The following is a 144,179-nucleotide window of genomic DNA, read 5'->3' on the forward strand; positions in this document are numbered from 1 at the left end:
ACTCCAGACCTGGTTCTTCTTCTGGGTTCCTTGTCCTAACAATGCCCCCATAGTCCACTTAGGTGTCCAGGAACAAGAAACTGTCCCAGACCCCTCCCCCTCCCTCACGGCTCGCAGTCGATCTGTCACGCGCCCGGCGTTTCTGTCTCCTCCCATAAATCTCTTAAGTCAGTTGACGCTGCTCCAGCTACGCTACTTACTCAGTTCCACTCTTCTCTTCTTTCATCCGGACTTTTATGATGGTGGCCCGATGGGGTCCTCTGCCCCAGCCCTCTCCCACGCACCACCTGATCCATACACCACAGGGCCTAATGCTCAGACATCCTTCTCATTGTCGGCTTTTCTCTTTACATTTCTCACTTTCCTCCCTGACTCTTTATTAGCATTATTCTTCTTGGCACCCAACCTAATGTGTCTCAGATATGGGCTGAAATATGCATTGATTCTTGTCAGCTAAGCGATGTTGCTTTGTGGGGAACGGGTTTTAATTTAAATAAATGGTGGGCCGGCTCCGTGGCCGAGTGGTTAAGTTCGCACGCTCCGCTGCGGCAGCCCAGGGTTCGGATCCTGGGTGCGGACACGGCACTGCTCATCAGGCCACGTTGGGGCGGCGTCCCACGTCCCAAAATTAGAAGGACCTGCAACTAAGATATACAACTACGTACGGGGGGAGTTGGGGAGATAAAGCAGAAAAAAAAAAAAAAGATTGGCAACAGTTGTTAGCCCAGGTGCCAATCTTAAAAAGAAAAAAAAAAATTAAATAAATGGTATCCTTCTACTAACTTCATTTGGTTTCCCCTCTCCTCGGTTTTGTTGCGTGGAGATCTGTCCACGCATATGTGTATATACCTGGCGTGTGGTTTCTGGCTCCCGCACAGTATTCCACACTGTGCATCCACCACATCCTCCTGTTCTTGCCCCTGGTGATGGCACCCACGTTGCCTCCCATCCCCGCCTCCCCTTCCACACAGAGCCGGGCACCCACTGCCCCAGTGCACATTCCTTTGCAGGCCTTGGAAAGAAAGCGTCTGAGCTGTAGACCCAGGGATGTGCTAACTGGGACACATGGCACACGCATCCTGAGCTGTGCTAAGTGCTGCAGATCACTTCCAGAGAGACACTGCCAAGTTCTGTTCCTGCTTCCGAGCAGGAGAGTTCTGCTCTCCCCACCTCCCATCAGCTCTTGGAGTTATTCACTTGCTAATGTCTAGCACTAGCACGCACCAGTTGCTTCCCCAGCGCTGTCTCGCTTCCGTTTCCCGCCTTCCTGGGAAGTGAGAGCTCTTCCTCAGACGTTGCTCAGCCACTTGGGCTTCCCCTTCTGTGAAAGAATTGTTCATTTTCTTTGCTCAGTGTCCTGAGCTTTGTCTTTTCTTTTTAAATTGATTTGTAGGGGTTCTTTACATATCACAGGTACCACTTAATTTGTTGATATGATATACCACAAAAATCTTTACTCAGCCCAACTTGTCTGTTAACATTTCTGGTAGAATTCTTCATTGAGATAGAATCCTCCGTTTTGGTGTCAAATTCATCTCTTTTTGCTCTAAGACACATCAGGACCCCTTTTCCTCCCCCAACTTGCTCCTGGTCCCAGCCACGTGACTACGGCTGAGACAGCCATGTGCCTCCAGTGTCATCTTGCCTTTACGGACAAGAGTGGTTGGCGCCCACACAGACAGCTGACCCCACTGGGCCAGTGATCCCCTTCCTAAGGAAAGTGAAATTGGGACCAAGAACAAATCAACCAGTCTCTCCCCTAGAGGCTGTGAAATTTGGGAGCTGTTGGTGACAGTTTTCTACAGTGATAAAGCCGGCCTGCAGGGAGACCCCAAAATGTGATAGGTATGTGTGGAGAGAAGCAGAGATAGGACAGGATTGGAGGGCTTTTTGACCTCCCGCCCTGTTCTCCAGTTCCTGAGGCCCAGCCCCTCAGCGCAGCCCAGCGACTTCCTCACTCGCATTTCCCATTACCTCACAAAAGGCAGACTGTGGGCGATCAGACACTGCCTCACCTCAGCCATATCCTTGTGCCACGTCTACTACCATTTGTCTAATGTTTTTCTGTCAATTGACCAGATATTTTTGTTGAAAACTTTTTATTTAAAGAGGAAACTTCGTATCAAGACTATAAACAGAAAAGCAGCACCAGTTTGCTATACCCAGAGGTAATGATGGAAATAACTATAACTAAAACAATGCAAATGCTAGCTAGGTACCATCACGTGCTGAAGGCAGAGACCCGTAGAAACGTATTAAGACAGAGTAGACCTAAATTGAGACTTTCTCCTTAATGTAACCAGGATTTATAGAGATTTAGGAAAACAGTAACCTTTTCTTGGTGTGATTCAATGTTATTTAATGTCTCTTTTCCAGTCTCCTAAAATAGCACCTCCCTGACTCAGTGGAACCTTTAAAAGCTGATGTTCTGGTCAGTCTCTTCTCCCTTGCCCTGCCCACCCCGACAGGCTTTTTATTTTCCCTCTCCTTAATCTAAGTCTAATAAGAGTTTTCTGATCATTGCAACCAAAAACATCATGACAAAATGAGGTATCTGCCGTAAAGGGGACCAGTGGTTCTAACGTATCATTAAGAACCAGGCTTATGGGAAAACGGCACACGTCACTTTGTGCTACACTCTGTCCTCCAGAACTCACTCATATGAACCCCTCCTAGCGGCAAAGGAGTCTGGGAAATGTAGTTCAAAGCTCACCAAGGGCATCCTTGTGACAACTCTGCACCACGGAAGGGACGCATGGATCTTCTGTGGAGAGTGTCTGCCGCACACTGTCACCAGCAGCTAGCACAGGACTGGGCATGTTATAGAAGCTCAGCTGAGGGATGTAAGGAAGGAAGAAAAAGGGGACAGAGGAAGAGGATGTGGCCTATTCTTTCCTTTAGGCGGGAAAAAATTCCATTCGTCCTTAAGTCTCTCACTATTTTAAATGAGCTTGACTACACTTTCCACAGATAAATTGATAGCCTAACTCAGCGAAAGCTTTATGATTTATTAAGCAGTTTTATTTTCACTTCCAGAATCCTTCTGGAGTTACATTGTATATAGATTAATTCCTGAAAGGTCACCTGGAGAACACATTTCTATAAATTAAATCTTGTCTTCCCCTGGCCTCCATTAGGCCATGGGAGTCAAGTGGCTCTGGGAACAGATTTCTAAGCCATATCATATTTAGGAATTCAGCTAAACATATAACATCACAAATTTAAGTGTGTGTGTAAGATGGTTCTCACACAAGCCACAGAATCAGTTGCCCCAGGACTAAGAATCACATGGCTGTGGGATATTTCCTAAGGCTGCTGGAAGAAAGTGCCACACACTGGCTGGCTCCAACAATGGAAATGTATTATCTCATAGTTCTGGAGACCAGAAGTCTACTATCAAGATGTCGGTGGGGTCTGTTCCGTCTGCTGGCCCTGAGGGAGAACCTATCCTAGGCCTCTCTCCTGGCTTCTGGTGGTTTGCTGGGACTCTGGCATTCCTTGGCTTGTAGATGTATCAACCTTACCTCTTCCCCCACGTTCACATGGTGTTCTCCCTGTGTGCATGTCTGTCTCTGTCCAAATGTCCCCTTTTTATCAGGACACCAGTCATATTGGGTTAGGGCCCACCCTAAGGACCTCAATTTAACTTGACCACTTGTAAAGACCCTATTTCCAAATAAGGGCACATTCTGAGGTTCTAGGGGTGAGGGACTTGGACACATGAATTTGTGGTGGACAGAGTTCAACCCATGGCAGTCAATGTCTCCAAATCAAAATGTACAGAGGAGAAACAGCAGGGATCGTGGAAGGGAACAAAACGCACTCAACAAACTCAACCAGCCTCTGGGAAGCCCTCGCGTGCTGTGGCTAGAGAACAGGGAACACTTTTTGATTTCTCCAACTTTCTTTCCCAGGACTTAAAATAGCTACAGACCCCCAAAGGAGCGGGCTGTGAGTCTGGTGAGACGACTGGAATGTGGGTGCTAGAGGTGCACTGCCTGGGCTCCGATCGGGCTGACACCCGACCAACTCTATGAGTTTGTGCTTGAACCTCTGTCTTCTCATCTGTGACCCAGGGTGATGCTCACCTCCTAAGACCTTTATGACGACTCAGTGAGCAAAATGCCTGGTGAGTAGCTCAGAGCAGGCAGCGCGCCAAGCCCAGGTATAGAGAGGAGTTGAAGACAAGCCCACCTTGGAAGAGTCGGGCAGTGAACAGCCGGGCGCCCACCACTTATATGTAATTAGCACTTTGCTGCATTTCCTCTCGCATATCTCTCCATCTCTCCATCCCTTCTATCCATCCATTACTCCATCTTGTTTTTGGTGCATTTCAGAGTAAGCTGTAAACATCAGTATCCTTCCTCCTGAACATTTCAGCGTGCATATCATTAACCAGTGTTCAATGCTTGTTTGCATTCTTTTTTTGATTTTGAGATAAAATGTAACCCAGTGAAATGCACAAATCTTAAAAGTACCTGTTGATGGGTTTTGACAAATGACACCCTTGTGAAACGTAAGCAACTCTCAAGACGTGGAATATTCCCATCAGCCCAGGACCCTCCCTCGTGCCCCTTCCCAGCCAGTCTCCACACCCACCCGCCCTCAGAGGCAGCCGTTGACCTGATTTCTGTCATCAGAGACTAGATTTGAGTGTTACAAAACTTTATATAAATGGACTCAGACAGCGTGTACTCTTTGAGGCATCTTCTTTCACTCGGCGCAATGTTTTGAGATTCATGAATGCTATTGCACCTATCAGTGGTTTGTTCCCTTTGTCTCTGACTAGTATCCTGTAATACGGATATTTCATAGTTCATTTAGCCATTCTCCTACTGATGGGCACCTGGGCTGTTTCCAGCATTTTGGCTCTCATGGAAAATGCTGCTGGGGATAGTCTTACACGTCTTTGTGCGGACATGTGCTTTCATATTTCTTGGGAGTGCAATTGCTGGCCGTAAAGTAGGGTTATGTTTAGTTTTATAAGAAACTTCCAGAAGACTTTGCAGAGTAGCTAGATCATTCTACGCTCCCACCAACAATCTCCTAAGATTGTGAAAAAGGAAGATGACTCTGGTGGCCTCTGAGGAAGAAGAGCCCAGACCAGGCAGGTGACTGGCTGGGGGGTCTTTGCAACATTCCAGAGCAGAGAGACAGGAGCTGGACAAACACCTCCCAAGTCGGGAAGACCCGTCTCATCTTGTAAAGAGGTTTATAACGCAGCGTGACTTTGACCCCTGTGTGTGCTCCCAATAGTCCCAAACTACGACCAGGACCCCAGAGGGGGCGTAGAGAGAGAAGGCTCCATTCTTAATTTAGACAGTCATTTCTTGAGACTTGTAAACGTGGAATCTTTTAACATTCATGCCAGGGTAGTCTTTTAATAACTCTAAAAAGGTTTGACCTAATTCATCCGGGAGGGGAGCAGCCTGGGCAGAGACACCTGGTGCTGCTCCTCCACCCGTCTCGGCCCTGAAGCTGTTGCCGTGAGCAAGTCCCTGGCTTCGGGCCCCCTTATCAGGCCCCCCGCAGCAGGGTTTTGAGTGCTGTGCAGAGAACTAAGCCTGGAGTTGGGGTCTCCAGCCCTCCCGATGAGTCTGTGAACCTCTTAGCAAATTTTAATCATACCCTTTTTCTTGTTATACTATCAGGGACTCTTCAAACCAGGGAGCAGAGCCCTGAGGGGACGTGCGGGCTTGGGTGTGTTTTAGGGACGCTGTTTCCAGACCTTCAGCATCCAGAGGGCCTTGCTTCTCAGCTGGGCCCCTGGTAACCTGCAGGGTCTGTCTGTTCTACTTTCCCACCCGCTCTGTTGCCGTCACCCCTCTTGCACTGAGCAAAAGAAAGACCCGCTCGCCTCCAGCCCCATGATTACTCTAGTGCTTTGCCACAGGGAGCAAAGATCTCTTGGCCCAAATAGAGGGAAAGACTGGAGAAGAGACAGCTCTGGAGAGAGTCTCTCAGCAAAGCAGAGACCTTCAGGAGCTCAGGGCAGACTGCCCGCAGCACTCCCTCTGACTCTACTCAGCCATCTACCTGTCGCTTCCTATATGTGTATCTGTCTATCTACTATCTGTCTATCTATCTGTCTATCTACCTATCTGTCAATCTATCTATCATCGATCTATATCTATCTATCTATCCATCTATCTATCTATCCGTCTATCTACCTGTCTATCTGTCTATCTACCTATCTATCCATCCATCCATCTATCTATCCTTCTGTCTGTCTGTCTAACTCAGAATTCAGAAGTGCGATAGTCGCTTCAAGGTCAAGTTTATTTGCACTCAGTAATGAAGTCAGATGTTTTCTGACAGTTTGACTCGCCTGAGGGTTTAGATAAATGGCCTTGCCGTTTAGACATTTTTCAAAATTGAAAGAGCTGAATGTGCAATTTCAAGGTTTCAAAGAAAATATGTTTAAAGCAAACAGTTATACGATAAACAGTAAGCTATATCTTTTACAACCATTTAAACTTATAATTTAAAAGAATTTACATTACCAACCTAAAAATGTACAAGGGAAAACAAAGCTTTTAAAATTATTATTGTTTTCGGGGGACTTTGAGGAAAAGTTTTGAAGACCCCTGCCTTAGGCTATCACCCCTCACCCAGACTTGGCGTCTCAAGGCGTTTCTTCCAAATAAACACAGCGCTCTTCTCAGGGGGAAGTCTGGCAAATTGGCTTCTCCTTAACGCATTGCATTAGGAAATAATAACCAGGCTGCCCCTCTGCCTTTGGGAAAGGAGGTTCACTTGCAAAGGCTTCGATCAGGCACAATAAAGCTGTCTGATGGGCCAGACGAAAGGCAGACGTATCAGAGAGGAACAGAATCACAAGGTGCGTGTTTGTGCCGTCCGTATTTTCCAGGCCTCGGTGGAAAGAGGTTTCCTGTCCAGAGCTGCAGGCAGGCGCTGAGGCTGGAGCCCAAGCCAAAAGCGCTGCTCCAGGCTTTTCCACGATGCTGAGTCCAAACCGCCTCAGCCGTCTTCACTCAGGGCAGCGCTCCCTCCAGTGAGGAGCCGTCCACACCGGCAGCCATGCCCGGACTCGCTTAGGAAGAGCAGAGCGGCAGAGAGAAGGGGCTGGCTGCCCGGCTGGCTGAACCTAGCCCACCCAGGTTTCACCTACGCTGCTGAGCAAAGGGTCGAAGAACAGCTAATTAAAAGCACCACTTCTCACGCTGGAGAAAATACAGTAATGACTTTAAAGATTTTCCTCTGTGTTCTTTCCAAACACAATTAGACGCCAACTACCTTTGCCGATTTCGAGCCTGAATTGCTGAGCTGTTTTATCTAACTCCTGATTACAAAGGCGTCGAGGGCTAACAGCAAATACCCCAGGGAGAGAGTTTGTTTTCCAGCTCATCTCGTCCAAATGAAGTGTCTCTCTTCATTCTGTTCTCTGGGCCAGCTCGTGGTTGGGCTGCTGTGGGTGTGACTGTTGGCATGATGACAGTTGTTTGTTTTCTCTGTCACCACACTGTGAAACCTCTGGCACCAGAGGCCATGGCACATTGCCTACCTACAGCCCCCTCCAGACTGTATAACCCTATGTCCTGTCTCCTAGGGGTCAGCCTGGGAGCTCTGTGAGGGTGAGACCCGGTCCTTCCATCAGAGTCCCCAGCAGCTGATCCAGACAGCGTGCACCCTGCCTCAATGCTGTGAGACATTTCAAAGAATGAAAAGAGCATCACTTTGGAGCTGCATGTGTTTGGCATCTATCACGATCACCCTGAAGGTGGGGTCTGCATTTGAGTCTTGCTGGCTCCCCAGTTCCTAGCAGAAACCCAGCATGTGGAGGTGGTCAGCAAACACCAAATCGGATAGATTCACTCAGGTTTGTATTCATTCGTTACAACGACTACACAATGAATAGCTGTAGCATGCAGCTCGGAGAAAGAACACAGCCTTTGGGGTCCATACTGCTTTGCTAGGGCTGCGGCAACAAGCATGACAGTTCTGGAGGCTGGAAGTCTGGGATCAAGGTGTTGGCGAGGCTGTTTCCTCCGGGGCTGTGAGGGAGCGTCTGCTCTGGGCCTCTCCCTTAGCTCCTGCTGCCTCGCCGCAGTCTTGGGCGTGCCTTGGTTTGTAGATGCGTCGCTCCAATCCTCCACCTTCACAAAGCGGTTCGCCCTGGGTCTAAATTTCCCCTTTTTAAAAATTTCCCCTTTTTAAAAGAAGGACACCAGTCACACTGGACTAGGGCCCACTCAGTGACCTCATTTGACCTTGATTACCTCCGTAAAGACCCTGTTTCCTAATAAGGTCACATTTTGAGGTCCTGGGGGTTAGGACTTCAGCATATTTTTTTTCGGGGGACACATTTCAATCCACAACAGACTCTAGCAGGCCTGGCTTAGGTCGTGACTCCATGAGTTTCCAGCAGTGTGACCACATACTCTCAAGCCCTTCGGAGGAGGTGCAGACCACTTGGTGTTTTTCTGCAATTTAATGCAAAAGCATATTCTTCCCGTACTTCCACAGTACATGGAGTGCCCCACACATTTGAATACTTTCTCAAATGACCTTCCAGCAGCCATCACTTCACAGATGAGGAAAGTGAGTCTCAGAGAGGCGATGCGACCTGCCTGAGGTCCCAGAGACAGAGCAGCGGAGCTGGGGTTCAGACCCAGGTCAACTCACTCCTAGCCCAGGACTCTCTGATGCCATGGATTCGCTGACAGCTCCTTCATTTTCTCTTTCAAGAGCTCATTGGTGTGAATCGTGTTGTTTTTTCTTATTTAATTAGTTGGACAATTTGCATAGAAGGCACTAAATTACCAACATAGAGAGGCAAGTGAATGCTGTTTGTCCTGCGGGAGATGGGGCGGGGCCTCCAGCCTCCAGCACTGCAAGGCGGAGGGCGGCAAGGCAGATGGAGGGTGGCAGGGTGGGCACAAAGGGACTCCCTACAGGGATGCAGAGGCCCATGCACAGGCGCTAGAGCAGCAGGGTGGGTTCAACCCCCAGCACCTGACCTCTCTGAGCCTCTGTTTCTTTATCCATAAAATGAAACGATAATAATAACACCTACTACATAGTCTACTGAGTGACCAAGCAGTTATAAAATAAGTAATATAGTAGAGGGATGGATAAGATGCTGTGGAGGCCCAGAGGAGGGGCTAACTCAGTCAGAGAAAGTCTGGATCAAAGTCTGAAGCAGAGAGAGCGAATGAACACTGGAGAGATGAACGTGGGGAGAAGAGCCCAAGGACACAAACCTCACTCCATGAGTTCAGGTGGGCAAGACCTCCTTTTCCCCCAACTCAATTTGATTTCTATTTCAAGCCCCTGTTCTGCTGGGCCAGCAGGAGACATAGCCTCAGTCCTTCAAGGAATTTTGCTCTCGAATCTTGGGTGTCTCTTAGAGACCAAGTGTGCCCATCTCCATGCCCCCTTCGCTCTGTGTCTGAGCTGCACACGGACCCCTACAGTGTTCTGGGAGGCCGTCCATCCTCCTGGACATGTGATAGCCTTTCCTCTCTGGAGCCTCGGTGCCCCTGTGGGCGTCACCTGGTGAGCACCATGCAGGGTCCCCGTCCCCTCGGAAAGCCCCAAGCTTTCTGCTCTATCCCCTGCTCCCTTCAGCCCAGGGGGTCCTTTCTGGAATGAGGCAGATCTTCCTCCACGTTTCTTCAAGATACTTCATGCTACCCAGGAATTGCCTCCCCTCTGTGGAGCAGATCTTGGAAACAAAAGCAAGAGGGTCGGGAAAGCGTTCCCTACTTTCTTCCGCGTGGTATCCTTTTCCCACACAATCAGCTCAGGGACATTACCTGTTTCCATCTGGTGTGGTGAGGAGGGAAGAGGGAGTGAAAAAACAGAACCTTAATCTCCAAAATATATAGCAGCTCAAAGGGCATTGGAGGCTGTGGGTGCTGGGAGGGGCCAGCTTGATGGGCCTGAGTGTGGGTGGGAGGGGAGGATGGCCCATGGGGGACACGAGGGCGTAGGAGAAGCCAGGGCTCAGAATGCAGTGGGCTTTCAATGCCAGGTAAGGAGAGCCGATTTACTCCTGAGGGCCAGGAGGAGCCACCAAGAGGCTAGAGGCAGGGGAGTGACAGGGTCGGTTTAAGCCAATGAGAAGGATGTGTGGGACGGGACCCTGAAGGAGGGAGACTGAGGGGGCTGCCTGGGGGAGGAGTGAGGAGGACCAGAACTCGGGTTCTGGCAGAGGAAGGGGCAGGTTCAAGCCACAGTGTGAAAGTGGAATGGTCAGGGCTCAGCGGCCAACAAGATGTTGGCTGATATAAAGGGAGGTTTCCACTCTGAAAGGCTGAGTAGTTGGTGACGTCATCACCCGATTTAAGGGACGTGGGAAATAAAGCCTATTTGGGGAAATATGATGAAGGTCTGAGGACACATACTGACTCTGAGGTGCCTGCAAGGACATTCAATTAGAGATGCTGAGCAGGAAGAGACGGACACAGGTGTGACTCTCAGGAGAAAGATCCGGACTGGAGACAGACATTTAGGAGTTATTGATATAGAGGCATTTTTTTTCACCATCCATCCAGGAGTTCACAGACAAGTAATCTGATGACACAAACAGATTGTGATAACTTTGTGACACAGAGATACACAGGATTTGGGGGGACTACAGTGGAGGATCTTGCCCAGTTTGGGGAGGTCCAGGGAAGACTTCACAGAGAAGGGGACACCCGAACTGAGTCCTAAAGCATGAACTAGAATGTGCTTGATGGATGAGATTGCTTGGGGGCTGAGGAACTTTCTGGAGAGAGCTCATCTGAGGGAGCTGGTGTCATGAGCCTACGCTGTGGTGAGGCCTAGCTAGTGTCGCAGCCAAGCCTAAACAAGTCATGGAGTCCAGCTGGAAAGCGGATTTCATTTGTGTATTGGTGAGGGTAATTCTTTCTGCTGTAACAAATAAAATCCAAAATTTCATTAATAACACTATAAAAATTGTTTTTCAGTCATGTAATGGCCCAATGGTGTCAAGTGGCTCTCCGGCACATGGAGATTCAGGGACCCAGGCTCCTTCCATGTCATGGCTCCATCATCCGCTCAGGCCTGAGAATCCTCAGCTTCCAGACACTGCAGAGCAGGGAGGAGTGCGAAGGAAGAGAGCTGAGAAGCCCCACCATCTGCTTAAAAGTGCCAGCCTAGAAGTGACACACATCACTTCCACTCACATTTGAATGGTATATAATCAAGCTTGGAAGCAAGAAGGGCTGGGAAAGATGATCCTTCACCAGTCAAGTCCCCCCTGGTGACAACTCCGTGCTCTGGAAAGAGGTAGTGGAACTTTCTAGAGAACCAGCAATCTCTGTCACCATTGGCATCAAATTGAGTAGCAGAGGGAGCATGGAGAACTGGTGTGGGGAAAGATTATCCGGCTGCAGCAGGGCTCCGTGAGAAAGAGCGATGTGACTGATTCGCAGTCTGCCATGAGTCCAGATGCGAGCAGTTAGGGTGACCATTTACTTACAACCCAAGCAGGACAGCTGTCACTCATATTTGGCTTTCAGGGCAGCCCCCATGGCTTCATGTAGGGGTCCCATGTAGAGCCCAGAGGAGGTAGGGGTGCTGTGGATATAACAGAATGAAAGCGTTGTTTGGGGTAAAATTCTGTAGGACAGGCACTAGCCATCCTGCAGTGGGCTCCTGATAATAGAGTGAAATTCAAAGGGAGGAGCACGTCTTCTCACCTTACTCCACTGAGCATGAGGAAACTGGACACTACCCGCACTGTAGGGCATCCGTGACACTGCCCATCTGTCTGAGCACGTCGGGGGCATCCACGGAGCTCAGCCAGGCAGCAGAGCCCAGCAGCTCCACACCTGTTCTCGAGCACAGGTGAGACTCCACCTGGGCCGGGGAAGGGGCTGGAATCCTCCGTGAGCAAATGGGGGCAGATGTCTATGACATTTAGGTATAAGCGTTAATAGGATCCCATCATTGCTCTCAGTGGGGAGGACCTGGGAAACTCAGCTTAAATATAACCCAATACAATGACCCCTCCAAAATTGTCAGCCTTCAGAAAACAAGTGGCTCCCTCTCTGAGTCTTGATGGTTACACACAAAGGCGAATGATATACACCAACACACAAAGTTAATGACTCAAAAACCGTTCTTAGAGATGTCAGAAATTCTAAACGTCAAAAACATGCCTTATCTGAAACAACTTTACAGGTATACTAGAGACGAACGGATAAGTAAATCTATGGTAGATAATAGTCGGATTTTCCACAGTCAGAGACAGAAGTTACAAGGAAGCAGAGGGAATGTTAGAACAAATCCTTCAGTTTTGCACTGGCAACGGGTAGGAAAATAAAGTCATGTGGGTTCGATTTGATAGATGGACAGATGATAGGTAGGTAGATGATGGATAGACAGATAAAGAGAGAGAGAGAGATGTGTGTGTACGCGGGCTAGGACGCACCCATAATTCCCTAACTCTGCCTACTGAGAGGCCCTGGAAGCAGTGATTCCCGCGGAGCAATGACCACACCTAACAGCCACATCTTAGTTCTGAATACCACTCCTCAATCAAAGGAACTGGGGGGCCGGCTCCGTGGCCCAGTGGCTGAGTTCGCGCGCTCCGCTGCACGGCCCAGGGTTCGGATCCTGGGTGCTGGCATGGTACTGCTCGTCAGGCTACGTTGAGGCGGCGTCCCACATCCCACAACTAGAAGGATCTGCAACTAAGATATACAACTGTGTACGGGGGTGGTTTGGGGAGATAAAGCAGAAAAAAAAAAAAAGGAACCAGGGCTCCTGGGAGGCGTGGTTGATTCCAAGACTAGGAAAGGGAAAATACAAGATGAGCCTGGAGCATCTTGTGGTGCTGGAAAATAAGAATGTGCCAAGAAAAAGTGTCAAAAGAACACAGGAGCTGACCTGAAAGTATTCCCAATGACATAAGCTGAAATGATTTGAGCAACAAAATAAATAAAGATAATATTTGATTAAAACCCAAAGAATAAATAAATATCCATGCATCCATATTAATATAAACAGATGATTGAATAAGTAAATAAATGGGGAGAAGGGGCAACTCTTCCTTGCAGAATTCCAATTACTAAACCTAGAAGAAATGAGGGAAATAGAAATTACTATAAGAACACTACAGTAGTGGTCGCTGTGGGCAAGACCCCCTGATGAATGCTAAAATTAGTGTGTGGAAGTTTAAGGGGATACAGGTTATCTGTACATCATCAAAGCACCTTCTCCCCAGTTTGTTACTAATTACAAAGGGAAAAATAGCAACATTGAGGTTGACATCACCAGGAATAAGACGGCTCAAACTCCCGCACCCCTGCCGCGATGCTCTGAGTCTCTGGGTTCTTCCCCACAGGCCATCTCCTCACCGTAACTGTGGGCGGCCACCAGACAAGCCAGACTGAGCGGAATCCTCAAAACACCTGAGCAGCACCCTTCAAAAGTGTCAAGGTCGTGAGAGACAAGGTAAGACTGTGGAACTGTCACAGATTGAAGAAGACTAAGGACACAGCTAAATGCAATGCAGGGTCCTGGAACAGATCTTGGAGGAGAAAATGGATTTTAGTGGAAAACTGTGAGATCTGAATCAAGTCTGTAGTTTTTTTTTTTTTTTTGATGCAGGTAAAGAGTTTGGTTAAAATTGTTTCAGGAAACATGACAGAGACCTCAAAGCAATACTTTAAATTAATGTTATCATTAAAAATGATATATTTGCATAACTAAATGTGACATTTGGAAACTGTGAGTAGAGATGAGGAAAATGGGACACCCATGATGGGGGCGTAAGGCAGGCCTGGAAGGAAGGAGGCCGCGTCCCAGAGCTTCCTAAAGCGGGGGAGGTAACGGATTTCTGTGTTGGGGGCACTTCACAGCCACTGCTGTATTTTAAGCCACAAGAACCCTATGAGGGGAGGGGTTATTTATAAATAATTCCACTTTACAGATGAGGAAACTGAGGCTGAATGAGAGACTTATTCAAGATACAGTAGCTACAATTTGTTGAGTGCCTTTTGCAGGTAATTCTTTAAAGATTATTCCACTGAATTCTTGCAAAACCACATAGGTACGATTACTATCCCTATTTTAAAGATGGGGAAGCTGAAGCTTAGAGAGAAGGGAGTTGGCCAAGGCCGCAGATGCAGGAGGAGGAGCAGAGCCTGGAGACGAGCTCCTCCCAAGAGTGCTCCCCTCCCTCTGCACGTGCCCCACCCACACCAGGCCCTGACCCAGCACAGCGCTCACCAGGGACCTGGAATTGGAGCACAGATTACATCAAGTCAGTCCACAGCCTCTGGACGCCATTCCCCTGGAAGAAGACAGAGAGGCAGAGACAGAGAAAGACAAGGACAGATGGAAAAAGAGAGAGAGAGAAAGAGAGTAGAGAGAAAGGCAAAGAGGGTCTGGAGAGAGGGGAGGCCATCTTTGAGGGCAACTTTGAGTAATGACTCTGGGTCTGGAATCTCAGAAACAGATGATTTCTGACAAAAGGGCAGAATCAAATACACCCCTCCACCCCACACACCCCCTCGCACCCCCACTCCTACCACCCCACATTCCCCCCCCACCAGACTGAGTCTGATCTTTGGGGACCACCATTGATGTTGCCAAGGAAACCAGACCTTTTCCCTCAACTGTTCAGAAGCGCTGTTGTTTTTTTTAAGAGGTGGTGTTCTGTGTTTCTTGGAAACATTACCGGGGGATTTCTCTCTTCTTCTTTCACATGAGTCTCCAATCGGGTTAGTGCACATTATAGGCGAGGGGGGGCAGGGTTATTGATCGACAGCATTTCCGACAGGTGATCTTTCAATTTTCCAGGAAAACATACTTCTCCCTAAACATCTTCTAACCTGATTAACAGCTGGGATTGCCCCGGGCGCCACCACCGCCTTCCCCAAGGCCCGGCTATTGTCTGTTCTTTGCCTTCTTCCCCCTCGCTCTCATGAGCCCCCAGGGGAGCGGTGGCAGCTTCCTGTGCCTAGCCAGTCTTTGCATCCAGCACTGCCACAGGGGAACCATCCCAGAAGCATTGCGAGGGGCGGCCCTGGGCTTCTTTATGTTGCTCTTCCCAGTACTGGGGACAGAGTGGCTCTGTGGGGGTCTTCTCTCCACCCTCCGGAATTCTTCCCTTCAAAATGCAACCCAGTCTTCAAGGCCTGGTTCCAAGACCAGTTCCTCCAAGGACCGCTGGCAGCCCCCGCTCTGCCACACTGCCCTCCTCGGAACTCTGCCCACGCCCTCCCCTGCACAGCTTCAGTCCAGGATCGTCTCCCTGTCAACTGTGAGCCTCTCAGGAGACAGCTTCCCAGGGTTGGTGGGGAGATTAAAAAGTGGGCAAAAGCCACAAAGAGAGCTTGTTCTCCGAACCAGGGTGCTGTTTCCATCATGGCTCCGTGTCTCCCCCGACCCTCTGTCTGCCAGCAGCGCTCTGCTCTGCGAAACCCCATCCTCCAAAAACCAGAGGAGCTTTCCCCGGCCAAACCCCCTTTGGTTAAACTCTTCTAGAACTAATCTTCCTCTCCTTGGGCATTCATGGGGGGAGTTCAGCATCCTCCTATTTTGGGATGAGAAAATTCTGACTCCACCAGGAATAGCACATGGCCCCAGGGTTGCTGCTGAAAGCAGAAATGTCTGTCGTCCTTTTCCATCCCTTCTATCCTCCCTTCTTTCCAGTCACACACCCATAGCCTGTTCATTCCAGAGCAAAGATAGCTTTGGTTTATTTTTTGAGGCAATGGAGTGGCAAATCCATTTATGACAGAATGTTTGAACATGTGTTCATTAAGTCGTTAGCTGACTTTGTGTAATTGAAAAACATCGTGGGTGTTTGTGCGTTGGCCATATGGATCCGCCTGCCTCCGCGAGCGGGAAGCCAGCCCAGAGCCCGCCCTGTCCTTCCCGGCACTGTTCCCGACAGAGAGGCTGGACTCCAGGGCTTTACGGCACAGGCCAGCCTGTCTGAAGCCCGTGCGCAGCCCTGTGCCACCCAGAGGGCAGGCGCACTGCTCTCTTCCCCTCCTTCCCGCCAGCGTGCACATCAGGGCCCAGCTCCTTGTGCAGTCAGCAGCTTAGAGCCTCCAGCCCTAGCTCTGCCCAAAGTCAGTCCTGGACTCTGCCTCCAAGGGCCCGCCATCTCAGTGAGAGAAGAGTTGTGAACGCAGACTATGAACTGGAAGCAAACTGCAGCCACGAGCGGCACTGCCCAATGGCACCGTGGCTAAGATGCTGGTACCAAAACGTGTGGGCTGGAATCACAGCCGGGCTGCTTCCTAACCGCATGACCTTTTGCGAGCTGCTGTGAGGCTCAGTGCCTTCATCTCAAAATGGGGGCCATGATGAAGACAAGGATGTTGATGATGGGGGTGCCCCCTCCCGGAATTGGCAAGAGGGTTGTATGAAGTAAGACACGCAAATCCCTCAGGACACGGCCCATAGCAGAGGCGTTTAAGTGTTTGCTATCCTTGACGTGAGCCATTGACACTGAGTTCTGGCTGAGAATAGCTCAGCTCGCTTTTGTGATACCTTGACTCAACTTTCTGAGGAGTGAACTACGAGCTTGACAGCGTTGCTCAGGATCTTACAGGAGCAGTCAAGGGGGCCAAGGAGTCACACACACCCGGGGTCAGATTCCAGCTCATCCCTGAAGGCCTAGGGCATCTCTTCATCCTCAGAGCCTCAGTCTCTCCATCTGTCAAATGGGGATCAATAACTCCCATCTGCTAAGGTTATAATAAGCCTTAAATGAGCTAATTATGAAGAGGGCCCCATCATCGCTCATCATCTTCCTCCTCAAGCTGTTGGCTACTGGCCGATTGTCTTCTGTCAAAGGCACCCGCAGACTTCTTTGGCCAATGTCTGTTTCCACATCCCCCTCCACCTCCAGACTTCGGGTCAGTGAATGCGGGTCCTTCACCACAGAATGCCCCGCACCCAGCACAGCCTGGCCCTCAGGAGGTGCTCAGCAGATGCTCTCAGGGTGAAGGACGTTGGGCTGCACAACCAGTAGCCCACATCTCTTGGTCCTGGCTTCTGACCTCAGCTTCATTTCAGGCCCCGTGGCCTGAGGATGGAGGGTCCCCCGCAGTCCAATTCCGGCTCCAGCCTAACAGGACACTTGCCTCCAGAGCCCACCCTGTCCTTGGGACCCCTGCCCCCAGCATTTTCCTGGCCGGGCTCACTGAGCAGAAAGTAAAGAAAGTTGCAAAGGAAAATCAAGGGTCTCAGACACATCTATCTTTATTTGTTTCCTGTCAGAAAAGTTCAAGAATTACACCAAAAAATACTTCAGCCTCTGCTACCTACTGACAAAAATACACCACAAAATTATAAAGCGCTCAGCGGTTTTGCTGGGGACAATTTGTTATTCCGCTTCAGATGACAAATGAATTTACAGGTGACTCCAGGCGATGGGGGTGGGGGGTCGGATGAGAGCGTTTGGCAGGATAGTTCGAGCTATGCTAGTCAGCCACCCAGCTGCTGCGTATGAAGGTTTTGGCAACATAGCAAGCCACCAGAAAATGCCCGGTACATGGCCTGTCAGAGCCTCATGGGGAAACAGGACCACATCTCAAATAACCAAGTCTCCTGTCAGTTCTGGCCCCATTGGGCCTGGAGCCAACACCGCACAGAGTGGGCCTCCCCGAAACATTCGCAGGAGAGCCGCGTGGGAGCGCCCGATGTGGCTCCAGGACAGTGGGAGGCCTGCCAACCCTCGATGCTACCTCCTGGTCAGGAGCTTCTAGAAGCAGCTTGGGGAGCTTGGACGAATGTCCCCTGTCAACACAACAGAATGGGCAAAAACGGTCACGTTTTTCAGCTTCCTTTAGAATGATCTGGCATTGCTGCAGCCCCAGTCTTAAAATCTGCCTGGCTGTCACCTGAGCTTCCTGTTATGACCCTTATTGTTCTTCCTATTGTCATCAGCACTCACTCTGGGAAACAACAAACAAAAATTTGAAAAGTTGGGTGCCTGTGCTCATAGTGTGGCCAGATGTCACATGCCTGTCCTGGCCTTGCCTCTTCCTGCAGCCTCTCCTGCCCTCTCTGCTTGCCCTCTGCCTTCTCCTCAACGTGGGCATCGCCCAGGTGTGGCCCTAGAAACACAGGAAAAACGCAGAGGCTGCCCGCTGCTCAGTCCGCTCACACCCACCCTCCCCGGCCGCGGGGCTGGGCCTGGGCTCTAGCTGGCGTGCCCGCACACACGGGTTTGTGCTAACCTTGCGAAATACACCCGTGGTGGCTGCCTTCCACTTCGGGTTGTGTGCGTCCCGGGCTTACTAATGCGGAAACCAGTCCTTCTCTGCCCCTCGGCAGGTCCCAACTCCTGTGTTCCTCTCCTGCACACGGAGGCCAACCAAGAGCCGGCGCCCGGGTCACTGTGTGTTCGCTACCTTCCTTGAGAAGCCCGCGCTGAAGCTACGATTCCTCCCCTCAGAAGCCCAGGGTGCGCTCTGCCTTTCACCATCTTCCAGATGCAGCCAGTTTAAACCCTTTTTCGTTCATTTTCTTTGTTCCTTTCTTTTTCTGTTTTTAAATTTTCCTAACAAATAATAAGCAGTGGCTTTGAAAATATCTTACATGGGAACAATCAACACGAAACATGCCTTTGTACATGAGCCTGACTGGGGACGGATCAACAATACCAAAGGACGGAAAGAAATATCAATTCAGACAACTCCAGTGCACGATATTTTCGGTGAGTTCCCCCCACCCACCCCCGGCCCCGCCCCCGCCCCCGCATCCCAGGAGTACAGTGTTGTCTTGTAACTGGAGTTGGCTTAGCCAACGGGGTCCCCCTCTCCCCCTCCACTCTGGCTGGGGTGGGCCTCTAATGGCCCTGGGTCTTGGGCGGCTTGGGCTCATGGATGACGGCGGCCGCCGACAGCCAAGGCCCGATGGCCCGAGCAGTGCTCTGCTTGGCCACACTGTAATGGCTGATGACCGTGTAGAAGCGGCTTCTGGAGTTGGGGTCCTGGGATGAGTAGTAAGCATCCAGGGAGGCCGGGATACAGCGCTTGTGCTGGGGAAGAGAGAGAGAGAGTCAGGGACAGCTCAGCAGACTGCTTCCAACCCACCCTGCAACACGGCCGCCCCACCTGGGGGCCACAGCCACACCAGGCTCTCAGCCAGACAGCAGGTGACAGCACCTGGCTTGGGCCTGGCACACAGCAGGCATTCCCCAACATCAACCCCATCATCAAAGCTGCCACCCACTTGAAGCCAGAAGAAACGAACCTGACACTGATACGACTTCAAGGCCAACCTCCTCCGCTTGCTGCCTGGGTGGCTGTAGTGGACACAGTTGGCAGCCCCCAGATCCTCTTTATCTGGCTGATTCACCCATCGCCCAACTGCTTCTCTGGGCCACTGCCCACAGCCAACGGCTGCATCTATTTTATTTCCTTGATTTTATACTTGTAACTCTTTTCTCTTTTCTGTTCCATCAAAAGTCTTGTTTCCTAACAACATTGATGTAATTGTGTATTTGCCTTATCCTATATTTGCATATCAAAACGTCACAAAATAACACCAATATTATGACTACCAGACTACTGAATGAACCTTAAGATTTCTCTGCAGCTCTGTGTGTCCTTAGAATATATTCCAAAAAAAGAATTAAATAGGTAAAGGATAGACAAAGAAACCAAGCATTTATTAATTTATTCAGCACCTCTGATGTGCCAGGCACTATTCTAGGTACTAGGAATACAGCAACTCTGTAACCAACACTGGCCATACTTTTATGACCCTTCAAACAAAATCGTGTCTTGTTTTCAGCTTTCCACACCACTTACAGTCAATAATGCAAGGCCACCTGACAAAGGGCCCAGAGTCGTGGTATTCGATGGACCTCTTCTGTCCGTCCCATCTATAGCCCATCATCTAGCAGGCCCTTTTTTATTTTTTTTGAGGAAGATTAGCCCTGAGCTAACTACTGCCAGTCCTCCTCTTTTTGCTGAAGAAGACTGGCCCTGAGCTAACATCCGTGCCCATCTTCCTCTACTTTATATGTGGGACGCCTACCACAGCATGGCGTGCCAAATGGTGCCATGTCCACACCCGGGATCCGAACCCACGAACCCTGGGCCACTGAGAAGTGGAGCGTGTGAACTTAACCGCTGCGCCACCGGGCCGGCCCCTAGCTGGCCCTTTGCCAACTGATTTTACTGAAATTCTCTCCTTAAGGCCTCACCAAAACCCTGCGGGCAGGCATTATTAATGCCCACTTTGCAGGCAAGAAACCTGAGGCTCAGAGGGGCAAGGAGACACCCTGAAGTCATACAAATGGTTCAGTTCTTCAAGGGAAGGAGCACAATGAGAGCCAGCCAGGGTCAGGGGCAAGGGCCCAGCTGCAGGACTGCAGAAGACCACCTCAGAAGCCCCGGTCCCCGTCTTCACATCTCTGCGGGCCGACGCAGGGGTAGGGAACCAGTCAGGAAACCAGGAAGACTCGCGCCAGGGCCGAGATTTCTGGAAATGGAACAGTGTCTCTCAAGCAGGAGGGTGCGCTCCCTGACCCCGAAGCCGGACCACCTCCTGACTCCTGCCTGCAGATCCCAACTGGGAAGAGAAGCTCCACTGCCTAAGGGGGACCAAGTCCTTCCTGAAAGCTTGGAAGCTCCCTGCTAGACACACACTGAATTTTAAACAGTCGGCAGAGGTTGCCATACCTAGAATTTGGATGCCAATGCAAAGAAGATGTCGATAAACCCTCTAATTGAAGTTGACAGTGACCCCGGCCACTCACCTGTTGGGACCCCTTACCTTATAGACAAATCCCTCTGGGCAGCTGTGGTCATAGGTGAAGGCTTTATAAACCACGAGGAACACGATGCAGGCAAGGAAAGCGAGGGCCAGGCTGACGAGGATGGTGACCTGGAGGAGAACAAAACGGAGCGTCATCCAGCCTCTGCCTGCCTGCCTTCAGTCCACACGCGCAGCCTTCGGATCCCAGCGCCGGCCGGCAGCCTGGCATGGCAGAAAGAGTAGGAGGTGCCCGGACCCCAGAGAACTGGCTCTGTCACTAACTTGCAGTGTGACCCTGAGCAAAGCACCTGCACTCTTTGGGCCTCGGTTTCCCCCCTCTGCCGGACACTCTCTGAAGCTCCTTCTTGGCTCGGTGTATGATTTCCCCCCCACTTACTTTTTCGGTTAACTGTGGGGGCGTGGAGGGTGACCATTAAACTGTCGCTTCTGGTGTTCCCGTCTTCCCCCACACCAGCCCTGCTGCCCCTTCTGAATTCCAATCTCAGGTAGCGACCCCTTATTTCACCTCCACTTGGATGTCCAGCAGGCACCGTAGACAGGTTCCCAGCCCAAACTTCTGCTCTCGTCCCACCCCAAACCTGCTCCACCTGCATTTTTCCCCAGGTCAGGAAATGTCAGCTCCACCTGCAGCCGCTCAGGCCAAAAGCCTTGATATCGTCTTTGATGTTCCCTTTTCCTCACATCCTACGTCCAATCCACCAGCAGAACCTATCATTTCTGCCTTCAGATGCCTCCTTGATCTGACTGCTTCTTTCACTCGATCATCTGCACCCTGACCCAAGCCATCGTCATCTCTCACCCGCAGTGTGGAGATGGCCTTCTAACCAGGGGCCTCCTCAACCCCTATGGTGTATGCATGCAGCAACCAGAGGTCCTTTCAAAAGGTAAGTCAAGGCACATCCCTTGTCTTCTCAAAAGCATCTAATGTTCTCCAAATCATTCATAGGAAAAGTCCAGCTCCTACCCATTATCTACAAGTAAGTTTTAAAAAATAGTGCAACACCAAACAGACTGGGGACACCATCAGGATTTACCAGAGAGGAGTCAATGGGTCATTTCTGGCACCTCCAGGCCTGCACTGGCCCCACCCCACCGCCTGTGGACAAAGGGGTAGGGTAACTCCCATGACACTGGGCACCTTGTGTTATAAGCAGAATTTTTTTCCTATTATTTTTAAAAGCTGGTGGCCTTTTGAGTCAGTTTTCCTAGAAATATGGCGGAATCCCTCTCATGGAGAGAAAGTCCATTTTGATTCAGAAGAAAAATAAAGTTAGCCTTGGGGGTGCTCAGCCCACCTCCTTCCCACCCCAGGACGTGGTTTATGAGAACAGGAGGAGACAGAAGTCTACATTGCTCCAAACAAATGGAGGTGCTTGTTGGCAGCTTTAAATACTGGATGGGAGGAACTTGAAAAGGAAAAGAGGAAGATGGATATGGCAGGCGTCTGTCTGAATCCCGTGGGCAGACGCTAAACATGAGAAACACCCTGTGCGGGTGTGTATATGAAGTTACAGGACAGTGTGCTATTGTGATATAATAAGAAACATATATATTTGGTCTTGTTCCTGGTTCCTGGCACAGAGCTTCTAAAACCCTTGCAATTTCCTCAGGATAGAAACATCTTTTGTTATTCTATCTGGTTTTATTCCCGGTTCCTGAAATAGCTCACATCTACCCAGGTGAAAGGAGACTCTTTTACTATTCATAGCAAGCTCCTTCCAACCACTCTTGGGTTTATGTTAATGAGGTACTTTTGGAAAGCCCCTAAGGATGAGGGTTGGTTGCCAGGGGAACCACGCATGTGATTAGAAGGATGGAACTTTGAGCCCCACCCTGCTAACCTGGGGAGGCGAGCGGGACTAGAGATTGAGTTCAGGCACCAGGGCCAATGACTTAAGCAGCCATGCCTATGTAATGAGGCCTCCACGCAAACCCTAACTGAAGGGGTTCAGAGAGCTTCCCGGTTGGTGAACAAGAACACATCCGGGAGCATGGTGCACCCCAGACTCCATGGGGACGGAAGCTCCTGGGCTCAGGACCCTTCCAGACCTCGCCCTATGTATCTCCTCATCTGTTCATCTGTATCCTTTAACTTCCTTTCTAATAAGTAAAGCACTTTCCTGAGTTCTGTGAACCATTCTAGCAAATTATTGAACCTGAGGAGGTTGTAGGAACCCTCAATTAATAGTCTGTCGGTCAGAAGTACAGATGACAACCTGGGCCTTGCGACTCGAATCTAAAGCGTCGGTAGTCCTGTGGGACCGAGCCCTTAACCTGTGCGTCTGTGCTAAATCCGGGCAGTTAGGGTCGGAGTTGAGTTAAATTGTAGGACATCCAGGCAGCGTCCACTCAGAATTGGAGAATTGCTCGTGGAAAAGCCCCCGCACATTTGGTGTCAGAAGTGTTAATGAGAGTACAGAGAAAAAGTGTTTCTGCCTTTTGGATGGTGACATGTAAAATTCAGTTCTGAACTATTGTCAATGCAGTGCGCTCTCCACCCCATCCATCTGCACCCTGAACCCTCAGCAGCAGCCTGCTGCACGCTCATCGGCCTCCTGCCCAGGATTGGGGTGCTGATGGTGCGGGGTGAGACGGTGCAAAGATGAGACTGGAATCACCTGGCAAGATGTGGAGACAGAGGTGTCAGAAGAGGTTGGAATCTGGAGCAAGAGCCACCTCAAAGACACCTACACTCCCTTAGAGCCCCCAAAGATGGGATTTGATTAGTACAAGGAAGGGGACCACCCAAGACCACTACCCAATGCTGAAGACCTGGGCACACCCAGTCAGCAGATGTCTGGAGTACAGACGTAAAGAATTTTCAATGTCCAGATTTCCCAGTAGCTAAAGGTGAAAACAGCCCAAACATCCATCAACTAGTGAATGGATAAACAAACTGTGGTCTCTGCACAGAATAGAATATTATTCAGCCATAAAAAGGAATGAAGTACTGGTAGATGCTACAAATGCGGATGGACCTCGAAAATATGCCACATGAAAGAAGCCAGACGCAGCAGGCCGCATGCTGTCGGATTCTGTTTATCTGGAATATCCACAGAGACAGAAGGCAGAGTGCTGGTCGCCAGGGGCTGGGCAACGGGAGTGGCTGCCTTCAGGAACAGAGCTTCCTTTCAGGGTGAGGAAAACATTTTGGACCTCGATAGAGGTGGCAGTTGCACAGCACTGTGAACATACTAAATGCCACTGAATTTTTCACTTGAAAGTAGTTAATTTCATGTTATATGAATTTTACCTCGATTTTTAAAAAAATGCCCAGAGCCCAGGCTGATTATTTCTCTCAAGGGGACCTTAAACTCCTGCTAACATCCCCTCACCAGAGCTGCCCACGAGACTGGCATGCAGACCCACTCAGAGGTACGTCCACAGACAAAGGTGTTGCTGCAGCCTCCCATGTGCAAAGCAGAGTAGAGAGCTGAAGCCACGCAGCCGCCACATCAGCCAGATGCCCCCAACCTAACAGCCACGTGCAGTCCCAGCCCTGACTGAGCAGAGACCCAGGCCTCCTGTCGACTCAGGAGCAGGACAAGACGTCCCAGCACAGGCGTCCCCGGACACGGCTGGCTGCTTCCCCAGGTCAGGCGCAGGCTGGTGGAGAGGCAGAGGCTCTGGGAGGTGCAGCAGGGCCCAGCAGGACCATCCGCGGGACGGCTTCCCCTTGTAGGGGGCTCTTCCCATTTCCACCAGCCCTGAGTTAACATCCCCGCCTAGGAGAGGCAGGGTCTCATTCACCACAGTGCTCCCAGAACTCGACAAGCTGACCATAGCAAAGGTTCCTGGGAAAAGGGGAGGGAGGGAGGGGAGGAGGGAGGCCCTTAAATGATTCAGTGCTGGTGCCTGGATTGCCACCACCCCCGTGGATTCTAATTCACTGGGTCAGGGAGGGTGGGTCCAGGACACGTGTGTTTTTATAAACTCTCCAGGTGATTATAATGTGCACCCAGGAGCGAGAAGTACTACTGCGGTTTGACTGGTCTGCGTGGTTCTCGGGCTGGCTGCACCTTCTCAGGATCACGCCAGCAGCTCTGTAAACACTCCTGAAGCTGCCCCGCCCCCGACCACTTCCATCAGAATCACAGGGGTGGAGCCCGAGCCCCCAGGTGGTTGCCAGATGAAGACACTGGGTGGGGTGCCCCGGTGACTGTCAGAGTCCAGGGTCTGATGCGGACTTGGACACCAGGGCTGCAGCCCACCCTGAGGGATTCTGCTGAGCAAGGCTAACTCGGATCGGGCGGTGCCACAGGGTACCTAACCCAGGAACTAGGGTGAGTAGAGGCCATTTTAGGCATTTAACCTTTCTTGGTTTGCCTCCTTGTCCTGAATCTTGGTAACTTCAGCAACTGGAGGCTGGTCACTCTTTAAGAGCCTGTGGAAGTCAGAGAGTACAGGGCTGTGAATCGGGCACAGGCCCTCCCTTGGGACCTCACAGCCTACAGGGCGACGGAGAGGTGGACAGATGGACGCCAGCACTTGCAACAGCAACGGGTGACACCATAAGTGAGGGCATCAGCACTGGGGGCTGCTGGACCTAACCAGCCTCAGGGTTGCGGGGGGAGGGATCAGGGAAGGCCTCCTGGGGGAGGTGACACAGGAAAGGGCTTCAGGGAAGAGCACTAGGATAGCGGAGAAGGAGGTTCTGAGCAGAGGAAGTCGCATCTGCCACAGAGCAGAAGCCGGGCCTTCTGGAAACGTGCTATGGTTTGGAAAGGCTGGACCAGAGGATGCAAGTGAGGGAGAGAGGCCTGGGGCCATGTGTAGGTGGGAGGAGAACCGATAAGGAAGGACCAGACTAAAACTTGCCCTGTCCAGGGTAACAGAGAGCCCTGACAGTTTTAAGCAGGAAAGTGACAGGATCAGAATTATGTTTGGGAAAGACGTCTCTGGGGGCCACATGGAGGCAGGGGCCAGTGGGGAGGCTGATGCACAAGGGATGCCCCAAATGCTTGCTGACCTGGCACTGGGGGTGGAAGGGGTTGCCGGCCTAAGGAGGTGAGCAGAGCGGGGTGAAAGGGCAGGAGGAAGGGGCTGACCGGGGAGGAGGGACAACATTTGGCTGAGTCCGTATCCTTGGTGACTGAGCCAGCATTGGTTGTCAGGATCAGGTGGGGAGATCGAGGGTTCTGATTCGGTTTAGGGTGAGATTTTTCCTGCAGGCGGATCCCCACAGGGCATCCTGCAGCTGGCCCCTCCCTCTCCAGGGACTCATGGATTCAGAGGCCCCAGTGCTCAGGCCCTGCAGCCAAGCGCCCGATGCAGAAGGTGAGCCTCAGAGGACCCGGGAGAGGAACTCCCCTCCCCACAGGGCACCTCTGGACAGCATAAGCCTGGCTGGACCTCAGGATGCATTGACTCGGTTTCTGGAAGCCAGTGCTCAGAGACGCTCTAAAGCCCTTGGTTTCCCCTCTCGAATGTAACAGCCTGAGACCAGAAACAAACTACTTGTTAGCTCTGGGGCCAGAGTGGAGGGTTCCCTAAGAGACAGATGCTCACCACAGGAAGCAGCCTCCCAGCTTCCGGCTCCACTTCACCCACCCGTTCACCCACCCGTTCACCAGCACAAATCTGTCACAGGGCCCACTGCGAGCCAGACATCACCACACAGTCATGGCCTCTGGAGCCCAGGGCAGGGAGAGGGTCGGACGCTGAACAATCAAATCCTCGAATAAATACGTGTAAGACAACCCCATGGCCCAGTGGTTAAGTTCGCGCGCTCCACTTTGGCAGCCCAGGGTGTTGCTGGTTCAGATCCTGGGTGCGGACGTGGCACCGTTCATCAGGCCAGGCTGACACTGTGTCCCACATGCCACAACTAGAAGGACCCACAACTAAAATATATACAACTATGTACCGGGGGGCTTTGGGAAGAAAGAGAAGAAGAAGAAGAGAAAAAAAAGATTGGCAACAGATGTTAGCTCAGGTGCCAATCTTAAAAAAAAACAAGCCCTGGACAGGATCTGGGCCAGCACATCCGAGGGCAGCATGCAGACAGGGTGGCAGGGCCGGGCCAGGAGCCCGCGCGAGCAGACTCTGGGCCAGAGCATTCCAGGCCGAGGCAGCCCAGAGACCCTAAAGGAGAGGAGCTCAGGGTCCCAGGGGGCCTGGAAGGAGAGTCTGCCTGGGACGGAGGGGCCCGGGGGCAAGGGCGCTGCCGTGAGGCCCGAGGGGGCTTTGGACACCAAGGTCCATCGCCCTCGTCCTGCCCATGAGCGGCGCTTCCTACAGCGTCATCCCACTGCTTTCAGGGAAACATCCCGCTCGGCCTTGCCTCCCTCTGCCACCCTCCAGCCTCTCAGGCCACCACAGCCTGGCTCGCCGAGAGCTCCCGCTGTCCTGCTTCTCCAAGCCTTGATCCGGGCCTAGAACTCCAGTGTGTCCTTCCTTTTCAGGGAGACGTCTCCGCCCCGTCCAGCCCAGAGGCCCTGCCCATGCTCTGTCCCTGCGCCCGCCTGGGCTGCCCTGACTGAGGCAGTGTCGGCCTCACCTCTTCAGCCCCTGAGCCCTCCCCAGCTGGGCTGCCGAGGGCAGCAAGCTCGCCTCATCCTTTGCTCTGTGCCGGCACCGAGACTCCTACTGAGTGGGGACCAGTAAGCATTTCCTAAACGGAAACGTTGAATTGAATTAAGGTCTTGACGCACACACAGCCACCCTCCCCCAGACATACAGAAGCAGACACACAGACAACCTGGTCCAAACCCCACTGCGTTCACAGGGGAGGGCGCACTGAAACACCTGCTCTTGGCGTTTGTTCTCTTCCTTCCCCCATTTGCAACCCCATCCACTGTCCACCGCCAACCCATACACAGGTTCAGACAAAAGCACCTTAACTTTGAAATCAATCAGGGTTTGGGATAGCATCAGCTAAGACCTGCCCAAGATTTCTCCTCCAGCTTTCGAGCACAGATCAGAGAGAGAACAGAGGAAGAACTTAAGAGTATGCAGCTAGCAGCTCTGACAAAGATGCGCTGAGCCTGGAGTCCATGACCCGTACCTCCAGATGGTAGGAATAGTAGTAGAAATAGGAATAATAATAATCGAGGCTAAGAGTTCTTGGGAACTTGCTGTGTACTAACATTATCACAATCACATGAAGCAAGTTGAATTTTTATTCCCGTTTTATTGATGGAGAAAGTGAAGCTCTGAGAGGTTAAGTGACTTGCCCAGCGTCCCACAGCTAGTAAAACATAGGGCGAGACAATGCACCGAGGCACCTCAGGACGCCGGGAACTCATCCTGCAGAACCAGCCTCGGCGTCTTGCATCAGTCGTGTGGGAGGCAGCTCTGCCCGCCGCCCCGGGAGCTGGCACTCCTGCAGCCATCCTGCCTCCACGTCTCTCCTGGAGCCCTTGCTCCAGTCAGCCGCCAGCTCTGGTGGCTTCTGCCTCTGGCGCAGCTTATTCAACTCTCCACCATCACTTGCTGGGGTAGGACCACCATCGCCTCACCCCTGGACGCAGGGGTCTCCTCCCTGCTCCCCGGGCCTTCAGCCTCTCAGCTTCCAGGCCAGCCTAGACTTTCTAACAAACCAACCGGTCACGCTACTTCCCTGACGAATGAGCCGTCACATCTACAGGATCAAGTCTGAACTCCCCAGCAAAGCAGACACAGCCCTCCGCAACTTCACCTCCATTTCCCCTTCTGCCTCAACCCCTTCCACCCACTGCCTGAACGCACCCTCTTCCCCCACCTCCATGCTCCTGCCCCTGCTGGTCCCTCTGGCCAGAAGGCCAGCTTCCACTTCCCAGTCCATCATGTCCCTACTCATCCTGGACCCAGGTCAAGCATCTCCTCTTCCCTGAAGGCTTCCCGAGACATCTTCAGGCAATGTTTAGCCCTCCTCTGTCTGGCCGCAGCTCCCTAAGGCACTTCTCCCAGTGCACCCTAATTAACCACCACTTGTCTGCTTCTCCTCCCAGAGGCAGTGTGGAATATACTTTACTCTTCCCTTTATTAAGCACCGATTATGTGTCAGGCACTGTTCTCGGCACCATACTCAGATTTATTCTTGTAAACCTCACAGCAGCCCTACAAGGCAGGTACATCTTCATTTTTTAGATGAGGAGACAAGGCACAGAGAGGTTACCTAGTTTTCTCTGGGTCACACAGCTAATTAATACACTCAGGAGTCTAACTCTATGAAGTACAGCCTGGGCTCTTAGCCCACGGTATCCTCCTTGTAAAGCATTTATTCACTGAATATTAACTGAGCACCTATAATACGCCAGAGAGCATTCTACACCTTGGGCATACAGCGCCGAGGAGGACAGGGAGGTCCCTGCTCTCATGAAGTTTACCTTTAACCCCTTTCAGTGAGTTTCCTCTTCTGTAAAAGGGGAATAATAATAGTATCTGCCTCTCAGAGTTCTAAGGATTAAATCAGATCACGCATGTGAAGCCCTGGCGTGAGCTGAATGGTGGCCCCCAAGAGATATGTCCATGTCCTGATCCCTGGAACCTGTAAGTATGACCTTATTTGGAAAAAGGGTCTTTGTAGACGTAATTAAGTTAAGGATCTTGAGACGAGACCATCCTGGATTGTGGAGGTGGGCCCTAAGCCCAAGGACAAGTGCCCCTGTAGGAGACGTACACAGGGAGATGAGAAGAGGCCGTCTGAATAGGAGGCAGGCTCGGCGTGATGCAGCTACGAGCCAAGGGACACCCGGAGCCACAGAAGCTGGAAGAGGAAAGGAAAGATCCCTTCCTGGAGCCTTCAGAGGGAGGGTAGCCCTGCCAACACCTTGATTTTGGACTTCTGGTCTCCAGAACTGTGAACTATAAGCTCCTGTTGCATTAAACCGCATGATTTGTGGTAATTTGTTATGGCAGCTCCAGGAAATTAATACAGTGCCCTCCCACAGTGCCTGGCATATGTGCTACAAATGCGAGCTCCTCCATTCCTCCAAAGCATCTGCCGTGCTCCTCAGCACGGACTTCAATAGCTCCAGCCACTCAGGAAGACTGCCATTTTCACAACATGTATTGCTCTTGTGTACCTTTTCAGCCCTACCTCTCTTGGCGAACTCCTAGCCATGCTTCAAAACCCAACTCAAGACATGCTGCCTCCTCTGGGAAGCCTTCCCTTGCCTTTTACTCTTTTTAACATTTTTACTTCCCTTTTACTTTTACTCACTTACCATGCTTTTTTCCCTCCTCTGCTTAACACCCAGCCCCCGAATCATGATTGTCTCTTCTGTTGTTGTGTCATAAGGGCAGGGACCTGACGTTCTTTGTCTCTGTGGTCCCAGCTGCCAGTTGATGACCTGGCACAGAGTAGGAGAGATGCCAATGCATATGCCACATTCCCTTCTCCGTGCCCTTTCTCTCATTTTTGGCACAAAGAGCTACCCATAGTGAATCTTCAGGGCCCACAGCCTGGCAAGGTGGCTGGGTAAAACCACTGCCTTGGGTCACCTGAAGTCATTTGTCTGATGCTGGAGGAATTATTAGTTGCCCTCACAGCAATCTCTGTCTGCCTGCTGTGCCCCCAAAAGATGGGAAGCTTCTCTCTGATGGCTGGGAGAAGTGGACGTTCCATTCTAGGCAATGTCCATGCAGTTTTCTGCAGTAGTTGTGGCCCGGTCCCAACAGAATTCCCGTCCTGCTTCTGCCTTTGATGAACTGTGTGAACTTGGGCAAGATGCTTCACCTCTCTGAGCCCCTGTTTCCTGACCTGGTAAAAGAGGAGAAAGATTCCACCCCACAAAATCAGTGTGAAGATTAAATGAGACGATGCCTGTCAATTGCCCAGTGTTGTCCCCGCCCAGGGGCTTAACAAGTAATGGCGATCACTCATGGACTGTTCAAGAATGTGCTGGGTACCGTGTCAGGTGCTTTGTAAGTATTATCTCCTTTGACCTCATGCTAGCTCTGTAAGCTCGGTTATTACTCCCATTTTACAGCTGTGCAAATGGAGGCACAGAGGGTGCAGAGTAACTTGTCTGAGGCCACGTGGTTATGAAAGCAGCCGAGCCTGACAGGAGCCTGGACTGTCTGATGCCGCAGCCCTTGGTCCTAACCCCTACCTCGGCCGGCCTTTGGATAACTATTTCTCGGTCCTGCAGCTGCGTTTGCTTGCAATGGTGCAATGAAACACGGCGACGCGGACTGTAAACTTGTTCCAGGAGGACACATCACTGCAGATGTGGAAATCCCATGAGTTAGGAAGAGAGAGGAGAAAAACAAAAGCCCTCCCGCTGTCTGCCGGGTCAGGACCCTCACCCAGGACCCTCACCCAGGACCCTCATGGTGCCAGGAAGCATGAATTTCATTCATATTCACGCCCTGCAGCATCTCGGCCCCACAACACCCAATAAACCACCCTCCTCATGAAGGATGCAAACCCTGGAAGCCTTAAAGCAATAAAACCACTCACACCAGGGAAATTAAGCTTTGTGGGCAGATAGAAACAGAGCTGCCCGACACACATCCATCTTTCATACTTGACAGCTGGAAACTCCAGAGACAGAATTAGGCCACCCGGTGCCGCACTCCTGGCCAGCCCCAAGGCTCCTGACAGTAGGGCTCGAGTGGAGAGACCGAGGGGCTCGCCACAGCCACAGATCTGCCCCGATGACGCCCTCGCTCCCCCTGCCCTCTGCCAGCACCAGCAGTGAACGGAGCTTTTGGAACCAGACTGTCTAGACCGAAGCCCAGCTCTGCCCCTCACCTGCTCTGTGACCCAAGGCAAGTGACTGGCCCGTGGGAATCCTTGGCTTACTGCTCTCTAAAATGAGGACGATGCTGATGGCTACCTTGCACCGGCTATTGTAAGGCAGAATGCGGTAGCGCGTGAAGCCCTCAACGTAGGCCAGGCCCTTAGAAGTGACCTTAGTCAGCATCCATGAGTGCACACGTGCGTAGCATCATTCATGCTCTCGCAACTCTGTGGGGTGGTTACTCTCAGTGTGCCCATCTTACAGGTGGTCTATCAGAGGCAGACGAAATGACTGCACATATGAGTGTAGAGTGAGGATTTGAACTCAGGTCTATCTAAGAAGCCCAGGTGCCTAGCCCCATGTGATACTGCCAGTAAATCTACAACTACACTAGAGTTTATTTTTATTAAAAAATGTATTGCCCCAGGGCTGGCCTGGTGGCGCAGTGGTTAAGTTCACACATTCTGCTTTGGTGGCCCTGGGTTCGCCGGTTCGGATCCCAGGTGCAGACATGGCACCACTTGGCAAGCCATGCTGTGGTAGGCGTCCCACATATAAAGTAGAGGAAGATGGGCACGGATGTGAGCTCAGGGCCAGGCTTCCTTAGCAAAAAGAGGAGGATTGGCAGCAGTTAGCTCAGGGCTAGTCTTCCCCCCCCCAAAAAAAAAAATTGCCCCATTATTATAAGAACAATATCGGCAATCCAAGAGCAAACACACCCACTACAATCCTGCCGCCATTTCAAGTCTGTTTTACACGCTTGTCATTTGTTCCTCTCCACGTGCATCCGTGCATAGATCTTGATTCCTTCTGCTCCTCCTCATTTTACCCATTTGTGACCCATCCAGTTTCCTATGAGCACGTAGAACATCCTCACATACCAAGTCTGGACCACCCAGAACCAAGACAGGCCTCACCTTCACCATCTGCAAAACGGCTCTCAATCATCACACTCACCTCTACAAAACTGTCATGAGGTACAACCAAGATGAATAATGAAAAGACAAGTTGCCACGTAAATGCGGGAGTGATAAACGAATGCTTCTGGTTGCCATCGCCGTTCTCGCTCTAACCGTGCATCATTAAAGCTGCATTTGGTTCAGGTATCTCCTCAGCATGAGGACCACTGGGCGTTCCACTATGCTGCCATTACCCGTGACTGTCCTCCCCAACCCGGTGACAGCCCGTCCAGGGCAGGGCTGTGCCCTCTGTCTTTGGGCTTCCGAGGGCCTGTGGTCCTACTATTTAAAGGGTTTGCTGTTGATTCCTGTTGATGGGGCAGAAAGCACCTCTGACGTGGGCCATCTCTCCTCTGGTCTCCTGCCTCCTGCTGCCAGTCCATCGTCCCAGCTGGCCACCAAAGGGATCTTCCTAAATTACCCTCTGAACATTTTGTGGTGGGGCTGAAAATCCCATTCTGGCCCAGGGTGGTCCTGACACCGTGGGTCTACGACTTTATGGAGCGTCAGTGCCAGCGAAGGAGATTGATCTGATGCAGAGTCGTGGCTCCTACACCTGGAGATGCTGACTCCCTTGGTCCTCCATAACACCCAGAAATCAGCATTTTCCACAAAAGTCCAGGAGATTTGGATGCAAGTGACCCGGAGCCTGTAGTTAGATCAAGACGAAGGCCAGAATCCTTTGTCTGCCTTCTGAAGAGAGAGGGCAAGGAGCTCACATCCTTGATTGTCAACTATACTGCATCTACATGCACGCTCTCCCTCAGTCCTACCCAGCATCCCAGAACGTGGGTACTGTGGACAGCCCTGCTTTTCAGATGATGAAGCTGAGGACTGCAGAGGTTGGGTTAGTTGTCAGGATTTTCCAGGCCATCAGTAGTAGAGCAAGACCTAGAAGCCAGGTCTGTCTGGATCCAAACACACTTTTTCCCTCGGCACTGCACTGTCTTCATTATCTGGCCCCTGCTTATCTGTCCCACATCACCAATTGCTACTGCCCTAGGAACCCTCACACACACATACACACAGGCTCACACACACACACAGACACACACACACTCATAGACACACGGACACACACAGACATAGACACACACATACACATATACACACTACAGTCCCAGTTCCTGAAAGTTCTGGGCTCTGCTGCTGGCATGCCTTTCTACTGCCACCCCCTGGGGGGGGGGGGGGCTGTCTCACACAGACCAGGAAGCCTTCCCAGGTCTTTTCCTCATGAGGGAGACATCTCCGGGGCTTGCCCACACTCTGGCCTGGCCACAGTCTCACATAGCTCTGGGTTATCATGACTTCTTTTTTTTTTTTTTTTAAAGATTTTATTTTTTTTTCCTTTTTCTCCCCAAAGCTCCCCAGTACATAGTTGTATATTCTTCATTGTGGGTCCTTCTGGTTGTGGCATGTGGGATGCTGCCTCAGCGTGGTTTGATGAGCAGTGCCATGTCCGTGGCCAGGATTTGAACCAACAAAACACTGGGCCGCCTGCAGCGGAGCGCGCGAACTTAACCACTCGGCCACGGGCCAGCCCCTATCATGACTTCTTGACCACCGCACCAGATCGTGAGCTCCTCAGGGCAGCAACTGGGCCTTGGTGACCTCCTGCCCAGCTCTTGGCCTGGGCCTGGTGCAAAGAGTACGTGAGTGAGCTTTGAAGGTCTCACTTCCATATTCCTTTGCTTCTGTCAAGCCCAGAGCCAGACCCCAGAGCAGGGCCCATCATCTCCTCCACCCAGAGGGCCGTCCGTCCACAGCCCAGCTGCTGTCGGAGGCGCACAGCTGTCTCACTGCCTCTCAGCCAACCAGCGTCTAGACGCAGCCTGCATCTGCATCTCCATGGAGACGCCAGCCCTGCAGCCCAGACAGCCTGTTCCATTAAGCTACTTTCATTCCTCAATCCCCTTTCTTGGCAGAAGAGTTGATAAAAAAAAAAAAGAATTAGGTCAGCAAAATTGGTTTGGAAAATTAGAAACCATCTTCTCCAAGTTCCAACGTGTGGCACTGCTGGGTACGCCCGCAGGGAGTGTGAGCCAGAGAAGCTCCTCCACGGCTCCCCATGATTCCTGCAAGGGCGAGAAAGGCCGCCTGCCACTGCCAGCACCACAGGCACATGCGGCGGGAGCCCCTGCGCACCAAGGGCCGCCGTGTCCGGGAGGCAGCGTTTCTGCCCCACTTCTCAACTCGCTGCCTGGTCCACAAGGAGGAAGGAGCCCCTGCCTGGACTTCCACCTCTTCACCCTCCTGCCCGACACACAGACACACAGACACATAGACAGAAACACGCTCCCTCCCTGGGAGGAGACTCGCAGGAGTTTTCACAGAAAAGAGTTACTGTAGCGGGCCTGAGGCCGCTGCCTGGCGAAGGTCTGTGTGCCGACTGGCCCGTGGCCGGCGTCCGGGAACCCGGATCAGAAGGGTACTCATCGTTCCCAGAACAAGCAAGAGGGCTCGCTGGGCGGAAACTGCACCAAAACACGGTTCCTGCTGAGCCGCTGCCTGCCTCCTGGGAGTCTGGAACTGGGTACATCCAGGCAGGTGGCCTACATGACCAGCCCCCAGGACAAACCCTGGTTCCCAGGCCTCTAGTGAGTTCCCTGGTGGACAACATTTCACACATCTTGTCACTGCTCATTGCAGGGGAATGAAGCGTGTCCCGTGGGACTCCGATGGCCCCTGCCGGGTGTCCTCTGGCCCTTGCCCCCTGCGCCCTTCTCCGTTCTGACTGTGTGCTGTATCCTTGCACTGCAGTAAACAGCCGCAAGCGCACTGTACACCGAGTCCTGTGAGTCCTTCCAGTGATTCAGCTAGCTGCGTGGTCGTGGGGACCTCCGACACAGATCTCCTCACTGTCCCCCTAAGGGAGAGGCATTGTGGATCTTATCTTCCAGAGCTCGGCATGCAATGGCCATGTTTTATGAGAGACCCTGTGCCTTAAAGGCAGGCCCCAGGTTCCAGCCCTTAACCCTCCCTTCCTGCCGCTCAGAGCCCAGGCCCCATGAAGATCTCTTCTTTTACATCTTGCCTCATGGGTCAGCACGAGGGCAAGGCACTCATTCTTCCTGCGTGGGAGGAGACTGGGCCATCTCTTGTCCGGTCCATCCTTCCCCTCCCCTGTGGCATCTTGACCTGGGTTATCCCTGGGTGAGCCTGGCGTTAGGAATTGGGAACAAACACTCTCTCTCCTACCTTCAGCCTCACATTTTTTCCCTCCAGTCATGGTGAGTATGCTTGGAACCATCCTTTTCTCAAATTGCTGTATGAGATCCCTCCCTGGGGTGGGGGTGGGCAAACCGGGAGGAGGAGCTAGAGACATACTTAGGCCTCCCATCCTAAGCCTCCTGCCAGGTGCTTGTCAGGTGAATAGGGTAGCTCTTTGTCTGCCATTTGGGGTCTACCCTTATGTAGAGACATCCTTGGCAGGGAGCCTCAGGAAGAAAGAGTGAAGGAGTCTAACACCAAAACCCCTTCCTAACTCTTGTCAGTTGACAGATGTGGGTGAGTGGGCTGACTCCACAGCCACTTGGCTTGGTCAAGGTGTTTACCATTTTCACCTTTAAGTAACACCCGGATGCTGAGTCTGCCCTCAAAGCCCAAATGTTCTCAGATCAGCCACATATGTTTCAGTGTGGCCTCAGGTAGAACGCTTTTCCATCAGTCTGTTCTGTCTCAATAAAAAGAGAAAAACAGGGTGGTAGCCTGAGCCTTGGCTTCAAGCCAGAAATAGCCGTGTTTGGCTTTCAACCCCACCACCTCCTGGTTCTCTTATTACATTTCCTGGGCCTTAGCTTTCTCATCTGGAAATTGGGATCATAGTAACTACCTGGAAGCCCCAATGTAGGGATGGAACGGGATGACCGTGTGAAAATCCTGAGCACAATGCCCGGCACAGAGCATTCATCCCATTCTTCATTCTCACCCAGGATCTGGGAGGAAGGAACATGACTCAGGATCTAGAATCGTATGTCCTCTGTCTGTTCCACGGTTCCATGTTTTGAATGATTTTTTTTTCATGCCCAGCAGACCATTCATTGAATACTAACAGATTCCTTCTCCCATTTTGGATTCATCAGACTCATGTACACACCTGTGAATGAGAGATAACCGGGGCGACCAAAACAAAGATGTGTGATGTTTTCGTTGGTCTGTTTGGCCTGATCAGAAGAAAAAAATAGTTTCCTTTGGGTTTTATGAAATACTGGGACGAGGCTGAAGATGGCCATCACTGTTGGCCAGAGCTGGTCTGGAGCCAGCAGTCCCTGAGAGCAGACATGCTTCCACTTTCAGTTCCTCCTCCTACTTTCTGCGTGACTTTGGACAAGTTCTGTGACATCTCTAAGCCTTGGTTTCTTCATCTATAGAGTGGGAGCTCCAGTGATCCCCGGCTCCCAGAGCGATGAAAGACAGCGTGATTATAGAGATGTCTGGCTCCGGTCTGAAGAGCACACATCCAGTTAATGGCTTCTAAGCGAACATACCAGAATGCTTCCTGTCGTGATGTTATCTCGGGTAGAATGCTGGCCCTACAATGGCAAGACAGGTGTGAGAGTGAGCACCTGTGTTGCGTACTGTCCAGGCTCTGCTGAACCCCTCAGCTGGGTGAGTTCCTGGAGGGGGAGCTGACTTCATTTACAGGCCAAGCTCCCACATCCAAGATGATTTTATTGCAAAGGCTTAAGATGGACATTAAGAATTATTAAACATGGTGTCATTGTTTTCACTTTATTTTTTTTAATAATTTGTAAAACTAACCCTAAAGTAGGTCTTATCATTTTCCCCATTTTATAAATGAAGAACACAAAGACCCAAAGAAATTAAGTCACCTGCCGAAGGAAGCTCAAACAGTGAGCGGAGAAGCAGAATTTGAACTCAGGTCCCAGAGGCTGGGGGTACTTTCCTCCCGCTCCACATCCTCTGCAACGGCCGCTACTAGAGTGGCTGTTTGAAATACAAAGGTTCTCTCCATCCCCAAACCAAAAGACTGCGTTTTCACGCTGTTTGGTCAGTTCCCCAAGGACGTCCCCAAAAACCCATTAAAGCAGCCCATTCTCTAAGGCTCCAATGAATCCCGCTAGGTAAATTGCCTTTTGAAAGGAAAAGGAAAATGAAACATCTGTGGCCTCAAGCTTAACACGAGCAATAATTCAAGGGGCTCTTTCAGACCCCAGAGAAGGGAGCTCCCCTTGGGAGGAAGATGGGGCAGACGTGTGGTCCCAGCTAGAGCCAGGAATTCAGTAATATCTGTGGAACCCATGAAAGAGAAAAAGCACATTTTAAACTGGAACATTCCAAAGCAATAACTCATTTTCCAGTTTAATTTGTTATTGGCATAATCATTAGAAAGAAGAAATGAGGGTCTGGGGGCCTGGCTTATGTAGGACATAAATCTCTGGCCTCCTGAAGTATTTTTCATTTTGGAAATTCAAACCATCCTTCAACTTGGACCAGAGGATATTAAGACCTTTGACAGAGAACATCTTACACGAGCGAGAAGCTGAGGCCTTACTTCACAAGGTGGTGTCTTTATAAGCCAATAAACCAAAGGCAAATGCAGATAGAGATCTCAGCAAGTGCACCCAGATCTAACGACCTGTCAGGAGGGAAGGACCCAGCCTTCCCTGGTCAGCGCAGAGCCCACAGCAACACAAGGGAAGAGGGACAGTGAGACACTAGGGCACGTTGGGGCCTGGGGGAGCGGGAGGAAGCAGGCCCCCTCTGCAGGGGCTAGCAGCCGCTCAGCCTCAGACAGTTGCTGAGTTGTTGTCAAGGACGGGAATCAGGCCAAATGTCGTTGATCTGCTTTCTCAAGAAAAGACAGACATGCTGAACTTTAAGTAAAATTTCCCAATTTTTAAATTGGGGGCAGCAGATAGAAAACTATGCTTTCTTTCATTATTCATTTTAAACCTTTCAACAACCCTATAAAGCTGGCCTTTTTAACCCTGTTTTATAGGAAATAAGGTTCCAAAAAGTGGTTGGTCCAGGGTGAGATGGCCAGCAAAGGCTGAAACCAAGACTTGCCCCGAATCTGTTCTAGGAGGGAGGTGACGAGGTCAAAGGTGAGGCGGGGAGTGTGCCTGATCTGGGCCTGAGAGGAGGGCCAGCTCCCAGGTGGCACCATGAGCACCCGTGACCAATTACCGTGCAGAGCAGGGTGGGGGATTAAGGGGGTCCGGAGCATATGTCCACAAAACATCTCCAAATAGGCCCGGGGCCTTCGACCACAGAGGAGGGACTTGGGGGTGTGAGAAGAAGGACCCAACATTTATTGAGCATCTACTGCAAACCGGGTCCCAGGGTTACCTGCACTGCTTTATCGAGCCCACACACAATCGTTTGGGGAAGATGCTATTACCCCCGTGTTACTGAGGCAAGGCGAGGGAACTGCCCAGGGTCACACAGCCAGGCCAGGTCAAGCCTGTTCTCTCTAACATTTGCTCAACACACCTGGGCCTTCCTCCTGCCTCAGCTTCTGGGCAAGGTGATCCCTGGAGATTCCACGGAAATCTTGTCAACCACCAGCATTTTGTAAAATGGTCCAGATGAGAAGGTCCTCACAAATCTTGCCAGGGCTATTTTGCTCAGAGTGAAACTCAGTAAATTAAGATGTCACACAAGCCTTTCGGCTTCCACAGGGAGTGACTGTGGCTGGAACAAATCTGTCCCAACACACAGGCAAATGGGCTTTGAGCAGACAGGTCATAAAGTTTATTTACTGCCGCTGGATTATGGTTTTAATTTATTGTTAAGAAAACAAAAGGCTTCCAAGGGCTCAGGGTGCAGGCTCTGTAGCAGTTTACTTTTGCCTATTCAGAGACTGGGATGCAGGCGGGAGAGGCAGCCAGGCTCTCGCATCAGACTGGCCTGGGATCCAGTCTCCACTCCACCATTTGCTGGCTGTGTGACCTTAAGCAAGTGGCACCACCTCTCTGAGCCTCAGTCTCCTTATCTGCAAAAAACGGGATTAAGCATAACACCCACCTACCAGGCACATTGGGATGCCTCCCAAAGACACTGGATGTAAATCTCCCACTGATGATGGATATCATTACAGTTGTTATTATTGAAATACATCCCTTAAGCAGTTGCCTCTAGAGCCAACTTCTTGACTTCCTGTCACTAAAATAGCAGGATGCCTGGCTGGACCTCTTAATTTCATCAAAATGGTCTGATGAGTCACAGCCTTAATTAACTTTCCGTGGTTTCACTGGGGCAGGAATCAGGCCCTTGCGTTTCACCCGCTCTTTCTGGCTCCAATAATGGAAGTGCATGTCTCTTATAAGCCATTCTGATTCTACAAAGACGAGCAAATGGCCCAGCAGACACACAGGGTTGCACCCAGAGCCAGCCTGTGAGGCCACGGAAAGACCTCTCCACAGAGCGTTACAACAAGGGCTTGAAACTAATGGAATGACCTTCCTTCTACCTGGTTCCTACAGTGGCTGCAATCTGGGTCCCCAGTTTGTGTGCTTATTCAACTGTGACCTCCAGCCGTGTCTTCCAGGCAGCCCTGGCAGGATGCGCTGGGCATCGTGAAGCATGAGTGAAGCGTCAGTATCCATTCCTGTTTGCAAAGCTGCTCTTTGCAGAGATGCAGAGTTGCGGAAAACCGCCGGGTGGGGGTGAAGCTCAGGTCAGGGCTGCTGCCTGGACATGGGAAAGGAGGCAGGGCTGAAGATGAGGAGAGCGCAGAATGTTCGTAGCTGCAGGCTCGGTGGAGGGAAACCACCACAAGCTGCTAAGGAAGCTGTTTGAGATTTGCCTGTGCAAGACCTGAGTTTGGACTGAGCTCTTTGCTCCTTGGGGGGCCCCAGCCTTGAGGGTTCGTCTTGGTAGCCCCTGCATCTGGCCAGGGCTCGGCTACAACGGGTAGGTGCTCCATAAATCTGTGCGAAGTAAATAAATGCTGCTTAACTCGTTTCCTTCATCTTATTTTTGTTACACCCCTGTCTTTTTCCAGAAATAATTTAAGGCAACTTGCAGGCTCCGTGATTCAGCAGTCACCCACATTCACTGGGTGCTCACGAGGTGCCAAGTTCTGCTTCGAGTACTTCACAGTTTCTCCATTGTGGCTTCGCAGCCATCCTCTGTGAGCAGTATCATTATTATTACCCCCATTTTACAGACGAGGAAAATAGCAACGAAGCAAATGGAAGGGACAAGGATGGGCATGGATTAGAGGCAGGTGTTATAATAGTGCCTGTACTTGCAGCAAATGGGCAATAAATTGGCTCAAGGTTTTCTGGAAGCCTGGCCAAAGACAGAAACTGGTACTGTTATAACATTCACAGAGTCCAGAAGAGAAAAAAAAACTGATGGCTCCGAAGATGCGTAAGTGGCTCCTATCTAAACTGTGTGGCCTTGGGCAAGTCACTTCTCTCTCATCCTCTGTTTTTTCCTCTGTACAAAAGGAGCAATTACAATACTGTCCCATCAGAGGGCAGTTACGAAGGTCAAAAGAGATGAGAAATGCAGCAAGTCCAGTGCCTGGAACCCAGGAGATGCCCCATCAACATTCATCCTCCTGTCTTACTTCTGGCCTTTTTTCTCCCTCCGCTTATTGAAGGAGGCATCTTGGAGCGTGGGTGTTTAACTGTAAAATCATTGGCGAGGCCGCCCAGTCAGTTCCTTATTACATAAAAGGAAGAAAGGAGCTGTGCAAGGCAGCTCGGGGCTTTTCAAGCACGCTTGCTCCTGAATTTCATGAGTGGTGAGCAGCTGAACGGTTTGGTGAGTTCCCACCTGGGCTCGGCTTGAAATCCACGCTAAAATGAAAGGTGCCCCCCGACTCCCCATTTGAGTGCCATGCCTTGGGAGACTTGGGAAAGTCACGCTTTTCTGTCATCTCCTGCAGCTGAGAAATGAAATTGATTTTCTTGGCCTCATTTTCATGTTTTAAAGAACTACTTCCCCGGGGATCCCCTGAGAACTGAAATGGAGGAAATCTCATTCATATTTTGCCTTGTAACCCAGAGACTAATCATGCACCTGACAACAGATTCTGATGGAAACCTAGTCCACAGCAGGCCCCGGGCCAGGCACGTGGGAGGCAGGGATGACATGTACGTGGGCTCTGCTCTCAGGAGGGACTTTTGAAGGGGAGGTGAGGATCACCGTGATGAAGACAGCCCTGTGAAAGGGGTCCTCCACCAGCCTGGGACGAGAGGGGGAAACAGCGATCCAGGCAGAGAGAAGAGCCTGTGCAAAGGAATAAAGCTGTGGGTGGTACATGATGGTGAAAGAGGAGGCTTGAAAGGTAAACAGAGGCAAGCTCAAGGAGGAGCATGGGTGTCAGACTACAGAGTTTACTGGGTGTACTAGAGAGCTAACTGGTGTTCACTGATGCGGTTCCATTGAGTGTTAAAAATTACTTTGGCGGTTTGGATGAACACTGAATTGGAGGGGGTAAAATTGGGAGGTAGGAAGACCAGTCAAAGGCTCCAAAATTAATCCAGACTGGAACAAGTATTCCATGAGTGTCTTCTTCACAGCCCAGTACTGAGCTAGGTATTTTGAGAGATATCAAAACAAGGAGACAATCTTAGGTTTACTGGCTGACAACTGTGTTTTGGTGCTTTGCATATGTTATCTCACGTAAGCATCACAAAACAGGATCAGCACCTCCATTTTATACATTAAAACCCTAAAGCTCAGGGAGGTAAAGCGAAGTGAGTCACAAGGGGAGCTGGTGAGTAAGGCAGGTGTGCTGGGCTCTACCCCTCAAAGACCACTGTGGCCCTACTCTGCAGGGCAGCGTCAGGAACAGATGGGAGCAGGCCCCAACACAACGAGGAAAGATGACTTGTTGCATCAGTGCGTGCAGCCTGGAGTGAGATGCTGTACTCTAGATCCAAGATGACTAATACATGCCTACAGGGTAATCTGTAAGTACAGAGCCTTGAGCTTTGTTAATATTCCATGATAAACGATGTTGCTTTAAAATCAAATTCACATAAATGGAGGTTTCAGCTATACAGCCAGCATCTCACGAATAGTAGCTTGTGGGCCACGTCTGGTACTTCCATGAGTCACTCACACCACCTACCCCAAGGCCTGGGACACAGTGGCTGCTCTGTAAATACTTATTGACTGAATGGGGCCACTTAGAGAAAAATCACTAAAGGGAGATGCAATTAAGAAAATAACAATGGGTGCATTTCAAAGTACAATCTTTCAAATCTTTAGAGAGGTAGCTGGGTACAAATGGAACTTATTTGTTTATTAATTCTTCACATATTTACTGAACACTACTCACACCCTCCCAATAACACTAAGCCAGATGATTTTATGGGTTAATTCTGTTTTTTAAAAAAACTCAAAGAAACAGATTATTTCTCCACTCATTCAAATTTTTTAGAACATGGAAAAAGAAAAAGATATGTGCATTCTCTTTACAAAGGCAGCATAACAATAATACTATACCTGATAAAGACAGCACACACAAAAACACTCAATACCTCACAACATTATTAATGCAAAATTTCTAAATAATATATTAGCAAATAGAATTTAGCAGTAACCCATGATCAAATGAGGACATGTAAGAACAGCTTAATAGTTAAAAATATGTTAATATAATTTGCCATAACATTAGGTCCAAAAAAGACAAACCATATGATCATCTCCATAAATGCAGAAACAACATTAGGGAGAAAAAAAAATCCATCAATATGTAAATGGTGAAATACTAGAAATAGCAGATCTGAAAGTACTGACCAATGCAATTAGACAAGAAAATGACATTAGGAGTCTAAAAATTGCAAAGAGGAAATAACATAAGAAAACTAAATATCAGAAAACAGAAGCAATATCAGCATTATAGGCAGATGATACAATTATATATGTAGAAAGTCCAAGGAGTTCAATTTTTAAGCAAACTATTTGAAACAATAAGAGACGTTGGTAACTGTCTGGTGGCAAATAAATGTACAAAAATCAAAAATATTTTTATTAAGTATAAATGAAAACCAGTTAGAAAAGATAATGGAAGAAAAGGTCCCTTTTACAACATCAACAGAAAATAGGTAAAATATTTTGGAATAAATTTAATAAGAACTGTAAAGATGATTTTAAAGCTCAGCTGAGAACCTTGAAAGAAGACGTGAACAGATGCAAAGTTAAATCTTGTTTCTACATTGACTCAATAATTTAAAGATGTAGCTTCTCCTCAAATTAATCTATAAATTCATATAACCCAAATTAAAAGTAGCAGGAATTTTTGGAACCTAAAAAATCTATCAACGTTTATCTGGAAAAGCAAATGTGCAAGAACGGGTGAGGAGTTTCTGAAAAGAAAAAGGACTAAGACAAGAACAGTTTATGCAGATTTTAAGATTTTATTATAAAACTATGTAATTGAGTCAACTTAGTATTGTGTCAACTTTCAATATCAAATAATTGTCAGATCCGTGAAAGAAAAGAGAGTATAGAAGTAAACCCAAGTACATATGGGAATGCAGTATCTAAAAAGGCGGCGTGTCAAGTCAGAGAGAGGAAGGATTGACTAACGATAGTAAAACAACTGGAAGCTGGCCACTCACAAACAAACGAAGTGGGATTCCCACCTTCCTCCTTACAAATTCCAGATGGATCAAAATTTTAACATAAAAAATAAAATCACAAAAGTACCAGAAGAAAACATGAGCTTACGGTGGGAGAAGGGCTTGATTTTTATAGAGTCAAATGTACCAATATTTTCCTTTATGCCTTCTGGAGTTTGTGATTAATTTGAGTTAAAGCAAAAGTAAGAAATCCTGCAGGCTTAAAAAAGAAGTTGCACCATAAACAAAACCAAAAGAGAAAGGACAACTGAGAAAGTACCAACCAAGTGAGAATGACTAAGTTCCTAGCTTTGGGAAGAGGCCATGCAAATCAGTAGGAAGGAATGACTAGTGGTCCAACCAAACAGGACACTTTGCGGGAAGGGAGCAAAGGTCAAACGGTCAGTAACTACAGGAGTCCCCTCTTAGCCACGGGGTCCCTTTCCATAGTTTCAGTTGCCCACGGTCTGAAAACGTTAAATGGAAAGTTCCAGAAATAAACAATTTGTGAATTTTAAATTGCCCGCCATTCTGAGTAGCACGATGAAATCTTACACCATCTCCCTCCATCCCGCCCAGGATGTGGATCATCCCTTTGAACTGCGTATCCTCTCTGTATATGCTACCCACGCATTAGTCACTTAGTAGCCATCTCGGTTATCAGATCAACCGTTGCAGTATCACAGTGCTTGTGTTGAATTAACCTTATTTTACTTAATAACGGCCCCAAAGGGCAAGAGTAGTGATGCTGCCAATCTATTACAGTAAATTGTTATAATTTTTCTATTGTATTATTAGTTGTTGATCTCTTACTGTGCCTGATCTATAGATTAAACTTTACCATAGGTATTTACGTATACAAAAAGTATAGTGCATGTAGGGTTGGGTACTATCCACGGTTTCAGGCATCCACTGAGGGTCCTGGAACGTGTCCCCAGTGGATAAGGGGGGACTACTGTACACGGCAAGGGGCTTGGTCTCACCAACAGTGAGTGACATACAAACTTAAACAAAGCGAGCTGCCATTTTCTATCTATCAGATTGGCAAAACCTTTAAAGTTTGTTCAAGTGGTTCCGGCAACGTGGAGAAGAACACATTCGTAGGCATGGTGGAGGAAGTAGAGACTGGTGGGAAAATTTTGGAAGAGAATTTGGCAAAATCAAAATTGGATTTACATACCCTCTGACAATGCTTTTAAAATGAAGATTTCCCATACATTACAAATATACTTACAAAATATGTGAAAGACGTATGTGTGTGTGTGCGTGGGTGTGTGTGGAGACATACACACTAGGACATTCACTGCAGCAGGGTTTTTAGTAGCAAAAGACTGAAGGTTCGAGCCACAATACAGGACTGATTGAGAAAGATTATGAAAATCCTCAGTCTACAGCCATTACACAAACAAAAATGAATCTCAGTGTGCTGACGTGGGAAGATCTCTGGGATACATTATTAACAGAAAGAAAGCAAAGTATAGAAGAACGTGATAAAACGGTCCCAGTTGAGAAACCAAAAAAGGGCACTAAATGTACATCCGCATATATGTACATGTATACATATATGCTGACATGTAGAAAAAGTGTCCAGGAATGTACGAAACTCCTCCTGGGCTATCCAGTAGAGCTTTGTGCAATGACAGAAATATCCTATAAATCTGAGCTGCCCAGTATGGCAGCCACCAGGCTTGTGTGGCTACTGAGCACTTGAAATGTGGCTTGTGTGACTAAGGAATTAAATTTTGAATTTTATTTCCTCTTGATTAATTTAAATGTATATAGCCAGCTGTGGCTAGGGGCTTCCAATTTGAACAGCACAGATATAGACAATAGACATTGTGGGTGAGAAGGATGGTGAAGGGAGAGAAAGGGAGACTTATTTTCTGGTTTATGTGTTTCCATACCGCTGGAAGTTTGCACATGTATACTCTTATTTAAAAAGAAAAGTTACTGACCTCCTGTTATTTCAAAGTCCCAGAGTCGATAGTCACAGGGGATGCAGAACTGAATCGGGTGGAGCCTGTCCTCAGGGGCCCCGCTTTCACAGGGCCGTGGGAAAATGCATGTAGGGAAACAACCGCACGAAGGAGGGCCAGTGGACGAACTCTCCCCAGCGAATAGGGTCCCAGGGGAGGAAGTGGTCAGCTCCACGTCTGACCGTGGGGAAGAGAGGGGGGGCGACTCGGACAGGCTGCACCCAGGAGGCGAGGTTTGAGCTAGGCCTACGAGACGAAAAGGTGACTACTAGACCTCAGGGGAGAGAAAGGCCATCACGGTGGAGGGAACAGACAAGCAGAAGGAGCGGAGGCGAGACAGGGCAGTGCCCAGGTTTCCATGCGTAACTGAGGTTGGTGGGAGGGCTGCAAAGGCGAAAGGAGAGGAGGTTGAAGAGATGAGCAAGAGACAGGTTCTGAGGAACGGGTACAATAGACTAAGGGCCTCAGAGTTCACCCTGAAGGCCAGGGGAAGCCCCAGAATGGTTTTAAGCAGGAAAAAGAAGTGATCACACGTGACTTTGAGAAGAGACACTCTGGCTATGACTTGGAATGTGAAAATCAAAGACAGAGCTGGAAATGAGGGGTGCAGTTTAAATATATACAAGACTTATTTTCATCCTACATAGAAAAAAAGAATAAAGCTATTTGTGCATCTAAAATTGCATTTTATACATTTTACTTTGCCAGTGAAACAATCACTTTTGGTCCTTTAACAGTTACGCAGTACCAAGGGAAAAGAAAACTCGAAGGAATGTATTTTTCCCACCTCCCACAGCCATCTCATTTTCTGTTAAGCCCTGTAGGAACTTGAGAGATCTTTCGTCTTTACCTTTACTAATTTCTCTAGGGCTTCAAATCTCCAGGAGATGGCTAGGCTAAGAAACTGAATACTCCACAAGTCTGACACGTCCTGGCAGGGCAGCAGTGACGTGACTCCTGTTTTTAGACCAACAAACCTGGTGGTAAATTCTAGACCAATGATTCTCAGCCCTGGCACTATTGCCATTTTGGGCAGGATACTGCTTTGTTGTGGAGACTGTCCTGTGCATCACAGGATGTTTGACAATATCCTTGGCTTCTACCCAGTAGATGCCAGTAGCACAAACACACGTGCACACGCGCGCACACACACATACACAGAGCGACCGCACAGAGTGACCATCCTGAATATCTCCAGACATTGCTAAATGTCGCCTGGGCAGCAAAATCACTCCTGGTTGGGAACCACTGTCTTAGGACATCACAGACAGAAGAGCCCGTGGGGCCCGCCCCCCCAGCCCCCTCATTTTACAGATGAGGAAACTGAGGCCCAGACACGGAGACCACAAACCAGGTTTCCTTACTCAGTTTAGGGATTTTCTTAGAGATTAAAGATCTTTTTCTTAGCTTCAAAGATATGCAATTAAAAAAAGAACTTGAAGTTTTAATTCAAGTCAACTTCATCTAGAGGAATATTCACTTAGTTTCTCTCTCTCTTTCTATCTCTCTCTCTTTCTCTCCCTGATATACATGATTCAGCCTAGAATTTCTATTTACTAACTTGGTTTTCTAGCCACGAGTGCTACCAAAATTAATAATAATAATAAAATAAGAGATTATGGAAGCATCCGCCCTTCTCTAATTCAGCATTTTCCTTTTTTCATTTGTTCACAGGGAAGAGGTTCACGGGGAGACGTCTAACGCATACCAGGGGCTGCTGTGTGCCAGGCGCTCTGCTAGGCACGTCACCAACATAATCGTCTCAACAACTGTCCGAGGCGGGCGCTGGTATACCCACTTTACAAAAGAGGTTCATGGAGGTGAGGTGACTTGCCTGTGGTCACACAGCCAGCGGTATCTAGAGCTGGCATTCCCACCCTGCCTGGCGGGTTGCACAGTAAACCTGGCTTCAGGTGGTGGAGCAGTGGGAGGGGTACGTAATGATCACCTGGGTGAGCACTGGGTCCCGCAGAGAGCCACACTCCCCCGCATTGCTCCCACCGCAGAGCCGGGGAGCTTGGCAGCATCTCCAGGAGGAAGCTGGGCTCTATGGCAGTTGCTATGACAACTAGTTTGCTTATAATTATAGAACGTGGTGGTGACGCGACGAGCTGCACATTCAACATTCAGGCACTTTGCTGGGGCCTGTCTTCTCTGATAGTTACAGGAGCTTAAACATCATAAATTAAAAAAAAAAAAAAAAAAAAAAAACCACATTTAATATAACCACTCGCTGCGGCAGTGGAGGCCCCGAGAGCGAGGAAGTCAGGAGATTAACCCTCCCACCGTGGGATGCGACTGAGAGGCAAGCCACACGACAAGGTGTGAGGAAAATGGCATGGATCCCTTGGGAAATTTTTGCTTTTCTTTCTTTTGGATCAGTGCATTTCAGGACTTGGCCAAACAGTGTATTCCAAAAGAAGAAAGAAGAAAAGAGAGCCAAAGAAAATTAGCCCAATGCTTAGCAAATCACAGAGATCAGCAGCAAAATTTTAGTATTCTAGCAACCACTTTGCAGTTCAGTTTAATTTAGTCAACTCCCCAAATGTGCAGGGTTTCCTGATTTGGAAGATGGTTTCGACAAAAGAGTACATACACACACGCACACGCACACACACACACACTCATAAACACATAGACACACAAGGTTTTCTGGGTCAGAAAACCTTGACTTTGCGCCTTATTGGCTGTGTGATGTTGAGTAGCTTAACTAACCTCTCTGATCCTCAGTTTTCTCATCTGTACATCAAAAATAATGCCCATTTAATGAGTTATAATAAACATAAAATGGGAAATGACTAGCAAACTACCTAGTACATAATAGGATCTCAATAAAATGGAAGTTATTGTTATTAAATAATTATAAATAAAAACTTTTAAAGTGACCATCTTCCGACACTGGATTTGAGGAACCTTTATGAAGCCCTACGTGCAGCACTCCAGTCTGCCATCAGCCAGGTGCAGAGAACTCTAGTGGAGCCAGCGTGCCGTCTCGGAGCCATGACAGGTGCAGGACCAGAGGCAAACGCTGGGACCGTGGGCCACCCAGGTGAGAAATGGACAGGAGACCGAGGACAGGTTTCTGGAGGAGGTGAGATCTGAGCTGGGTCACAAGGCAGGAAACGTGGGGTGGCAGCAGAGGCAGAGGGAACCGCATGGGGGAAGCCCTGGAGGGGTGCAAAGGTGTACAGGCTTGCAGAGCTGAGAGGCCCAGAGCATGGGGGGTGTAGGAAGCCAGTGGCAGGGGGACTGGAGCTGGCGGCAGGGCCACCTTTGGGAGAGCCTGCTAAGGGCCTCCCATGTTGCCTGTAGGAGGTAGGCGGCCATCAGAGATTTCTCAAGCAAGATCTGATGATCCGGTCTGGTTTTGCGCACAGTGGGTGGGATGGAGATGGCAGGTGGAGAGCTGGCACAGTGGAAAGGGCGAGTAAGGAGGCACGGAGCCAGGGCAGTGCCAGCCGAGATGGAGGGCCTCCTGAGGCGGAGCCGGGCTTGGGGCCCCCCAGAGAGCCAGCCGACGGGGAAGCATCCATCCAGACAGATGAGCAACTCCCCAGAAACGAAACTATTGCGTAATGACGGGAGGAAGTCCCGTTTATCAACCTCTGTGGGACAGCACTGACTTCCACTGTCTCCCTTAGCCCTCACACCAGGCCTCTGACGTAGACATGGTTAACCCATTTCACAGAGCAGGAAGCACAGGTCCAGAAGGTGAAGTGACTTGCTTTAGTTCCCACAAACCCACAGTGTCAAGCCCCCAACCTGCGCATCTCCCCTCTCCCACCTTGCCTTTCCCACAGTCTCGCGCTGGTGAACGGGCTCCCGGGGCCAGAGGGCGGGATTTGCAGGGTTTGCCCGTTTCAGAGGTGTGAGTGCTCCCGCCGTGGTGGGTTACGAGCTTCCAGTGGTTGAACAACTACGGTGCCAACTTTTAATCAGTCAGCCCCTGCAGGCGTCCCACGGGAAAGAAGAAGACCCACTCACTCTAGAAGTCATCTACGCTAAATCAATCGGCAAGTGACTTGCTTTATGGCAGCCTTTATTTACCAATGCTTGAATCAATGAGAATGAGAAGCCAGGACGAAAGCAGCCAGTCACCCGGCGACCTGTGGAGTGTCACTGAATCGCCCAGTCCTTTACCCAAACCCCGAGCGCCTTCCTCCTGAGACAGCACCAAGGATGTTTTCTCTCCCAGGGAAATGTTTTGTTAAAAAAAAGAAATTCAGCCACATTTGCTTTTCAATTCTCAATAACAAGATATATTTCTGAAGGTCACTCTAATAGTACACTTCCATTGGGCCAGGAGAGGGCCCCCAGCCAAAAGCACAGGCTGGCATCTCTATTGCGATCTCCAATAAAGTGGAAGTGGAATGGCAAAGCTTCAGCACTCTCGCAGCCTTTCTCACACGCAAATTCTGCACCCCCCCACCCGCCCCCCCACCACCCCGCCCCCGTGCTGGATGCAGATGGTGACTCTGCTCCTAACTCAGCAGGCAGTGTTTTTAACAACTTACCTAAAATGTTCCTCAAAATAAAAAACAAAAAAATAGGAGGGCAACAGAAACCAAGACGACAGATAATAAAGTAAAATCTCTTGTCTCTATTTGCTGCCATCAGCAAATATTATAATCCCACCAACGGGCGGAGGCCCCTGGGATTTTGATGAAAAATGGGTAGAAGCAAATGGCAAAGCTATCAGTGGAGTCCCACCGCTGGGGACCGTGGCATCAGAGGAAGAGATTTACGAGAATGTGTCATGAGCGAGAAGCTTAGAAGCAAGGATAGGCCCCGATTTCAAATAAAGATATTGAAAATGAGGTAGCCGGAGCTCCCGCGTTCACCAATGTGGAGCTGTTCGGTCAGCCACGGGGATTTTTTGTTTGCTCATTCACCTGTTTATTCAGGTATTCAAGACATCTTTTGGAGCCCAGGGTGCCCAGCCACTGGCTAGGATCTTGGAGTGCAAAGATGAGGAAGACATCATCCGGGCCTCAAGTCAGCGAGAGACCCAGCAGGTAACGCCACGATGCCAGCCCTGTGTAACTGGCGCTAGAAAGGAGGGTCGTAGAGCAGATGTGGGCATCCCAAGGAGGAAGGACAGACTTCACACGGGCGGGCAGGGAAGACCGCACAGGCCAGGAACCATTTGAGCTGGGCGCTGAGTGATGAATAGGGAGTTTGCCCAGTGGTGGAGGCGGGAAGAGCCTTCTAGTGTGAAGGGACAGCAGGAGCAAAGACAGGAAGGCATAGAGTGCCTGGCACGATGGGGAAGGGCCAGTGCCCTGGGCAGCTCAGGCCACCTGTGGGAGGAGGCAGGCAAGCAGTGGAAGCCAGAGAAGGGTTTGAAGGATGGCAATGCCGTTGTAGGGCACGGGCTTTGGGAAGATTCGTCCTCCAGGGCAGTGAGCAGAGTGGACGGGAGCGGGCTGCGGATGTGGGCAGAGGGCCCGCCAGGAGGCTGGGCCGGCAGATGACGAGTGAGAACAGAGAAGAAAGCACAGTTACCGGACACTTTCGGGAGGGAGAGGGGCCTGGACTCCGCTGGCTGGTAGATGTGACAGCTGACCCCCGGGAGGCTGGTTCTGGGATTTCGCCGTGTCCCTTCCCATGTTGGTGTTAGAGGGGACGTGAGTGGAGTTGAGGCCTGAGACAAAAGCCAATGCGCCCATGTCTTTGCTGGACAGAGAGAAAGAGAAGCAGGAAAGGAGCAAGTGGCAGGTGCATCGGCTCGGCCGCCTGCCCTGGAGAGCTATTCTCTCGTGGCCAGACTCCCCTTCCACTTGTGGCAGCTTCCTGCCAGCAGCCTTCTCTACCGCCTCCCCCCTGGTCTTGGCCTCCTGCTCTCGGCCTGGGAGCACACCCCATCCACAGCCTCCTGGCCTCTCTGAGCCTGATCTCCTTACCTGCAAGCGGAGTGATAACCCGCCAGCCCGGTCTGCTGGGATCCTTCAGTGGGACGACACACACTAAAGTGCCAGTTACTGTCGGGGGCAGGGCAGGAGCCCAGGAGTTGAGTGGATCAGCGAATGGATGAGACAGTGAGAAAATCGATGCTGTATAATGTTAGGCCTGACATTTCTACTGGAGTTTTATTTATTTTTGCTTTATTGGTTTGTTGTTGTCATTTGTTTTTAATAAGAGCCCACAGACATCAGTTCTTTAAAACTGGTGAGTTCTGGGGCCAGCCCGGTGACATAGTGGTTAAGTTCGTGTGCTCTGCTTCCGCGGCCCAGGGTTCACGGGTTCGGATCCCAGGCACAGACTTATGCACCCCTCATCAAGCCATGCTGTGGCAGGTGTCCCACATATAAAATAGAGGAAGATGGGCATGGATGTTAGCTCAGGGCCAGTGTTCCTCAGCAAAAAGAGGAGGATTGGTGGTGGATGTTAGCTCAGGATTAATCTTCCTCAAAAAAAAATAACAACAAGAAAAAAAATGGCGAGTCCTGGTCCCTTTGCACTAATGCGTCCCTCCCATGCTGACTTCTCCCGCTGGTTGTGCGCTGGATCTGGTCTGCAGGCCGCCCCAGGAGCCTTCCTCATGTGCCTGGACACCCTCCAATCTGAGCTTGTCCAGGCTATGGCCACCAGAGTCAGGTTTGCTAACTCCTGAATCAGGATGTGAGGTCAGGGATGAATACTGAGGAAGTCACAAAAGACTCGTGCTAGCGTCGTAACACGCCCAACACCCACTGCATCCCGGGCCCTGTGCTGGGAACTGGGAACACGTGGGTGGGTGGGGTGTGACCCTGCCCTCAGGGATCAGAGGCCGGGGTGGGGGCTGCAGATGCAGGCACAGCCAGTTACAGCACAGCAGCGTTCAAGGCCCCCATACAACCTGCAGAGCCCAGAGGAGGCACCAAACCCAGCTGAGAGAATCAGGGGAGGCATCCCAGAGGAGGTGACCCTACACAGACAGTACAGCCAAGAAGTTGGCCAGAATATTCTTGTCTAATCCACACATTTGTGAGCCACTTGAAAGCAAGGATTTCGTGTTCTGCATCTTTGAGTCTCCAACAGGCATTCAGCCCAACCCAGAGCAAACATTAATAAAGCCAAGAAAGAAACGGGAGGAAGAGCAGGAGGAGGGAAAGAGGGCAGGCAGGCCCCAGCTTGGCAAGGACAATGGCAGGTGGCACTGAGGTGTGGCTGGGAGAGTGGGACATGGAGCCTCAGGGCTGGGTTCTTTTTTGTTCATCCTGGATGAGTGGCCTTGGGATTCACTTCACTCCTCTGAGCATCAGTTTTCTCATCTGCAAGATGGGGATAATATTAAGAGTCCCTGGCTCACAGGTTGTTGTTAGACTGAAAAGTGGATGTAAGAGCATTCTTAACAGATACTAGGATTATTCAAGTTATAACGGATATGTTAAGAAATAGCCTATAAAAAAAATTGCCTACACTCCCCAGTAGGCAGAGATGGCTCCAGAGGTCGCTGTTGAGAGCCAAAGGCCACCCGTGAAGGCTGGCATTGCACTGGCTACCGTTTAAACCGTTCCTCCAGGGTTTCCCAGCCACATTCTAGCGCAAGAGCCAGGAAACGGAGGTCCAGGTCTGTCTCAACCAACAGGAAAAAGGTGGCTAAGTAGGCAGGAAGCTCAGAGCCCAGGAGGGAGAAAAGGGATCTGAACCGGAAGGCAATGATGGGCTCGCTCAGTAAGACCTCGAGAGTGCCGAGGACTTCCACTATGCATTAGCCACATGGTGTCCCGGCTCACTGATGAGGAGTCAGGAGCTCAGAGAGGGGAGGGGACCTCCCCAGATCGCAAAGCTGAGAGGTGATGGGAACAGGGTCTCAGCTGCCCAGGTGAGTCTAGCCCCACCACCTGTGAGTTCCCCAGGACACCTCTCATCAGCTTGACAAAAACGGCTCCAAATGCAACACCCAGTTACTTCTCACAGACCAGCCAAGGGGTAGCCAGGTATGAGAGCATGACCAGGTGCACCAGCAACTTCCATAGCACCATACCCTCCGGGCACCAGCACCTTCCATCCCACCTATACCCTCCTTATCACCAACACCCTCCACAATACCTATGCCCTCCATAGGACCAGCACCCTCCATAGCACCTGTACCCTCCATACCACCAGCACCCTCCACAGCAACTATACCCTCTATACCACCAGCACCCTCCATAGTAATTATGCCCTCCATAGCACCAGCACCCTCCATACCATAAGCACCCTCCATAACCCTGGCACCCTGCCTAGCACCAGCACCTTCCATAGCACCAGCACCTTCCATAGCACCAGCACCCTCCATAGCACCAGCACCTTCCATAGCACCAGCACCCTCCATACCACCAGCACCTTCCATAGCACCAGCACCCTCCATAGCACCAGCACCCTCCATACCACCAGCACCCTCCATACCACCAGCACCTTCCATAGCACCAGCACCCTCCATGGCACCTGTATTCTCCATAGCACCCGTATTTCCATAGCAAAATCAGCTTCAGAAGAACTCTCGCTCCCAGGACTAAGAAAGAGGAGAGGCTTCTCTCTGTGCGCTCCCATCTTCTCAAATACGCCTGATGACAGATCTTACGAGTCTAGGCCCTCACAATGACTTCAAGAGCCTCTTGGTTTTAGAAATGACAAAAATCTCAGGCGATTCTTTCACCCTTTCTCAATTCATCCTCCCCACCCTGCCCTGCCCCTCTTTCTCTCTCGCAGTTTAATTGCTATGAGCTGCCTTCTCCAGATCAGTTTTGAGATGTGAAGTCACAAGCTGTTCCAGCAACGTGAAGGCATTGGAATGAGGGAGGGATGGCCTTTGGCGTCCCCATGGTTACCTCTGCCGTGGGCAGTACCCTGGAGGAGCGGGCAGCCATGTTTACCAGCTCCACGCTCTCAAAAACTAACTGGGAATTCTCCGACTTCCAGCCCTGGTTCTCCAGCCTAAATCTCCATCCTGCACTCCAGACCAGTTACGTCCAAAGGCGGCCAGACCACCTCCTCCTCCCGCATGGCCCCCAGGCACCTCACACTCAGTGCATCTCCCCAAGCCGGGTCCCTCAGCCTGTCACCTCAGCGGAAGGCATCCTGCTGGCCCAGCCAGCCAAGCCAAACCCTGAGGAGCACCCGACTCCCCTTTGTCCAACCAGAAACAAGTCCTCCATAAATTCCATCTCCATAACCGGACCGCGAGCCCCACCGCAGCTGACAGCTCAGACCCTCAGACTCTTCTTAATCGCCACCCCAGCCTCCTCCCCAGTGCCCTGAATCCACCCTCACTCCAGCAGATGCATTGTCCACGGCCCAGAAGCGAAAAAGAGCCTAGTGAATGCTCACAGCTTTACATAAGCGAAGGAATTTACTCTATTCCTCCCATCCTGGTCTAAGTGGCAGGGGACAGTCAGACCTGACCGAGGGCTGGCCCTGAACCTCAACGCCCTTCCTCCCTCAGCCCAAGGAATAATTGAGTCAAGCTGTGGGGGCCTCCGCAGGCCCCAGATCACTCCTGTTCTCTTGGCTGGCTCCCTCTGTCCTAACCGGCGGGTACATACTGCAGCAGCGCGGCCGAACAGAAGGGCGGTGGGCTCTGAGCACTGGCTCTGCGACTCACCAGCTGGGTGAGCAGGTCGCTGCTCCGAGCCACAGCTCCCCTTGAGAAATGAGGGCTATGTTAGCCTCTCAGGGGCTTGTGGGCAGCACACGTGATAAGAGAGCCGCACACCAGAAGTTGCCAAAGAGAACACAATGAATAAATAAGCCAGGGCCCAACACCACCACTGACGACATAGCCACAGACGGCATTTGACGCGTTTCTTTCCATGTCCTTTTTCCTCTCTACGCTTGTGGTTATTTCCTAGTTCCAAACCTAGAAAACATATAATTTCCATCTCTGCTTTTTTCACTCAACCTTCTCTGTGAAGTATTTTCCCAATTTATTGCAGGTCTTCATAACCATCATTTTAAATGACTGCTAAATAAGGCAAAATTCCATCAAAAACTTGTAACACTCTGGTAAAAAGAGCGCGTTTTTAAAATAGTTTCAATTTTTTCTGATTATTGAAACAATTATGCTTGCATAAAATTTGGAAAGCACAGGAAGGTAAAAAGAGGATGAAAATATCTCAGAAGGCTGTAATTTAGAGTAAACTAAATACTCTGGAAAAAAAATGATTCTTATCAAACCATTAAAATAGTCTACCCTATGGCTGTGGTCTTATTCACAGAAATCATGAGAAAGTAGTTGAAAATCTAGCATTGTTTCCAACACTTTGATTTTATAAATCACACTGCAATAACTATTCTTGTATGCGCATCTGGGCACATCGCTAATGATCTCTGCTGCCACTGGCCTGGTGCATGCACCTGATGCACCGAGACCCCACCCTCCCCTCCCAGCCGCCTGCTGGCTCTCGCAGGTGTTACACGCAGTTCAGGCCAGGTCCACGGGCACTGGGCCACGCTGTGTGCCGGACACTGAAGCTACAGCCAATAATAAAAGCAATCTCTGCCCTCAAAAGCAGTCAGCTTGCAGAGAAGCCCCACGTTCCGGGGGGTGCACACAGAGCTGCCACATTCCCTCCCTGGGTCCCACGCCCAGCTGCTGGAACACAGACTTAGCAGGGAGAAAGACAGGGACAGACACAGACCACCGCGTTTATCCACGTACCCACTCTACTTCCCACATAACCAATCAAGGGCTGTTTTCACTTCCAAAGCCCGCGGTCACAGTTGACACAAAATAGTTACTATTGGTTGTGTGCTTATCATGCAAAGATCCAAGTGCTTTGCATGTATTCTGCATTCCATTCTCACAGCAACCTACTATTATCCACTGACTTGCTTGTGGCCACGTGGCTAGTATAAAGCAGAAACAGGGCTCAAACCCAGCCAGACTGCTCCAATATCCATCCACAGAACCACTTGTTCTACCGCCTGCATGGCCGATTTTGCCTCCTAAATACCTTTTAGATCTGCCCACGTCTCTCTGCTCACCATCCTTGTCTGAGCCACTGTTGGTTTTTCACTTGGACGATTGAAGTAGCCTAAGAGTCTCCCCACACTCTGCCCACTACACTCCATTAACCATGTAAAAGCCAAAGTGCTTTTTTCAAAAATGGAATTTCATCTGTCCTTTCTCTTCCTCAAATCCTTCAGAAGTTTCCTTTATGCTTCTAGCATAAAACCTAAATTCTTGCATACAGCCCACAAGGCCTGGAATTGTCTACCCTCTGCCCACTTCTCCTGCCTCATCTCTGCCTGCTCCCCACACTCCTTCTAGGGCTCAGCTTCACTGCCCCTATTCTTACTCAGTGTTGGGGCGAGCCTCCCTCTAGCCTCAGGGCTTTTGCACAAGCTGTGCTCTCCTCAACCACCTAAGGTCCTAAGCGACTTCCGCAGGGTACCTACCCCAGGTTCCACCGTACAGCCTCACAGAGCATGCTTCACGGCTATTGCACGCAACTCATCCATGATACATATTTATCACTTCTCCTAGAGACCCCTCCGCCAAGACAAACAAAGTTAACCATTTGATTTTTACCACTAAGAAGTCAGCTTTTCTTTCCCTTCGTCTTCTTTTTGTATTGCAACCATCCGTTAACTAAAATATGAGTTTCTTTACCTATTTCCATTACATTTCCTGGAGGTTGTGATGGAAAGGCACGGAGGTGGGGTAAGGAAGAAAAAGAAGAAATGGGACACAATTATCGATTATCAAAATATCCGAACACTCCGGGCAGAAGAGAGCTAAGTGGTCCTCCGGAGGCGGAGCTTGTGTCGTTTGATTAGACTCAGTGACCCGGATGGAGTGCACCCGCCCTCGAGAAACCCTGCAGAGGTAGCGTCGTCCTCTCCCTGCCCGGGAGCGCCTGCTCCCCCAGCGCGAGGTGTCCGAGCTGGCCGAAGCCAGCCTTACCTTTACTCTTTCTGTTAGACCATCAAGAAACTGACCGTAAATTCAGCGATTTTCGGCACCCGGAACTTCCCTTTGTTCTTCTGCTCGGGCTGGTATTCCGTTCGCGTCTTCACGATAACCTGAAACGTTCAACAGGCGTTAGCACACCTGGAGGCTTGGGACATTTTTCTTTTTCTTTTCTTTTCTTTAGTAACTAGAATTGATTATACAATGCATAAAGATCAGAAAATAAAGAACCTCTCAAACACACACAAGAAAATAGAAAATTCAAATTACCCGTAATATTTCCCCATTCCAACAGAGACGACCACAGGTGACAATTTCAGTCACAGCTTTCCAGATGTTTTTACATGCATAAATATGCATGTATTATATATTTGCTATTTATGCAAATGTATGATTTCTTTTTATGAGATAGACTCATACTTCACAAATTATAACCCGCTTTTATCCCCCAACACTATACTAACATTTTTTTCCATGGGGACAAATGTGCGATTTCATTTTGAGGTAGCATAATACTTCACTGGATATGTATACTAGAATTAATCTAATTAGCCTCTCGTTGTTGAACATTTAGGTTGTTTCTACAGTCGGGTTACATAAACAAGTTATGAGGAATATCCTGCAGCTAAACCTTTGCACGTATACTTAATTCCAATTTGATTTTGGGACCTCCACAAAAAGAAACATGAAGGCCCATTGAATCTATTGTAGCATCTTATTTTTCCAAAGCCTGAACGTCTTGCAGGGGCGGTTAATATCCGATCAAGATGTGCTGTCAACCTGCCAAGACACTGATGCCACTCCATCCCACTGTGCAGGCGAAGTGGAAGGAAAAAGACAGCTGACAGGTAATCAGTAACTATTCCCGAGTGCCATCGTGTCCCAGGGACACAGATGCTGTCTGAGCCTCAGGGCCTCATCTACACACTGTGGACAATAACCATAACCCCTATTTAACAAGGCTGTTTTGAGGGTTAAATGCGATGATGATAGTAATATTTTTGGACCCACTTATTACGTGCCAGAACTAGATTAAGCACTTCATATACTTTATCCACATGCCACTACTATTTCCATTCTCTTGACAAGGAAACTAAAGCTCAGAGATTCCAAGATGCTTGTCCAAGGTCACACAGCTGAAAGGAAGCAATCTTCTGACCATGATCACTCTGACTTCTCATTAGAGCTTAAAGTAACCAAATTTTCACTGAAAACTCCCACCAAGTCTTCCTGGAGACAAACAGGCCAGTGTATGGATTCAGACCAGAATTCTTCTGTGAAGAATGTTCTTTAAAATCTGAGAGGCATGCTATGGACTAAATGTAGCTCAAAAGGGAAAGGATGGGGACAGAACTACTATGATCGAACATCTCCTGTTTGGTGATTGAATATATTGGTTAAAGAGGCTGTGGGGCCCAGCCCATTGGAACATGTCTCCCTCCCTGACATCTGAACCCACCTGCAGACACAAATTCTGCTGTCGTGTCCCACCCCACCCCAAGACAAAAAGACAGCCTGGTGTCTTTCCCCAGGGGCTGCTGCAGCCACACAAGGAGGGAGAGGCTTTGGGGGTGGGGTGGAGGAATGTTCTGTTATTTTTCTTTTCTTCCTAGTACGTACCTCAAAGAACAGGAAAGCAGAAGCCTCTGCACCACGGGTAAGAAAAACAATCCTCAAGCTTTGTGAATTTACAATCCAGCGAGCATTGGCCACGTGACACGGGTCACATCACTTAATTCTGTGCCGTGAGGCAGATACCAGTATTGTCAATACTGTGGGGAGGCGTAAGAGTGTGGGCGGATGCGAATCCTGGCTCTACCACAAAGCCTTCTGGGTCTTGATTTTCTCATCTATAAGATGGGAAGGTAACCACAACTACCTCAGTGGGTTGTTGTGAGGCTTAAATGACTTAACACAAGTTCAGCCCTCAGACCATTCATTTAACGACAAAACTTTATTTGAACACTGCCCCTGAGAGCTGCCGCATGTTCTTCTGTGGATGTCTGCAGCGGATGTGGAATTGGGCCTGGCTTGCGCCTGTCAGCCTGCAGGTCCTCCGTACCCAGCCTATCAGGGGTGATACAAGGACTTCTTAAGAACAATCCTGTTCAAGCAAGATCCTGAACTCCCTGTCTGAGAAAAAAAGGGTTTTGAAGGATGAATAGAAGTTTCCCAAGTGAGTAAGCCAGGGAAAGACGTCTTCTGCAAAGAGAAACACATGGCTGAAGAAACAAAAGTGTGAAATAGCGTGTGGTCTACACGTTTTGCTATTTTGCTGGCATGTGAACTGGCTAGGCAGGCGAGAGTGGGGAACTAACGTAAATAAGAGAGCAAGCACTAAAGCACAGCCATAGGCTGGGTGCTTCTGTCAGTACCTAACTCACGACGTCTGGAAAGGGCCAAACGACATGGTATATCTGCAGGTGCTTGTGAACATAAAGGATATTCTACAAATTTTAATTATTAGACATTTTTTGGATATCATTAGATCAACTGTCAGGTTATGAAGTGGTATAGAAAATTTAGATGTCTGATCACTTCTCTGAATCCACATTGTTAGAAATATTCACTCACTTGGAATTATAATTGCAACTCCCTACCCTTCGTGGTGTGTGTGTGTGTGTGTGTGTGTGTTATAATACATCTCAGTATCTATTGCCAAGCACTGTGAATTCCCTGGTCAGTGTGCCATGTGAGCCATCAGCCTCGGGGCCACAATCGCCTTCTACGGTAGGCAGCATTCTAAGATGCGCCCCAAGATTCCCGCTTCCTGCCATCCCCACACATGCACTCATAATCTCCTCTCTCAAGAGAGTGGGCAGGACCTGTGAATATGATGGCAGAGTCTCTCCCATGATTACATTATGAAATGTAAAACTCCATCATAGCAGGTTAGGTTGACTGCTACCAGGGGGAAAGGCAGGAGGGGGGAGGGTGGAAGGAGTAAAAGGACACGTGTGTACGGTGGCAGATGGTAATTAGTCTTGGGTGGTGAATACAATGTAGTTTACACAGAAATCGAAATAAAATGATGTACACCTAAAATTTATATAATGTTATAAACCAGTGTTACCGCAATAAAAAAAAAAAAAAAACACCTCCATCACAGCAGACTGGAGACAACTCCTGCTGCCGGCCATGAAGAAGTCTGTGGACGTGTTGTGAGAGGACCATGCAGCTACACCTGAGGGCGGCCTCTAGGAGCTGAAAGTGACCCCAGTTGACAGCCAGGTCGCTCGCGAAAATGAGGACATCAGTCCTACAATCTCAAGTAACTGAAATCTGCCGACAACCTGAAGGAGCATAGAAGAGGACCCTGGGTGCCAGACGAGAAGGGAGCCCAGCCAACACCTTGATTCCAGACCTGTGAGACCCCGAGCAGAGAACCCAGCTCACCTGTACTAGACTTCTGACCTATAAAACTGTGAGATGATAAATTTGTGCCACTAGATTTTTGGTAATTTATGACACAGCAATAGAAAACTAATATGCCTTCCCACGGTGCTGAGCCCACCTCAGCTGCCTCTTGGCCTGAGCCCTTCCCTGCCGGGTCCTGAGCCGTCAGAGTGCTCTCCAGCGTCTGCACAGCACACATCAAATGTGAAGAAGCACGTGCTTCTTAGTCCTTCCCTCTGCCCCTCTATCTTTAAAAACATCCTTCCCAAAGCTTCTCAAAATGCTCAAAACCATTTTCATCATTCCCTGTAAATTTAAAAGACTCCTTGCCACAGCCGCCATGTTGAGACGGGAGACAGAACGAAAATAATATTACTGTCAGAAGGAGACAATGAATAATCATTGCAGGCAATATCATTCTAATTGTCATAATAAATATTTCGTGGTTGCTTCTCTAGCATTCATTTCCTTCTTCCATCAAAAGCCCCGTGATATTCCTTTGGGGAACTCACCTCTGTCCCACGTGGCAGTCGTGTAGTCTGGTGGGGTCCATCCCCCCCCTTGATGACAGGATGGTTTCTGATTGGATTAAGCCAATCAGGGCATACTATCCTATTGGTCACAAAATTTGATTGGCTCAGAGATGGGCACATCACCCAATTTGCACCAATGAGATATAAGGCCATACTGGCGAGGACTTGGGGAAAGAAGCCTCATTGCCCTTTAGGAGTGTCCCCAAAGAGTGCGCTCGTCCTCTGGGTGGGGTGAGGACTGGAGCTCTGGAACTGCTGAAGCGATTGTTCCACTGCGAGGAGGAGCAAGAGTGAGGTCGAAGGCAGCACATCAGGGAGGAGAGAGCCGAGGGGAAACCGAGGTGGAGGTGGGCCCTGATGACACTCTGCCCTCTAGATCCTTGCCTGAAGCCAGACCCATGCTGGACTCTGCAGTTATGGGGGAAAATACATACTCTTTGGACCTTAATCCAATTTTGGTTGGGTTGTCCATTGCTTGAAGTGGAAAGCTTTCTATCTGATACAAATGTGTTCCAAGAAAAACAAACTGGAAAACTATTAGAACTTAGTAAGATGTCCAAATACTAAATAAGCATAACAAAATCAATAAATTTTCTTGGCTTCCACAGAGAATAACCTCAAAATATAATGGGTCCACCAAAAGGGATCTAGAAAAATGTTCACAGCCACTTTTCTCATAACAGCTAAAACTGAGAACAATCCAAATGTCCATTAACAGGAGAATGGATAAATTGTTGTTTATTCATAAAATGAGGTGCTACACAGCAATATTACACACACGGGTCAATCTTGCAGACATTACATTGAGCAAAAGAAATCTGACACAAAGAGGTTTTATACACTGTGTGATTCATTTATATCAAGTTCAAAACATATATAAAAATTTCCATGTTCTTTATTTATATAATATATATATATTTAAATATCCCATTTACAGTTTGCAGTAATGGGGGTGCTGAGTCTAGGCAGAGTTGGGGTCCAAGCCCTCCTTCGAATCCATATCCTGCTGCCCTGAACCCCCATGAGGTGTTACTTATGCCCTGTGTCACTCTCTAATGAAGACACTTCTCTTGGTTTCAGAGCCTCAGTCCTCAGAGCACCAAGTTCAAACACAGGCCAAGGGACAGGAGGGTACTTGACCCCATGTCAGTCCTCAGGCAGCTGTTCCTCTCTGCGGCTAAGCCACATTTTCTCCAAAAGCAGCCCAGGTTACTACATAATATTTATCTTTGCCCCTGAGTTAAGCGTGAGCTCTCGAGAACCCCACCTGCACGTCAGAAGCAGGTCCTTGCCAATTTGCCAGGAGCAAATGGGCAGTCCTCTGGCCTCACCCTCTTGGCCTCTCAGTAGTGTTTGACAGGCTTGTTCACTGGCTCCTCCTTGAAATGTCCTCCTCCCTTGGGTCCATGGCCGTCTCTCTCTCGGCGCTCTCCCTGCTCGTTGGCCGGCCCTCCTCAGTCTGCTCCTTTTCCACACGGCCTCTCAATATTAGAATCCCTCCCGGCTAGGTCATGGGCACTCCTGCCTCTTTCTACAAGTCTCCCTGAGTGTTCTCACTCCCCTGGCTTCCAAGCCCATCTTTATTCTCATGAAGCTCAAATTTACGTCTCCAGCTCAGACTTCACCCAGCTCTCAGACAGCCCTGCTGGACATGTGCCTTTGGGCCAACACCCCCAAATTTACCACGTCCACAGCAAGGCTCCTGGATTCCCCGACCCACCTGCCCCTCGACATCTTCTTCCCTATGGAATCCCCAGCTCAGAAAACAGCAGCATTATCTACGCCATAGTTTGTGTCAAATCACAGGAATCTCCCATGATCTCTCCCTTCCCTTCACTCCCCAAATCCATTCCATCACCGGCTCCCGTTTCCTCAAAAACTTCTCTCAAACGGACCCATTTGTCCAATTACAGTGCTGCCCCCCTGGTGCAGAGCATCCTCATCTCTCCGTGAGTTTTCGCTCTGGCCAGCCTCCTTGTTGCCATTCTTGCCTCCCCAAACACAGGGAAAGGAGCTTTCTAGATCGAGGGAAGAGCACACACCAGCAAACAATCAGAAGACGCTCAGGAGGCTGTCACCTGGGGGAACCACAAAGACGTGGCCAGGGAACAGGGCAGGTGAAGGCAGGGGGAAACGGGCTCTGAATGCCACCCTAAGCATCTTGAAGATTAACTGGAGGGCAGTGAGGAGCCGAGGAAGGGTTATAAACCAGAGAATGGCTTTCGAGATGTGCACTCCGGGCAGAGGAGCAGCCTCTGGCACAGTGAGGATACACTGGAGAGATGGAGAGAGCAGGGAGGACCCAGCTCACGAAGTTACTGGAATCAAGCAGCTACCATGCCACGAAGCGTGGTGCTCTGTTCCTATGGAGTGGAGCCAGAAACATTTCCCTTCTATAAAAGGAGATATAGTAACGCGCATGGTTTTTTTTTAGGACCTCTGAAGGGGAAAGCATAAGAAATGTTAGCCAATCATTATTAATTGTACCTTGGAGGAACCAGCTTGCATAAGCAAAGAAAGAGAAGAAGAGGAAATAAATTTGCAAAGAAAGGCTCTATTCTCTGCAGTTGGAAAAAAATGGAGCGAAATGGAGCTCTGAGCTCCTTGATGAATAACAGAAATGGGAGGGAAAAAGTGGAGAGGAGAGGAAAAATTTTTTCTACTCTTTATTATTCAGGGCGGGGCTTTACAAATATTCGGAAAAATGAACCTCCAGATTTTCAAATATCATTGTCGATTTGGGTAAAGAAACAAATTTGTTTTTTTCGCATTTATCAGTCCCCATTGTCCTGTCGGAGGCTGATATGAGGACGTAATTTAACATAATTGGCATTGTGAAAATGGGATAAATTATTCATCCCGAAAGGACCCCTCGCCTGGATATATTCCCCCTTCGCAGGCAAGGCCAGATAATACATGGTGGTTCAGACGGCACAAAGTACAGAGCATAAAAATTTAAAATACTACTTGCCGGGATTATCAATAATGAAGAGGTTCCCACATGGAGAGGCCCCGGGATTGGCAGGAACAATGAATAAACGTGCAGAAGTGCTGACAAGGAGCAAGACTGTATTTTTATGAGCTGGACTTGCAGGGGACAAAAATAGCTCTCAGCTGCACCCTTCAGCTCCTCCCTGCAGCAAAGAGAAGTTCAGAGCAGGACCACGGACAGCTAGCCGTTCAGCACCTACTGTGTGCCAGGCACTGTGCTAGGGGCCCTACTGACGTGTACTCAGTTAGTGCTCAGCACTCTGCTTACAACATGCTCTCCAGTCCTTACATCTCTCCTCTGAGGTCGTCATTACTCCTATTTCTCAGACGAGGACTTTTCACCTCAGAGACTTCAGTCACTTGCCTATGATCAAATGACTGGTAAGTCGTCAAGCTGGAATTCAAACTCAAGACTATCCTGCTCCTTCCTATCTGTCATGTTTAAAAATAAATGGTACAGGGGCCAGCCCCATGGCATAGCAGCAAAGTTCAGCGTGCTCTGCTTTGGCAGCCCCAGTTCACGGGTTCGGATCCCAGGCGCAGACCTACACCAATCGTCAGCCATGTTGTGCCAGTGACCCACATATAAAGTGGAGGAAGATTAGTACAGAAGTTAACTCAGGGCTAATCCTCCTCAAGCAAAAAAAGAGGAAGATTGGCAACAGATGTTAGCTCAGGGCAAATCTTCCTCAGCAAAAAAATAAATAAAAGGTACCTACTATGTGCCTGGCACTGTGCCAAAAGCTTTGCATCCTATATCTCAGCAAATCCTCTCCATCACTGAGGTAGGAATGACTGTCCCCCATTTACAGATGAGGAACCTGAGTCTTGAGAGCAGAAATGACTTCCCAGCCTAATAGCCACTGAGAGGCAGCGTCAAGGCTTGAACCTGAGCTTCTGGCTCAGACCCAAGTGCCACCCACCAGTAGGGTCGTAACCCTCCACCTCCGATCTTTGGGACCTGGGACAATAGGCGCTCCATAACACTGTTGAATGAATGAGCAAACCAATGAGTCCTCTCTCTAAAGAGACCAGGTGAAGTTGCCCACATGGGGCCTGAGGACTTAGGAAGGGGACCATTCTCCCATTTGCCCCATCACACTTCACCCCACACTTCATTTCTTTGGGTTTGAATCCCTTTCCCTGGGACTTTGAAGCTGGGTATTGGGCCCAGAAAACAGGGTAAAATGTCAGTGCTCATAGGATGTTAATGGCAGTGTAGTCCAATCCCATCAATTCATAGATGGGGAGATGGGAGCCCAGAGAGGGAAAGGGATTTGCTACAGGTCACACAGCAAGACTGGGTCAGAACCAGGCCTCTGGTATGCACCTGCTGACTGAGTCCTAGTGCAGGGCTCTTTCTGTGGGATCAAGTCTCTTTTCCTTGCTGAGCCTTTGCTGCCTCAGAGCAGAATGGAAGGTTGGCTAGCACGGCCTCAAATGTACCAGTGAGTCTATGGCTTAAGTCTCTGCCTCTCCATCTCTGTGGCAATGCATAGTGTGGGCAAGATGGAGGACTCCGCATAGGACCCTCCACAGAGGCTTCCAGTTCCTTCTGCTCTGAGCAGAGGCCAGCGGCCTGGGCTGGAGTCATCGCAGTGAAGGAACACAGCTCTGCCACCAGGCTTGTCCTCTCCAGTCCAGGGGCCTAGCGCACTTCACTGCTCAACTTTCCTTGCAGCCTCGGGCCAGGCCCTGTGCTCTCCAGGAACAGTGGTCCTGATTCTGGGACTGAATTGATGATAACAACAACAACAATAAAAATTAAAACTTTTCATTAAGCATTTACTAAGCACCGGGCACTGTGATAAACATTCCACACGTATTTTCTCATTTCATCCTTAAAATAATTCTTAGAAGAAGATATTATTGTCTTCATTTTAACAATTGGAGAGGTCAGAGTGGTTAATAAAATTGCTCAAGGTCACACAGCAAATAGGTGGAGTTCAAACTGCACTGCTATAATGTCTCCCTCCAAGTACAGGGACAGGGCTTGCTCCAGTGTCTCTGTGTGTGTGTATGTGGGCAAGCCACTTCAGCTCTCTGAGACTGTTTCACCGTCTGTGAAATGGGGGTGATCTTTTAAAAATAGAAAATTTGATACATGCTCCTGGTAAAAAACCATGAAAATTACAGAATAAAAGTCTTCCATCAGCCCCACTAGCCCCATCCCCACTCCTTAAACATTTCGTGGTTTCTTGCGTGTCTTCCCAAAACTGTCTTATAAATTATAAGAATAAGACATACACACGTGTTTCCACAGATGAGATCACTGCAAACCACGCTCTTTAAAGTTGTTTTAACCAAGCGCTGCGTCTGTCGCTTCTTCCACATTAGAACAAGCAAGCCTGCCTCGTTCTCCTAACAGTCACTTAGTATTCCACATCCGTGCCCCGGAGTTTATTTAGCCAGTCCCTTCTCATGGAACATTCCAGGGTTTTTAATATATAGGCTTTTGCATACTTGCAAAAATATACCCATAGGGTAACTTCCTGCCAGTAGGAAGCATACCAACCAAACAGTAGCCAGAGTTTAAATTGTATAAACAGTGTCAAAATACCCCTGATATTGCACCAGATTACATAACCAACGGGAGCATGTTGAGATCTGCTTTCCTCCAGTGTTGTCAGCTCTGGGCATTGCCATTTTTTTTCCCAACCTAATAGGGGAAAAGTTACATTTTCTTTAAATTAAGCTTTTAAATTATGAAAAACTTCTAATATGCTTCGTGATCATTTTATGTCTCTGTTGGAATCATCTAGGCAGAGACTTTGCCCCAAGTCGGGGTGACATAAGCCGTCTCCTGTGAGACCCTGAAGAGCAGACCACGGGGCTCTGCATGCCTGCAGAGATGGCGTTTTGGCCGCTCTCCGGGGAAAGGCTGCCGGCTACATGATGCTCTGGCTCAGGGAGAGAGAGAAACCCTCTGGTGAAGCCAGAGAGAGGCCAAGAAGGCATACAGGACCAGGGACCAGAGTGGTGTCTCCTTTGTCCAGCATCCTTCCAGGTCCACCCGTCGGGCCCCTGCACCCCTACCCATGAAACCCCATCCTTCTCAGCACGTTTTGCTTTTACAGTCATCTTCCAAAAATGTCAACTTCAGACATGTTCCAGATGTGCAGTGAAAGAAAGGAAACTATATCAGCGTGCTCCTTCTGTCTGCCGTTTAGACAATTTTCATGTGTTTGCCTCACAGTAACCCTATTACGTAGATCTTATGCTCATTTTACAGCTGGAAAAAACCAAAGGCCTGAGGTGCTAAGCAACTTGCCACATAGTAAGTAAACAGCGTCGCTGAGATTTGAACCCAGGTCTCCAGGACTAGAGTGCGCGTGGTCTACCACGCAAAATTTGAAGTGTGCCAAACATCCATAATTGACCTCTAAATGTCTGCACTTCTCTCCTTGACGAGCAGGTGACCAACCTCCTCCAGACAGAGGTGGAAGTTCGCCCAGAGCCCAGCACCAGGCAGCTGGCTGCCGAGTGCACGGTTCACCTGTGGCTTTGCCACGGTAGGTTTGTGCCTGTCCGTGGCTTGCTTTCCGTGGACCTGCCTCCATTAGCTGGCATCTCCCAGCACATCCCAGTGCAGATCTTGGCTGCACAGTTTCCTCTGGGTGTTTCCTGGGACTGCGTTTCACCTCCCTGAGCCTATTTCTGCATCTGTAAAGTGGGGTCATGGAAGCAACCTTATACAGGGGTTGTGGTGACATCTGGGTTATTGTGGTCATTTAGATAAACCAAAGGCAGGAAGGCTGCAAAGACACATCCTAGAATTTGGGATCTGCAGGTGGTGTTCCAGTTTCTCAAGCCCTTGCTCCCATGGCCTTGAGAAAGCCACCCAACTGCTTAGATGCTAGACTATTCTGCCACCTGGCAAGTGGAGAAATTAAGCCCAGCTTTAAGCTAGGCAAGGGACAGGGGGCGTCATTCAGCTGGCATTTCCCACTGCGCACTGCACGCCAGGACCAAGGCTACAGAGACGAGGCAGAGCCGAGGCCCTCAGGCCTGGGGGCAAACCTTCTCAGTGCTCACCCGGCACCACACCTACATAATCCAGCCCACTCCCTCTGCCACTCCCCTAGCGCCCCCCACCGTCGCCCTCACCAACGCGGCAGTGGCTTTCTACCTGATCCCCTGCCTTCCACTCTTGTCTCTTCTGCCACCACTCCTGGTGGGCGTGCTGCAGGACACCCAGTCACTTCTGTTTGGGGGAAACTACTCTGGTGCTGTGAGGGGGACAGATTGAAAAGAAAGAGGAAGAAGAGCCCAGGAGACCCAGCATGAGTCCCTTGTCGCTAGAGTGGCCCACAGCAGCGAGAGGAATCTTCCTAAAACCGAAATCGGATCCTCTTACTCTCCTCTGCAAAAATACACCAGGCCTCACATGAACCCGTACCGCCCTCGCCTCACTCCCCGAGTCTGTCCCCCTCACTCCGCACGCCCAGCAGCTGGCTTCATGACTGTTCCTCCATCTGCCTAAGTGCCTGTCCGCACGCTGCTGCCTCTGCCCCTGCTCCCTGACCACCAGCCTCTAGGGCTCAGCCAGGGCTCCTTCCTCAGAAGGACGTCCCCTGACCACATGCCCATCACTATTAGGTCCCCCTAAGTCTTGTTCTCTCTTGTGTTACAGCACCTCATTCTTTCCTTAACAGCCCGTCTTGCAACTTGCATCCATGTGCTTTTGTTTGTGTGATGGCTTGTCTGAAGTCCCAGTGGACTGGAAGCTCCATGGAGGCAGTGGCCATGCCTATCTTTTCACAGCTGTATAGGCACAGCCGCGCACAGTGTCTGGCACACAGAGGCACTCAAAGCAGATGTGCTGGATGAATGAATGAATACCTTCCAGTGCGATAAGTACAACCACAGCTCTAGTTATGGGCGGTCGGGAAAGGTGTTTAGAAGAGGGGTATTGGCTTCTCAGACAGCAACGGGGTGGGAAGGGCATTCTGGGTGGGAGGGATGCATGTGCAAGGAGGAAGGAGCATGAAACATCCTAGAGGACACGGAAAACTCTACGGCAGGGTTTCTCAACCTCGGCACTGTTGATATTTGGGGTGGGATAGTTCTTTTTTAGGGGACCGCCTTGGGCATTGTAGGATATTTAGCAGCATTCCTGGCGTCTACCCAGTAGATGCCAGTAGCGTCCCCCTTCCAGTTGTCACAACCAAAAAAGTCTCCAGACATTGCCAAATGTCCCCCTGGAAGGAAAAATCACCCCTGGTTGCCAACCACTGCTCTCGGGAGGCCTGACATGCTGGTGTTCAAGGTACAGTGTGGGGAGTGGTAGGAATGGAAGCCAGGGGGCAGATAATGAAGGACCCCGAATGCCAAGGTGAGGATCTGAGGACTGTGCCCTGCGAGGATGACCGAAAAGGGTTTGTGCAGGAGAAGGACGTGGTCACACCTCAGGGCTAGTAGCCTGGGTGCAGTGTGGAGCGCTGGTTAGAGTGAGGGAGCAGGTGGGAGGCCAACTGCCAGGCCAGCTGGGCCCTTTTCCCGAGGCCGGCGCTGCGCAAGCAGGGAGCGCTGGAGGCTGGGATGCTCTCTCTAGAGGATGGCCCCGGCCCCACCTGCAAGTCCAGGAGAGCTCAAGGAGGAGCCGTGGCCGTGGCTGGGGGAGTGTGGACTTTGAGGACGTGCTCTCCAGGCGTGGGGGCTCCTCGTTATTGAAGGCAGCATGGTGCAGAGGGAAAAGTTGGGGTGGCAGGTGCTACGAGGTTCCAAGCCCAGCTCTTCCACTCTCTGCCTGTGAACCTTGGGCCAGTCACTCCATTGATCTGAGCCTCAGTTTCCCCATCAGTGAAATGGGTGCTCTAATACCCACCTCACACAGCTGTTGGGAAGATTAACTGAAACAACAGATGTGATGCCCGGCATGGCCCCATTCCTAGCCCCAAGCAAGGACTTCTGACCTGCTGGTCCTCTCCACTTAGCCTCCAAAATATTTCCCCCTGAGACTCAGCTTTCATGCTAAAGAGTATCTGGTGAGCAAATCTAAAGATGATTGTCAGTATTACATACCAAGAACACTCTGTGTTCTACTTTTTCAAAAAGAAAACTATCCTTTAACATTGGGGTCAAATATACTTCTTTCTGATAACCATTTTAGCTTCAAACACTCACCCTCTGACTGGAACCTAATCAGAGAGCCGACAGCTGTGCCAGGACTTGCTCTGGTTCCCTGTAGCCCTGTGAGGGTGAGTCCCAGTGTTGTCACACCCCTTTACACACGAGTAGGCTGAGGTAGTTTAAGAAACTCGTTTCAGGCCACTAGCCAAAGTAGGCAGGTGGAGCAGGGGTGTGAACCCGCCTGGGGAGGGGGTTTCAGAGTCTGCTGGTGACTAAGCTTTTGGAGGACCCATTTGGCTCCTTGAGTGGAATTCACTTTTAACACATCTGTTCAAACATCAGGGGGGAAAAGTTGTTTAGTCTTATAAATATTATAAAATCTAAGTACTAGCACAGAAAACTGCTAATATAATTTCCCACACAGAGAAGAGAACACAAAGGCCTCCGGAGGAGAAACAGTGCACACGAGTCGCCCTGCAGGGTGGCAACCGAGCTTGAGCTCAAGCCCAAGTTGTGGACTCCCAGGCCAGCTGGTTCCCTGTTTCTGTTGAGGTGGAAGGTTCTGGAACAACACTGCCTGGGTTCTGGGTTCTCCAGACATTTCCAGATGCCTACCCACTATGTGCTTTGGGACGTTATTTGACCACTCCATGCCTCAGTTTCATCATCTTGAAAAACTGGATTAAAGTAGCAACTCCTTTATTGGATCCTATTAACTATTGAAAGGATGAAAGAAAATCATGTGTGTGTGTATGTGTGTGTGCGCACATGCACACGCACATACATATGGCTCAGAACAGCGTCTAACACGTAGGAAGCCCTTGGAAATGATCATTAGAATTCTCCTCTGGTTGGTTTTGTGCCAGGCACCTTACATGTGAGGCCACACCTAAGTTTGTTCTGACAATTGCAAGGTAGGTGTGCTCCCCCCGCCTGCCCCCCCACACAGAGGAGGATGCTGAGACCTGCCTGGTGGAGAAACTTTGCCATCAATGTTAGAGGAGTCTGTGGTGTGGCCCTTGGGCCTGTGTTCCTGTGGGATTTGCATCTTTCAGGAGGCATCAGTTTCCCCCTCCGTGCATGCAGGTCCACAGTGTATTTATCCTTCAGCCTTTGGGACAGCTTTTTGGTACATTTTAACAGAATGCTCAGTGATTATCAGGGCTACCTCCTCTCTCAGGGAAATAAGGAAGCCCTTGGAGGCAGGGGGACAGGGTGGGGGGAGTGGGAAAGACAGAAGCCACGGTTTCTCTGGTGACTGGCAGGTGTGTAGGGTTAGTGGGAGAGGCAACCTCACCACAATCCCTTTTCCTTGCACACCTCTCTGGCACATGCAGATCTTCGAGGCTGCAGCTGTTGGCTGGAGGGTAAAGATTCTTCTTAAAGCCTCACGAAACCTCAAGAGAATATCCCCCTTACTCTTCCCCAATTTCCATTATATCCGGGTTCACATTCCAGCATTGCCACTTACTCCTTCTGTGAGCCTGGATTACTAACCAAATTTCTCTGATTCGTCACCTTTTGCCTATAAATGTGAGCACATCATACCTGACTCCCAGGGGAAGCGTGCATGTAGCACGGTGGTTCTCCACTTTGGCTGGACACAGGACTCATCTGGGGAGATTTAATTAATACTGGCGCCTGGGTCTCAACCCTAGAGATTCTGCTACAGTTGTTCTGGGGTGTAACCTAGATGTCAGGATTTTAAAAGCTCCCCAGGTGATTCTAACACATGGTTAAACACCAAGAACCCCTGATATAAATATAGCAGACACCCAATGAATACTGCCCCTTCACATCTCTTTAGTGTTAACTGCCTGCTCAAATTTTATTTTTCAAGGCTTTATTGGTTTCTCAGGATGGCTCAAGTATTCTTTATTTCTGCCACCCCCGGGCACTTTCTCATATTGACAACCTCTGCACTTTCAAAACAGATGATTCAACCCCCAGCCAATCAGGCAGGCCCTTTATCTAGCTTTGGCTCGTTTTCTGTTCATTGGATAGGGCCAATTGGTTAAGACACACAATGCCCTCTTGGAGATGCCAATGAGAACAAGAAACAGATGGAATGATCCATTGTTTGCTCCTCAGTCAGGGAACTCCATCATTTGCCTCCAAATCTCTCTCTTACAGTGAGCAAAAGCTCACATTATAAAACCAAGTCCTCTCAGCTGCATCTTAAACAATAACGTTTCTCCCACCCATATCCACGGGATGACCCCCCCACCTTTGTGTATGTAAATGCCCACCTCCATTTTTCATGGACTACTCCCATGTCAGGAGATGTGCCATCAGCCAGTCACTCATTTCCAGCCACGCCTCCCCCAAAGACACTCTACTCCAGTCATGCTATTTCCCCAAAGCTCTCCATGCTTTGCACATGCGTGCCCTTTGCCTTAAATGCCTTTCTCTCCCGTGCTCCACCTGAAAGGTTTTACTCACCTTCAAAAGCCAGATTCAAATGTTCCCCTCTGCAGCTTACCTAACCTGCCCTCCCAGCTGCCTCCCCACCGCAACAGAATTTGGTTGTTTCCGTCTCTGTGCTCCCACAGTCTTGGTAATGCTCAGCATTTAACATGACGCATATACTAATGTAAGTATTATACTAGATAGGGATTTTTTCATTTGTCTTTTTATAACTAACCTCTAGCAGAGGGCCAGGGCCTTCATAGGTGCAAACTAAATGCTTGTTGGACTGTGTCCAATCCTCTCTGCTCAGATCTATACCAGTCAGTTTTTGAAACACCTCCCCAAAATAATCAAATCAGATTTCCTCTGTCACCATCTAGAAGCTTATTATCCTTCATCTGTTACAATAAAACTCTAAAAAGATTAATTTTCTGGCCCATGTATGTACATGTGAATAAAAAAAATGAATAAACACTTACCATAAATCTGAAATAACACAAGAGACGTCATGTCTCTCAAAGGAATAACTACATTTTACAAGAAAGGGAACATATTTGGCTGAGGAAGCAATGAGAGGGTTTTGGGGGGGATTTTTTGCTGCTTTATTTCCTACGATGGGGGAGCAGGGGGGCTGCTGAGGAGAAGAGCACCTGCTTTACCTTTTCCGGAGCAGGCAGCTGTAAGTGGTTAACCTCCAAGGGGGTGATGAGAGGGACGGTCTGGAAGCCATCCTCAACCGAAGGCGGCTTGGTTCCCTTCTCGCTGGGGTTACTGTTCAGCTTCACCATCCTTATGCCTTTCTTCCCAGACCTAAGGCAAGCAGTGGGATTCTAGTTACAGTAGGAGGTGAGGCAGGGAAAGAGAGGGCTGACGATGGAGAAAATAGCGCTGTCCTCAACAGCTCCACTCAGGCAGCTTTCAATGTAGAGATCAGTCATCGATCTTCTGCCAGATTTCCTGACATGATTCCCATTATCCAGCAAAACTTCTTTAATCATCAAAATATGCCACCTGCCCATGGGGTTCAACAGATCTCAAATTTGGGAAACTCAAGGCAAATCCAAGACTTACTCAAAAAATATACAAGCTTAAAAAAATAATCTAAGACAGTAGAACTAATGTAGTCATATAATCTCAGTGAAAATCTTATTCTTAGTGCCGAACTAAATGCTCTTATTCTGGGTCACCCTGCGGTGTGATAAATTGCACCTTACCACCCTGGTTGCTATTTTACCATATTGGCTTTTCTTCAGCAATCTCTCTAAAACACAATAAATACATTCAATGTTTCTATGTGTAGTGTACCCTTTGACATGATATGTAGGTTGTACAGGAGATAGTTTCCTAAAACAAAAAAGGACTGGCTCAAACCCAATCCTGTTATTCAGCCATGGAATGCCTCCATTTCCTCAATAGCGAAGGGCTATTTTTTTTTCTTTGCTTCCATGGAAAGTTAGCAATCTCTGTTCTGCAAGATTGCCAGCTAAATACACAAATCACATTTATTCTTCTCCAGCTCCCTTGGAAGTCAAACGGTGCTCCCACCCCACCCCACCCCCAGAAGCCCAGCACAACTGAATTTCTCTTGTCAATCCTGCTGATGGAACATTATGAGACAAGATAGGTTTGTTGTGGGGGTAAAAGGGATGGTAAAGGGTTGAAGGATATTGGGGAGTGGTTATAGCAAAAACAAATGTCTACTTACTGTTCTGCACTCTTGGGGGTCAGAGCAGAGCCAAGCCAATTTGAAGAGGACAGCCAGGAGTCCTCCCTCCACAGCCCGAGCTTGTGGTGCTGAAAGGACAGCGCCTTGTGTGCGTCTGGATTGGGAGCTTCTGAGAGCGAGGCGCGAGCGAGCAAGCGGGGAAGGGCTCCTGGCAGCTGCCTGCCTGCTCTCTCGCTCGCGCCCCCTCCCACCGGGGAATGGGTTCCCACACCATCTGTCATCTGGCACCACCTGCTGTTTCGCATGCATGGCCACAACCACAACATGGGACAAAATTGTTTCAAGAAAGTAGGAGGGATCCTAGCCACACACACTCAAAATTAATGTGCACCATATAACAAGCAATTCTTGAACCTTTTTAAAAAACTGGAGACCGAGATACGTTTATTAGGAGAAGGGAAGACCTCCTAAGATCTTCTGGAACAACTTTATGAAACACGGAATTGTTCAGAAGCTGCACTGTGCTCTGACCTGTGGTAAGGAGAGAAGAACTAATATTTATTGACTGTCTCCCATGCAGTGGGCACTTTTCCAGGCTCTTTCAGTCTATTTCCCTCATTTGCAAAATGTGATCTCTAATAGTACCTACATGATGGGGTTAGTGCAAGGTGTGAATGTGATAACATGGGGAACGCATTTGGCTCAGAGCAGGACACATGGCAAGCACTACATAAACATAAGCCACTATTCTCAGAACACCACTGTGATCATACAGATCAGCTAAGGTCACAGAGCTGGCATAGCACCAGGAACTGAGATTTAGACCCTCATCCATTGCCACTAAAGTTTGCATCCAGTCCACATCATTACGTCCATGACTTCCAGGTTGGTGTCTGGAATCAGAGAGGGCAAAGTCTTTGTGTCGGCTCTCTCAGTTCTGGCTGTGGGGATCTTGGATGTTTTGCATTCGCTCTCCAAGCCTCCATTTATGTATCTGTGATGTGCAAATAATAACACTCCCCTTGCAGAGTAGTCATGAATATGAGAAGAGACTGTGTTCAAGGAAACCCCTTTCAGCCTGGGGACAAGGTTCTGAATTACTGAATTACTTCATCCCAGGGGATTGTTCTCATATACTCTTCAAATCTTCTGAGATCAAGATCATCTCCACTGGTCCCCCAGCTGTAGTTTAAATCACTGTTGGTAATTCACCCCAGCTGCAGTGCTGTTCAGGATGCACTTCGTGAGGTTCAGTTGTCTTGACATTAGTAACAGCATACCCTTCACATTCAAAGTATCCTAGTTTGCATGATAAATAGTTTGGTCACCTTAGTTAGTGCTCACATGCTGAAAATCCACTCTATTAGCTAAAAAGCCAGGAGAAAACATATTATCTATATTGTTCAGTAACAAAACGGATGTGTGTGTGCGCCTGGGCGCCTCTGTGTGTGTGTGTGTGTGTGTGTGTGGAGAGAGAGAGATGTTTCTGTGATAAAGACTATAACATATCAGAGCGGCACAGGGCACTATTAATAGAAGCATGCGTGTCTATGAGACAGCGGTATTCCAATAAGTCTTAGTCCCCCGTTCTCTGCTTCCCAAAGGCCTGGATAATTTTCGGTGCTGGAATTAGCTAAGGACAACACAATGTAGACAGCTACATGGAGGCCAATTGCAAACACTTGTGTTTGACCCTATTATTGCTGCCTACAAAGGAAAAAGATAGTTCCTTCCACACAGTTTGTGGTTTATTCACAAGCAGAAATAACTCCAAGCCAGAGGCTCTGAGAGTTTAATAAGGTCCAGGAGAAGGGCCTGTCTCATAGGAATGGGAAATCCAGTCTTCCTGATATGTGAGGCCAGAGAGAGGTTGCAGAAAGAAACAGGGCCTGAGAGTGATGTGGAGAAGCCCCTTGTTTGAAAATGGTAGTGAGAGGTGCTTAATACAATAGACTATTATTCTCCTGTTGAGTTCTCGAAAATACGTTTGACAGCTGAAAACAAAAATTATGACATTTTATGGTGACGTTTTCCATGTATGTTAACTTAATATTCAAGACAATTGCAACATAAAGAATGAAGGATAAAGGGATTAATATGGTGGTCATGTTTCTATATTCCACTTGAAGTTGTAAAGTACTGATTCCAATTAAACTGTGAAAAGTTAGTTATATCTATTGTAATCCCCAGGGCAACCAAAAATATACAGAGATGAAGCCCAAAATACAAAAGATAAATTTAAATGGAATACTAAAAATGTTCAAATAACCCACAAGAAGGCAGGAAAAGAAAAACAAAGGAACAACAACAAAAAGATGGAATAAACAGAAAACAAATAATGAAATATTAGGCTTAAATCCAAACATATTGATAATTACATTAAATATAAATGGTCTAACAAAATATATAAAGAATACAGTCTGTCAAAATGGAGAAAAAACATGAACCAAATATATGCTGTCAACAAGAAACTCACTTCAAATAAAGTGATATAGGTAGGTTAAAAGTAAAGGGTCATGCTTTTAGCTTTTGGCTCCGAGGAGGCCAACAGACAGTTTTCTCCTCTCCTGCCACATTTGAGTTCATCTAACACCAGCTGCCACCACCATGCTGCCAAAGCTCGACTCCAATAAGATCAAAGCCACATACTTGAAGGATACCAGTAGGGAAATCCGTGCCTCACCTGCACAAGCCCCCAAGATCAGCCCTCTGGGTCTATCTCTGAAAAAAGTTGGTGACGACATCGCCAATTCAACTGGTGACTGGAAAGGTCTAAGGATTACAGAGAAACTGACTGTTCAGAACAGACAGGCCCGGAGTGAGGTGGTACACTCTACCTCTGCCCCGATCATCAAATTCCTCAAGGGATCACCTAGAGGCAGAAAGAAGCAAACAGGAAGCACAGTGGAAATTATAAACCAAATAAGTCCTAACTAATACAAAAATGGAATTTTTACTTTAAAATCTTCCAAAAAAAGAAATCTCCAAGCCCAGACATATTCATGGGTGAATTCAACCAAATATTTTTAAAAGAAATAACACCAATTCTACACAATCTCTTCCAGAAAATAGAAGAGGAGGGAAGCTATTCCCAACTCATTCTATGAAGCCAGCATCACCCTGATACAAAACAAGATAAAGACAGTACAAGACAAGAAAACCACAGGCCAATATACCTCATGAACATAGGTGCAAAAACCTCCAACAAAATATTAGACAATCAAATCCATTAGTAGACAAGAATAACGATACACCACAAACAAGTGGGCTTTATCCTGGGAGGGGAATTGAAGGAGAAAAAGCATTTGATAAAATTTAACATCCATTTATAATAGAAACTTTCAGAAAGTGGGGAATAGAATGAAATTTCCTCAACCTCGTAAAGGGCATCTTTAAAAAAAAAAAGAAAGAAAACTATAGCTAATGTTATACTTAATGTTGAAAAACTGAATTCCTTCATTTCAAGATCTATAATAGGCAAGAATGTCCACTCTCATCACTTCTATTCAACGTCATACCTGGAAGTACTACCCAATGCAATAAGGCGAGAAAGATATATAAGAGGCAAACAGACTGGAAAGGAAGAAATAAAATTATCCTTATTTGCAGACAACATGATTGCTTACATAGAAAATCAAAAAAAAATTTCTTAAATTCCTAGGACTAATGGGCATGTTTAGCAAAGTCATGGATATATGGATGTGCAAAAATTAATCATATTTCTATATTTTAGCAATGAACAATTAGAAACCAAAATGTTTTTAAAATATCATTTACAATAGCTCCCTAAAATGAAATACCTTGGTATGAATCTAGTAAAATGTGTAAAGAATCTTTATAGTGAAAACTACAAAATGCTTATGAAAGACCTAAATAATTGAAGATGCACCAGGTTCATAGATTGGAACACTCAACGTAGTAAAGACGTCAACTCTAAAAACTGATTTATGGATCAATGTCAATTCCGATCTCCTGCAGGAGTTTTTGTAGATGAATCTAGATCATTCTAAAATGTATATGAAAGGCAAAGGAACTAGAATAACCAAAACCATTTTTTAAAAAGAAGAATAAAATTGGAGGAATCCCACTATCCAATTTTAAGACTTACTATACAGCTACAACTATACTGTGCTTAACTACACAGCTCACTATACAGCATTGCGGACTGCATTGTGCTGGCAATGGGCTAGACATGTAGATTAATGACAGAGAGTAGAGAGAACAGAAAGAGACCCATACAAACATGGTCAATTGATTTTTGATAAAAGTGCAAATGCAATTCAATGGAGAAAGATAATCTTTTCAAAACATGGTTTGGAACAATGAACCAGGACTTAAACTATATGCCTTATACAAATATAGATCTAAGTGCAAAATATGAAACTACAAAATGTTTAAAAGAAAATACAGGAGAAAATCTTTGTGTCCTAGGTTTAGGCAGAGTTCATACACTCGACACCAAAATCACAATCTGTAAAAGATTGATAAATTGGAGTTCATTGCATTTTAAAACTTTTGCTCTGCCAAAGACACACTGAAGCTACAGACTGAAGAAAATAATTGAAAATCGTATATCTGACAAAGGACTTGTATCCAGAACATATAAAAAAAACTCACAAAACTCAACAGTAAGAAAACAAACAATCCAATTGTAAAATAAGCAAAAGACTTAACCAGACGCTTCATCCGAGATTGTGAATAGACGGCAAATAAACAAAGTAAAGGATGCTCCAAACCGTCAGCCATCGGGGTCCTAGAAGAGGGCAGAACTAAGTTAATCAGGCTTTGTGTGAATGAATCTATCAGATCCCTTCCAAGAGTTTATCTTTGTAGAGAAAGAAGTGGAGCGTGACCCAGTGGAAGAAAAGGCTCAAAGGAGAGAACAAGATGCTTTACAGATAAACTTCACCTACTTCCCAACTTTGTCCAAAGAGGCAAAAACGTGAAGTGGGAAAAGCAAGGATGAGGGAGTCAGATACGGGACTCGGAATCCACCTCCTAGAAGGTTGCAGGCCTTGAAGAACTACAGTCTACTGAAAGAGAGACTCACCAACAGCCCATCAGACAGCCCAGGAATTCCTGTGCGCCAGGCACCACGATAAAGACTGCGCATGCATTGTCTCTTAATCCGCACAACAAACTTCTGAAGTAACGATGATAATACTTAACGTTTATTGATTATTTACTGTGTGTCAAGCACCAGTTTAAGCACTTATCATGTAAACTACCATTTACTTCTCACAGGTACCTTGCGAGGTAGTTACTGCTATTATCCCCATTTTACACATCATAAATTCAAAGCTCAGAGCAGCGATTTCACAATGTCAAACAGCTAGTAAGTCACTAAATTGGAAATCTCTCTCAATCCAGACACTAACAAGATCACTATGACAAAGGGTAGTAGGAGTAAAAAGAGTCCATTACTCACTCCTACCCTAGGAACAGAAAAGATTTCCTAGAGGAAGTCTTAGCTAAGAGCAGAGGACAAAGAAGAGTCAGGAAGGTAAAGAGGGAAAGGCATGTGCAAAGGCCTGGACAATTCCCAGGAATGCTGGGTAGAGTTCAAAGTTCAATATATCATAGATTGTCATATAGATTCCTCCAGTTCCTAGGGCTGCAGTTGGCAAACAAAGCCCAAAGGCAGTAGAAGGAAGGAAATAATAAAAATCAGAGCAGAAATAAATGAAATAGAAACTTAAAAAAGCAGTAGACAATACTTATACCCTAATCCTGGCAACCACTGATCCTTTTTCTGTCTCCATAGTTTTGTCTTTTCCAGAATGTCATATAGCTGGAATCCTACAGTATGTAGCCTTTTCAGATTGGCTTCTTTCACATAGTAATACGCATTTAAGTTTCCTCCATGTCTTTTCATGGCTTGAGAGCTCATCTCGTTTTAGCGCTGACTAATATTCCATTGTCTGGATGCACCACAGTTTATTTATTCATTCACCTGCTGAAGAACAACTTGGTTTCTTGCAAGTTTTGGCAATTACCAGTTTTCAGCTCCTTTGCATAAATACCAAGAAATTCAATCGCTGGATCCTATGATATTGGTCTGTTTAGTTTTGTAAGAAATTGCCAAACTGTCTTCCAAAGTGGCTGTACCATTTTGCATTCCCAGGGGCAGTTTGTATGTTGCAAGTGGTGACCAGGAGTTCCTGTTGGTCCACTTTCTCACCAGCATTTGCTGTTATCATTCCAGATTTTGGCCATTCTAATAGACATGTAGTGGTATTTCATGGCTGTTTTAATTTGCATTTGCTTGATGACATGATATGCAGCGTCTTTTCATATGCTTATTTGCCATCTATGTGTCTTCTTTGCTTAGGTGTCTGCTAAGGTCTTCGATCTATTTTTTAATTGGATTGTTTGTTTTCTTATTATTGAGTTTCGAGTGTTCTTTGTATATTTTCAATAACAGTCCTTTATCAGATATGTCTTTTGCAAATATCTTCTCCCAGTCTGTAGCTTATCTTTTCATTCTCTTGACAGTGTCTTTTGCAGAGCAGAACTCTTTTATTTCGATAAAGTCCAGCTTAGCAACTCTTTCTTCTGTGAATCATGCCTATAGTTTTGTATCTAAAATGTCACTACCAAACCCAAGGTCATCTAAATTTTCTTCTATGCTTTCTCTAGGAGTTTTATAGTTTTGCGTTTTACATTTATGTAATCCATTTTGAGTTAATCTTTGCAAAGGGTGTAAGGTCTGTGTCTAGATTTGTTTTTTTGCATGTGGATGTCCAGCTATTCCAGCACTATTTGTTGAAAAGACAATCTTTTGTCTATTGTATTGCCTTTGCTACTTTATCAAAGATCAGTTGATTATATTTAAGTGGACCCATTTCTGGGCTTTTTCATTCTGTTCCACTGGTCTGTTTGTCTGTTCTTTCCCTGATCCCGCACTGTCTTGATTATTGCAGCTTTACTGAGTCTTGGAGTCAGGGAATGTCCGTCCTCTGACTTTATTCTTCTCTTTCAATGTTGTCCTGGCTATTGTGTGTATTTTGCCTCTCCATATAAACTTTAGAATCAGTTTGTTGATATCCATAAAATAACTTACTAGGATTTTCATTGGGATTGTCTTGAACTTATAGGTCAATAGAAGAGCTGGTATCTTGGGAAAAACTGACATTTTTACAATAGTCAGTCTTCTTATCCATGAACATAGAATACTCTCCACTTATTTATCCTTTGATTTCTTTCATTATATTTTATAGTTTTCCTTATATAAATCTTGTACATATTTTGTTAGTTTATATCCAAGCATTTCATACTTTTGGTGATACTATAAATGGTATTGTGTTTTTAATTTCAAATTCTACTGGCTCATCGCTGGTGTATAGAAAATCAATTGTATATTAACCTTGCGTCCTGCAACCTTGTTATAATTGCTTATTAGTTCCAGGAGATTTTTGTTGGTTGCTCTGGATTTTCTGTGTACTTTTAGGTCGTTTATGAACAAAATCAGTTTTATTTCTTCCTTCCCAATCTGTATACCTTTTATTTCCTTTCACGTCTTACTGTATTACCTAGGACTCCCAGTACAATGGTGAAAAGCAGGAGTGTGAGGAGACATCCCTTGCCTTGTTCCTGATCTTGGTGGGCAAGCTTCCACTTTCTCGCTATTAAGCGTGATGTTAGCTGTAGGTTTTTTGTAGATGTTCTTAATCAAGTTGAGGAAGTTCCCCCTAGTTTACTGAGAGTTTTATCATGAAAGGATGTGGGATCTTGTCAAATGCTTTTTCTGTACCTATTGAAACGAACATGTGTTTTTTCTTCTTTAGCCTGTTGATGTGATAGATTATAGTAAGTGATTTCCAAATGCTGAACCAGCCTTGCATACCTGGCATAAATCCTGCTTGGTTGTGGCATATAATTCTTTTTATACATTGTTGGATTAAATTTGTTAACATTTTGTTGAGGATTTTTACATCATGTTTATGAGAGATATTAGTCTGTAGTTTTCTCTTTTTTTGTAATGTTTTTGATTTTGGTATTAGGGTAGTGCTGGACACACAGAATGAGTTAGGACATAGTCCCTCTGCTTCTACCTTCTGAAAGAGACTGTAGAGAATTGGTATGATTTCTTCTTTTAATGTTTGGCAGAATTCACCAATGAACCCACTTGAGCCTGGTTCTTTCTGTTTTAGAGGGTTATTAATTATTGATTCAATTTTTTCAATAGATTACAGGCCTATTCAGATTACCTGTTTCTTCTTGTGTTAGCTTCCACAGGTTGTGTCTTTCAAGGCATTGGTCCGTTTCCCCTATGTTGTCAAATTAGTGAGCATAGAATTTTTTTTATTAGCCTTTTAAGGTCTGTGGGACCTGTAGTGATGTCCTATCTTTCATTTCTGATATTAATAATTTGCGTTCTCCCTCTTTTCTTCTTGGTTAGTTTGGTCAGAGGTGTATCAATTTTACTGATCTTTTCCTATTATTTTACTTCTCAGATATTTATTGGCCTTGTTTCCTCTCTCTTCTTTTTCAGGGATGCTAATTACATGTATGTCAGACCTTGTCCCAGCTTCTCTTATGGTCTTTTCTATATTGTCTGTTTTTTACTTTTCCTCTCCATGCGTTAATCTAGATATTTTATTTTCTTTCCTTTTTTTAAAGATTGGCACCTGAGCTAATATCTGTTGCCAATCTTCTTTTTTTTCTCTCTTTCTCTCTTCTTTTTCACCCAAAGGCCCCCCCTCCCCACCCCAGTACATAGTTGTATATTCTAGTTTTAGGTCCTTCTGGTTGTGTTATGTGGGATGCTGCTTCAGCATGGCTTGATGAGTGGTGCGAGGTCCACACCCAGGATCCAAACCAGTGAAACCCTATGCCACTGAAGGGGAGCATGCAAACTTAACCACTTGGCCATGGGGCCGGGCCCTAGATGTCTTCTATTTGATCTGTCTTCCATTTCACTAATCTCCTCATCTGTCCAATCTTTATGCTTTTTGGTTAATTTGTCCAAGCTACTGGTAAATTACATATTGAGTTGTTTATTAGAGTTATTTTTTAAATTTTCTAGATAATCCTTATGTTCTTTTTATAGATTTCAGGTCTTTGGAGACATTTTACATTTTGCCATCTATCTTCTTAATGATTTCTTTACAGATATTTCAAAGTCCATGTTTGATCATTCTAATATCTGGATCACATGTGAATCTGGGTCTGTTATCTTTTCTTTTCTTTTCTCCCTTGGTTTTTAGTAATTTGATTCTGGAAAACCTGTTATCTTTTTATTGAATATTTTACATGGTGTGTGAAAAAAATTAGAGAGGCTCTAGATACTGTTACCGTCCTACAAAGATAATTTATTTTTATTTTGACAGGCAGTTAAAAGGGGGCACATTCACTTTGATCCAGTTAGGGATTGAGATAATGAGAGGCCGAGTTTCAGTACTTGTAAGGTCTGGTCTATTTTTGGTTTAAGCAGTCCCTCATGGGTCTCAAATGAAAGCCTAGGATGTTTAGCAGGACCCCTCCCTGACGGCACCCTGAACTCCAATTGTTGTCTCTCTCTGATACCGTGAGACTTCAAAGGGTCTGTTTAAGTTTCTTAGCCTCTTCTTATCCACATTCTATTTGGGTCATTATCAATCTTCTGCATATTTTCTGCTTTGGGGAATATATTAAATTTTCTTTGTGGCCTAACATATGAACTATTTCTGTTAAAGTTCTCTGAACATAAGGAAAGAAGTCATATATATATATAAATATAGATTTTTATATATAACTATTAAGTCTGTTACTTAAATTATTTAAATCTAATCTTCTATAACCTCATTGATTTTTCACTTGCTTGATTTGTCAAGAAATGAGAGAGGGGTGTTGCTATTTTCCATTATTTTTGTGATATTCCTCCTTGCAATTAAGCTATTTTATTTGGCACATTGTTTCATGATGTCAATTGTCTTGTGCATTTTGCTTTAATGGATACAAAATGATATATTAGTCCTAGTTAGTGTTTCATGATTTGAATTCCTATCTGTCTAAAATACAAATGCAAACTCTTCTCTCTATGGTTTGTATTTGCTATACTCAGCCTTTTATAATTGACTTTATTTCTTAACTAGTTTATTATAAATAACCTTTTTAATATGGAAATTTAACCCCTTAAAATTAAGTCTTACAATAACGTGTATTGTCTTCTACTTGTTATAATTTTTATGGTTCGTATTTCCTTAATTTTCTTCATTGTTTTCCACAGAACTTTTTTCTCCAATAATTTGGAAGGCACACATAATGTTTTAAAATGATGTCTTCAGTTGTTTTTTAGTATGTCAAAAACATATTTGAATAGACATTCAGCTCCCAGCCTAAAGAACAGAACAAATTCTTTTGATCTCCTCCCAAGTAAAATGAGATAATTGGCATGCATTTATTTCTCTTCCTTTTCCTGCCTCTCATTTCTCCCATATTTGTCAGACGTTAAGCCCAAGTCTTTATTTTCACTGACGTGCATTTTCCCATTTTATTTCTATTTCCTGAGACACTCTTGTCAGATTGGAAGTGGGAGAAGAGTGAATACAATGTAAGTCTTATTCCAAAGGGTTCAAACGATGCTTTATCTGAAAATAATTATTTTACATACGTAAGTTTCAGAGGATCTGTGATGCTTCTGTGACTGGTTTTCGTTGCATCTTAGAATTTAGTGTTTTGTTTTGCTTCCGTGTATAGATATACCTCCAACGAAAGAGGTGATAAAAGTACTTTAACTGTCTCATTATAAATTTTGTTAAGTTGTCGACTTAAGAATATTATTCAAAATTTAATGGTGTGATAGAATATAAGCTTTTAGAAATCTGTTCTAAGACTCTCCCAGAGGCAAACATAAAAGGACGCTCTGCTCTTATTATTGCTAGGAGCTCTATATTTAAATTTCAAATAACAGCAGTCAGTAGGCTATGAAAAGCATGAGATTCTCTTTCTTCTTACAAAAGGAAGGAGCCATTGCCTACTTTTGATTTAAAGGAAAAAAGGACAATAGAAAGGCAGAGAAGCAAATGGCAGAAAGTCTTGTCCAAACTTCTCCACTGATTGGCTAGAAATCGATGAAGAAGGAAACTCTAAAATAAAAGAGGCAGCCCTGGGGGCAGAAATTGAAATCGGGTTAATATAAGCAGGATGACTTGTAAAGAACCCTTCCAATTAAGGTCTGGGGGTCCACTTGGAAAGAAATATGGTGATAAGAATAAAGGCTTTTTGAGAAAGTTTTCAAATTTTGCCTAGAAATTTATTTCTTTAAAAGGCATTCCAAGGGACTGTTTTCCCGTTAAATGAGCCATTCATCTGTCTCTTCCAACAAAAGCCTTCCCAGTCTATATTGTAAAATAAGTCAGAATTGAGTCAAAAGTTTCAGTTGCAGGACAAGTCCCCCCAAAAGCCAATTCTGGGAGCTTTGAATGCAGGGGCTTATTAAGGAGTGTTCTCAGGATAGAGAAGTGAAGGGAAGGAAGCAAAACTGGTTGGAGGGAGAACTTGAATTGTGATACAGTCTCAGCAAAGCCCTCAGCCAATCTCACAAGGACCTTTGAAGCCAGGATGGCCCTTCTTAGTTGTCCTGAGTTGAGATGCAGGTGGGCACCCTACTCTAAGAAGGCAAGACCTTGGGCAAGGTGGTCCTCTTCAGCCAAGGGCAATTCTCAGAGAGGGCTAATAGCTCAGGCTGTCAGCCAACAGCTGAAGGACAAAGGCTTTCAGTCCTGAAGCAGGATCTATTTGGGTAGCACAGCATCCACCACAGGCTCTGTCCTAGGCTGTCCTCATACCAGAGTCCCTCACTTGACCATCACACCCCCTGACTTCAAATACCATTCGTATGCCAATAACTCCTAAATTTACATCTCCATCAGAGAGATTTCTTCTGGACTCCAGATCCATATACACAACTGCTTCCTTGGCGTCTTCATTTGGATGGTCCACAGGCACCTGAGTCTCAGCATGTCCAACCCTAACCCCTGGTCTCTCCTCTCGAAACTGCTCCTCCTCTTGCATTACCCCAGGGAATTGCCCATTACCCATCCGCTGTTCTAGTCAGAAAACTGAGGGGAATTTCTAACTTCTTCTACACTCCTACATCCAATCACCTAGTCCCGGAATTCTCCTTCCCAAATCTGTCTCATAGCGGTCCCTCTCTCTCTGTCTTCTTGACTCCTCCTTAGTCCACTCTCTCTCCCTATATAACAAGTCTGTTGACAGCATGGTTTCCTCCCCACTGATCTACTCTTTATCCTACAGCCCAAGCAATCTCTGTACAAGGAAATTCTGATGATGTTATTTCCTTGCTGAGAACTCTTCAGAGGCTTTTCTTTTCTTTTTTTTTTTTTAAGATAAAGACCAAAATCTCAAACTTAGCCTGTAAGGCTCTTTATGATTTGCTCCCTGCCTACTCCACAAGCTTCATTTCCTGCCACTCCTCCCCGTGCAGCTACACTCCAGCTTGTCTGACCTCCCCACCCAGAGACTTTCCACATGATGTTTCCACGGTGGCTCCTTCTTCAGAGTGCTCTTCTCCACTCCTTTAATTACATTCTTAGGATTCTCCAGAGCCACTTAGATATTACTTCCTCAGAGAAGTTCCCCTGAGACTCCAAACTATACTTGACTCCTGTTGTATACATACTCCCTCTGCACTCTGTTCTTCTGCTAAAATACCTGTCATTCTTAATTATATAATTATTTGCATAATTGTGATTTAATGAGAGTAGGGATTGAGTTCTTAGATTGAGTTGTGATCTAAATATCAACAACCAGCAGGCGGATAGGTTCATCCCAAATGATGAAATACCATGTAGGCATTAAAAATAATGTCATAGAATATTAAATAACATGGGAAATGTTTATGTTGAGTAAAAAGAGGAATCAAAAATGTATAGATGTTATAATCTCAACTATGTGAAAATATAAAGACTAAAGATATATAAAAATATTTATAGGTTTTTTCTGGATGATTTTATGGGTGATTTTCATTCTCTTCTTAATACATTTTTTTACTCCTTATTTCCCCCAACACATGTTATTTATTTTTAAATCAATGGAAAAAATTGAATAATTTTCTGTTAGAGAAAAAAATGTACTGAGTTCTAGAAAACGATTTTTTATTTTAAACAGAAGATTTATAAGAGACTAGTAGGCTAACATGACGAAATCCAATAGTGAGTATAAGTCCACTGGATGTTATGGAAAACCTTGTGGAAAATCCCCTTTATGGGTCTCAGATTCTCTGATACACCCGAGAGGATTAACAGACTGTAAACACCTATTATGCTTTTTCTCTTCCAGCTTTATTGAGATATAATTGACAAATAAACACTGTATATATTTAAGGCATATAATGGGATGTTTTAATATGTGCATACATTGTGAAATGATCACCACAATCAAGCTAATTAACATATCCATCACCTCACATAGTTACCATTTTTTGGTATGTGCTGAGGACACTTTTAGGATCTTTTAGCAAATTTCAAGTATACAATACAGTGTTATTAACTACAGTCACCATGCTGAACGTTAGATTTCCAGAACTTATTCATCCTGCATAACTGAAATATTGTACCCTTTGACCAACTTCTCCCCATTGCCCCCATCCCCAGCCACTGGCAACCACTATTATCTCTGCTCCTACAAGTTCATCTCTTTTAGATTCCACATGTAAGTGAAAGCCTTATTCCACATAAAAATGAGAGTTTTTGTCCTTCTCTGTCTGTCTTATCTCACTTAGCATAATGCCCTCAAAGTCTATCCATGCTGTCACAAATGGCAAGATTTCCTTCTTTTTTATGGCTGAATAATATTCTGTTATAATACATATATGTGTATATACTATATATACACATATCACATTTTCTCTATCCGTTCGTCCACTGATGGACACTTAGGTTGATTCTGTATCTTGGCTATTGTGAATAACGCTGCAATGAACATGGGAGTGCAGGTGTCTCTTCAAGACAGTGATTTCATTTACTTTGGATAAACACCCAGAAGTGGAATTGTTGGATCATATGGTATTTCTTTTTCTTTTCTTTTCTTTTCTTTTCTTTTTTTGGTAACAAAGACTGGCCCTGAGCTAACATTTGTTGTCAATCTTCCTCATTTTTCGCTTGAGGAAGATTGTTGCTGAGCTAACATCTGTGCCAATCTTCCTTTATTTTGTATGTGGGATGCCTCCTCAGCATGGCTTGATAAGTGGTGCCTAAGTCTGCACCCAGGATCCAAACTGGCGACCCCCAGGCTGCTGAAGTGGAACCTGCAAACTCAACCACTACACCACTGGGCCAGCCCCTATTTTTATTTTTTTGAGGAATTTCCATACTGTTTTCCATAGTGGATGCACAAACTGACATTCCCCCAGCAGTGCACAAGGGTGCTCTTTTCTCCCCATTCTCAGCACTTGTTATGTCTTGTCTTTATATGAGCCATTCTGACAAGTGTGAGGTGAGATCTCGTTGTGGTTTTGATTTGCATTTCCCTGATTATTAGTGATGTTCAGCATTGCTTCATATACCTGTTGTTCTTAAACAAGTTGCAACAAGGATGTGAGTGTCCCATCCCAGAGGATGGACTATTCATCTCCACCAAGCACAGAGAACTTGTAGCATTTGCAAATTCTCTGTGGAAAAATCCCTCTTTGTTGAGAAGGTATACTTGCTTGATTTTTTATGCCCATATTAAAAAATTGGGGGAAAAATCATCCCTCACTGACCCACATAAAGTAAGAAGGCCCTTGCCTTCACTTCATTCTCAAAACAGTTGCCAAAGCAGTTCTATTAAATATTAATGAGTTCATGCCAATCCTCTGCTCAAAACCCTCCATAGCTTCCCTTCTAACTCTGCAGTCCTCAAACAGCACAACATGATCTGGTCTCTGCCGCCCTCTCTTCTCGTCTACTGCTCTCTCTTTCTTACTCCACTGGACCTCTTTTTTTCCTCTTCTCCAGCTTCAGGACCCTGGTCTTTATGCAGAATGTTCCTCATGCATCTGCATGACTGGCTTCCTGACTTCAGGTTTTTCTCTGAACGTCACCTTCTGTGTGGAGACTTCCCTTCATCTCCCTACCTAACACTACATCCCGTGACACACCCTCATCCTCTTTCTTTTTCTCCATAGTACTTACTTTTTTAACATACTGTATATTTTACCTATTTATTTTGTTTATTATCTAGCTTCCCCAAAGACAGGGATTTTTGTATGTTTTGTTTATCTCTTCCCCCAGAGCCTAGAACAGAATCTGGAACATGATATATACTCAATAAATACTACATGAATGAATGAACAAGTGAATAAATGAGTGTCCCACTTGAACCTGACTCACATTAGGTAGGAGCCTTGTCACTGAATCTCGCCACTCCCCCAGTCTCTGCCCTAGATCATTATATAATTGAAGACTCCCACCTGCAGGCAGGCGTGGGTAGTACATGTGTGGTAACTATTCGGCATTGCCCTTTGTTGATATAATTTCAGTTTTCAGTTGGTCTCTGCCTCTTGATGTCCAGAAGATTCCATTTCATGATGATTTTTTAAAAAGGAAATAAAAGTTCTGGCCAAACACTACTAAGTTACATAATACATATTCTAAAATGGCATTTACTAAAAGACTGGGATGGATGGAGTTAACCATAGTCAACTAGGCTATTTCCAGTTGTTTGAAAACTTCTCTAAAGTTCACCAGATTCCTGGAATAATAGGGTCTAATAAGGACACATTAGGGGCATGGAAAGACCAACATGACAACTGACAATTAAATGGAGTCATTTGAGATCATATTGGAGCACTTCCAGAAATATGAAAAATGTCCCTCATACTTAGGTTCTTAGAAAGTAAATAATAGTGCAAATGAGGATATTTCATGAAGCAGTGAGTCAATCCTCCAACTCTGAGTCTACAGATTAATTTGATTTCATACTGTAATTTTCTAGAGACATAAAATGTTACCACACACACATTCAGATTTCTAAAAGCATAGAGGTCAGAGGACTCATTCAGGGTTATTATCATTTATTATCAATAAAATTACACAGATTAAGCAAGCGATTAATGAGTTTATCCTGAGGAAAAGTGGAATCACCTGGACCCAAATTGTGTTCTTCCCCAAAATGTGGATATTTCTTGACACTTTACTTGACTTTTAGAAAGTGCAGAATAAAACAAATGAACCACAATGACACTCCACAATATGCATGAATTTTAGCAATGCAGTATTAAAAAGTAATAAAAATTAAACACCTAGATTTATAACACAAGTTTTAGGAAGACATATAATTGCAACTAAACTATAAATAGAAGGAAAATAAAGAAACCATAGGCACAGGATTCAATAGGATGGTTATCTTGAGTAGGAAGGGCAGGAAGGATGGTTTGGGACATGTTGGGCAGTGGGATTAGACATAAGTTATTCTCAAGACATTATCTTGGGGCAGGTTCACAGTTACTCATTGCATTATTAAAAATAACCAAATAAAAGCAGACCATGCACTAACCAATGAAAACGTCATTAACAAGGATTAATGATTAATCCAATCTGCATATGTGAGGTCCATAAATACGATGGGTGGGAGACATGGTGGTTATAATTTCATGATGGCATGAAATTAATTATAATTAATTAACAGTCAATGAGTCAGCCCTGCTGGTCTAGTGGTTAAGATTTGGTACTCTCATCACTGTGGCCCAGGTTCGTTCCCTGGTCAGGGAACCATACCACCCATCCATTGGTTGTCATACTGCGGCAGCTGGGTATTGCTGTGATGCTGAAAGCTATGCTACTGGTATTTTAAATACTAGCAGGGTGACCCATGGGAGACAGTTTTCAGCAGAGCTTCCAGACTAAGACAGACTAGGAAGGAGGACTGGCCACCCAAATTTTGAAAAACTTGGCCATGAAAACCCTATGAATAGCAGAGGAGCATTGCCTGATATAGGGCCAGAAGGTAGGAGTCGGAATTGACAACAAGAGTGAATGGGCCAAATTTCTGGATTCAGCTTAGTATGTACCAAACTGGAAAGAGCATCACTCCCACCTTAATGAACAGAAAGCTATCTCCCCTACAAACAAGAGAGCTAAGCACTGGCAGACCAAAAATTAAAAGACACACAGGAAGCAAGAAAAAAAAGTCAACACACAAAGCAATCAACAGAAACAGATTCGTATATGATGCTGATATTGGAATTAACAGACCGGGAACTTAAAATAACTTTGATTAATAGAATGAAGTCTCTAGTGGAAAAGGCTTGACAGCATGCATGACCAGATGAGGAACTTCATCAGAGAAATAAAAACTATAAGAAAGAGGGGCTGGCCCTGTGGCCAAGTGGTTAAGGTTCAGTGCACTCTGCTTTGGCGACCCAGGTTTTTGGATTCAGATCCTGGGCACAGACCTACCTCACTCATCAGCTGTACTGTGGAGGCATCCTACATACAAAGCAGAGGAAGACTGGCACAGGATGTCAGCTCAGGGAGACTCTTCCTCATCAAAAAAAAAAAAAAAAACTATAAGAAAGAATAAAGTGGAAATGCTAGAAGTAAAAAAAAAAAAAATGCTGGAATAAAAAGTTTAAAAATGCTACTAACAGGGATAAAGAATGCCTTCCAGAGGCTCATTGGGAGACTTGACACAGTGGTGGAAAGAATCAGTGAACTTGAAGACAGATCAATAGAAATTGCCCAAACTGAAAACCAAAGATACAAAGGAATGGAAAAAATAGAACAGAGCATCCACAAGCTGTGAGAATATGTCAAATGATCCAAAATATGTGTAATTGTAATACCAAAAGAAGAAGAAAGAAAGAATGGAATGGAAAAAATATGAGAAGAGATAATGGACAGAATTTTCCAAAAGTAATAAAAGACACCGAACCAAATATCCAAAAAGTTCAGGGGAAAATGAAAGGATACAAGCAAAAACAAACAAACTGCAACAACCTAGATACATCATATCCAAATTGCTAAAAGCCAAAAATAGAGGGAATCTCTTAAAGGCAGCCAGGGACAAAAAATATTTTATATACAAAGGAATAAAGACAAATAACACCAGACTCATCAGAAACTATGCAAGCTAGAAGACAATGGAGTGTCATCCCTAAAGTGCTTAAAAAGCAAAGTCAATCCAGAGTGTTATACAGAGGAAATACCCTGCAAAAATAAAGACAAAATAAAGAATTTTTCACAGAAATAAAACAGTTATCATTACCAGCAGACATGCATTAGAAAATATTAGAAGCAGCTCTTCAGTCAGGATGATAGAAAACAGAAATTTGAATCTATCTAAATAAATAAGATCACCAGAAATTGCATAAATGAAGGTAAATATATAATTCTTTTATTTTTCTTTTTTGCCATTACCTTACTCCTACTCTCCAGAATTTCCACAATTCTGAATGTCTGAATTTCTAAAATTCTGAATTCTGAATGGTACACTTTCAGGATCCAGGACCTCTATTATATTTTCTTGGTCACTTTGATAGACTTGAGTTAGAGAGAAGAGCACAATAAGGATGACCAAATTATCATCCTAAATGGAAATCCCCAGGGCTTCCTCACTTCTTGTACTAGAGTGGCCATAGAATAAATTAGAAGTCTCACAAGATTTTAAGCTCTGTAACCAAATAGCATCGTGCACAGGCCATCTTTCCGGGATTCTTTTTTTTTTTTTTTTCCAAAGGAAGTCATGGGATCTTACCCTGTGGCTAGAAACCACTTACATTTCCTCCTGGAGACTAGACTTTCTGGTAGCCTTACAGTTTGAGCACAGCCATCAAAGAAGGAATGAATACACTTCCCAAGGCATTCTATTTACAAGCTGAGGGTTTTTCATCAATCACATAAAAGAGAGTGACATTTTCAGTTCAAACTAGAGTGACTCATCCAGCCAGAGAGGTGGGTCATTAAGGACACATGACACGTTCCAGCTTAACCTGCTCTTTGACTATCAATACCTATCTAGTCATCTTGCCATATATCTCTCCCTGATCCGTCTCCGTTTTTTTGACATTGAGTACATTATTTTACTTTTTACCCTTTGACCCCCTTCACCTGTTTCTCCCACCCCTCACCCCTGCCTCTGGCAGCCACCAATCTATTCTCTGTATCTATAAGCTTGGTTTTTTTGCTTTATTTTAGATTCCACATATAAGAGAAATAATTCAGTATTTGTCTTTCTCTGTCTGACATATTTCACTTAGCATAATGCCCTTGAGGTCCAACCATGTTGTTATCAATGGCAAGATTTCATTCTGTTTATGGGTGAATAATATTCCACTGTATATACCAACATTTTCTTTATCCATTCATCAACCTATGGGCATTTAGGTTGTATCTATATGTTGGCTATTGTAAATAGTGCTGGAATGAACAAGGGGGTGAATATATCTTTTCGAGTTAGTGTTTGTTTTCATTTTCTTCTATTAAATACCCAGAAGTGGAATTGTTGGATCATACAGTGATTCTATTTTTAATTTTCTGAGGAATCTCCATACTGTTTTCCATAGTGGCTGCACCAATTTACATTCCCACCAACAGTGCACAAGGTTCCCACGTTCTCTTCAGTACCTGTTCTTCCTTGTCTTTTTGATAGATGTCGGGTAATATCTCATTGTGGTTTTGATTTGCATTTCCCTGATGGCTAACGATGTTGAGCATCTTTTTATGTACCAGTTGGCCATCTGTATGTCTTCTTTGGAAAAACGTCCATTCAGCTCTTTCACCTATTTTTAAATTGGATCATTTGGAGGGTTTTTTGCTGTTGAGTTGTATGAGTTCTTTATATATCTTGGATATGAACTCACTATCAGATATATGATTTGCAAATATTTTCTCTCATTCAGTAGGTTGCGTTTTTATTTTGTCAATGATTGGCTTTGCTATGCAGAACTTTAGTTTGATGTAGTCCCACTTGTTTATTTTTGTTTTTGTTGCTTGTACTTCCGATGTCAAATTCAAAAAACCATCGCAAAGACCTATATCAAAGAGTTTACCACCTATGCTTTCTTCTAAGAGTTTTATAGTTTCAGGTCTTACCTGCAAGTCTTTAATCCCTTTTGAGTTCATTTTTGTGTATGGTGTAAGATAGTGGTCCAGTTTCATTCTTTTACACGTCCCTGTCAGTTTTCCCAACATCATTTATTAAAGAGACTGTCCTTTTCCCATTGTGTATTCTTGGCTCCTTTGTTGTAAATTAATTGATCATATACACGTGGGTTTATATCTGGGCTCTCTATCTTGTTCCATTGATCAATGTGTCTGTTTTTATGCCAATACCATACTGCTTTAATTATTATAGCTTTGTAATCGAGTTTGAAATCAGGGAGCATGATACCTCCGGCTTTGTTCTTCTTTCTTAAGATTGTTTTGGCTTTTGGGCGTCTTTTGTGGTCCCACACAAATTTTAGGATTGTTCATTCTATTTCTGGGAAAATGTCAGTGGAATTTTGATAGAGATTGCATTCAATCTGTAAATTGCTTTGGGTAGTATGGACATTTTAACAATATTAATTCTTCCAATCCGTAATCATAGAATATCTTTCCATTTATTTGTGTCTTCTTTAATTTCTCTCCTTAATATCCTGTAATTTTCAGTATACAGGTCTTTTACTTCCTTGGTCAAATTTATTCCTAGGTATTTTATTCTTTTTGATGCAATTGTAAATGGGGTTGTTTTCTTAATTTCTCTGATAGTTTGTTATTACTGTATAGAAACGCAATAGATTTGTTTGTGTTGATTTTGCATCCTGCAACTTTACTGAATTCATTTATTAGTTTTGTTTTCTGAAGAAGTCTCTAGGGTTTTCTACATATAACATCATGTCATCTGCAAATAATTTTACTTCTTCCTTTCCAATTTGGTTCCATTTGCTTCTTTTTCTTGCCTAATTCCTCCAAAGCTATGTTCAATAAAAGTGGCAAGAGTGGGCATCCTTGTCTTGTTCCTGATCTTAGAAGAAAAGCTTTCAGCTTTTCACCATTAAGTATGGTGTTAGCTATGGGCTTGTCATATACGGTTTTTATTATGTTGAGATATGTTCCCTCAGTACCTGCTTTGTTGAGAGCTTTTTATCATAAATGGATGTTGAATTTTGTCAAATGGCTTTTCTGTATCTATTGAAACAATCATAAGATTTTTATCCTTCATTTTATTAATGTAGTGTATCACACTGACTGATTTGCATATGTTGAACCAGGCTTGCATCCCTGGAATAAATCCCATTTGATCATGTTGTATGATCCTTTTAATACATTGTTGAATTCAGTTAGCCAACCTTTTGCAGAGGATTTTTGCATCTACGCTCATCAGGGATATTGGCCTGTAGCTTTCTTTACTTGTGCGTCTTCATTTGGTTTTGGTATCAGGGTCATGGTGGCCTCATAAAGTGAGTTTGAAAGAGTTCTCTCCTCTTTTATTTTTTTCGCAAGAGTCTGAGAAGGATTGGTATTGTTTCTTCTTTGAATGTTTGGTAGAATTCACCAGTGAAGTTGTCTGGTCCTGGATTTTTGTTTGTTGGGAGACTTTTAATTACTGATTCAATCTCCTTACGAGTAAATGGTCTGTTCAGATTTTCCTCTTCATGATTCAGTCTTGGTAGGTTGTATGTTTCTAGGAATTTGCCCATTTCTTATAGGTTGTTTAATTTGTTGGTGTATAACTGTTCATAGTAGTCTCATGATCCTTTGTATTTCTGTAGTAACAGTTGTAATATCTCCTCTTTCATTTCTGATTTTATTTGAGTCTTCTCTTTTTTTCTTGGTGAGTCTAGTTAAATGTTTGTCAATTTTATTTATCTTTTCTAACAACCAGCTCCTACTCTCATTGATCTTTTCTGTTGTCTTTTTAGTCTCTATTTCATTTTTTATTTTTAATTGCTCTAAAAGATTATTTGAAGGTAGACTGAATAATTTAAGATGTATATTGAAAACCCTAAGGAAACCACTAAAATTTTTTAAAAGAAGTAATAAATAATAATCTGTGGTAGGCAGACTTCTAAGATGGCCCCTAATGATCTCTACTTCTGGTATTCACACCCTTATGTAGTCACTTTCTCTCAAATATGGGAGGAATCTAGTGACTTGCTTCAAAATAATATAATTGACAAAAGTGATGGACTATCACTTCTATGATTAGGCTATGAAAGACTGTGACTTCCATGTTGCTAGAAGACTCTCATGATTTTGGAGAAGCCCACATGGCAAGGAACTGAGGGCAGCCTCAAGCCAACAGCCAGCAAGGAAGTGAATGCTGCCAATAACTAATGAGTGAACTTGAAAGTAGGTCTTCTCCAGCTGAGCTTTTAGATAAGACTGCAGATGCTGAGGGGAATCTTTGCGGCCTTGGGAGAGATCATGAGGCAGAGGATTTAGTTCAGCTGTATCTGTATTCCTAACCCACAGAAATTGTGAGATAATAAATGTGTGTGGTTTTAAGCCACTACATTTTGGGATAATTTGCTTTGTAGCAATATGCAACTAATACTGAAGTCAGTAGTGGAAATAAAATGAAATAATAAAAAATACTCAATCCAAAAAGAAAGTTGAAAACGAGAACCAAAAGAGACAGAATCATTAGGAAATAGCGACCCAGGTAGCAGACTTTAATCCAACCCTATCAATAATTCTGTTTATTGTAAATGGTCTAAACACACCAATTAAAATCAAAATTTGTCAAATTGGATTTAAAAAGAAAAACCACTATAGATTTTCTGTAAGTAATACACTTTAAATATAAACTACGAACATCGTAAAAGTAAAAGCATGAAGAAAGACACACCATGCAAGTGCTAATCAAAAGAAGGCTGATACAGCAATGTTAACGTCAAAGTAGACTTCAGGACAAGGAATCTTACCAGGAATAAAGAGAGACATTACCTAATGACAAAGGTATCAACTGACCTTTATCATAGGTCATAACAATTCTAAGTGTATATGTACCTAATAACATTATACAAGAACAGCATTACCCTGACACCAAAACCAGGAAAAAAATTACAACAACATAAAACTATAGACCAATATCCCTCATGAGTATAAGGCAAAAAAACTCAACAGAATAATAGCAAATCATTTCCAATAATAAATCAAAAGGATATTATATCATAACCAAATAGGGTTTATCTCATGAATACAAGGCTTGCTCAACATTTGAAAATCAATCACTGTAATTCACCTTATTACAGCTTTATGCACTTCTCTCAAGCCCCCACCTGCTCCTTAAGTCCTGGAAACCACTAATCTGTTCTCCATTTCTATAATTTTCTCACTTCAAGAACGCTATGTAAATGGGATAAAACAGTATATAACTTTTGGAGATTGGCTTTTTTCACTCAGCATAATCCTCTGGGGATTCATCCAGGTTGTTATACGTTTGTTTCTTTTTATCACTGAGTAGTAGTCCATGGTATGGAGACCACAGTTTGTTTAATTAATCATCCATTGAGGGACATCTGGGTGGTTTCCAGTTTTTGGCTATTACAAATAAAGCTGCTTTAAATATTCATGTACAGTTTTTTTAACTTGACGAAATCAAATTTATCCACTTTTTTTCTTTCACGGATTTTTCTTTGGTGCCACATCTAAGAATTCTGCCTAGTCCTATGTCATGGATACTTTCTCCTATGTTTTCTTCTTAACATTTTATGGTTTTACATTTAGCTCTATAATCCATTTTGAGTTATTCTTTTATATAAAGTGTGAGGTTTAAGTAGAGGTTCACATTTTTGCACATGAATATCCAATTGTTTCAGCACCATTTATTGAAAAGACTACCTTTTCTTTATTGAATAGTCTTTGCACATTTTCTGATTCCAAAATATCAATTGAGACTTATGCTTTCAAGAAAATAAAAGACATACTTTTCCCTATTCCTCCCACTAAGTATTAAAAATTGTAGACCTTGGACATTATATGTAAAACAAACATAAGGACACTCTAAAATGAGTAGAGAAGAAGACAGACCAACTAAGGACCTCAGGACCCAAGGAACAACAAAGTGGTAAGTTCGCTGGGTTTTCTTTTTGTCTTGTATATCCCAGACTTGCAGTTGAAGAAGCCGGAAACCTGGAAATGCCAATAGGCACAGATAAAATGTCCCAATAAAAGCCTGCTCTATCTGAAGGGCCAGGAAAGAGGTAGCCTAGGAAAATATAAACTTTAAGACAATAATTGATCTACTCTAGCCAAACACCACAGAAAAAACTGGAGCCCAAACCACACCCACACCAGCAAAAGCCTGAGTAGGGACCCCAGACCTCCACCCTCCACCGGTACTGAGGTGTTCCAGTGGGGTGATGTCAGCAAAGGCCAAGTAGGGAGCAAGGATCTTCAATTTCACTGGCCAGCAATGAGCCTTCTGTTTCCTCTCATACACCCCTGCTCCCACTTCCATCACTGACCCAGCGTCAATGGATATCACATGAGGAGGAGGAAGGCAGGAAAAAGAAAACGGATAAATAACAAACAGAAAACAAAAAACAAAATGGAAGAGTTAAGCCCTACTATATCAAGAACTGCATTAAATGCAAATGGTATAAATATATCAATTAAAAGACAGAGATTGAAAGATGGCCCTGTGGCCTAGTGGTTAAGTTTGGTATGCTCTGCTTCAGTGGCCCGGGTTCAGCTGCCAGGTGTGGACCTACACCATTCATTGGGGGCCATGGTGTGGTGGTGTCCCACATACAAAATAGAGGAAGATTGGCACAGATGATAGCTCAGGGCAAATCTTCCTCAAGCAAAAAAAAGGAAGATTTGAAACAGATGTTAGCTCAGGGTGAATCTTCCTCAGGAAAAAAAAAAAAAAGACAGAGATTGGCAGGGTGGATTAAAAAACATGACGCAATATATGCTGTTTTTAAGAAATTAATTTCAAATATAATGATTTGGTAGGATAAAAGTATAAAGATGGAAAGAGATGTATTAATTAAAAGAAAGCAGGAATAGTTAAATTAATATCATATAAAGTAGATGCAAGAGCAAAGAAAATTACCAGAGACAGAGAGGCACATTATATGATAAAGGGTCAATCCATCAAGAAGATATAGCAATACTAAATATGTATGCACCAAAAAATAGAGCTGCAAAATGTGTGAAGTAAAAACTGATAGAACTTAGAGAAGAAATAGACAAATCCACAATTAAATAAAAAATAAAACCACAACATACCAAAATCTGTGAGACATAGCTAAAACAGTACTGGAAGTTTTATAGCACTAAATGCATACATTAGAAAAGAGTAAAGTCTCAATTCAGTAATCTAAGCTCCCACTTCAAGAATCTACCAAAAAAAAAAAACAAAAAAAAGAGTAAAATAAACCCAAAGGAAGTATAAGGAAGGAAATAATAACAGAAATTAAAGAAATTGAAAAGAAAAACAAAATCAATTTCCTGGGTGGCCAAAGCTGAAGGCTGGCTAACATCAGCTGGCCATCATTCTATCTACTTAGTCGTTCACTGTCTCTTCAGCAGTAGATGCTTTCTAGTGGTCAAAAATCTTCACACTTTGTGCTCCTTCTCCTATGTCCATCTACATGCCTCTATCCCAGACTCTCTTGTCTCAGATCTTCAGTATTTCTGATGAGTCCCCAGATCAGATGGCCAGGCCATTGGCCACAGCTCAAGAATCCATATACATTATCACTTTTGGCCACTCCTCCTACAACACAAAACGGATGACCAGGTATGCTACTTGTAACTGTGCCCTTTTTCCTTTCCAGTACCTTTCAAGGACACTCTGGAACATGGTTGTAGTGTTACCACATCTATATTGGCTTAAACCCATGATTGAACCAATCCATTCATAAACCAAAGCTTGAACTCTTCCTCCTCTTTCAGCTGATTTTCTGAGAACACTCATATGGGCATAGGTGCAAACAGGGGGAGAAGAGCTAATACAACTAATGTGGATGACATGAAGATTGGACTACCTGCTCATGTAGCTCACTCGTGCTCTCCTGGCCCACTTGGTCTTCATTGCTGGACATACTGTTTCCATGTTACGATAGTCTTTTGCTGGTACTCCAATTTTTTTACTTGAAAGGTTCAACAGAATCCTATTCATAAAGTGAGGTTCCAGATGCATAATTACTTGGTACCTCATGGCCAAGCAATCTGTCTCTACTAGAGCCCAAAAATATGTCAGAAGCTATTTCTCAAAAGGCATTTAATTGTATGTTGTGGATAACATGACCTTGATCCATAATTTCATTATGAGGCTTGTGTCAGGTTTCCCATAAGCTTCACACTACATCGTTTCCCACTACTAATATCTCCAACACCATAGTCTTCCAAATCAAATAACCCAAGAAACAGGACTGCTTACACCAAAGCTTGGACCTAATTTAGAGCCCTTCCCTGACCTGGGTCCCACTTAAAGTTGTCAATTTTTTGTGTCACCTAATATATGGGCCAAGTCGATTTCCTAGGTGAGGAATATACTGCCTCTAGAACCAAAGAGGTCTACCATGCATGTGTTCAATTTTTGTGGTAATAAATTCAGGATGCATGATGGTTTTTACTTTGGAATGGATATCCTGGCATACTCCTGAACATTAGACTCTAAAAATGTCACTGAAGTTTTCTTCATTGGACTCCTAAAATCTTCACTGAAAATTCAAGCAGGGTCCTGAATCTTTGTAGGGTTTATCGCCAACTCTCAGGAGCACACATGTAATACCAAGACCTCCAGTGTACTAGCCAGCTCTTGCTTGACCTGCCTGACCAGCATAAGGTTGCCTGACCATACTAAGGTAATGGATCATTGTCACGTTCCATGGGATGACCAAGCAGTCCAGATCTCTTTGGACTATATTATGATGAATGGCAGAGGAGTTAACATAACACTGAGGCAAAACTCTAAATGAATGTTGTCTGCACCACATGAATGCAACTGTTTCTGGCTTTTTCTGATTGAGATGGAAAAGAACGCATTTGCCACATCAATGGCTACATATCACATTCTTGCTCTACCAATGTTATTCTTCTAGCATAGCAGCTACAAACAAGGCTACTACTTGGTTAAGTCTAGGACAGTCTACAATCATTCTCAAGGATCCATTCAATTTCCTCAGGGACAAGACTGGCAAATTAACAGAGAGATGATAGGAACCACCATCTTTGTATCTTTCAGGTGTTTAATGGTGGCACTATCTCTGCCAGTCTCCCTCATCCCACAAAATGTGATCTTGTTTTTCAACTAATATCTTGGCTGAGAGAGTGGTGGAAGTTTCAGACATTTCCACTTGTCCTTCTCCACTATGATAATTCTTACCCCATAGGACAAGTATCCAAAGCAGGAGTTACTCCAACTACCAGGTGAATCAAGTACATACCTGGGGACTGGGGAAATAACCATTGGGTAGTTTGTAGACCTAGTGAGCCCATTGTGAGCCAGATTTTAAGCAGGATTCCATTCATTACCAGGTCCCAAGAAGCTTCCACTCTAACAGGAGCGCCATGAAAATGCTTTGGGGCTCCAAGTATCAATGTCAACTCGGAACTTGTGTCCACTAATCCTGGGTGTTCCTTTCCCCACATATCCCAACAAAGTGTCCACAAGTCTATGAATTCTTGATTATCTATAGTCCTATATTTCATCCCCTTTGATTAAGCACCCTTAAAATCTAATCCCTGGGCTATGCTACTTGCTCACAACAGTACCTGCATGGCTCTTTGTGTGTATATTCTCTTCCCTCACTTACCTGGCCCAGCACTTTTCCAGTTGGCTTATACTAGAATTTAACCTTAGTTATGGCCTAGTAGCTGGGAGAGGAAGTGAGGGCAGCTGCCAAGGAGAACACCTGTTGCCTTGAAGGGAGGAGCTTCTGCAGCCCCTTCCATCACAGGTGAAGAGTGGGCCAACTGTGCAAACTCCAAGTGTTCAGGAGAATCTGCAGAGCCAACATCTTCAGGGAAATCCATCCAGATATTGCCATCACACATCCCAGGGTCTCAGATTGGCCCAGTATGGGCTCTGACCTTGGCATAGCAGACCTGCCTCGCTGACCATTTCTACATTTCTGGAGCTCTGAAACTTCATCTATTAGATCTTCTGTTTGCCACTTGGCTAGACCTGTTCTCCACTGCAACAGATAAGGGCTTTTTTATAAACTACCAGAGAGATCCTGGTACATACAGAATAAGACATACTTATTTTGTAACTGCTTATTAATGGACATCAGTTTCTTATTATCCCCTCTGTAGGGTGCTGGAATACAACTTGGCAGTAACTGGCCAACTAAACTGTATTTGAAGGTGTTACTCACACCATATCTTTCAAACGCCTGGATTATCACACCTGTAAGGGCATTCCTCTTCACTGGGAAGTTTTTCCAAGTCACCTTAGGTGAGATCTTTAAGAATAGAACCACCACCATGTGCCAGGGACTATCTATACCATACATACTACTCAGGAAGGTGTCTCATTGCCAGATGGATGGTGAATAAGCCATCCCAGTGCCCATCTTACTACCTACTTTATCAGACCACTCCTGATATCACTTGTGTTAGTTTGAGTCCTCTCAGAAGCAGACACCAAGGTGGAATTGATGTGCAACGTATTTACTGGGGAAATGCCTGTGAGGGAAAGCTGAGAGGAGGCCAGGGGAGCCTGGCAGAGCCATCCTACCACGATGGAACACGAATCTCTGTAGGGGAGGGAGGGACGGAAAGAGGTTGGGGGGGGAAAGTCTTAGACTCTGTCTCTGCGGTAGTTCTAAGTAAGTTTCTGCAAGGCAACTGGGGAGTCTTTGGGGCTGTCTCACAGAACTGGGCCTGCCTTAATATCCCTGCCACACTCAATCATTGGCTGGGAGCAACTAGTTGGGAAGTAGGGCCTCATATAAATGTAGTAGTGGATTCACAATGCGGCACAGGCAGGCCATCAGTCAGCCATGCCCCCGGTGCAGCAAACCTGAGTCTATCTGCACAGCCAGCATAAATGTATAGTCTCTGACTTAGGAACTTGGGCTGCTACTCTAGGAGCACACCACTGCCCAGCCAAGCACTCTCCCTATAACAAAATGAGGCACTCGTGCCGCTTCCACCTCCATTTACAGAGTTTTCAGCCTTCCTATTCCCACAGGCCTGGATCCCAAACTCAAAACTAGTCTCATTGGGGCCAGACTGGTGGTGTAGTGGTTAAGTTCGCATGCTCCACTTCAATGGCCTGGGGTTTGTGGGTTTGGATCCTGGGCTCGGACCCAGAACCACTCGTCAGGCCACACTGTGGCAGCATCCCACATTAAAAAAAAAGAGGAAGATTGGCAACAGATGTTAGCTCAGGGCAATCCTCCTCACCAAAAGACAAAACAAAACCCATCTCTCACCATTTCATGATAATCTGACTCCCAGAGACTCCTAGGTTACCTAAGACTTTTCCTTTCCTCTCTCAGACCAAAGGCGGTTTATTTTTGCCCAGTAGTCTAGTATTTGCAGCTCCAGTTTTGGGTGCCAGAGTGGGTGTTTGATGCTCGGCTGTGCAGGGCGGAGATGGAAGAGATCTTCCAGTGGTGCAAGTTAAGGATTTGGGCGAGTACAGAACAGAGGACAAATATGGCAATGCTTCAAAATTTTACAATACTTCAAATTTTAACCTTTCTTCAGTTTACACTGGATGTGAAAATATCCTAGGTTTTAGTTAGTTCCTTTGCTAAAAGATCCCATTGGTTTTTCCTCATAATTGCAAAGTTCACCTGAAACCTGTCAGAGACCTGGAGTAAATGGCTGAACGACATTTTGAAGCATTGCCATATTTGTCCTCTGTTCTGCACTCACCCTAATCCTTAATCTGCACCACTAGAAGATCTCTTCCATCTCCGCCCTGCACAGCTAAGCATCAAACACCCACTCTGGCACCCAAAACAGGAGCTGCAAATACTAGACTACTGGGCTAAAATAAACCGCCTTTGGTCTAAGAGAGGAAAGGAAGAGTCAGGTACATATCTGGCGAGTGAGTATTCCCACTCATGGAGACCAGATAAACGACAGTCCGGGCTGGAGATAAAAAGAAGGCAGGATCTCATAGTTGTCTGAGTCATTTAATGTGGGGGTCATTAGCCACTTCTGGAATTAAAGAACCAAAAATAAATCACAGTACCATAGCTGGTATTCAGTGATGTGTCAGCAAAGTCATATTATATTTACTATATTCTATTTAACAAAACAGAGATTTAATACATTTGCACCAGAAATTATTAAATAACAATTAAAAATTTTAGAGCAAATATCTAGAATACTCATTTCAGTAGGAGTCTTCATTACTCCGTGGTTCTTGAACAGTGAGACAGACTAAGTTTGTATCTAGAATTAGACTCATATTTTAAATCTAATAAATATTGACATATGTGTTAAATTAAAATACTACTTTGCTATGTCAAGCCATATGTCATAAAAATATCAACCTACATTGAAGTGAACCTAAAATCCTCATTCACATTCACCACAAAACTTTATGCAGCGTAAATTACCTTTTAAACAAGTAAATGTCTCAATTTATACAGATTTAAGTGGTATAAGCTAAAATTCAAATTTAGTTTTGGTTCAATTTCTTGAACCCAAGAATTCAGCAGCCTGAAAATTTACCCAACACGCTCCAAAAAGATTGCATGACCCTCCATGCCAGGGGACCTTTGGACACTGACTGCACGGCAGGCAAGGCCTAAGCCGTTTGCCCAGGTAATGTGTCCTTCAACTGGAAACAGGTAGATTTGGTAAAAAGTCACTAGAAGAACATGTTACCACAAATCCTAGGCTGTTCTAGTCTCCTGAAGTAATTAACTTATAACTAGAGAAAGAAACAAAATTATGAATTATTTTATAGTGCATACATTTTATACTCTTTCATGAGAATTTTGTAATATTGCCACTTTGTATTGCCATTGTAAGAGAAATGAGGAAGCCCATCCTCTCAATGCCCCAAAAAGAATGGAAGTCATCACTATTATGATCCGGGACAGAAAAGAGAAGGCCTGCCCCGTGAAGGGGAAGAAGTAAGAAGCGTACATAGACCTTATCAGTGGCACACCTCTTTTTACGTTTCTTTCCTGAGGTTTCAGTTCCATCTAAGCTTTGGATATAATTTAGGGAGACAGACTGTATCGCAAAAAGCAGGAAAAGTGGTGTAAGTAACAGCTGATTATTACTCAATATTGAATCGAAAATTATGGAATTCACTGGAAAACACTTCTAAATTATTTACAGAGTTCTAAACTTCTCATTCATTGAATTAAAAATAATGTATCTATTAATTAGGAGACTGGAAAGGAGAAGAATGTCTCCTCTGATCTTTGCCCCAAAATTTTGCTAAAATACTCCATATTATAATATAGAATTTGCATAAATTTACTAACTTTCCTTAGGATGAAAAGACGGCTCAAATAACCATTCGTTCTAACATCCCAAATAATTGTTGCTATGTAAATTGTAGGCTTTTATCATGAAATAATTGAGAAATTTAGAAAAAGTGAGGAAGCCAAAAATAATTTAAATAAATCCAAGTTTAATTTAAAAGTCACATTAAATGAAGAGATGAATAAAGCAGCAGTTGCAGACTCATTAATAAAAGGAAAAAGTTGGCAATTTAAATGCATGCAATTGTATTGATATGCTAATTTAAATTTTATGTATAAGGGTAATTTAAAAGAATATGGAATATGTATTAATTCTTAAAATAATGCTTGTATGCATATGATAATATTTAACTAAAATTTTTATTAACTTGCAAAGAAATACTATTAATTTATAAAGAAAGTAGTTTTTCTATTCAACTATTAAAGTTCCAATTCCAACAAAACACACCAAAATGAACAAATAATTATGATTCAATTTAAAGTTCCATCTTTAAACTCTTCATAATCTTCTTTGGTAAACAGATCCAAAGATGGGTTGATCCTAAATAAAAGACGACAAAATTGAATCTTGTTAATGTAAAATGTCATAATCAGCAGTCACTGAAAAATCTTAACGTTTCTAAGACTGCAAAGTAACAGCTACTCTCTATATTTACTGTTTTGATAACTTTCACTTTCTCTAGTTGACCATAAAAAGTTTCCGATGGACTCAATGTGTAACTCATATTTTTCTTCTCCACTCCAACTCCTGCCAATACCCTTGGTGACTTCAACAGCCCCGTTTACAGCAACTACGTCACAGAAGCACAATATCCCAGGCCTTTCCAAGCCACCTGAGCTGCTCACAAGTAAGGTCATTGCTTGGAGGCTGTCATCACTTCGAGCTTCTGCTTTACTTCTAGGTGTTGGACTGACTCTTAAAATGTTCCTAGTGGACGCATTTCTACACTCCTGCTTTGTGTCCCCCTGCACTCTCACTGAACAAGGTCATTGCCCTCCTGTAGACTGCTGCTCCCTTGATCTCCTGCAAGCTTCATCAGTATCCCTCTCAGACCCACAACCATCTCTCTCGTTACTCCTGATTGAGCCCTAGAACCCCTCTTTGAAACTGAGATTCCTCTTCGTCCTGGACGTTGCCTCACATACTGTTCTCAGTCCTCTCCTCTGCCTCCATCCTCACATTGAGGTTTCCATCTGCATCTACTGCTAACACTACATACGACCTTTATGCAGTATAGATATTACACTAGCACCCATACAGCACTTCTAATTGCTTGCTTGGAATTTTCACCTGGGTACCTCACTATCACCTAAAGTTCAGCATGCCAAAATAAAACTCAGTACCGTCACAAAACCAGTTCCTTCTTTCGACTTCCTTCTTTCTTATCTACTCCTTCTCAAAACTCAGTATCATCTCTCTTATCCCTTATAGCTGATCACTTGTCTCCTCTCCGCCCCTCTGCCATTCTCATTTAAGTGCATTTCACTTTTCACTTGGACTGCTATTATAATCCTCAGATTTTCTTTTTCATCTCCTATCTTGCCCCCATTCCAAAGCTTTCACAAAATGACATCAGATTCTTTCTAAAATGCAGATCTGAGCTACTGCTTTAAAATGTTCTGTACTGATGATGTACAAGATATTTGCATATCTCTTATTATCTTTCCATAAAATACTTATTAGTGACAAAAGGAAATATAGTAATTATATATAGTAGAGAAATGGATAACCACTTAGCCAATAGATCAAAGTTATCATCAATAAGGGATAAATGAAGATCACAGACTCCAGATGTGATACTCTGAGAAAGAAGCAACATTAGCTAGATAATGTTCCAGCCAAAAATGCAAAATATGAATCAAATCATGAGAAGGCATCAGCAAGTCCAAAGTCTGAAAAATAACTGGCCTGTATTCTTCAAAAATGTTAATATCATGAAAGACAAAGAAAGGCTGAAGAACTGTTACAGATTAAAAACTAAAGAGGCATCACAACTAAATGCAATACATGATCTTGGACTGGACCTGGTACCAGGAAAAATATCCCATGAAAGACTTTATTGGGACAATTGGAAAAAATCGGAATATAGACTATAGGTTATATAAAAGTTTTATATCAATGTTAAATTTCCTGAATTTTATAACTACAGTGTGGTTCATAAAAAATATCCTTGTTCTTAGGATACACATACAAGTATTAAGAGGTAATACTTTATACACACACATATATACACATACACAGAGACAGAGTATAAGAATGCTAAAGCAAATGTGGAAAGATGTTAAAAATCTGTGAACCTAAGTAAAGGGTATTCTGGAGTTCTTTGTATTATTCTTACAACTTTTCTGTACATTTGAAACCAGTAAGATTAAAAGGTTGGGGTCCAGCCCGGTCGCACAGTGGTTAAGTTCCCACATTCCACTTCAGTGGCCTGGGGTTCGCCAGTTCGCATCCTGGCTGCGGACCTAAGCACCACTTGTCAGGCCATGATGTGGCAGACGTCCCACATAAAAAACAGAGGAAGATGGGCATGGATGTTAGCTCAGGGCCAGTCTTCCTCAGCAAAAAAGAGGAGGATTGGTGGTAGATGTTAGCTCAGGGTTAATCTTCTTCTTCAAAAAGAAAAAAGAATAAAAGGTTAAGAAAATGTCTCATGTTTATTCATTGCCAACTGAACACTGCCTTAGCCCAGCATTCAAATGAGACCCTTTGAAATACAGTCTCAGTATTATTTTTATAACTCTCTTCACTGTGACTATCTTAAACACACTTTAATCACACTGTACATTCCAGAACGTTTTCTTGGACTCCATGAACTTGCTCATGTCCGTGTCTAAAATATACTCCCCTCCCCCACATTCTCACTTATACAAATCTAATGTCTCTTTTCCAAGGCCCAACTTACTACCTTTACTATTACTTTCCAAACCCCACCAAACTGGATGTAATCTCTCCCTAAGAAGTTAATGAGCCCAGATGATTAGTCAACCAGGGAACAATTGAAAAGGAAGGGGGAAAGATGATATGCTCAGTTTAAAACATGTGGCATTTAAAAGTAACTGGAATAGCCTAAAGAAATTCAGACGTACATGACCAGAAAATGGGTGAGCTACCTCAGAGTAAAAATGTAAAGAGAGAGTAGGACCAACAATTACTCCTAGGGAAGCATCTGTTATTAGGTGGTAGCAAAAGGGACAAATAAAAAATACACAGAAAATATGGTCAGAAACACAGAAAGAGAACCATGACGTAGCCTCCAGAACACTAAGAAAGAAGAAAACTTTGAAGGAGAAGTAGTAAGATAATATTAACGGTGACAGCATGTTCAAAGAGAAAGAGAACTAAGCAGAGGTATGAAGAACAACAAAGCATGGAGCATGGAGAGAGTAGTTTCAACAGCATGGTGAAGATAGGGTCCCAACGACGTTTATCAAATTTCAACAAATATTTAATGAGTACCTCCTATGGCCAAATACTAGGTTTAGGAAGGAACAGGCTAGAATTAACAATGGACATATACTAAAGGTTGGAGAAGGTAGGACGTAAAAGGAAGGAAAGAAGTCTATAACTGTTATCTAAATGGGTTCTCACCAGAAGATAAGAAGATTCATCCTGTGTGATCTGAGTCTAGGAGGAAGATAAAATATAAGGAAAATTCAAGTTGGCGTCTAGCACTGATTTTCCCATTAATAAATACATATTAAGGCATAAGAGTTATAATACATTTTTAAAACAAAAGTATTAGTTTTTGTAATCTGGTTTAAAATTGTATTACAAAATAATGAAATACAAGGCTACCTTATGTTTTTAAGACGTTATTTCTGGACAACTCTGCACATTATTTTAAGATGTTAAATAATCCTTACAAGATTGCTTGATGTTTAGTAGAAGGCCTCTTGCTGAGGAACAAGAGAACCTGAAAAGTTCAAGTTATGGCCAGAGCAAAATTAGGTGTAATCTGGTATGTTTATTAAAGTAATTGGAGCTGGATTAACAGTAAGAACAATGTCCAGGTGTTTTGCACATTGCTCTGCCTATTCAAACATCATTTTCACTCAAAAACTACTGACTACTTTTTCCTTCCTAATCCTCTCTCCTGCCTCATTTTCCTTCTTAACTGAATATGAAAAGTAGAGTATCACTAATGTGAACATTGCTTTATATGCCATTATTGCAAGTAATTTATGCTATTATTGATGCAATATGATATGAACGGTAATGAGTTCCCAGTATTACATTGCTTACAGAATGGTACTCTGCTCTAATTATTATCTTATGAAAATATTCTTCACAAAATTAAATTCTACAATGGTTGACGTCAGCATCATGGTGGAGTTGTTCCCTTTGTCTTCCACCTCTCAGTTATAACCAGTAGGACATACATGGACCAACAAAGGACTCCCTGCACAGCACACACGAATGCCTGAGAGATCCATACATCTATGCACCTGAGGTGGGTGGACTGGACCTCTTAGAGGTGGTGTAAGCATGGGAGCAGCAGCAGCAGTTCCCGAGACCAGAGGCTCCAGGAACTGAGGTAACACCCAGGAGTCCAGGCAGCCCACGTTCCTGGAGGTGCCAGGAATCATTGCAGGCTTATGACCAGAAGCTCTGGGAACCATGATAATACGTGTGACCCAGGCCCCTCCCCCTTGCCCAGAGGTGGCATCTCCAACACTGATCCTCCAGCAGCTGAGGCTGCGCCCAAGACACAGATACTCTCCACAATGGTGGCAATGCCCGTGACATGAGGTTCTAAGAAGCACGGTAGCACTAGAGAACAGAGGCTGCAAGAGCCACCGTGGCACTTGTGGCGCAGTCCCTGTCCCTCTCCCTCCCCCAGCAGCGGTGGGTGGTACTTACAACCTGAGGCTTCAGGAAATACAGTGGTGCCCCTCACCCAGATCCCTCCCCATTGACCAGTGGTGGCGCTTCCAACACTGGCCATTCCAGCAGCAAGGGCTGCATCCAAGACCCCAAGACCCCAAGCAGCAGAGGCAGTGCCCATGACCTGATGTTCCAGAAACTGCACAGGTGCAAGAGAGCAGAGGCTTCAGGAGCTCCAGTGGCATTTGTGACCCAGGTACCTCTACCCCCATGGTGGTAGTGGTGTCACCCACAACCCCAGTCCACCTAGGAGCAGTGTCCCTGGCAGCAACGTTGCCAGCAGCCCTAGATAACCTTGGAGAAGCAGCACAGGTGGCACATGCAACAGCAGCACCCAAGCCCAGGCAGAGCCCACAGAGAGCCAGGTAACAGCAAGAGTGCAGCCCATGATCCTGGTACCCCCAGCTGCACAAGTGCCCACAACTTCAGCCCCCCACGCATAGAATTAGCACCTGCAGATCCTAAAACTTGGATGTGGCAGAGGTGCCTGTAACCCTGGCTCCTGCCCCATTCCTCCTCCCCCGACCACCATAGTGGGGTAACCCATGATACAGGCAACCCCAGAAGCAGCAGAGGTGCTGGCAGTCCAGTGATGCCAGTGGTGACATCCATGACTGCAGTGACATCATAAGCAACAAGGCACCAGCAGCCTCAGAGGCACAGCAGCACAACGAGGCACTGACAATGCTTCTGGAAGATGCAGAGAAGGGGGAAAAGTGTAGGCTCTCAAATACAATGTGAAGCAGGTCAGAATCAAAGTAAACAGAGCCTTACTCAAGTAAGAAAAGTGTTTTCTACCACAAATGTGCTAGCAGAGGAACAACTCATGAAGTACCATGAAGCACTACAGTAACACAGTAGCACAAAAAGAAAATGACAACTCTCCAGAAACCAAACTTGAAACCATGGAAGATTGCAATCTAACTAACAGAGAATTCAAAAGAGCTGTCATGAAGAAACTCAGTGAGTTACAAGAAAATTCAGAAAGACAGTTCAATAAGTTCAAGAGTAAAATTAATGAACAGAAAGAGTATTTCACCAAAGGGACTGAAACTCTAAAAAAAGCCCCACAAATTCTGGAGCTGAAGAACACAATCTTCCTCACCAAAAAAAAGAAAGAAAGAAAGGAAAGAAAAAAAGAAATACTAGCTGAGAACTTCCTAAACCTGGGGTAAGAACTGGATACATAAGTACATGAGGCTACCAAACCACCTAATTATCTCAATGCAAAAGACCCTCTGCAAGGAACATTATATTAAAACTGTCATAAGTCAATGACAAAGAAAAAAATATTAAGGGTGGCCAGAGAGAAGAAAATAACTCCCAAAGGAACCCCCATTAGGCTATCAGCAGCTTTCTCAGCAGAAATTCTATAGGCTAGGAGAGAATGGAATGATATATTCAAAATACTAAAAGACAAAAGCTGTCAGGCAAGAACACTCTATCCAGCAAAGTTATCCTTCAGATAAGGAGAAATAAAGGCTTTGCTGGACAAATAAAAGCTGAGGGAGTTCTTCCACTAGAACTGCCTCATAAGAAATGTTGAAAGGAGCCCTCTTATCTGAAACAAAAAGGCAAAGGTATATAATGCTTTGAGTAAGGTAATAAATAGACAGAATCAGAAAATTGCAACTCTATATCAGAATAGGTTAGTCAACACTTAATTATAACATAAAGGCTAAAGGGAAAGAAAGCATTAAAAACAACTATAAGCACTTTGATTTGATAACAAACTCACAATACAAAAAGGGATACTTTGTGACAACAAAAACGTAGAAGGGGAAGAGGAAAAGGACAGAACCTGTATAGGCAAATGGAGACAAGATGTTATCATCAGAAAAAGGACTACCTCACCTATTAGATCTTTTATACAAACTTCATGGTGACCATGAAACAAAAATTCAGAGTAAAGTCACAAAACATAAAAAATGAGGAAACTGAGAAACACATCACAGAAAACGAAGACTGAAATGGCAGACAGAAACACAATGAAAAAGAAACAATTGAAATATAGAACAAGAAGAAAACACAAGATAAAATGGAAATATGAAGCCCTCGTACATCTATAATCACCCTAAATGTAAATGGATTGAATTCACCAATCAAAATCCACAGAGCGGCTGGATAGATTAAAAAACAAGACCCAATAATATGCTGCCTCCAGGAGACCTATCTCAGCTCTAATGACAAACACAGGCTCAGAGTGAAGGAATGGAAGATGATAGTCCAAGAAAATGGCAACCAAAAGAAAGTGGGTGTAGTTGTACTTATATCAGACAAAATAGATTTCAAGCCAAAAAAAATAACAAGAGACAAAGATGGACATCCTGTAATGATAAAGGGGACATTCCACTAAGAAGACATAACATTTATTAATACATATGCACCTAACATAAGAGAATCAAAGTATACAAAGCAACTATTAACAGACCTAAAAGGAGAAGTTGACAGCAACACAGTAATAGTAGGGCACTTTAACACCCCACTAACATCACTGGATAGACCATCCAGAAAGAGAATCAACAAGAAAACATTGGCCTTAAATGAAAACCTAGACCAGAAGGACTTAATAGATATATATAGGACATTCCATCCAAAAGCAGAGGAATACACATTCTTCTCAAGTGCACATGGAACACTCTCAAAGACAGACTATATGTTGGGAAACAAAACAAGTCTCAATAATTTAAGAAGACTGAAATCATATCAAGCATCTTTTCCGATCACAATGGTATGAAACTAGAAATTGACCATAGGAAGAAAGCTGGAAAAGTCACAAATATATAAAGACTAAACAATATGCTACTGAACAACTATTGGATCAATGGAGAAATCAAAGGAGAAGTCAAAAAATACCTGGAGACAAATGAAAATGAAAACACAACATACCAAAATCTATGTGATGCACCAAAAGCAGTACTAAGAGAGAAGTATACAGCAGTACAGGCTCAAGAAACAAGAAAAGTCGCAAATAAACACTCTAAGGCTACACCTGAAAGAATTAGAAAAAGAAGAACAAATGAAGCCAAAGTCAGCAGAAGGAAGGAAATAATAAAATAAGACTGGAAATAAATGAAATAAAAGCTAAAAAGACAATAGAAAAGATCAATGAAACTAAGACCTGGTTCTTTGAAAATATAAACAAAACTGGCAAACTCTCAGCTAGATTCACTAAGAAAAAAAGAAAAAGGGCTCAAATAAATAAAATCAGAAATGAAAGAGGAAAAATTTCAACAGATACTACCGAAATACAAAAGATTAAGAGACTACCAAGAAAAGCTATATGCCAACAAACTGGAAAATGTAGGGGAAATGGATAAATCCTTAGAATCATACAACCTGCCAAAACTGAACCAAGAAGAAATAGAGAATTTGAATAGACCAATCACAAGTAAAGATATTGAAACAGTAATCAAAAACCTCCCAAAAAACAAAAGTCCAGGACCAGATGGCTTCTCTGGTGAATTCTACCAAACATTCAAAGAAGATTTAATACCTATCCCTCTCAAACTCTTCCAAATAATTGAAGAGGTAGGATGCTTCCTAACTCGTATTACAAGGTCAACCTTGCCCAGATACCAAAATCAAACAAGGATGACACAAAAAAGGAAAATTACATGACAATGTCCCTAATGAACAGAGACAGAAAAATCCTCAATAAAATACTAGCAAATTGAATACAACAATACATTAAAAGGATCAAACACCATGATCCTTTAGGATTTATTCCAGGGATGCAGGGGTGGTTCAACATCTGCAAATCAGTCAATGTAATACACCACATTAACAAAATAAAGAATAAGTCACATGACCATCTCAATAGATGCAGAGAAAGCATTTGACAAGATTCAACACCCATTTATGATAAAAATTCTCAATAAAATGGAAACAGAAGGAAAGCACCTCAACATAATAAAGCCCATATACAACAAACCCACAGCCAACAGCATACTCAACAGTAAGAAAGTGAAAGCTATGCCTTTAAGAACAGGAACAGGACAAGGATGCCCACTCTTGCCAGTCTTATTCAACATAGTATTGGAAGTCCTAGTCAGAGCAATTAGGCAAGAAACAGAAATAAAAGGTATACAAATTGGAAAGGAAGAAGTAAAACTGTCACTATTTGTGGATGACATGATTCCATATATAGAAAATCCGAAAGAATCCACCAAAAAATTATTAGAAATAATTAACCAATACAGTAAAGTTGCAGGGTACAAAATCAATACACAAAAATCAGTCTCATTTCTATACATGAACAATGAGCTAGCAGAAAGAGAAATCAACAATACAATCCCATTTATAACCACAACAAAAAGAATAAAATACCTAGGAATAAATTTAGCCAAGGAAGTGAAAGACCTGTACACGAAAAACTATAAGACACTGTTGAAAGAAACTGAAGAAGACATAAAGAAATGGAAAGATATTCCATGCTCATGGACTGGAAGAATAAACATAGTTAAAATGTCCACATTACCTAAAGCAATCTATAGATTCAATGCAATCCCAATCAGAATCCCAATGAAATTTTTCACAGAACTAGAACAAGGAATCCTAAAATTTATACGGAACAACAAAAGACCTCGAATTGCCAAGGCAATCCCAAGAAAAAAGAACATAGCTGCAGGTATCACTCTCTCTGATTTCAAATTATACTACAAAGCTAGAGTAATCAAAACAGCATGGTACTGGCAGAAAAACAGACACACAGATCAATGGAACTGAATTGAGAGGCCAGAAATAAACCCACACATCTATGGATAGCTAGTTTTCAACAAAGAAGCCAAGAACATACAATGAGAAAGAAAAGTCTCTTCCATAAACAGTGTTGGGAAAAGTGGACAGCCACATGCAAAAGAATGAAAGTAGACCATTATCTTACACCACATACAAAAATTAACTCAAAATGGATTAAAGACTTCAATGTAAGACCTGAAACCATAATACTCTTAGAAGAAAACATAGGCGGTACGCTCTTTGACACTGGTGTTAGCAGTATCTTTTTGAATATCATATCTCCTTACACAAGGGAAACAAAATAAAAAATAAACAAATGGGACTATATCAAACTAGAAAGCTTCTGCAAAGCAAAGGAAACCATCACCAAAACAAAAAGGCAACCTACCAATTGAGAGAAAATATTTGCAAACTATATATCCAATAAGGGGTTAGTACCAAAAACATACAAGGAACTCATACAACTCAAAAATAGAAAAACAAACAACTCAATTAAAAACTGGGGAGAGGAACTGAACAGACATTTTTCCAAAGATATACAGATGACCACCAGGCACATAAAAAGATGTTCAGAATCACTAATTATTAGGGAGATGCAAATCAAAACCACAATGAGATATCACCTCACACCCATCAGAATGTCCTTAATTAACAAGATAAGAAATAACAAGTGTTGGAGAGGATGTAGGAAAAAGGGAACCCTCATACACTACTGGTGGGAGTGCAAACTGGTGCAGCCCTGATGGAAACAGTATGGAGATTTCACAAAAATATAAAAATAGAAATACCATGTCATCCAGGTATTCCACTTCTGGTTATTTATCCAGAGAACACAAAAACACTAATTGGAAAAGATACATGCATCCCTATGTCATTGCAGCATCATTCACAATAGCCAAGAATTGGCAGCAACCTAAGTGCCCAATGGATGAATGGATAAAGATGTGGTATATACATATATACAATGGAATACTACTCAACTATAAAAAAGATGAAATCTTGCCATCTGCAACAACATAGATGGAACTTGAGGGTATTATGCTAAGTGAAATGTCAGATGAAGAAAGATAATTACCATATGAATTCACTCATATGTGGAAGATAAACAAAAAAACAAATACATAGATACAGAGAATAGATTGGTGGTGACCAGAGGGAGATGGGATGCAGGGAGGGCAAAATCAATAAAGGGGCACATGTGTGTGTTCATGGGTGGCAACTAGACTTTTGGTGGTGAACATGATGCAGTCTATACAGAAGTCAAAATATAATGACGTGCACCTGAAATTTATATAACGTTATAAACCAATGTGACCTCCAATAAAAAAGTAGATAATAAAAATAAATTTAAAAAATTAAATTCTGCAGATTTATTGACTGTCAAAATAGAAGCTGTCATCAAGTGACTGTCCAAAGAACCTACAGAAGCATTCAGCATGGCAGCATGTGTATTAGGATATGCATGGGAAGGGGATAAATAACTACTACGATTTATCAGTTCATGGGACATTATTAGTTACATAAATTGTATCCAACTTAATTGTTTGAGAATCCAGAACTTCCAATTACTTTAATAAACATACTAGATTACATCTAATTTTGCTCTGGCCACAATATCAACTCAACACTGATGAAATTTTAGAACATGATTTAATTTATGAGTGTTTTCCAGGAATGAAATAATGACATCAAGGTCATACTTCAAGGGCAGATTTTGTTAAATGCATTAAATCAGACTGCAGCATCCATGGAAAGGAAGTGACTACATGAAGTGACACCAAATGTATAATTTCATATTGTAGTTAAAATGTTTTTCTTCATTAATCTGCACGAGTTTTGTAATCTGCATTAAAGAGTTGGCATTAAAATTCAGATTTATGGGCCAGCCCAGGGGCATAGTGGTTGGGCTCATGCACTCCACTTCAGCAGCCTGGGGTTCAGGGATTTGGATCCCAGGCAGGGACCTACATACCACTCATCAAGCCATGTGTGGTGGTGTCCCACATACAAAATAGAGGAAGAGCGGCACAGATGTTAACTCAGAGCCGATCTTCCTCACAAAAAAAAATTCAGATTTAACAGACAAGTATGTGCCCTTTGCTCAGTAAATTCTAGTCAAGGCTCACCTTCTGCAGTCCTCCACTCATACCTACACCTGTGGTCTACTCTACACTCATTGCTTCAAGACGTTTGTACCTTTAATTGTGATGAACAGTGATAATACGGTACCCTCCCTACTATAGTCTCTACATCGAATGTGACAATTCAGAAAACTATGGGTCTCATGGGACCAAGGTAACTAAACTCTTATAGAAGCCAGTCTTTTTTAATACAATAAAATACAATGAATACTACAATAAAATAAAAATTGTGTTAACTTACTTTCACTAGATAATTGCTGGCGTTTCAGCCTGAGTCTATATTTTTCATTTTCTTCAAGCATTCTAGAAATGACTTTGTATACTCTATTCCATGCTAAAACCTTAAAAAGATAAGCACAGTTAAGGAATACTGAGTAGAGAAGCTGGAATACATTTTGATGGAAGGAACTGGGAGTGACTCAACTGTGTTGCATGTCAATGTTTATTATTATAAAGCAATATTAGCACTTAGAGACCTAAAATGTAACTGTAATTGTTTTCTCATCATCACTGAATTCTCTGGTCTCTTTTCCCAACTTCCTAGCATTTCCTCTTTGTGGTATTTAAATTAACCACCCTGGATGAAGTTTCCTTTCAAAGGCACTCTCTATAAAGTCCTGCCTAAATGGTTCCAACACATTCAGTTTTGTTTGGAAAGGTAACAAAAACAGTGAATTCCTATTCCTATGTCTAAACCACTGGGCAATGATTTGATTTTTTGACGTACCTTATTCTAGTCAAGAATTAAACATTTCTCCTAGGACATACCAAAGCAAAATTACTAGAGAGCACGAATATACTAAAATAGATAGAATGAGGACTATGGAAGCAAACAGATCGATCTAGGCTCAAATTCTGGCTTTGCCACTTACCAGTTGCTTGACATTGGGCAAACATTTTAATCTCATCTAGGAATAACTTCATACACTGGATTATTAGAATTTTGAAAAATATATGTAAAGCACTTACCCCCAGCGTCTGGCACACAGAAGTTATAAGTAAATATTAGCTACTGCTCTTTTCTCCTCATCCAAGAGGAAGTGGTTCTTGGAAGAAATATTTCTTAGTTCAGTGAGGAGATTAGACGATCACTCAAAATACACACACTGCAAGGATTAGTCACCTTACATGCTATTCTATACTATCCATGGATTATAAATCAAACAAACTTGAAGCTCAGAAACAATATGCTTTTCTGTGCCATTACCAACCAACAATTTCTTTAAATTGAAGTATAAAATGTATGGTGGAAAACCAAGATTGGTAGAGCAACTGAGGCCGAATATGTTTAAAACACTCAAGTTCCCATGACATCTGGACCACCAGAGGTGGAAATGATTCAGCAGTAAAGGCTCACCCTTGTCCGCTTTTCTGCTAGAAACTTAATGTATAGCCCTGGTCTTTAAAAGAGCAACATGACACCAATACAGATCCATTCTTCTTCTCTTGAAATCCATGATTTTCTTCTTATATTACACTATTTATGGGAATTTATTCTATTCTATGGAACATATATTTCCATGCTTTGAAAGATCTTCCAGTGGGTTACAGGTGGATTAAAATGTGTTTTATACCTCGAACACTAAAACGACTATTCTTCATGGTTAATAAATATTTCCAAACCCGGTTTCATTTCTGCTAAATTAATTGTATTTTCTCATTTCAGTAAATTTAATGTTTCAAAAGACGGAGCTATTTTTACTGTCTTGAGTTTCTTCACATATTTGTATTTAGAGAGGTTAATCTAAAATTCAGATATTGCTCATTCCCCTTTACAATGATATACCTTTTTCTTTTTCTTCAGTATTTTGGAAGCTTCATTCAAAGGTATCGGAAAATCAAACTTTTTAGCTAAATTCTTCTGAGTTAAACCTAATTTAAAAAAAAAAGAATGAGAAGGTAAAATATCAAGGTCAACACATATTCACCGTCCTGAGAATGGAGGCAATTATAAATGTCTCCTGAGCTGTCTTTGAGGACTTCTACATTTGTTGGTATATTTCTGATCATTTGACAATAACAGTTTCCAAAATAGCTAATACTATGCTGGGGGGAAACAAGCAACGAAACTAGAGATAAACTACCTTGGAAGTGCCTAGGAAATCTCCTTCCTTTTCTGATTTGAAAGGTGAGTCCCAAAAAGGCCAGCGATAGAGTAAACAAATGCCAGAAACCACATCTTGCCCCACTGAACCTCTACAGTCTCCTTTCTTCTCAACTTCAGATACACATCATACTTCTAACTACACAAAACACCTTGTTCTTACCCTCTCAGCCTTTGCACATGCTGTTCTATCTGGCTTTGACACACTGTGTGCATGCACATGCACGCACACACACACCTGGCAGACAAATTTCCACCTGCTCTTCCAGAAAGCTCCCATCACCTATTCTCTACAGGCTTCCTTCAAACACACACAGCCCCACACACAGCACTGGCTCCAGGAACACCTTGTTCACACCACTTAGTACACTTTTATTCCATGTGTTTATAATGCGTTTCCTCCACTAAGCTGTGACCTTCTGGAGGGCAATGGCCACGTGTGCCTTATGCATCTTTCCATCCACTAAACACTTTTATCAATAAAAGGAAGAATAAAAATAAATAAATAAAATTTCCTGCTCAAAAAAAAGTATAAAAAGAACAAAGAAAGCATATGTAAGAAATTATAAAGTTTTATCTTTACTATTTATTTTTATTTATTAATGAGTAAGAGACTAGACAAACAAAATATCTCATTAATAAATCAAAATCCTGTTTTTTAAAAAAATTAACAAAATAGACAAAACACTGGCTAACTTGATCAAGAAAAAGGGAGACAGCACATACATACAAAAAAAGAAATGACAAGAGGGACATAACCATTGAAACACAAGAAATTTTCCAAAACCATAAGACACTACTTTGCAGACCTTTATACAAATAAATTTGGAAACCTGGATGGAATAAATAATTTGCTAGGGAAATACAGATGAGCAAAATTGACCCATTAGAGTTAGAAAGCTTAAAGAGACCAATTTCCATTGGAGATATATAGAAAGTTTTTAAGGAATTATCCCACAAATAGCACTAGGCCCAGATGGTTTCACAGAAGAATTCCAACAAATCTTCAAACACCAGATAGTCCCAATGTTCTATTAATTATTCCAGAGCACTGAAAAGGAGGGAAAAGTTCCTAATTCCTCTTATGAAGTAAGTATAACTCTAATAATACCTAAACTAGATGAAGTACAAAGAGAGAAAAACTACAGATCACTCTCTCGTGAATACCACTGCAAAACTTCTAAACAAATTATTAGCAGAGTCCAACACTACTTTAAGAAAATAATACATCACAACCAAGTAGGATTTATTTCAGGAATGCAAGGTTGGTTCAATATTAGGAAATCCATTTGTATTACGTACCATATTAATAAAACTAAGGAAAAATGTTTATCTCCATATATCTGAGAAAGCTTTTGGCAAAATTCAACACCCATTAATGATAAAAACACTGAATAAAATAAAAATTGAGGGATACTTTTTAATATCTTAAATATATATGCCTTAGAGCTAAAGCCAATACCTTATTTAATGGGGAACACAAGAGGCATTTCCCCTAAGGTCAGAAACAAGGCAAGGATGCCTACAATCTCCACTACTATTCCACATTGCACTTGAGGTATTAGCCAATGCAATAAAAAAAAAATCTATTGTAGGCATAAGAATGGGTAAAAAAGAAATAAAATTATCCTTATTTACAAATAATAGTATATCTGAAAAATTATGTGTCAACAATAAAACTGACTCATAAAAGAATTCAGTGACGTACTAGGATCTAAGATTAACATACAAAAATCAATAGGCTAAGTGAAAGAGGCCAACCAGGAAAGCTCACATATTGTATGCTTCCATTTATATGAAATGTCTAGAATAGGCAAATCTATAGAGTCAGAAAGTAATTTAGTGCTTTCATGGGGCTAGGGTTGGGGGGAGCGGACAGAGCAAGGGGGAACAGTGAATGCTAATGGTACAGGGTTTCTTTGGGGGGTAATAAAAATGTTCCAAAACTGATTGTGGTGATGATTGCACACCTCTGTAAAAAACACTAAATTGTGTAATAGGTGAGTTGAAAGGATTCTGAATTATATCTCAATAACGCTATTTAAAAAAAAAAGCACAGGTGGGCCCTCTTTCAAAGGCAGGCAGGAGTTTTTGGGATAATGGAAATGCTTTGCATCTTGTTTGTGGTAGTATGTCACTAGGGTATATAACCTTGTCAAAACCCCTCAAAATGTACGTAAACCAATCCTAAACAAAGTCGACTTTTTCTAAAGATGGAGAAGCGTCACATCCACAAACAGTAAACATTTGGAGGACATGACGGAGGAGGAAGACCCATTTACTACAGCGGAGACGACCAAAGGCCTAGGAAGACACTGAACAGGATTATGTAAAACCTATAGAGGGACAAGTTGTAAATACACACATTCCAGAAAGACACAAACGTAGACTGAACACACGGAGAGCCATCCTCCGTTCTTAGAGAGGCCGGCTCCCCTTAAGCTCATCGCCAAGTCAGCGGCCCCGAAGGAACACAGCGCGCCAGGCCGCATCACGCCGGGCCTCGGGGCTGCGTCCGCCCCGTCCGTCTCCGCCTCGTCTCACACGACAGCGCCTGCCCCTCGCGCCCCTCCTCGGGCCGTCCGCCCGCCCCAGCGCGGCAGGGGCGACCTCGGGCCCGGCCTGGCCGCCCTCAGGGTTGCGGCCCGACCCAAGGCTGAGGGGAGGCCAAGGGTGGAGAAGCCCACCGCGCCCACCCGCCCCCCTGTCCCCGCCGCCCCTTCGCGCCACCTGCACGTGCCGCCGGCGCGGGGCTGCTCTGCGCGCTCGACGCCCGCTCGTCCGAGGGGGCCGCGGGGGGCCTGGGCCCGGGGCCGGGGGGCCGCCCTCCACCGTCCGGCGCGCCCGCCCGGCTGCATGTGGCCCCGAGCCCCGGGCTCCGGCGGCCGCCCAGCTGCAGCACACCGCCACACCGGTGCGCGCCGAAGCGGGCCACGTAGACGCAGGCCGCCGGAGGCCGCGTCCGCCCCCCGCCAGCCGCCGCCATCGCCGTCGCCGTCGCCGTGCGGTCTGTACCGCAGCCGCGCCAAGGCCCTCAGTCGCCGGGGCACCGTCCGCAGCGGGGGCGGGGCGGGGCGCGGGGCCGGACCACTGTTGGGGGGGGGGGGACTTAGGGGACAGACTCCTGTGAGGAGAGGGGGGAGGGCCACTGTATGGGGAGGCGGGCTGGGGGCCGGACCAGTGTGGGGGAGAGGGGGTAGATGAGGGGCCGGACCACTGTGTGTGTGGGGGGGGGCGTGCTTAGGGGACAGAATCCTGTGAGGAGAAGGGGAGAGGGGAGGCGGGCTGGGGGCCGGACCAGTGTGGGGGAGGGAGGGTAGATGAGGGGCCGGACCACTGTGTGTGGGGGCCGCTGAGGGGCCAGACCCCTGTGAGGAGGGGGCTGGACCACCGTATGTGGGGTGGGCTGGGGGCCGGACCACTGTATGTGTGGGGGGCGTAGCTGAGGGGTCGGACCACTGTGAGGAGGTGGGGGTGGGGTGGACCACTATATTTAGGGGCTGGCTAGAGGCCCAACCACTGTTGGGAGGGGATAGCTGAGGGGTCAGACCACTGTGAGCAGGAGGGTGGACCACTATACTTGGGGGCAGGTGGGGGGCTGGACTACTCTGTGTGGAGGGGAGCTGAGGGGTGCGACCACTGTATGGGGGGCGGGCTGGGGACTGGACCAGTGTGGGGAGTGAGTGGTAGATGAGGAGATGGACCACCACAGGCGGGGAGCTGAAGAGACGGACCCGTGTGTGGGTCCATTGTGTGGACAGTGGGGGAGTGGACCGCCGTGTGTATGGTGGCCAGGGAGAGGAAGGGCTGAGACAGGACCACTTGGGGGGGGGGGGCAGATGAGGGGACAGACCACTGGAGAGGGGAGCTGAAGGGACAGACCACTGGAGATGCGGGAAGGGGGTCCTGCTGGGGGCTGGAAGGTGAACCAATCTGAGGGAGGTGGGAGAGTGAGCTGGGTGACAGACCACTGTCGGGCCTGGGAGGTGGGGGCTGGATCACTGTGTGCCTTGTACTGGGTGAGGGGCGAGCTGGGGAGCAGGACAAGTGCGCAGGTGTGGGGCAGGCAGGGTGGGGAAGGAATGAGGGATGGGGGAGGAGATGGGGAAGTGAGAGACCCCGGTCTGGCATATGTTGGTCCTGGGTGTGGTCCTCAACACCCTGCACAGAGAGGACCTGGGGCTGAAGCCCATCATGGTTCAGCTACTAACCAGCTGGGTTGTTTGAGCAAGCCACTTTCCCTCTCTGAGCCTTGTTTCTTCAGATGTAAACTCAGGATAACTGGGTGGTTAACATAAATCAAAATAAGGGGTATTAAGCATCGGCACATAGTAAGAGGTAGTTTCCTTAGACTTAATTTTCACTTCACATTTATTAAGCACTTACTCTGTGAAGTATGTACCATAATATCTTTATGTATACTTTACAAATAGCTTTCCCATAGACCATCTTGTTAAATCCATGCAGCATTTTACAGCAGAGGAACTGAGCCTCCAAAATGTGGAGGGACTTCCCCAAAGTCATAGGCAGTGACAGAGACATACTTTCTTAAAATAAACTTTTAAAAATTGAGTTAGAAATATGTGTAGAAAAGGGCACCAATTCTCAGTATGCGAATAGATGAATTTTCACACAGTGAACAGACCCATGTAATATCCTCCCAGGTTAAGAAGCACCACAGAAGCACCTCGTGTCCCTGGCCAGTCCCCATCCCTCTCCTCTCTTTCCTGGTTTCAAACAGCCTCAGTTTAGCTTTGTCCCTTGGGTTTGACTTCTTTGACTCAAGTTATGTTTGTGAGAAACACGCTATTGTGTGGATTTGTACCTCATTTGTATATACTACCCTCTATTCATCCATTCCATTCTTGATAGACATTTTATTATTTCCAATTTGAGACCCTTATTAATAGTGTTGCTAGGAACATTCCTATGTGTATCTTTTGTTGAACATATGCTATAAAGTATATCCACCTTAGCGTGGAATTGTTTAGGATATTCATATGTTCAGCTTTAGTAACTACTAACAAGCAAGTACTCAAAATGGTTCTACCAGCCAAGTATGGAAATTCCAGTTGCTCCACTGTTCACCTCCACTTGGCATTGTCAGTCTTTTCCATTTTAGCCATTCTGATGGATGTATTAGGGTTCTCCAGAGAAACAGAACCAGTAAGATGTGTATACATACACACATAGGATATAAACGTATATATATATCTCCATCTATGTGTGGAGACAGAGAGATTTTAAGGAATTGGCTCATACAATTGTGGAGAAAGGCAACTCCAAAATCTTCAGGATAGGCCAGCAGACTGGAGACCCAGGGAAGAGGTGATGCTACAGTTCAAGTCTGAAGGCCATTTGCTGGCAGAACTCCCCTTCGAGGGAAGTCCTTCTTTTTCTATTAAGGCTTTCAACTGATTGGAGGAGGCCCACATTATGGAGGATAATCTGCTTTACTCAGAATTATACTGGTTTAACAGAATGGGAACAGTCTAAGGGAACTCTGGGACAATATCAAGCACACTAACATTTATATTGTAGGTGTTCCAGAAGGAGAAGAGAGAGACAAAGGGGCAGAGAATCTATTTGAAGATATAATAGCTGAAAACTTTCCTAACCTAAGGAAGGAAACAGATGTCCAAGTACAGGAAGTACAGAGAGCACCAAACAAAATGGACACCAACAGCCCCACACCAAGACACATTATAATTAAAATGTCCAAAATTAAAGATAAAGAGAGAATCCTCAAAGCAGCAAGAGAAAGGCAACAAGTGACATACAAAGAAAAGCCCATAATGCTATTGGTGGACTTCTCAGCCAAAACTCTACAGGCTGGAAGAGAGTGGCATGACATATTTAAAATTCTGAAAGGAAAAAACCTCCAGCCAAGAATACTTTATCCAGCAAGGTTATCATTCAGAATGGAAGGAGAGATAAAGAGCTGCCCAGACAAGCAAAAATTAAAGGAATTTATCACCAAGAAACCAGTTCTACAAGAAATGCTGAAGTGACTTATTTAAGTGGGAAAGAGAAGACCACAAATAGGGATAAGAAAATTGTCAAAAAAAAAAAAAAAAAAGCCAGGCAATAAAATCACTGATAAAGGCAAAAATCAGTAAAGAGAGCAGATCAACTACCTATGAAGATAATATGTAGATTAAAAGACAAAAGTACTAAAATTACCTATTTCAATGATAAAAGGGTAATGGAAAGACACACACAAAATAAGAGATTAGATATGATTTCAAAAACATAAAATGTGGGAAGAGGGGAGTAAAAGAGTAGAGCTTTTAGAAAGAGGTCAAGCTAAAGAGACTATAGACTCAATATAGATTGCTATATACATAGAATATTATAGAGGAACCTCATGGTAATCACAAACCAGAAACCTATAATAAGTAAACAAATAAGTAAGAGGAAAGAAATCAAATATATTACTAAAGAAAGCCATCAAACCACAAGGGAATAGAGCAAGAGAAGAAAGGTACAGAGAAGAACTACTAAAACACCCAGAAAAAAGTAACAAAATGGCAATAAATACATTTTTATCAATAGCTATTTTAAGTGTTGATAGACTAAATGCTCCAATCAAAAGACATAGGGTGGCTGATTGGATAAAAAAAAAAAACAAGACCCATATACATGTTGCATACAAGAGACACACTTCAGACCTAAAGACACTCACAACCTGGAAGTGAAAGGATGGAAAAAGATACTCCATGCAAATGGCAAAGAAAAGAAAGCTGGGGTGGCAATACTTATATCAAACAAAATAGACTTTAAAACAAAAACTGTAACAAGAGACAAAGAGGAGCACTACATAATGATAAAGGGAACAATCCAACAAGAGGATATAACACTTATAAATATCTATGCACCCAACATAGGAGCACCTAAATATATAAAGTAATTATTAACAGACATCAAAGGAGAAATAGACAGTAACACAGTAATAGTAGGGGACTTTAACACTCCACTTACACCAATGCATAGATCATCCAAACAGAAGATGAATAAGGAAACATTGGCCTTAAGTGACGGGTTACATCAGATGGACTTAGTAGATATATAGAGAACATTCCATCCAAAAACCTCGGGATACACATTCTTTTCAAATGCACGTGGAACATTCTCCAGGATTGATCACATATTAGGCCTCAAGACAAGTCTCAATAAATCTAAGACGATCAAAATAATACCAAGCATCTTTTCTGACCACAAAGGTATGAAACTAGAAATCAACTACAGGAAGAAAATCAGAAAAGCCACAAAAATGTGGAGAGTAAACAAAATACTACTGAACAATGATTGAGTCAATGAAGAAATCAAAGGAGAAATCAAAAAATACTGGAGACAAATGAAAATGAAAATATGGCATGCCAAAATCTATGTGATACAGCAAAAGTGGTTGTAAGAGGGAAGTTTAATAGCAATTCAGGCCTACCTCAATAAACTAGGAAAATCCCAAAGAAACAACCTAACAGTGCACCTAAAGGAACTGGAAAAATAAAAACAAACAAAGCCCAAAATCAGCAGAAGGAAGGAAATAATAAAAATCAGATCAGAAATAAATGAAATAGAGACTAAAAAACAATAGAAAAAATTAATGAAACCAAGAGCTGGTTCTTTGAAAAGATGAACAAAATTCACAAAACTTTAGCCAGACTCAGCAAGAAAAAAAGAGAGAAGGCTCAAATAAATCAAATAAGAAATGAAAGAGGAGAAATTACAATGGACACCTCAGAAATACAAAAGATTATAAGAGAATACTATGAAAAGCTATACCCCCCAAAATTGGATAATCTAGAAGAAATGGATAAATTCCTAGAATCATACAACCTTTCAAAACTGGATCAAGAAGAAGTAGAGAATTTGAATAGACCAGTCACCAGGAAGGAGATAGAAACAGTAATCAAAAACCTCCCAAAAAATAAAGTCCAGGACCAGATGGCTTCCCTGGTGAATTTGACCAAAGAAAATTACAGGCCAGTATCACTGATGAACATCGATCCAAAAATCCTCCACAAAATACTAGCAAATCAAATACAACAATACATTTAAAAGATCATACATCATGATCAAGTGGGTTTCATTCCAGGGATGCAGGGATGGTTCAACATCTGCAAATCTATCAACATGATACACCACATTAACAAAATGAAGAATAAAAGTCACATGATCATTTCAACAGATGCAGAGAAAGCATTTAACAAGATACAGCATCCATTTATGATAAAGACTCTAAATAAAATGGGTATAGAAGGAAAATACCTCAACATAATAAAGGCCACATATGCCAAACCCACAGCTAATATTATTCTCAATGGAGACAAACTGAAAACTATCCCTCTCAGAACAAGAACCAGACAAGGATGCCCACTTTCACCACTCGCACTTAACGTAGTATTGGAAGTCCTAGCCAGAGCAATCAGGCAAGAAAAACATTTCTTTTGAGAAGCCAGCTTCCAGTCATATTACTGCTCCTTTGAAATTAATGCATCTTTTTTCCTCTGTCTGTTGTTCAGATTTTCTTTCTGTCTTTGCTTTTCACCAGTTTTACCCTGATATGACTGGGTTTGGTTTTCTTTGCATCTATGCTTGAAGCTTGGACTTCAAGTGCTTCTTGAATGTGTGATTTGATACCATTTCTCAGTTTGAGTAAATTCTAGGCCATTCTCTTCAGCTATTGCTTCCATTCCATTCCTTCCCTTCTTTCATGAGACTCCCCTAGACATGTTAAATCTTCTGACTCTGCTCCATAGATCTCTTTCGCTCTTTGTAGTTTCTGTCCTTGTTTCTCTTGATGCTTCTCTCTGGTCACTTTCTACTGACCTGTATACCTGTTCGCTAATCCTCTCTTCAGTACTTTCTAATCTGCTGTTGAGTTCTAAATTTCAGTTATTATGTTTTTTTTTTTTTTTTTTTTTTTTTTAGATTTTATTTCTCTCCTTTTTCTCCCCAAAGCCCCCCGGTACATAGTTGTATATTTCGTTGTGGGTCCTTCTAGTTGTGGCATGTGGGACGCTGCCTCAGCGTGGTCTGATGAGCAGTGCCATGTCCGCGCCCAGGATTCGAACCAACGAAACACTGGGCCGCCTGCAGCGGAGCGCGCGAACTTAACCACTCGGCCACGGGGCCAGCCCCAGTTATTATGTTTTTTTTCTCTGAAATTTCTATTTTCATTCTGCTGAATTTTCTCCTTCAGAATGTTTTCTAGAATATATTGATCAAACATTTTCAATCCCATTATGATAACCGCAACAACCTTTTTTCTCTCTCCTTTATTTTATATTTTTGCTTATTTGATTTTTGAATCCTGATATTCTGGGGAATTTTTTTAATCAAATGCCAGATGTTGTATAATTAAAATTGTAGAGCTTATTTGAGGGCCCATATGAAATTACCTTTTTCCACAGGGAATTTCCTTTTGTTTCTGGGAGGCAGGTAAGGTAGGGGGAGTTCATCTTAATCCTATCAGGGATTGAGTTGATTTATAGCTTGGCTTCAGTCTTTATAAAGGCTGGTGTACGTCTTGTTTGGTCTTACTCCTTAGAGTACAGCTCCTCAGGTGTCCCAACTTAAAGTCTAGGGCATTTATGAGGGCCTTCTTCTTCTTTTTTTTTTTTTTTATTAATGTTATGATACATTACAAGCTTGTGAGATTTCAGTTGTACATTTTTGTTAGTCATGTTGTGGGTACACCACTTCCCCCTTCGTACCCTCCCCCCACCCCCCCTTTTCCCTGGTAACCACCGATCAGATCTCCTTCTCAATATACTAATTTCCACCTATGAGTGGAGTCATATAGAGATCGTCTTTCTCTGACTGACTTATTTCGCTTAACATAATGCCCTCGAGGTCCATCCACGTTGTTGTGAATGGGCCAATTTCGTCTTTTTTTATGGCTGAGTAGTATTCCATTGTGTATATATACCACATCTTCTTTATCCAGTCATCGGTTTCTGGGCATGTAGGCTGTTTCCACGTCTTGGCTATTGTAAATAATGCTGCGATGAACATAGGGGTGCAACGGACTCTTGAGATTTCTGATATCAGGTTCTTAGGATAGATACCCAGTAATGGGATGGCTGGGTCATAGGGTATTTCTATTTTTAACTTTTTGAGAAATCTCCATACTGTTTTCCATAGTGGCTGTACCAGTTTGCATTCCCACCAACAGTGTATGAGGGTTCCTCTTTCTCCACAACCTCTCCAACATTTGTCGCTCTTGGTTTTGGATGTTTTTGCCAATCTAACGGGGGTAAGGTGATATCTTAGTGTAGTTTTGATTTGCATTTCCCTGATGATTAGCGATGATGAACATCTTTTCATGTGTCTATTGGCCATATTCATATCTTCTTTTGAGAAATGTCTGTTCATGTCCTCTGCCCATTTTTTGATCGGGTTGTTTGCTTTTTTGTTGTTAAGCAGTGTGAGTTCTTTGTATATTATGGAGATTAACCCTTTGTCAGATCAGTGGCTTGTAAATATTTTTTCCCAATTAGTGAGCTGTTTTTTTGTTTCAATTCTGTTTTCCCTTGCCTTGAAGAAGCTCTTTAGTCTGATGAAGTCCCATTTGTTTATTCGTTCTATTGTTTCCCTCAGCTGAGGAGTTGCAGTGTCCGAAAAGATTCTTTTGAAACTGATGTCAAAGAGTGTACTGCCTATATTCTCTTCCAAAAGACTTATTGTCTCAGGCCTAATCTTTAGGTCTTTGATCCATTTTGAGTTTATTTTGGTGTGTGGTGAAAAAGAATGGTCAATTTTCAATCTTTTGCATGTGGCTGTCCAGTTTTCCCAGCACCATTTGTTGAAGAGACTTTCTTTTCTCCATTGTAGGCCCTCTGCTCCTTTGCCGAAGATTAGCTGTCCATAGATGTGTGGTTTTATCTCTGGGCTTTCAATTCTGTTCCATTGATCTGTGGACCTGTTTTTGTACCAGTACCATGCTGTTTTGATCACTGTAGCTTTGTAGTATGTTTTGAAATCGGGGATTGTGATTCCGCCGGCTTTGTTTTTCTTGCTCAGGATTGCTTTAGCAATTCGCGGTCTTTTGTTCCCCCATACGAATTTTAGGATTGTTTGTTCAATTTCTGTGAAGAATGTTCTTGGGATTCTGATTGGGATAGCATTGAATCTGTATATTGCTTTAAGTAGTATGGACATTTTAACTATGTTTATTCTTCCAATCCATGTACAAGGAATGTTTTTCCATCTCTTTATGTCATCGCCTATTTCTTTCAAGAAAGTCTTGTAGTTTTCATTGTATAGATCCTTCACTTCCTTGGTTAAGTTTATCCCAAGGTATTTTATTCTTTTCATTGCGATTGTGAATGGGATAGAGTTCTTGAGTTCTTTTTCTGTTAGTTTATTGTTAGTGTATAGAAATGCTACTGATTTATGTACGTTAATTTTATACCCTGCTACTTTGCTGTAGTTGTTGATTATTTCTAATAGTTTTTCTGTGGATTCTTTGGGGTTTTCTATGTATAAGATCATGTCGTCTGCAAACAACGAGAGTTTTACTTCTTCGTTACCTATTTGGATTCCTTTTATTTCTTTTTCCTGCCGAATTGCTCTGGCCAGCACCTCCAGTTCTATGTTGAATAGGAGTGGTGAAAGTGGGCACCCTTGTCTTGTTCCTGTCCTCAGAGGGATGGCTTTCAGCTTTTGTCCATTGAGTATGATGTTGGCTGTGGGTCTATCATATATGGCCTTTATTATGTTGAGGTACTTTCCTTCTATACCCATTTTACTGAGGGTTTTTATCATAAATGGGTGTTGGATCTTGTCGAATGCTTTCTCTGCATCTATTGAGATGATCATGTGGTTTTTGTTTTTCATTTTGTTGATGTAGTGTATCACGTTGATTGACTTGCGGATGTTGAACCATCCCTGTGTCCCTGGTATAAATCCCACTTGATCATGGTGTATAATCTTTTTGATGTATTGCTGTAATCGGTTTGCCAAAATTTTGTTGAGGATTTTTGCATCTATGTTCATCAGTGATATCGGCCTGTAGTTCTCCTTCTTTGTGTTGTCCTTGTCAGGTTTGGGGATCAGAGTGATGTTGGCTTCATAGAATGTGTTAGGGAGTTCTCCATCTTTCTCAATTTTCTGGAACAGTTTGAGGAGAATAGGTATTAAGTCTTCTTTGAATGTTTGGTAGAATTCTCCAGAGAAGCCGTCTGGTCCTGGACTCTTGTTTTTGGGGAGGTTTTTGATTACCGTTTCTATTTCCTTACTTGTGATTGGTCTATTCAGATTCTCCATTTCTTCCTGATTCAGTTTGGGGAGATTGTAGGAGTCTAGGAATTTGTCCATTTCTTCCAGGTTGTTCAATTTGTTGGCATATAGTTTTTCATAGTATTCTCTTATGATCTCTTGTATTTCATTGGTATCTGTTGTGATTTCTCCTCTGTCATTCCTGATTTTATTAATTTGCGATTTCTCTCTTCTTTTCTTGGTGAGTCTGGCTAGGGGTTTGTCAATTTTGTTAATTCTTTCGAAGAACCAACTCTTTGTTTCGTTGATCCTTTCTATTGTCTTTTTTGTTTCAATATCGTTTATTTCTGCTCTTATTTTTATTATTTCCCTCCTTCTACTGACTCTGGGCTTTGTTTGTTCTTCTTTTTCTAGTTCTGTTAGGTGTCGTTTGAGGTTGCTTACGTGAGCTTTTTCTTGTTTAGTGAGGTGAGCCTGTATTGCGATGAATTTCCCTCTTAGGACTGCTTTTGCTGCATCCCAAATGATTTGGTATGTTGTGTTCTCATTTTCATTTGTCTCCAGATAATATTTGATTTCTTCTTTAATTTCTTCAATGATCCATTGTTTGTTGAGAAGCGTGTTGTTTAGTCTCCACATTTTTGCACCTTTCTCTGCTTTTTTCTTGTAGTTGATTTCTAGTTTAATAGCGTTATGATCAGAAAAGATGCTTGATATTATTTCAACTCTCTTGTATTTATTGATGTTTGCTTTGGTTCCCAAAATATGGTCAATCCTTGAGAATGTTCCATGTGCACTTGAGAAGAATGTGTAACCTGCTGTTTTTGGATGAAGTGTTCTATATATATCTATTAAGTCCATCTGGTCTAATTTTTCATTTAATTCTATTATTTCCTTGTTGATTTTCTGTCTGGATGTTCTGTCCATTGGTGTTAATGGTGTGTTGAGGTCCCCTACTATTATTGTATTGTTGTTGATGTCTTCTTTTAGTTCTATTAAGAGTTGCTTTACAAATTTTGGTGCTCCTGTGTTGGGTGCGTATATATTTATAAGTGTTATGTCTTCTTGGTGGAGAGTCCCTTTTATCATTATATACTGTCCCTCTTTATCTTTCTTTATCTGTTTTGTTTTGAAATCTACCTTGTCTGATATTAGTATAGCGACACCTGCTTTCTTTTGTTCATTATTAGCTTGGAGTATTGTTCTCCATCCCTTCACTCTGAGTCTGTGTTTGTCTTTGGGGCTGAGGTGTGTTTCCTGGAGGCAGCATATTGTTGGATCTTGTTCTTTGATCCATCCTGCCACTCTGTGTCTTTTGATTGGGGAGTTCAATCCATTTACATTTAGAGTGATTATTGAGATGTGGGGGCCTACCACTACCATTTTGTGTCTTGTTTTCCGGTTTTCTTCAGTTTCCTTTGTTTCTCGTCCCATGGTTTAATCTGTTCTGATGTAGAGCTGCTACTCTCTGTTGTTGTCCTTCTACTTATCTCCTCTGCTCTTGGTTTTGTAGCCCCTTTCCTTTTTTGGATTTTTCAGGAATGAGGGTTTTCCTGAGGATTTCCTGAAGAGGAGGTTTTGTGGCAATGAACTCCCTTAATTTTTGTTTATCTGGGAAAGTTTTTATTTCTCCATCGTATTTGAAGGATATTTTCGCTGGGTAGAGAATTCTCGGCTGTAGATTTTTGTCCTTCAGATTTTTGAGTATATCATTCCACTCTCTTCTAGCCTGTAAAGTTTCTGCTGAGAAATCTGCTGATAGCCTGATGGGGGTTCCTTTGTAGGTTAGTTTCTTTTGCCTGGCTGTCCTTAATATTTTCTCCTTGTCGTTGACTTTTGCTAGCTTCACTACTATATGCCGTGGAGTTGGTCTTCTTGCATTGATAAAGTTTGGAGATCTATTGGCTTCTGTCACCTGAAGATCCATCTCCCTCACCAGAGTTGGGAAGTTCTCAGCCATTATTTCTTTGAATAGGTTTTCTGCCCCTTTCTCCTTCTCTTCTCCCTCTGGTATACCTATAATCCTTACGTTGCATCTCCTAATTGTGTCTGATAATTCTCGGAGAGTTTCTTCATTTCTTTTAAGTCTTGCTTCTCTCTCCTCCTCTGCCTGCAACAATTCTATATTGCCATCTTCCAAATTGCTAATTCTTTCCTCCATATTATCGGCCCTACTGTTCAGAGCATCTAGATTTTTCTTAATCTCCTCTATTGTGTTCTTCATTTCCAATATTTCTGTTTGGTTCTTCTTTATTGTATCAAACTCTTTTGTGACATAGCTCCTGAATTCGTTGAGTTGTCGGTCAGAATTCTCTCTTAACTCAATGAGAATCCTAATGATGGCTGTTTTGAAGTCATCATCATTTAGGTTATATATCTTTGGGATTGTTTTCTGTGTATTTGTTACTTTCTTTCTGTTCTGGAGATTTAATGTATTTTTTCATATTGCTTGATGATGTTGATTTGTGCCTCCGCATGGAGATAGAGTTTAGTTGCTTCTTTCACTTGTTTCAGCTGCTGCGGTGGGGGGAGCAGCTGTTTATACTGCACCAACCAGGAACCCTGTCCGCAGTTGCTAACTGGACCTGGGCCCCTCCTCGTAGCCACAGTGGCCCTTTGGATTCCCTCCTCTGCCGTGGGGGCCGTCACAGGGGGGCTTCAGGCTGCAGGTGCCTACTGTTGTTGCTCACCTAGATGCGCTCTCTCCTTGGGGTCTGCAACGGTGTTATGGGCTTTTCCAGCGGCCAGGGGTGGGATCACTTATATTTGTCGCTCCGTTGCTGTCGGCACCCACCAAATCTCACTTGTCCTCTATGGGTCGCAGGAGAGCTATTGGCATCTTCTACAGTCTGTGGTTAGTACACCTAGCTATGCTGCTTTTGCCCTGGGGTCTTCCAGCCTTGTGGCTGGCGGCTGGGTGCCTTCTACTGGTGCTGTGCAGAGGCTTTCCCTAAGGCTGCTGTGAGCCTCTAGGGTTTCCCCCTAGGCTACTAAGCTGCGTCTCTGGAACTCTCTCCAGCCCCAGTCCTCTCCAAGATCTCCGGCAATCCCTAGTCCCACGGGGCGGGCAACGGCAGCTGGGGGTCACCCCGCCCTCTGGGATTCTCTCCGGGCCTCTCCCGGAGCCGTGAATGCTCGGCGTGGCCCCTCTGCTAACGGCAGACAGAGAGTTTTGTCTGCTGCCTGGGCGGAGCTCCGGCGCTTCCCCTCCAGGTCGCCGAACCGGCCTTTGAAAGTTCCCCCAGCCCCGGTCCTCTCCGAGATCTCCGGCAATCCCTAGTCCCACGGGGCGGGCAACGGCAGCTGGGAGACCTCCGTGCCCTCCGTGTCTCTCTCTGGGACCCTGCAGGTGCCCCGAGCACCAGGCTGGGTCTCCCCGCCAATGGCGGGGAGAGACTCTCCCCACGGGCTCAGGTGTGCAACTCCAAAGTTTCCCTCTGCGTTTAGGAGTAATTGTGGGGGGTTTAGGTAGGGTTCTGGTCACCTGTTTCCACCGTCGCTCCTCTGTTGTGTTCTTGCTCCTGCCCTAGATGTGTGTGGATCCTCTGGGGGCGTCCGTTGGAAGAAAGCCGCTTGCGGGTACTAGGCTGCCCGTTGGGGTCGGAGAGTTTTCACCTATTTCCACATCCTCCTGGAGGAAAGTCCATCCGCCTTCCAATGTATAGTCGCGTGGGTGTCTCAGACGTCCTGAGATGCTGTCTGGATATCCTTTGTCAAGCGATAAGTGTCCAAATAATTGTAGACTCGAAGGGCGAGAGACAAAGAGGACTACTCACGGTGCCATCTTCCCATTCTCCTATGAGGGCCTTCTTGACTGGCCCTTAACTCTAGTTTTTGTCCTTTAAGCCCCACGAGACTGCCTAAGGCTCTGCTCAACTTCTCAGCCTCCAGGCTGCTGCTCGTAAGCCAGCAGTATCTGATCTGATGGGGGAAGCCGTGCTGAGGACTGAGCCATCTCAGTGCTTCTCTTGTCCCTGAAATCTTGGCCCCTCAAGGTCTTACCACCTCAGTAGCTCTCCAAATCTTTTTGAACAGATTTTTTTTTTGTTGTTCTAAATCCAGTGTTTGATTTTTTTCTTGGCAGGAGAGACAACAGATCTGACACAAACTAGTTCCCCCTGGCCAGAACAGGGATGGGGCAAATGCAGTGGACTGCATGTACCCAGGTGCCTAACACAGTGCCTAACATACAGGCATTCCATGCTCGTTTGTTGTATAAATGAAGAAATGAGTAAACGAATGGTCAGACTAATTATAAAAGGGCAAGAGTAGAAGGAATAAAGGGTGAAAGTCCCACAAGAATCATCTCTTCCACCAAGACCTTTGTGAAGAGCATGTTTCCTCCTTTCCTGACTCTTCCTCTGTTCCGGCTCCACCCCTGCCCTACATGCAGCCTCCTGCTCACATCTCCCGCACCTCACCTTCTCTATCCCCAGGAAGGGCTCATTGCTGGGTCCCTTGTGTCTTGGAAACCCAAGCAATGTCTTTGGTGTCTGCCAGGCAGGCAGTGGCCTTCTCTGCTCTGTCCTAGCTGCTGGAGATGGTGGTGTTCAGACTTGAGTCCCAAGAACGAGGGTGGATGGCAGTGTCCAATTCCAGTTGGGTCTGTCTGTCAGCACAGCAGTTTCTCTTTACTACGTCACTTGGTGAAGGCAAACATCCCTTTCCTGTGGCTATGTCTAGGTCAAATTCCTATGGAGAAATAGCTATTTATTTCTCTTGTTAGCATAGTTGGGGCCAGACCTTTCAAAACAATCCTCTCTCATCTCCCGTCCCACCTTGTGGATGCCATTTCAAAAGAAGCTACCCCTGACATTAAGTGTTTTCCAAAGGATGGCACCAGCTTCCCCAGGTCAGCACCACCGGCCTCCTTTGACGTTAGTCTTCTGATAGGAGAGAGCTTGCTGGCTCACCCTACCACTTACGTAGCCGACATTTCCTTCTACCTGCAGCTGGCGATCTGCCTTCTGGACCAAGAAGTCCCACCTCCACTGTTCCACTGACATGACAAGGTCATTTGCCACTTTTGACCTTGCTTTCCCTCCTTAAAACCCCTCCATGGCCCCCTGTTGCTCTGAGGACACAGTACTATCCTCTTCATGGTCCTTGTAGGGCCCTCTGGGATCTGCCCCCCCACCTCCTCAGCCTCATCTCAGCTCTGCCCTCGGCCTCCAGTGCTACCAAACCTCTTTCAGTTCCTCCAGGTGGGTTATTTGTACCTTATGTGCCTCCTGGAATAAATGTATTACAAATTATAATGGCCCATTTACAGGCCCAACTCCCCAGCTAGAACCTGGGGACAGGGACCATGTCTAGTTTGTTTTTCATTCGAATGTTTACTTGCTCATGCCTATCTCCCTCCCCAGACAACGAATTTGATGAGATCAGGGGCAATGTTTCTGCTCAGCATCGTATCCCCAGTGCACAGCAGCGTGCTCCACACACAGCGAGGCCGAAGGCTCCGACAGCCCCATGTTTCCCTCCGTTCCACCAACTAACTTCTCCTGAACGCTTTCCATGAGCCGAATGGATCTGTGCTAGCATCACAGGGAGTGTGTAATTTGTTCTCACGACCTCGCCATGAGATAAGGACTTCATCCAACTCCGTGGGGACTGTTAGCCTCACTTTACCACAGGAGGTGGAGGCACAGGAGAAGTTCAGGGCCTCAGCCAATGTGACTGCGGGAAAATCCTAGAGCAGAGATTCAAAGCTGGGCAGTGTGGCTCCAGCACCCACGCCCTTAACCCCTGCTGCAGGCTGTCCCCATCACAGCCTCTATCACACCGTGCGGTAGGGGCCCCTATCCTCCCGCACCGAGCTTCTCTCTGACAGAAACAATTGAACAAAGAGTGAAGAAGTGAATGAATGGCCAGCTCTCAAGGTGAGGAGCCTTTTTAGTTGCTCAGCTAACCTCATCCACCAGGTGGCAGTCACAGCTCCCAGATAAAATTGCCTTTCCCTTTTCCACCCACTTTGAGAAAGAGACAACTCAATTTTTATTTTTAGCAAGGAGTGAGTAGCCTGAATTCAAACCTCGACTCTTTGGGTTGCAGTTTTTGAAAATGGCACTTGGAAAAAGTGCGTTTCCGATCCATACACGCCGTGGGGTGAGTGGCCCAGGCTGCTGGTGCCGGGCGCACAGAGAAGCGCAGGGCTTGCCTGGGGGGCGCACTGCATAGGCGGACCAGGGGCAGTTGCATGAGAGGCCATTACAGCCCACAAAAGAGGTGATTGCTCCTGGGCCCCCCACCCCCCATGGAACAGCTGCAGGAGCTGAGAGGAAAACCAAAGGCTGCATATTCGTAGTCATGAATTCCACTTGGCCAGCAGCAGGCTGGGGACATATGGTCCCCCAGGAGATGGCCGCAGATGACTGTCAGAAAAGGGCCTTCCCACCTCATCTGTGCCTCAAATGCTGTTTCTCCACTCTCCACTGGTTCTGCCACAGGCTTCTGGCAGCTTCCACCGTGCCCCTGAGAGTGGAAAGGGTTGGGGGGCTGGAATGGTCCTTGCTGCCAAGCCAGCCTCGACTTTCAAAAAGCTAACCCCGGGACTTCTCCGAGCGAGAAAGAGGCCAGGCCAGTTCCACGGCCGGGGGAGGCAGGCAAGAGGGAAGTTCTAGTTCTTAAAATGGAGAAATTGTGATATATTTCAAATGGTTACATTAAACAAATAAATGCTGTTAGTCCCCAAAGTACAACGTAACAGAATTATGCTTTTCTCCAGAAATTATAGGAATTATTCTTAAGATTGGATTCTTTCTGGGTTACAAGCAGAGGGCGTGATAAATTACCCCAGCTTAAAGGTGTGTGACGGCCCTCAAGCCTGTTCTCAGACCTGTCGGTGGATCTCTGTGGCCATTGTTTAACCTCTAGTTAGTGTCAACCATCTCCATTTTCTGCCCTTTGTGAAGGAGAGGACCTCGGGCCCCAGGGGACCTAGCCCCAAACCGAGTATGTTGGAACTACATGGATGGGAGTGCCCCACCCTGTGGGGAACAGGGAGAGAATTCTCTAGACCTGGTAGTGAGGAAATTGAGCATCCTCTCCCTCCCCTGCTGCCTCACTCCCACTAAACACACACACACACATACACGCACAGACATGTGTGCACCCAGGCTCCTGGTTTCTTGAGCCCAGTCTCCAAGATTAATTAAGTTGTCTGTGTCGTCCGTCTCTCTCATCTTCCTTCCGTACACCCTCTCCAAATTAGAATAACCCTGCCTCCGGCTAAAAGCCTGCTCCATGCGTCTGAGTGCCGCTCATCACCTGTTAAAGCAGGAGCTCTGTGCCCTTCAAACAGGCAAAGAATGGCAATGAGACACCAGAGGAAGGGGACTGGGTGAAACACGCCCTTTGCCGTCGACACCTCCTGAAGCATCTGTGTGTTAGGTAGGATGAAAACAGGCCTTGTTTCCTTCTGGCTTCACGAAGGTTTTGCTTCTGCTGAAGTGTTCCAAGGGCCTGGGATCAGGACTTCGGGGGAAAGTGTGTTTCCTCCAAAAACAGTCAGGCGTGTGAGATTTTCCAAAACCCGAGTCATTCTCACGTGTCTTCCTCACTCTCCATGTCTCCCCTCACAGGTAGCCCTATCCACCGCTCTCCGTTCTGCTGCCACCATCCTGCCCCAAGCCATTGCCCTCGGTGGACATCCACCATTGTCACGCACTGAGACCACTGCCATCCCCTCCTGAACGACTCTTCTGCTCCCACGCTGCTCATCTGCAGTCTGTTCCGCACACGATCGCTGGGATGATCACAGGGCGTGGCAGCTCCCGACCCTTGCCTGTAGCCACTGTTCAGGGGCTCTCCATCTACTGTGAAATAAAATCCCACATCTCCAGCCTGGCTGACAAGGCCCTTCTTTGGTCCCTCGACCTCTCTGAGGGCACCTCAGGCGCTTCTTCCCTTTCGCTGTGCCCTTCCGTGAATATATCAAGCTCAGCCTTTTATTTTTGAGGACAATTAGTCCTGAGCTAACATCCATCTCCAATCCTCCTCTTTTTGCTGAGAAAGATTGGCCCTGAGCTAACATCTGTGCCCATCTTCCTCTATTTTATGTGGGACGTCTGCCACAGCAAGGCTTGACAAGCGGTGGTAGGTCCGCACCCAGGATACGAACTAACAAACCCCGGGCTGCCAAAGGGGAACACTTGAACCCAACCACTACGCCAGCCTCTAATGCTCAGTCTGTCTCAGGACTTTCCCATGTTCTGTTCCCTCTGCCCAGAATGCTTGTCCATCAGATTTCAGCATGGCTTGTTTTCCTCTTGTTATTCAGATCTTAGCTTCGCTCTCGCCTGTCAGAGATGCCTTCTCTAATCTCCCAATTAAAGCAGCCATACGCCCAGTCTCCACCACAGTATCCAGCTTTATTGTCCTCGTAAGACTCAGCACTAACACTTTTTTGTTTATGTGTGTGTTTCCTTGTCGACTGTCTGATTTCCCCTTCTGAATGTCAATGCGGACAGGATGAGGACCTCGCTGGCTTTACTCCACGATATCCCCAGAGCCCAGAACAGTGCGAGCACTCGTTGGATGAATGGTGGAATGAGTAAGGAAACTCCTTGATATCATTCTTTGCACATCGCCGCCTTGGGGGAGCAGACAGCGAGTTCAAAATTCAGATTAGGTGGTGGTTCTGTGAATAATCATGACGCTTTATCTTCATCTGGCTTGATCCCCTGAGACACTCCCAACAACTCCCTGTGCTGGGCACAGGCGTCACATCTCACTGGTGCTCCGAGAGCTGAAGTGACTCACAGGTCACATAGACACACACACACCAGGACTCAAATCCACGTCTTTGTCTCCAGAATGTAAACGCCAAGAACACAGAGACTTGGCCTGTCTTGTCCCCACAGTATCCTCAGGGCCTAATAATGTGTGAGTATTTGTTAATAAATGAATGAGCAGACTCTTGGACAGAATTCTCTCTCTGAGACTAAGGCAAATTTCTAAAAAATTGCCGATTCCAGCCTCTAGCCCCACCTGGCTGGTCTGCTTTGGCGTCAGAGGAGCCAGCTCTTTGTTCCCTCCCTCCCTGGTCCTGGGGCCAGGGTCCAGCACCTTCCAGTTCAGAAGGTGCACCCACACCCTGGCCAGGTTCAGCTCTCCAGCACCCACACTCATCCCATCCTTGACTGCGAGTTTCACAAATCCACGGCTTTTACAGGGACCAAGTTCTTACTCGTCCCATGTAGTCTGAGAAGTGGCAGGAATCGTGTTCACAGGAGAAATGGCTGGAGACCAGAGTCTCAGGCCCCGAGCGAGTGGTGCTGATAGGACCCGCCTTTGAGCAATATCCCCAGGTGACCTTGTGAAGTTAGCACTGGAAGCCTGAGCTGTCTTTATCAGCATTCCGATCTCTATTTCGCTTGTGAAATACCTGAGCCTCGGGGCCCCTGAGCTGTCAGCAATCCAGAAGCACAGCAATCCTCTTGGTGGCAGTTTTGAGAGCAGGCATAGGAAAGAGAACTAACATCAGGATCCTGTGAGTCACCCATTCAGCAAATATTTATTAAGCACTTATCATGTGCAAGGCACATGACAAGTCCTGAGGACACAAATATGAATGAGATAATATTTGTCTTCTCCCCCCTCAAAAAAAAATCAGATAAACAAATGATATGTAGCAATAATTACACATTGTAATAAGTGCTAGTCAGAGGAGTGCTTCTGATAACAAACAAAGTGTGATGACGGTGGCAGTGAGCTCTAGAAAGAATGATCCAGAAGTTGTCTTGGAGGAGTTGATGACTAAGTCCTGAAGGCTGAAGAGGAGCCAGCTCTGTTCTGAGTTGAAGGAGGGGAGAGGTGGAGCAGGACAGGCAGATAATTTCTCACAGAGGAAACAGCGGGTGAGAAAACCCCGCCCCAGGAAAAGGGGGCTTGCATGAGAGGAACAGAGAGAGGGCCAGCGGAGCTGCTGGAGCTCCAGACAGAGGGAGAGGAAGGGGAGAGGAGGTCGGGGCGGGTCCCGGGCCAGAGCATGCAGGGCCTGGGGGCATGGAAAGCAAACCAGAGTTTATCCCCAGGGCCAGGGGAAGCTGTGGGAGGGTTCCACAGGCACTTGCAAAGTCAGATCTCTGTTGCACCTTGCCACAGGTGAGGGTGGCAGCAGCGAGGTGACGGTGAGGGGGCCCTGTGGCAGCGGGCGGGCAGGGGGCTGGGCCTTCACCTGGTTTGATCCTCGCCCCAGTTCTGGGAGGTGAGTGTCACCGTCCCCTCTGTGCGGAGGTGGCGGGGTGGGTTGGAGGCTGTATGGAATATCTCAGAGAGGGAAGAACCTTTCCAAGGAGTCCCAGCCAGCAATGGCCGCCGTGGGACCAGAATGGTCACGATAGTGAGAGTCTCTAGTGGTTACTGTTTGAGTGCTTTCCTTGTGATTGCCTCAGGTCTACCTCAGCCCAACGATGGGTGGAGATGTTATTTGCCCTTTCTGACCGATACTGGAGGTTACCTAATGTGGCCAAAGTCGCTCGGCCAGAGGTGGAAAAGCGACAGAAATCCTGGGGGTCTCACCCCAGAGACATGTCCCTGACCCCAGTGACCCTGATGCGGGGTCGGTGAGCCGAGGAGTTGAAAGAAAGATTTCTTGGACTCTCAAGATCTGGCAGTAGTGCTCTTTTATTTAGAGAATAGTGTGGAATAGCATGGGGACAGGACCCACGGGCAGTCAGAGCTGCTGCATGGGGAGAGGAGCCACGGGCAGTCAGAGCTGCTGCTGCTGCCAACATAGGTGGAGAGTAAGGCTAAATTTAAGGCATAGGTATGTGAGCCATCTCTTTACAAGACAAAGGAAAGAACCCGTAAAAAAGTTAAAACGGTATCAGTGCAGGTGGGGTCTGGCCACTGGGTGGTCCCACAACTTTTAGATAAGAATCAAATCGGATTAAGTAAAGGCAAGAAGCCACTACCCTAAATCAGTTACATGAGGTTGCCAGACAGTAACCAACTTAAGTTCTTCCTTTGGCATTGATTAAGAGTTTCTAGAGACAAGGTCATCTCCCTTCTTCCTGGCACAGAGAGGGAGGAATCCCCACAGATGCGGGTTTTCCCCACAAATGTAAATGCCTCCCAACAAAGGGCAAGGAAACTCTGCTCCTTGGAGCCTGCTTCTCACCTGCAGTTTTAAAAGCAACCAGCCTAAAAATCCTCATCAACCCCTGTCTTTGGGTATGAGCCCAGCTTCGCGTAACTGCCAAACCCAAGCTGCCTCTGCTAGCCCACCCCGTGCCTGGGTCCACCATTTATAAGGGCAGAGCGGAAATCACTGAGGAATTGAAAATCCTATTTCCTCAGACAGCATAACTGGGCTGTCAGCAGAGAGACATGAGGCCTGATCTGGCCCCCACCCTCCTTTTCCTGCTACTTTCCCTAGAGAGAATGATTCTCGGCTCATCTAAAAGGCTCCAGGAAACCAGGGTCCCAGGACACATTCCTTTGGAGTTTGAGTTCAAATTGCGTTCAAATAATGCAGTCTCAACCCCCTGTGCTGCCGTGTATGTTCCCCATCGTGGCGGGAACGCTGTTCCTTAGGCGGAAAGAAAGACAGCGAGGCCCGGGCGGGCGCTGCAGCCGCGGGCGCGCAGCCTGGAGTCTCGAGCTTTCTCTGCCAGTCGCCCCGGCAACTCAGGCTGAAGGTGGCGCAGCCCTGAGGATGCGCAGAGGGAAACGGGCTGGGAGGAGGAGCAGAGCGTTCCCACGTGCTGCGCTGCGGCTCCTCCGCACGCTCCTGCCCACAGGCCAGCGCAGGGCCCGGCACTTTGTGAGTGCATAGATAAGAGTAATAGCAGCAACTACGGTATTACGACGCTACTAATAATAGTTAACATGGGTTGAGTGCTTACTTTGCTAGACGCGAGCTAACTGCTGTCAGAAACAGATTAAAACAACCGTGCAGACCCCAATATCCGAAGA

The 144,179-nt window shown here is 45.3% G+C and overlaps 2 protein-coding genes across 2 annotated transcripts; both read right to left on the reverse strand.

The window, feature by feature from the left end:
* Positions 1-17,181: 17,181 nt before the first annotated feature.
* NSG2 (neuronal vesicle trafficking associated 2) lies at positions 17,182-75,083 on the reverse strand. The gene is made up of 5 exons (XM_023617214.2): positions 74,869-75,083; positions 73,823-73,973; positions 57,792-57,875; positions 20,728-20,838; positions 17,182-18,982 (listed from the first exon to the last, which is right to left on the reverse strand). Exons 2-5 carry the CDS (start codon positions 73,949-73,951, stop codon positions 18,791-18,793), a joined length of 516 nt encoding a protein of 171 aa, XP_023472982.1. The 5' UTR covers positions 73,952-73,973; positions 74,869-75,083; the 3' UTR covers positions 17,182-18,790.
* A 29,746-nt stretch (positions 75,084-104,829) lies between these two features.
* C14H5orf47 (chromosome 14 C5orf47 homolog) lies at positions 104,830-123,098 on the reverse strand. Its single transcript, XM_023617216.2, has 5 exons — positions 122,763-123,098; positions 119,715-119,800; positions 118,170-118,269; positions 109,752-109,787; positions 104,830-106,700 (listed from the first exon to the last, which is right to left on the reverse strand). The coding sequence occupies exons 1-4, from the start codon at positions 123,016-123,018 to the stop codon at positions 109,768-109,770; spliced, it is 462 nt and encodes a 153-aa protein (XP_023472984.2). The 5' UTR covers positions 123,019-123,098; the 3' UTR covers positions 104,830-106,700; positions 109,752-109,767.
* Positions 123,099-144,179: the final 21,081 nt, after the last annotated feature.

This window comes from Equus caballus, chromosome 14 (assembly GCF_041296265.1).
Source record: "Equus caballus isolate H_3958 breed thoroughbred chromosome 14, TB-T2T, whole genome shotgun sequence".
Lineage (NCBI taxonomy): Eukaryota > Metazoa > Chordata > Mammalia > Perissodactyla > Equidae > Equus > Equus caballus.

Excerpts from the sequence above, each read along its gene's own strand:
- NSG2 (XM_023617214.2), bottom strand. The coding sequence starts at position 73,951 with ATGGTGAAGCTGAACAGTAACCCCAGCGAGAAGGGAACCAAGCCGCCT. Across the intron at positions 20,839-57,791 it reads CGAAAATCGCTGAATTTACG|GTCACCATCCTCGTCAGCCT; the intron begins GTCAGTTTCTTG and ends GTTCTCCTCCAG. Across the intron at positions 18,983-20,727 it reads CAGAGGGATTTGTCTATAAG|CACAAGCGCTGTATCCCGGC; the intron begins GTAAGGGGTCCC and ends TCTCTTCCCCAG.
- C14H5orf47 (XM_023617216.2), bottom strand. The coding sequence starts at position 123,018 with ATGGCGGCGGCTGGCGGGGGGCGGACGCGGCCTCCGGCGGCCTGCGTC. Across the intron at positions 118,270-119,714 it reads TACTGAAGAAAAAGAAAAAG|GTTTTAGCATGGAATAGAGT; the intron begins GTATATCATTGT and ends TATCTTTTTAAG. Across the intron at positions 109,788-118,169 it reads CCAGCAATTATCTAGTGAAA|ACTCAGATCACACAGGATGA; the intron begins GTAAGTTAACAC and ends TCTTCCTCCTAG.